Source organism: Gouania willdenowi, chromosome 22 (assembly GCF_900634775.1).
Source record: "Gouania willdenowi chromosome 22, fGouWil2.1, whole genome shotgun sequence".
Classification (NCBI taxonomy): Eukaryota; Metazoa; Chordata; class Actinopteri; order Blenniiformes; family Gobiesocidae; genus Gouania; species Gouania willdenowi.
The window spans coordinates 14,057,745-14,159,658 of NC_041065.1; the positions used below are offsets into that span (position 1 = coordinate 14,057,745).

At 37.4% G+C, this 101,914-nt stretch overlaps 5 protein-coding genes across 11 annotated transcripts; 4 read left to right on the forward strand and 1 right to left on the reverse strand.

The window, feature by feature from the left end:
• The first annotated feature begins 6,264 nt into the window (after positions 1-6,264).
• On the forward strand, positions 6,265-24,570 carry lclat1 (lysocardiolipin acyltransferase 1). 5 transcript variants are annotated; one of them, XM_028437745.1, is made up of 6 exons: positions 6,265-6,583; positions 14,415-14,582; positions 14,933-15,131; positions 18,533-18,679; positions 20,250-20,366; positions 22,506-24,570. In XM_028437745.1, exons 2-6 carry the CDS (start codon positions 14,415-14,417, stop codon positions 23,033-23,035), a joined length of 1,161 nt encoding a protein of 386 aa, XP_028293546.1. In that variant the 5' UTR covers positions 6,265-6,583; the 3' UTR covers positions 23,036-24,570. The 5 variants fall into 5 exon arrangements, with proteins under 5 accessions (XP_028293546.1, XP_028293547.1, XP_028293548.1 ...); XM_028437746.1 differs by lacking the exon at positions 14,415-14,582; XM_028437747.1 differs by lacking the exons at positions 14,415-14,582; positions 14,933-15,131.
• Positions 24,571-30,198: 5,628 nt separating this feature from the next.
• On the reverse strand, positions 30,199-34,565 carry LOC114456566 (protein yippee-like 5). The gene is made up of 3 exons (XM_028438423.1): positions 34,406-34,565; positions 33,246-33,411; positions 30,199-31,409 (listed from the first exon to the last, which is right to left on the reverse strand). Exons 2-3 carry the CDS (start codon positions 33,384-33,386, stop codon positions 31,185-31,187), a joined length of 366 nt encoding a protein of 121 aa, XP_028294224.1. The 5' UTR covers positions 33,387-33,411; positions 34,406-34,565; the 3' UTR covers positions 30,199-31,184.
• Positions 34,566-38,333: 3,768 nt separating this feature from the next.
• LOC114456565 (phospholipase B1, membrane-associated-like) lies at positions 38,334-60,528 on the forward strand. Of its 2 annotated transcripts, none has more exons than XM_028438421.1 (43): positions 38,334-38,433; positions 39,484-39,539; positions 39,630-39,693; positions 40,174-40,237; positions 40,378-40,412; positions 41,370-41,430; positions 41,609-41,657; positions 42,431-42,496; positions 42,587-42,652; positions 42,736-42,791; positions 42,907-42,979; positions 45,239-45,346; positions 45,444-45,497; positions 45,761-45,829; positions 45,937-46,023; positions 46,122-46,182; positions 46,269-46,327; positions 46,978-47,051; positions 47,723-47,766; positions 48,127-48,235; positions 48,324-48,375; positions 48,449-48,529; positions 49,483-49,548; positions 49,642-49,742; positions 49,849-49,930; positions 51,269-51,373; positions 52,273-52,368; positions 52,450-52,521; positions 52,593-52,670; positions 52,761-52,821; positions 52,887-52,945; positions 54,186-54,253; positions 54,354-54,397; positions 54,487-54,586; positions 54,679-54,730; positions 54,808-54,888; positions 56,547-56,612; positions 58,448-58,542; positions 58,683-58,764; positions 58,868-58,972; positions 59,072-59,167; positions 59,260-59,334; positions 59,409-60,528. In XM_028438421.1, exons 1-43 carry the CDS (start codon positions 38,373-38,375, stop codon positions 59,700-59,702), a joined length of 3,327 nt encoding a protein of 1,108 aa, XP_028294222.1. In that variant the 5' UTR covers positions 38,334-38,372; the 3' UTR covers positions 59,703-60,528. The 2 variants fall into 2 exon arrangements, with proteins under 2 accessions (XP_028294222.1, XP_028294223.1); XM_028438422.1 differs by having other exon boundaries at positions 42,910-42,979.
• Positions 60,529-62,707: 2,179 nt separating this feature from the next.
• On the forward strand, positions 62,708-91,544 carry LOC114456023 (serine/threonine-protein phosphatase PP1-beta catalytic subunit-like). 2 transcript variants are annotated; one of them, XR_003672777.1, is made up of 11 exons: positions 62,708-62,821; positions 71,295-71,426; positions 80,136-80,366; positions 80,451-80,555; positions 80,656-80,727; positions 82,213-82,364; positions 83,454-83,588; positions 85,101-85,201; positions 86,750-86,777; positions 88,262-88,353; positions 91,408-91,544. XR_003672777.1 is itself a non-coding variant. In XM_028437486.1 (10 exons), the coding sequence occupies exons 1-10, from the start codon at positions 62,770-62,772 to the stop codon at positions 91,411-91,413; spliced, it is 1,014 nt and encodes a 337-aa protein (XP_028293287.1). In that variant the 5' UTR covers positions 62,708-62,769; the 3' UTR covers positions 91,414-91,518. The 2 variants fall into 2 exon arrangements, 1 of the variants encoding a protein (XP_028293287.1); XM_028437486.1 differs by lacking the exon at positions 88,262-88,353 and having other exon boundaries at positions 91,408-91,518.
• On the forward strand, positions 91,473-99,445 carry manea (mannosidase, endo-alpha). The gene is made up of 4 exons (XM_028437485.1): positions 91,473-92,022; positions 98,076-98,185; positions 98,586-98,662; positions 98,742-99,445. Exons 1-4 carry the CDS (start codon positions 91,509-91,511, stop codon positions 99,373-99,375), a joined length of 1,335 nt encoding a protein of 444 aa, XP_028293286.1. The 5' UTR covers positions 91,473-91,508; the 3' UTR covers positions 99,376-99,445.
• Positions 99,446-101,914: the final 2,469 nt, after the last annotated feature.

Below are 101,914 nucleotides of genomic sequence, written 5' to 3' on the forward strand. Positions count from 1 at the left end.
TAACAGCTGATTTTTGTGTAATAATCTCAGTGCTGACTAACAGCACTAGAATTATTGTCTGCTGATATAAAAAATATTTCGTTGCCCAAATGCTTTAATCCTTATTGCATGAAGACCAGTTTGGTAAAAAGTAATAAAAATGGTGGGAACAGAAACAAGAATAAACAGACAGATGAGTTGTTACGGGTGACGTGTTCACGTGAAAAAAGGAGTTCAAGTGTGTGTGGGTTTGATTCTTATCACTGTTTTTTTTTTTCTTTTAAAAAAAAAAAAAAAATAATAATGTTTGTCTTTTTAGTAAACCCTTTTATTACAAGCTTTTTGTCCACTGCATTAAAAATAAGCCAAAGCCTAATTTAAAATGCCCAAAAAAGTCCCTTCATCTTTCCCACATAGACTTATGTAAGCAGAATGGCATGTCCAACATGAATTCATGCTGTTGCTACTGTCAAAAGTAATCAGCTCGATTGTTCTTACATTTAACTGGACTATCAAACGCTGTATCCCTTGAGTATTTTTTTCCCCCCTTCAAATCAGCAAGCATGTTTTTGAGTTTTTTTTTTTTTTGTTTTTTTTTTTTTTTGTGGATTAAATTATTTTTTTTTTAAATTCCTGACTGTTCTGTGTGATTAGAAACACCGGAGCTCAAAGCTTTTTGCTTGATTTTTCCCAAAAACATCTCTTCATGATGATACAAGATAAGATAATCCACCAAACACCCAACAATATTTCGACGCTAATGAGCTAATTCAGGTCGGTCCGTCTTAGCCTCGGTTTAGCACAAATATAGTCGTTGATATTGGAAGTTTTTTTACCGTCAAAATTAGTCCAAATTTAGCCCCAATTCAGTCGTTGAAATGTAGTTGTCATAGGATCATCGCACTTGGTCCAATTTTAACCCAAATTTAGTTGTTGAAATTGGGTTGTTATTAAACCGTCCAACGTAGTCAAATTTTAGCCCAAGTGTAGTCATAGAAAGTGAGTTGCTATTGGACCGTCCAACTTGGTCCAGATTTAGCACCTTTGGTCCAAGTGTGGCCCAAAAATAGTCATTGGAAATAGGACTTTTCATTTGGGGTAAGTAGCTCAACAATTTTAACCCTTTTATTTGGACTAATTTGAACCAAAATAGGAGAAAAAAAAAAAAAAAATGAGAAGTAAAGGTATTGTAACAACTTCAAACATAAAAGCCCACAAACATACACCAAAAATACAAATCTGATCCCTGTACAAGTTGAGTACAAATGTTCCCACACATAGATATTACATTTTGGCAAGATAAGATGTAAAACTTTTAATTAATTAATTAACTAAATTCATATTGAGCGCACAGTACTATGACCAGAAAAAGCCGGCTTTTCACCTTTCACTTTTTTACAAAATTTTGACGCTGTTTAGACGTGTGGCAAATACGTCTTTTCAATGTCTTTTCAACCAATTTTTCTGGTTGGGAACTACAAAAAACAAAAACAACTAAAAACAGAGGATTTGCCTCAAAGCTAAAGTTTTTTCCATTCCCAACTAAAATGATGCTTTCACTCCGAAGGAGTTTACAGAGATAAAACCATACAGTTCTCTCCGACCCTCAGATAGAGTGCATGCCACAGGGAGCCAGTCATGGAAAAGTCCTGAGTTTGACTAAGTGCACCCTTTCTTTTGGTCTTGTCTGTCAGTCTGTTACTACCTCACACACACACACACGGACAAAGTGGACGTGCACATTCTCATCTACCCATGGACACATTGACCAATTCACTCACGCACATCACTGAATGCTGAGGTAATCTATAACAGTAGAAATGTTAACTTAACTGGAGGTAAAAGAAACAAATGACATGAGTGAGCCTTTGTAGTGACTTTAAAAGGCTATGTTAGCTAACTGTCCTGAAGTACATCACCATTCTGAATAAGTCCTGACATGGTGCAAACATATGGATCACGAGTAAAAAGAAAACATCCAAGTACTGGAATAACTACTGAGCACGCACGTACTCAGTGTGCGCTCGCTATTTGTTCAGTGATCACACACATAATAGAGAAACATTACAACACCATCTCAACAAAACAAGAACGAGCTTGAGGAAACATTGCAAAATGTCAAACGTCCTCTCGGCGCACGTGTTATTATTGCTGACTTGCCTTGTTCATCTTTAACCTGCATTAATGACTCACAGTACTGTGCTGCTGCTGCTGCTGCTGCTGCTGCTGGACAGGTTTGTTGGATGATTTATATTTCCATTCTCATGTTTACACAATCATCCAAACTTTTGTTCCTCATTCTTACAGGACTAGAGTGAAGCAGGTGACTCAGGTCACACAGCATGACACACCCTGGACAAGAAGCCAAACCACTTACCTTTTGCAGTCACGTCAGGCCAATTAAAAACCAGTAGGATTTATTGAAACAGGATAATCACATCCTAAACCTACAATGTTTCCGTGATGTTAAGGGGTTGATGAGAACCAAGACCTTCATTCTATGATACAGTAGGTTACCCCCAACCAGTTGTGTTGTAATAAGTCATCTTAAAAACTATTTATTATTAGTTACTATATATTCATTAGTCAACTTTTAGTGGAATTATAGCATCAGACATCAGTAACTCTATTTAACCTCAGACTCTAATATTTATTAATCTATTTATTAGGACTGTTTGCACAAATTCTTTTGCATATTGAATACAACAAGCACTGGTTTCAAAGTCAACAAACATGTTTTAAATACTGCTGCTGCTGCTGCCGTGTTTTCCATTTATTTACATTATTATTCTCAGACTCAATTAAAAAAAAAAGAATGTGTTTATTATCGATGGAACTTTAATACTTTCTTTAAATGTTTTGATCAGCTGCAAGTTTTTTGTTCCCCAAAAAATATGTTGAAAATCAGTGTTCCTACAATACTTTTGTAGAACATTAAAGACATCGGAGTGGGGCTGATTGCTGTGGTTATTTTGGGATGTAAACACAAACTGCTTTTATTGACTTACTTTAACTGGTGGTCAAAACCAGATTCAATTCTTTGGATTAAAACCTTCAACCTTAAAACCTTTGCTGTACCCACTGAGTGCCACGAGGAATCCTCGGTTAGGATTGTACCACACCTTGGACGCTTGCTGTTCTCAAATACACCATGTGGTGCCCCTGGACACATCATCAGTGATGTAACCTGGGATCACAGGGGGTTTCGGGTCTTTCAACAATCAGACCCCCTCCTCCAGGCGACCCAACTGGGGTTGATCAAGCCCCAGCTTGTGCCCAGGTAGCGCTACCCTACGTGCCACTCCTCTCCTCTTCTGATCCACAGCCACCTTGATGCCACTTCTGCAGCATCTGTAGCCAACTTGATGGCCTTTCGCTGGCTGGCTCCAGCAATACCCAGCATCTTGTAGGCCCTGCAGAGAGACTGGCCCGCAAATCCTCTGCATCCTACTTCGATGGGTTGGCATCTTGCCCGTTGAAGTTGTTTTAGCCCAAGGAACCCAAGATACACATCAATATACCCGTCAATAAAATGGAACAGGACCTATTTTTCTTTCTGCGTCTCAGTTTCTTAATTTTTAAATGTGTGTATGACATTAAAGCTCGATATTATTGATGCATTGCTACATTATTAGGTATCAACAAATGTACAGTGCCATAATTATCTCAGTTGTAAATGTAGAACAATGTTCTTTTTGCCAAAAATCAAATTTTACAACACCTGTATTATTAGGAAAACAACATATTTCCGTTACTTATAGTAACATTTGAGCATCATGATGAGGTATATATTCAACAAACACTCAAGAAGTATTACAATAACCATTATATTGCCAGCATTAAATTTCTACTTTTGGTTAAAAGATGCATAGATGCATTTTTCTCAGGGTCACTCTCTGCCAAAGCGTTTGCCCAAACAACAACACAATTACACGGGACCCGCCTTCCTCTGATTGGCTGTTGCACTGACGAGCATGACACGTTAAAAGTACGAGGATCAACAGAAACTTTTTAGTATCAGAACTGAAACAATGAAGAACTGTAAGCTGACAGGAAGGATACAGAACATGAGGAAGTCTACATTTGTCTTTTAATGTCGTGGAGTGAAATTAGAAATATCCCCCCAAAATACTACTCAACCAAAGTACAGATACGTGGATATTGAAAATACTACTTAAGTACAATAATATACTTCATTTCTGTCCACCACTGTTCATTTTTACTGCAAAGTCTTTAAATATTGAAGTTGAACGGTTCAAAGAATCAGTATTAATTTTGTTGACTGAAAATTTTCGCGTAGTAAGTGACAGTAACGACATTATGGCTGAAAAAAATGACTGAAAAATATTGATATCTTCACCAACTAATAAAAACGCAACTATAATTTTGTCACGGGGGATAAAATCCAGTCAGAACGCATGTGATCATGTGGTCTTACGCATTTTGACCACATCAAATCTATCTGTGTGTATTTACAAACACTAATAGCATCCCCTATCAGGTTGATCAAATATATTTTTTAAATGCATAAACTATATTTTATAGATCAGCAGCAGATTTACTTGATGAAATTCTGATGTTATTTTGGTTGACTAAAACTAAACTATAACTGAAAGAGTCCTGGTGACTGTATTACTGCTAAAACTAAGTTGCATTTTAGTCAGAAGACTAGGACTATGGGATGCTGATTTTATAGCCGACATATTTTGAACGTTTGGCTCATTTTTCTCACATTTAGCTAATTTTTCTTTCATTTGAGACAAATTCATGTAAAACAGCATGTTATATTACCATAGTTATAATGTGTAAACATGAAAAATAAATCTAAATGTAAATGTTAAATCTAAATCTAAATGTTAATCGGTCGCCAAGTATAAAACTAAATGTTTGGAAATTATAGAAAGTGGGCTGGTCAGAGCCTGTCGATCACGAGGCCCGCCCACACTCCACACACCCCACCCTCCAAGGTCTTCTGCATCCTCAGTGTCTTCATCACTGACAAAAGTGAGCTGACATACAGCATGTTGAATCTACGTCTGAAGGCAGTTGTCCACACATTCCCTCGGCTGATGTCCAGCCCGTGACTCAGTCATTGTCGATCCCGCAATGTCTCGTTCTTTCCCCTCTCCTCACTCACCAAGCTGCAGTCGGTGGTGTGGGCGGAGCATTGTGATTGACAGGCGCTAACCTGCCTACTTTGCATAATATCTAAACATCTAACTTTACGCTCAGCGACGGATTTAACATTAAGATTTAGATATAAATTTACGGTTTTGATTTACATTTAACATTTAGATTTACATTTCACATTTAGATTTACATGTAACATTTAGATTTACATGTAACATTTAAATTTAAAAATTAGATTTAGATTTAACATCTACATTTAGATTTATTTTTCATGTGTACACATTTTTAACAATGATATAGAACAGTGTTTCTCAAATTGGGGAACGTGCACTTGAGATTGAGAGAGATTAAAAATTAACAAATGAAATAATTAAAAATATGGGGTCTTATAATGTTCATTTTTAGTCAGAAATGATAATCATAATAATGATGATGGGAGTTATCTTGATTAGAACATGAACTGAGATTTCGTCTTGGTCCCACACCAGGTGAGAGATTACCGGAAATGATGATAAAAAACAATTCTAAAGGCCACTAAATACTGTTTCATTCCACTTATTTACAAAATGATATTCTTTAAAATGTGTGTTATCACTCATTCATTCCATCATCAAGCGCTATAGTTGTTTTTTCACAGTAATCTAAGCAAAATGATGTAGTTGGACAAAATGAGATTCTTTAAAATGTGTGTTATCACTTGTTAATTCAATCATTATGCTATATAGTCATTTTTAAATAGTTTTCTATGAGCAAAATGATGTAGTTGGACAAAGGGGGTACGTGGATTCAGAAATAAGAGGAAGGAGGTGCTTGAGCCAAAAAGGTTTGAGAACCACTGATATAGAACATGCTGTTTTACATGAATTTTGTGTCTCAAATGAAAGAAAAAAATAGCTGAATGTGAGGAAAGTGAGTGACAGTAAATGTTCAAATAATGTCAGCTATGAAAAGTGACTGAGTTTTTACATTGGCACCTCATGTAAAACTAAATAAATAGTTACTAACAAAAATAACACTCCAATGAACACATTATTCCGATGGCATTTAAGGGTATAAATGGTAGTAAATGTGTTTAATAGACGTGAGGATTATAAGATTATAAAAGCTCCTGTGTGTAGTCAATGAATTACAGAAACACCGCCCCCCTCAGTTCACTGTGTGTAAGTGCAGGTGAGAGGTGACAGGTTGAGAGGACGGATCCGCTGCTGAAAGCTGTCAAAGCAAAGCCTCGGGACTCCAACAAATGCTCTCAGCCGCCCGTTTGCATCGTGTGGAGTGGAACACAGTGTACTGGTTGTGAAAGGGTCCCAGACTGAGCCTCATGGCGGAAACCCTGCTGTTGGTTAGCTCCTGTTAGCCAGCTGCTAGCTGGCTTGCTAAGTCACTATGTCGCAACCAAGTGTTTGGACACACTGAAGCTGTCTTTACTAGCACAACTGGAACAAAGTTTGACTCCAGAAGGAAAAGACACAAGGTAAATATGTGTAAAAGTGAACTCGGTGTGGGGAAAAGAAGGGAACAACAGTGTCGGCCAACTTATTGTTGACTGTGATTTGTTTGGAGCTAACAGTTAGCATTACAGTGGTAAACGGAGCCTAGCAGCATCACACCCATTAGTTCAAGTTGAACATAAATCCTTTTCACACTCTGGAACTGCGCATGCGCGACCTGGGAGGTCATAGGTCAGGGATATAAACGTAAACAAGCTCATTCACTCTATGGGAGCATGAGCTCAGCAGCAGTATGGAAGCAAGGCAGTCCCATCGCTTCCACACAGATTACAGGACAAAAACACCGACTACCTGAGGGCGGAATTCGGACTCTAGCCGGGAATGATGTGCACATATTCGAGCACTTTTATAAAACCGATGAGAGAAGCGGTATCAAACCTCAGACCTCTTCTGTTTCCACATTCCTCCGAAGCTTTTTACTTGTGATTATGTTTTTTTTTTTTTTTTTCTGTGTTTACCTTTACTATAGAGGGTTTTCACGGCGTGTCATCAACCCGGAAGTCGCCATTTTGGAGATAAAGTATCACATCTACAAACAGCACTCAGACAAGAAAATCCCAAATTTCGAGACGAAATGGTGAAGTATTGCCGTGTTTTTTACTTTGCCGATCGGTCAATGAGTGAGACACATTTGGAGTTTTATATTTATAATATATATATTATTATCAAAAATCATAACAAATCAGGGAGAACAATCTCACAGGTTATCAGAAGAAAGGAGGCTAGCAAAGTTAAACTAGGATCTACGAGGTGAAAATCTGGACAACATCCGAATATTGAAACAACACATCATCAGTAGGGTAAAAACTAACCTGCAGTGGTGAGAAGTGCAAAAGGATGATGAAGTAAACATGTGATTATCTTTTCCAGTATTTACATTGAGTGTGCGTAGATGTACATTTAAATTAAATAATATACATGTATGTACATTCACAGTTACAATTTAGTTCCAGGGTTATTTCACAGCAACAGGTCTGACACTCTTTGACTGTTTAGCGTTCATTAGAGTGACAGCCTGGGGGGAGAAACTGTTCTTCTGACGGGTTGTTTTGGCGTTGATATGAGTTATATTATTATCATCACACAAGAAAATTAATTAAGAGCTGCTGCAAGCAACAATTTACTTACCTGACAGGAAATGGGCCGAACAAATTTGAATGTTGTTGAGATTTTGGCCTCGTAGATCCTGGTTTAGCTTTGCTAGCCACAAGCGCCTCCTTTCCTCTGATAACTTGTGAGATTGTTCTCCCTGATTTGTTATGATTTTTGGCAATCTATAAAACTCCAGATGTGTCTCACTGTTTGACCAACTGGCACAGCCAAATACACGGCAATAGTTCACCATTTCATCTCGAAATTTGAGATTTTCTTGTCTGAGTGCTGTTTGTAGACCTGCTGCTTTATCTCCAAAATGGCGACTTTCGGGTTGACGCAATAGGTGACTTTTTGTAATTTTTTTAACAACTGTAATGTGTCTTTGAGTTTTTGAAAAGCGTTTATAAATAAAATATTATTATTATTGATGGGACAAACGAGATTTTCGAGTGTGAAAAGGACAGTATGAGTTCTCACTTTGAAAAGGTACATTTACGAGGTACACCATTCACTAACCAGGTCCATGATTATTTTTATTAAGCTATTATTTTAATTCAATTTACAAATTTGAAGGAAGTGCACAGAATGGACACTAAACATGCCAATAAGTGAAACAGCACTGTTTAGCTGATTGATCACTGTTTAAAAAGCAGGAAAAATCTGAATTTTCAGCTCGTGTGTAGCATTAGCAGCTAACTCAGTATTTCTGCCTTGGAGACTGATACCATGTTTCTGCAAAAAATCTGTCAAGGAATCAATGGTCTAACAATAAAAATGATCTAAATCTCTGTCAGACTCATCAGCCAATGCGAGTTTATCCCTGTTCACCATTGAACTCTCGCACGAGAACTGAACGAGTGTGTGAAAAGGCTTATTCAGTCTCCTGGCGCTTCCTGGCATGGTTGGGCTCAATTACATTTACGTTTTCAATCATCTATGTTCAATTATAATTCAAGTATGATTACAGTGACGAGCATTTTATTCGATTACAATTATTTTTTATCCTGAGAAAGTCAATTACATTTGCGCTCTCAATTACTAAAGCTCAATTAGAATTAATTACTGAGCCTGAAATGAATACCCAAATAATAAAAGTTAGCCTTCCTCCTGTGTTAGCTTTCTGTTAGCATCTCATATGATAATGGGTCCTAAATCAGCTGTAAAATACACTAAAAACAATATTTATCATCTAATATCCTATCTATTGGTTACCTTATTAGGCTTCCTAATCAATGAAAATATAGGTTTTAATATTTTTGGCATCTGGGCCCTTTTTTTCTGTCAGTATACACCTCGATTTAAAAAAAATAAATAAATAAATAAATTAATGGTAAATTGTGGGAAAGTTGATATGAAGCATATTTTAATAATTAACTACTTGTGTGTAGAACTGTACATGGAACTGTAACATGGTTCCCCAGTTTAAATTATAGTTAACAATTTTTGTAGAATTTCTGTGGCAATTACAATTACAAAGTCTATTATCTAAACTCAATTACAATTTAATTACGATTACAACAGCAACAGATTTTGTTTAAATTACAATAATAATGATGTCATAATTGTAAATAATTGTCAATTACACTATTACAATTGCGCTCAACCCTGCTTCCTGGTTTTCATTAGTTGGCACAGACAGCTTTAATACCACAGTCTCACACTGGTTTACATTCCCCAGTAAGTCATTACTGTGGTATGTGAACCAGCTGCAAACCAAAAATCAGGTGATGTGGAAACTTAAAACAAACTTTGTTCTCTCTACGTTGGCTACACCCATGCATGGTGGTAACTCATGATCAGTAGGTCATTCCATTGGTTTTATTGCATCACTTATGGTAAGTTTAGTTTGTGGCGTTTGCAAGAAGTCACTATTATGTTCTATTATGTTTTTGAAGCCATTTCTGGGCCAGATACCCAATATTTAACTTTTCTTTGTTTATTTAATGGCTGATTTTGTCAGATTCATTAAGGAAGTTGATGAACAAGAACAACAGAAAAACAATCTTAAATTGAGGAAAGAACTCCAGAATTTTTCAGAATCTTGCATTTTTTTTTTCAAATTATTCCACAGAATGTACCCAGATAAAATTTTTAAAATTGGCACCAAATCAAGGAAATGTAAAGAAAAATCTGTAACTTATTGCTTGAATATTGTAGGTTCCTGACATACTTTATAGATACATTTTATGCAGAAGCGCAAACTAAGGTACATTTATGTTGATATTGCTGGTTTTCCCGCGTGAAATCTGTGGCCCACTTGAGATTAAACTGGTCCGTTTTTGGCCCTTGAACTAAAATTAGTTTGACACCCCTGAATTAGACATATGGCCCATCCCACACTGACTACTGGGAACGTACCACTACACCTGCAGTGTTGGGGTTCTTCTCACTTAGGCATTTAGTGTCGTAAAATCTTTACAGTTTGAGTATTTTTTCTGATTTATTTCTTGTTCTTAATCTTGTGCATTTTAAACCTTAAACTAGAGTTGTGCATCTTCACTGGTCTCATGATTAGATTACAGTGCAGAATAATTTGTATCTTCCTCTATTTCCTACATTATTGCCCATGGTTACTTTTTCAACTTTGAATAGAAGCACTCAGATAAGTATGTCCATTCTTTATTATTTGGAAAATGCTTTAAAAATAATTTACATAAATGCATTTATGTTATATTTTAATTAGAAATAAATAGACTTTGTAGGGCTAGCCTTCATGTTGCTGTGAGAAATAATTCTATTCTCTAATCAAACTAAAGGTGCGTTTACACCGAATGCGACTGAAGTGACTAGATTACATTCAAAATCAATATAAATGATGCGACTTCAAGCGAACTCCCTTCAAGTGACCCGACTTGCATGATTCCGGCGACTACGTCCAAAATAGCATAAAAATAGCAATAAGAAAATAGCACCCCAGACGTTACGCTGTTGTATAATGAATAATAGTATAAAAAATAAATAAAGACAAAAGTGAATACTAACATTACATCAAACCTCTTAGTGGATTACTCATTGTTGTTCTGTTTAATAAAAGGAGATAAATAAATGTTATGAAACATTTAATGCCAAAACAAGGAATTAAATGAACACAAAATAAACAGTAAAGGCCTCGCCTTGTTACTGCACATATTATAAGCGTGAAAGTGTTCATCCTCATGAAAAAAATCATCAATCTTTCAACATAGCAGTGTATTACAGCTCTGCTGAAACATGTAATTTACTAAATTGAACGCTCGGTTTTGTATTGTCCCTGTGCAAGGTGAAAAGTTTTTATAAGTTGTTGAACGAGCTTCTAAGTTAGTTTTCTAATAAACTACCACATAATACCGAAGGCTCTGCAGAGCGATGAGCGTCTTTATAAACATTGTGCCTCCTGAAATACATTGATTAATTTCTACTCACTATTATTTTTGTCTACCACTCGCTGGTACTGTTTACCACTGGTTTTTATATATTTATTTTAATGTGTGAAGTTGGTACATTTTCAGGTAAAACTCATCGTTGGTCACAAGTAGGTCGAGTGAAAAATTAAAAGAGAAGTTTTCCATAATGTCTAACTAAATTAAAACTCTTCTTTGAATTCCTTTCAGTTTTTTCATAGAAGTTAAATCCCTAATCCTATGAATTGACAGTGTGTGGAGTGGACTTGTACATCTCCAGGGCTTATTTTTAGAACGTTCCTTATTCAGGTTTCTTTCCCTTCTGGACTCTCATAAAAATACACACAAGCCACTTAAGATTATTGTTTAGCCTGGACATGCTTGACCTCCTCACTCTGCTCTGCAGCGATGTCTGCTCTCAGCCTAAAGTTAGGAATTTGAAACGAGTGCCAGAGAATTTAGACTTGGATCATGAGGAGTATGCTTCTCTCACGGAAGTGCTTTGATGGTCATTACCATGGTGATTGAATAAATGTTGAACCAAGCAAGTAATCAGTCTATGTCAAACTTGCAGACCGGAAAGTAGCCATGGAGTTAAAAACAAGTTTCTGTGGAAGGCGTCTGTAAATAGTGTCATGTCCCTTGTGTGCATGCCAAGCGGAAAAAACATGTTTATTTAACATGATGACTTTCATATTTCCATTAACGTCTCACATTCAGGACTCCAAGTGTGCGTGTGTAGATTCACCCCTCTAGTTCTTCCAGCACTCACCCAAGGGTGTGTTTTTTTTTGCGTGTGTGGGGACTCAACCTAGTTGTTGCGATCATGCTGAGCAAGCTCATTTCCTCACTTCTCCCATGCCTCACATTTTCCGTCATCAAAAGCAGCAACCCTTAAACCCTTATTGGCAGCAGTCATCCACACAAACACACAACGCCTGCTTTAAATGCACCTTCAACCACCGCGACATGCTGCGTCATGCTGCCGCATTGGGCGTCAACAAGGGCCAGATGATAAGTGGTTTGGGGGGAAGGTAGTCTGAACCAGCATACCTGTGCAGCCATAACAGTAATTGAGACAGAAGGGTGTGAACTGGAGTTCAAATGAAAGAATGTTCCCACTTCACAGGTTCTAATGTTTGTTCTTTTTATTTTTAGATTTGATTGGCTTTGGCTTTTGTTCATATATCTGCCCTAGGGTAAAAAAGACAAACACATACCCAAGGCCAAACGTAACTGGTTTAATTTTTTCATTACAGGATATTGGCTCCCCAGTAGTGATAGAACGGTAATTTTTTTTTACGTGTATCGGCATTGACCGATGCGGGCTGCTGCGTTCGCCGATCCGCATTATTTACAGAGAATAGAAATATTTAGTACTTGTTCTTGTTCTACGTCACCTGTTTTGAGTATTTGTTAAATAGTTTTTACTCATTGTCATTCTACCTCACCTTTGTTAATTTCAGTAAATGTTCCTTTTTAAAAAAAAACTGAGAATCATTCCATTTGTTAGCGTCATTGAAAAATCCATATCCATCTATCCCTAGTCCCCAGACCACCCAAACAAAGACTTCACCATCTTATTCACTTTACGTGCTGGTACCTTTCCTGTTCAAGAATAAATGTCCTGTTAAAAGCCCATCATAAGGTTTTTTCCTTAAATAAAACAAAAGTTTGACATTGAACAATTAATTCATTGTGTTTTGTTTGTATTTTGTAATAGAAAACTATTTAAAATTCAACAAACTTCAAAATGTCTGCTCTGCTCAGTTTTAAACCATTCATGTCTGTTGGACCCTGTATTTTCTCTCTAATCAAGTTCATCTTCATCTTGGAAAGTTGCCTGTTTCATCTTAGTATAGAAAGTCCAAACTAAGAATAACCATTAATTTCTCTCATGGATATACTAGTAGCGTCGTCAGTGCTCTCTTCCATAACAAATTTAACTCAAATTTTAAACTTCAGCACATTAATTTTGTCATATTTCTTTTTATCCTTTACCACTGCTTTGTTTTAAACAAAGAGCCATTTCATGCTTATACCCATGGGAAAGTGTTTGGTGAAAACAAGATATGGAAACGGAAACAACATATTTTTCAAAAACTGCTACTATGCTTTCAGACAAGATGGGAGGTTTGTGGGATGGAGCACATTTAGGCTGATGCTCCTCTAGGTTTCCTACTCGGGTTTTCCTCAGATCTTCTTGTTTGCGTGCTTGATCATGAACTGCTGACCTTTTCAGACTGTACCTCACTTTGCTCAGATGGGCACAGCTTCTGCAGAATCTCATCACAATTACACGATTAGTGAGTATAGATACATAAGACGAAACATGGAATTCGGCCACATCCTGTAGTTATGTTTTTGGGATCTATTTAAGTACTAGCCCAGCTTCCTTTTTAGCTTAAAGAGTAACTAAACCTGAGGTTTAGGCTGACGTGTGTCAAGGCTGGAAATTAAAAAAAATTGCTTGGTTATGGGCGTGGCTTCTGGAGCAGTTATGATACGCCCAGTCTATCTATCTATCTATCTAACTATCTATGAAGCAAGGAATCTGTCTGTGTGTGTGTCTGTTCCTCAAATATCTCTGCAAATCAGGCTTAGATTGACCTGAGACTTTCAACATGGCTGCTGCTTGGCTCAAGAGTGTGCAGCGTCGGATTTGGTTGGACTGCAATGATACTGTTCATAAATTGTGTCTTAAATGACAGCTCAATGTTGACAGGTAGTCATGGTACAAAGAGCTTTTAAAAATGAGTAAGTGGGTCTAATATCCTTAAAATGTGACGTTAGAAGTCTTTTTATTGGTCAATTTCGAATGAACCAAAACTTCAGGAAATGCAAACAAAAATTCAGAAAACACAACCAAAACTTCAGGAAATGTAAACAAAATGTTAAGTTTCATGAGAACAAATTTTTGATTTGTCAATAAAACCAGAATTAAAAAAATATATAATGATAGCTTTGATTGAAAATTTTTTTTTTTTGAATCCATTTTTCGTTTGATTGCATAAGAAAAAGACACAAATTTCTCTCCATAGACGAGGAGCAATCAACAACACTACCTCATCATGCCCAAATACATTTGTTTTCAGCAGAAGAAAATACTTTTGGGTTTAGTTGGAACTTGGGACAAAGCAATTGTGAGCCAAATGTTATCTTTTTCTACACACTGGGAGTGATGTTGAAGCCACTTCTTCACCTGATTTGGTAAACGTCATCATACGGCCACATTTTTCAGTCACAGTTGGGAAGTTCCCGTACTTACATTCCACATGAGGATTGTCTGCAATGCTAATCAGAGCCTGTTTTCTCACAGATGGCTGTGTCGGTGCGAGGCCTTTACTTTGTGATGACCTTGTTTCTGGGCAGCTTCTTTGGAAGCGTCTTCATGTTGGGCCCAGTTTTGCCGCTCATGCTGCTGTCACCTGCGTGGTATCGCTGGATCACCGATCGAATCGTAGCTACCTGGCTCACCCTCCCTGTGGTGCGTACATCCGCTTAGCTTTTAATTAGCCTACTTCTTTGTGTCGCAGGTGGACTCAAGTTACTTACGTTGGAGATGAGGATTAGTCCCTGTTTAATCAGATTTTGATTAATCAGTAGTACACATCTCGTGTTTGGTGACCACTTGAACTAATTCTCTTGTTGGTTTTCCACGGCATCTTCTCAGTCCCACTGCTCCCTCTCTGATTTGTTTTTAAATCCATCTTTTTCTTTCTGCTTTCCATACACTTTCCCACCCCCCTTCAATTCACTCCTACCTTTTTTTCTTCTTCCAATTCAAACTTATTCTTCTTCTTCGCCCGTCCTTCATCACCTCCTTCTCTTCTGTAGTCCTTGCTGGAGTTGGTGTTTGGGGTCAAAGTGGTGATAACGGGTGATGGATTTGTTCCTGGGGAGCGAAGTGTGATCATCATGAACCACCGTACCCGCCTGGACTGGATGTTCCTTTGGTGTTGTCTGCTCAGGTACAGCTACCTGCGTCTGGAAAAGATCTGCCTCAAGGCCGGACTCAAAGCTGTGCCCGGCTTTGGTGGGTATGCAGCGAGGGAGCTGTGTGACGCGCAATGTTACAGCCAGTGCAATTATTGCTACCCCTCGCTCAAAGTACATAACCACATAGAATTGCACACACATTTATGTATGTGTATACATATGAATATACTGTATATATATAATATTAAAGCAAAACTAAGTTTCTTGCGCTTAGTGCTCCCCCTAAAGGTTTCTTTTGGTTATGTCACTGTCGTAAAAACTCTGCACCCCCCAAGGCAGCAGCTCCTTCCTTCCACTACAGTGAGTGAGACGGGCAGTGGGAGGCTTCCTAAACATACTGGGGGAACATTAAAGCTGTTACCTTCTTGAATAAGCATATACATTTTAAGTGAACTCATCCTTTAGTAACTCTGTAAGTTGACCATTTATACCGTAAAAGCGGGGCTGTTAATAAGTGAAGTGATCAGCCAGTGGTCTCCCCTGTCACCCTGCTGTGCAGACACACACACACAATTTCCTGGTAATGATGTCACTGGAGCGATGAAGTGATGGAGTGACCAAAAAGCACCACTGTGTTCAAGCAACTCATCATGGGCTATTGAAATGACTGCAGTCGCTACAGTTGCGTTATACATGTATCGCGATGTGTTACAGCGCAATTGTCATATTGATCCAAAAAATGTCAAAAATCAATGTAATTGAGCTAACATATGCATAGCTCATAAACGGCCGGTCACTAGGTCACACCTTAATGCATGTTGGCTTGGAAGATGGTTGTTCATTATTTTCATAAAACATACTGGGCACTTTCATAGATGAAGGTGATGACTTTTTTTTTTTTTTTTTTAAGGATTTAAGAACTTAATAGAATCAGAATCTATTGTAGAAGCAAAAGTTAAACTTTTTTGAAAAATTAAATTTGACAGTTTTGATAAACATACCACTTGTTTTTGATGTTGGTATCTGAATTACAGTTAGTTACCATTTACTGGTTTTTGCAAGTTTAAAAATGTGTAATTATTGATATCCCAATATATATTAAATTGTTTGGTATCGCGATTTATCGTGACAGACAAATCGTGAATTATATCGTCAGATTCATGGAAATGCACTCCTATTATACATATGTAAATGGTATTTTCATCAAAGAAAAATCTTATATTGAGGAGATGTGTGTGTGTATTTATATATATATATATATATATATATATATATAGAGGAAACATGAAAACGGGATCCTCAATAAAATGTTTTTCTTTCACAAAATACCTTAAAAGGACAGAAAGGCCAAATAATTTAGCAGCAACATAGCATTTTAGCGAAGCAATTAGCAGCTCCCTGGACTAGAGTTTGACACCTTTTGTCAATGGTGAAGGTAAGATAAACCCTTTACTCAGATACACTCAAACCAACAGCTAATTAGAAGTAAAGACAGGTTTCACCTTTTCTAATTAACTTTTCCACATGATAAGCTAGATCCTGCAGAGGCTGCATAGAAAGGTCGACACAAAGCAACAATCACAGACCGGTTCACTTTAGCATCAATTTAGCGACTCCAATTAACCCGTCAGACTGTCAGAGGAAATCACACATGCTCGTAGAGGAACGGGGCCAGCAAAGCTTCAACTGACTTCTGTGCTGTGAGGCAGCAAAGTTACATTTTAATACCCAACAACTTTGTCTGGCATGTTTTTAGTTTATGGCAGTGAAGCAAGGGAAGTATAAACAGATATCGGATAAACAGGAAATTGCAAATAAAGTTTGATCCAATACTAAACACGTTTATAGGACAAGATTCTACTTAAATGGATTAGATTATGTGTCAAAGGCCAATCTGGCCCTTTAGAGCAGTGGTTCTCAAACTTTCTTGGCTCAAGTACCCCCTTTTTCTTATTTCTGAATCCAAGAACTGCCTTTGTCCGACTCCAACATTTTGCTTATAGAAAACTATTTAAAAATGACTATAGATCATAATGATGGAATTAACAAGTGATAGCACACATTTTAAAGAATCTGGTTTTGTAAATAAGTGGAAAGAAACAGTGTTTAGTGCAGTGGTTCCCAACCATTTTTGGATCGTGACCCCATTTTGATATCAAGAATTTCTGTTGACCCCAAAAGGCTTTTTTTTATTGAATTAGTTTTTGCTCAGAAATGTTTTTTAACTGCATTTTAATTTAACTAGATTTCTATTTCACAAAGTAAAAGTATATATATAAAAAAACAGTTTAAGATTGTGTGTTGTTTTCATTTAAAAAAAGAAATCTAATTTCAAAAATCTATTTTATTTTTTCAGAAATTTCAGGCAACTCCATTTAAACTCCAGGCGACCCCACATGGGGTCCTGATCCCAAGGTTGAAAAACGCTGATTTAGTGGCTCCCTAATAGATTGATCTCTATAGTTTTTTTCATTTAGACTGTTATTTTCCACTCTCTCTCTCTCTCAAGCTTCCCCTGTAGTGCCGTTGCGTACCCCCATTTGAGAAACACTGCTTTAGATCATCTAATCCAGCCCCTGCAAATACACAAATTCAATAAAACTCCACAATCACTCACATTTTTCCATGCTTTTATCACACAATGCCAGTTCATTTTATTCGCAAATTGTTAAAAGAACTGTCAAAATTTCAAAAATCCTGCATTCATCCTTAAAATATTTCACACAATTTTCCCAAATTAAATAATAATTAGCCACAAAATGAAGGAAGATTATTTATTGCTTAGATAATGTCAGTGCCTTAATACTTTACTTATCATTCATAGGTGGAAATGCTAACTAAGGCACATTAATGTTAGAATTGCTTGGTTTTCCTGCCTTTAATCAGTGGCCCGTGTCAGATCAAACTCCTTCTGAACTAAAACAAGTCTAATATAGTCTGAATTAAATATACAGCAGCATGGCCAACCAGCAGTCTGGGGACCACATATGGCCCTCGGTCTAATTTTGTGCGGCCCCCCCAAAACAAATCCCCAAAAATACACAACACGACAGCAAAGACAGACACAACAACCCCCCCACACAACACAAAAAACACCACCACCACATTATAGAATATCTCCAAAGACAAACTGTGAACATAATTACACAACAAAATGACAGGAAAATACAGAAAACAACCACAAAAAAAACTACAGAAAGTTACCCCAAAAACACACACATTGACAACATAAATGCAGAAAAACACACAATGATTCCAAAAACATACAAAATGAGTACAAACTGACAACAAAACCACAGACAAAGACCCCTTCCCTTTAGATGAATAATTATTCTAAATGTTAATGATGTGGCCCTAGGATCAGATACAATCACACTTTTGTCAACTCCACTGTGAGAGTTGTCCATCCCTGTCGTACAGTCTCTAAATAGGGAGCTGTTTTTCCATGTACCGCTAACGGTGTATATTGTTTATGTTTAACTTTATCTCCTGCTCTAGGATGGGCCATGCAGGTGGCTTGCTTTGTCTTCATTCAGCGTCGGTGGGAAGAGGACAAGAAGCACTTGGAGAACATGCTGGACTACTTCTGTGACATCAGAGAGCCTCTGCAGCTGCTCCTGTTCCCAGAGGGCACGGATCTGACTGGTGAGAAGAACAACAACACTGGGCTCTGTCCATTTTTTCACATGAGTTGCACCCACAACTTCTACTCAGAGTTCAATGTTGTCCTGCACCTGTTCACACCTTTGGACGAACACTGTTATGCAAACACAATGTCAGAGTGTTAAGACCCAACCAAAGCCCTCAAACACACACACATACAGTGCTGAGTCTTTTCTGTCAGAATGCTATGATCTTCCTGTACTAGCTGCAGTGACACACAGGCCTAAAGCCTGTTCAGATCACAATAAAGCCAGTCTAAGTCCTGAGTATCTTTGCTAACGTCACTGCTGGGTTTGTAATATGATGTAATGAGCGATCCACTGTGGGTACACCACAATGACTCCACAGGCTTAAATATGTCTTTACATTAGTGTTTAGGATTGTATTTCCATGTGTCATTTGTTTAACTTTTTAAACGGCAGAGGAGTAACTCGATGCTTGAAACATGCATTCCACTGTGTCTCATTGAAGTGGCAAGTACGCAGAATTCTCTGTAAAGGATCAAGCTCAGGATGCACATAAGCTCGAGCTATTTCCACGCACACTTTTGAAGCTTATGGAACGTGTTTCAATTAAATTCAAATTGAAAAGACTAACAAGTATAGTCCAGCAGCAGTGTGTCTGAATTAGCTGCTTGTTACATAATATGACCAATGAGCTGCGACATAGTTTAGATGTTCCTGTCACTAGTTTCTGGGGAATGTTTGGTTAATAATCAGTCATATTTCCTGTGTTTATATTTCCCTAAAAAAAAAAGTTTTAATCTTTGCGTAGGTTCGCCCACATCTACTGTTATTCATTATGTGATAACTTTTTAAACTGTGTGGAGGTTTGTGAGGTATTCTCCACTGTGCGGATTCCTTGGCTTTACAATGTTATATGTAGAAAAAGGCATGTAGGGCAGGAAAACACTGTTAATGTAAATGAAGCTGGATTTTAAAGGCAGTCTGTAAAGAGGTTTATTAACTGTGATATCTAATTTATACACATACATGAACATATCCTGACATGTTTGCTTTGATGTTTCCTCTGAAGTTTCCTTTGAAGTTGACAGTCGAAACATGTTGGGAGATTAAGGTGGATTTCCTAAGAAACAGTTTTCTGAATAAATGAAACCTTAATATATTATTCAAAAATAATCTTGCTGGAATTATTAAGCAGAGGTCAAGGAAACGTCAAAGGAAACATCAAAGCAATCAGCAGACGCCCCTGACGAAGACTGGCAGTTGACAGTTGAAAAAAATGTCAGGAGATCAAGGTGGATTTCCTGAGGAACAGTTTTCTGAATAAAGGAAACCATTATATATTATTCAAAAATAATCTTATTGGAATTATTAAGTAGAAGTCAAGGAAACTTCAAAGGAAACATCAAAAGCAATCAGCTTTGATGCTTCGTCCCTGACTAAGACTGGCAGTTGACAGTCGAAAAAGATGTTTGGAGATCAAGGTGGATTTCCTTAGGAACAATTGTTTGAATAAATCAAACTTTAACATATTAAGGAATGTATTGTTATTGTTGTTGTTGTTGTGTGCGTGTGTGTGTGTCATGCAGAAAATACCAGAACACGTAGTGATGCGTTCGCTGCACAGAACAGCCTACCCAAGCTAGAATACGTGCTCCACCCCCGCACCACCGGCTTCACCTTCATTGTGGACAAACTGCGAAAAGGTCAGGTTTGAACCCCAGCCACAGCTTCTTAAATATTTCATGATCTGCTTACAAAGACATCAGTAACAGTAACACAATCTGACGATACACTATGATTCACGATTTGCATGCCACGATACGATATATCCCGATTCTAAACAATACAATGTACTGTGCATCGCGATGTATCACAATATCAGTAATAACAAATGTCACCTTTACGAGTACAAAATGGTATGAAATACAATGTATGATTTATAAAGTGTTTTTTTTTTAACTTAGTAAATAGTAAAAAAAACTAGTAAATAGTAATTTACTGTAATTCAAGTACTAATATCAAAAACAAAGTGCTATGTTCACGAAACTGTCAAATTACATTTTTCAAAAAACTTTTGCTTCTACAACAGATTCTGATTCTGTTAAAGTTCATACATTCTTCATAAAAAGTAACCACATACATCTATAAAAGTGCCTAATGTGTTTTATTAAAATCAAATGAAGCTAAATAAAGCTAAAATGCATTAAAAAGAGAGGGAGTTTAACGAGATCTGATGTTGTTCCCTGACTCCTAGTGACCGGGCGTTTACGTGCTATGCATATGTTAGCGCAATTAAATGAGTTTTCATTAAAAAGCATGATTAAAAAATGTATTTGAATTGATATGATAATCGCTCGTTGAAATATCACGATATATTGCCAAATGTATACACCCTTAGCAACTGTATGTTCAGTCATAGCTGATGGGGAGGCACTAACTGAAATTAAAAGCATGGCTAGAAGCCGACCATCACAGTTGATGCGGTTCCCCAGGAAACCAAATCCCGCTGCCATGCCTCCACTTATTCCACTGACGCTGTTGGTCGAACAGGGATCATTTGTGTAATTCCTCAAAGTCTCGGGCCAGCGCTTCATCCGACGGCTCCTCCCCTGATGTTCTCATGTTCCTGTATGAGCTAATTCTGGCGGTCCTCCAAACGTTTTGAATGGCACCTCTGGCCCTGGACTCTCACCCTCTCCTCCCCCGGATGCTGAGCTTGGCACTAACTCTCCCAGCAGGTGTTTTAATCAGTGTGGTATCATCGCACGGAGCTTATTCTGTGCACGTTGCCTCACAGACGACATGTGGACATTTTACAAGAGTTGTGGTCAATTACATTTTTTAATTACAATTACGTCTTCAATTTGTCACGTTAAATTACAATTCAATTACGATGACTGGTATTTTTTTCCAATTAAAATTACTATAATTTTTTTCCTGAAAGTCAATTACAATTACCTCCTCAATTACTAAAGTTCAATTACAACTAATCACAATTAGTGAGACTTCAATAAATAGGCCCATAGAGTGTAACCTTCCTCTTGTGTTAGCTTTCTGTTAGCATCTCTTATGTTAACGGGTCAGTTTCACCCCTGTCTTAAATCAGCTGTAAAATACACTGAAAAATTATCTACCATCTAATTACTTTTTTTAATTTTTTGAATGCCTTGTTAGGCTTCCTAATCAATGAAAATATTGGTATTAATATTTTTGGTGTGGGCTTCTGAGCCAGTAGATTTAAATTCAAGTGACAGATAAACTTGATATGAAACAAATTTTAATAATTGTTAACCACGTACAGTATGTGTAAGCCATAGAACTGTGACATTGTTCCCCAGGTTTGTGATTAATTAGTATGTAATTGACAGTTTTTATAGAATTTCCATTCAAATTACTAAGTAATTTATCTGAACTCGATTGCAATATCAACATTTTTTTCAATCATATTTATGTCATAGTTGTTATCATGGTCGGGGTCAATTACAATTGTAATTGTGCAATTGATAATTTATTAGTTTTTTATTAATTTCTCAAATCTGTTGCTGTCGTAATCATAATTAAATTGCAATTTAGTTTTAATTGTGATTAATTGTAATTGAAGTTTAGTAATTGATAATGCCATTGTAATTAACTTTCTGATGATTAAAAAAAATGCTGGTGACTGTAATCATAATCGAAAACAAAATTGTAACTGAAAATTTTGATTGACCCCAACCCTGATTGTAATTGATTATCAAATAAGTAATTGCAATTGCCATTTTCTTTCCGTCTTGTGTTTTGTTTTCTTGTTTCACTTCTTTTAACGGAACTTGATTTTTTCTTTATTTATATCATTTTTTCAGGCGATAACTTGGATGCCGTCCATGACATTACAGTGGCGTACCCTAAGAACATCCCTCAGACAGAACGCCACCTGATCCTGGGCCTTTTCCCACGCGAGATCCACTTCCACGTCCGCCGCTACCCTGTGTCTGCGCTCCCCGTCCCCTCCTCAGAGCTAGAACCCTGGTGCCGACAGCGCTGGGCCGAGAAGGAGGTCCGTCTGCGGGACTTTTACTCCAGCCAGCCGCGCGGCTTCGAGAGGGAGGGCGTCGCCAGAGTGCCGCCGTGTAAGTCCGAGCTACGGGTGGCGCTGATCAAAGCCGCCTCACTTATTTACTGGACCAGCTTCATCTCCCTGTGCTTCACCGGCCTGTGGCTCTGGGCCCCGTTCAGGCTGTACTTCCTGGTGGTGGTGGGCGTGTTTGTAGTCCAACAGAAGCTGGTCGGAGGGCTGGAGCTGGCGGAGTTGGCCTGCCATCGATACTGGAAGTCCATGACTTCTGATATGAGTGAGAAGAAGAACAAGATGCTCGATGGGAAGATACAATGAAGAATGGAGCAACAAATGGCACTAAGGTTTACTTTAGGACTCCCTGCCTGAGACACAGTAACGTGTGCATCTCTGATGGTATGCATGTTTTACATTAGTATGTTAAGTTTGTTCAGACAAGGTTTTTCAGAACTTAACATACTGTTCAAAAAAAGACCACAGAATGAATCTTTCTGGAACTAGAAAGAAAAGCTGAATGTATCAGTACATTGATCTGCTTTAGGTTAGAAAAAAAACCTCATCACCCGTGAGGATTCTCCTGCCATTGGTTTATCTCCCTTCTTTTATCCCGTTGATCCAGCTGCTGTTTTGCAAATGGACGTTCCAAAGCCAAGAATTATTTTTTTAGGCGTTGTTGTTGTTGTTATCCTTTTTGATCTGTGCTTGACCCAGTTTTCATGCAATGTTGCGTCGTACTTCTTTGTGTCACACATGGAGCTGAGCCATAGACAGAATGTCAACAGGAAGGACTCATTTGGAAACTTTTAATCACTGTGTCCATCAAGGGAGGAATGCACATGTATTTGTGTACACTTATTTTTTTTATATATATATACAAAATAGGGAATTTGTTTTTCCCAGTTAGTCTTTAAACATAGATATGTGTTTATTACTATTGTTTATTAATCTTGTTTGTTTTAGTTGACTTTTGCACAAAAAGGCCAAAGGTTAAAAAAAAGTTGAATTGTTGTAAAGACGTAAATAAGCATACAGTTTACTGTGTTGTTAGGAAAAAGAAAGAAAGAAAAGCTTGGATTATTTAGAGGAAAAAATGTTATTGCTAAAAAAGAAGTGGTTATGTCAGATTGTTGGTGGGTTGAGCAGATTAGCTTTGTGCCCTTTCAGGGAGTGAAGGGCAGGATGTGGCTGGTGCTGGTGCTGTGGTGGTGCTGGGGGTGGAAGAATGTCCTGTTGGGACAACATTACCCCTCCATGTGCACTGGGTGGCACAGACAACCAGACTTGGAGTGGAAAACTGGCCCTGAATTCAAGCTAATCCAAAAAAAATCCTGGTAATGCCCGCCTCTAAAGGCCTGGCATTGATGTTACTGCTGAACCTAATTAGCAGGTGACAGCTGAAAAAGCTTCTCCAATTGTGCCAAAAAAGGTCCGAAATTAACAAGAGGCTGAAGCCGAGCTTCAACTTCTCTCATGATGCGTTTAAATCAAATTATAACTTGGATACGAGGAGCTGAAGCAGGTTTTTGTTTGTAACACTGTGCAGTGTTTTATTCTGTGACCATTAGCCACACATCAGAGTCCAACTCCTTTTCAGCTTGATGTGTATTCTAATGTATGTGGTCGTTTAGCCATCGCTCTACATTGTGTCTGCAATCAAAGTCAAAGCACCTGAAACACACAAACCTCTGAAACATTTGCCTGTAAGGTGTTGTTTTGTGTTGCTGCTTTGACCACTACTCGCCAATGCTGGATCCCTTTAAGTCCTCAGGAAAAAAACAAAAAAAAAACAAGTGCAACCTGTTGCCAATCATTATCCTAAACAAAGGTAAAGTAAATAAATATACTATACCAATGTTCTGCTGTCTCTCTTTTTTTTGTTTTGCTTTCCTGCTGAAGGTAGTGGCTCATGTCCTTTGGTTTAGAGCAGGGTTGGGCTTAATTACATTGATTATTCATGTTCAATTACAAGTCAATTACAATTACTTTGCCCTGATTACTTTACTTTTCAAATCACAAATAAGATTGCTATTATTTTTTTCCCCCTGGAAGTCAATTACAATGACATTCTCAATTACTAAAGTTCAGTTACAATTAATCACAATTACTGAGCATTTAATAATAATAATAAAAAGGCTATAAAATGTAATCTTCCTCTTGTGTTAGCTTTCTGTTTGCGTCTCTTATAATAATGTACAGTGTCAAACTCGAGGCTCAGGGGCAAAATCCGGCCCTTCAGAGCATTTGATTTGGCCCACAGGAGAAAGTGAAAACAAAATAATTCATTTGTAAATTGTTGTTGAAAGAACTTTACATTTTTCCAAAATCCTGTATTTTCTCCACAAAATCTCCCTAAATAAAAAAATTGGTCAAAAAAACAACTTATTGAAATATTTCCAAAAAAAGTAGGTATAGAGTTTGTCTCTGTATTATGAAATGAGTGCATACAAATCCCACTGTTTTGGAACCACTGGCTTATAGATATTGATGATGTCGTCCATAATTACTCATTACTAAACTAATGTTGAAGTTGTTCGATTTCTCACCTAAAACCCTGGAACACATGTGGGCCACCATGTCTTAAATCAACTGTAAAATAAACTAAAAATATAATATTTGTTTCTTATCTCTTGGTTACCTTATTAGGCTTCTTTATCCATTAAAATATTGGTGTTAATATTTTTGGTGTGATTGAGTCTTTTTTCTGTTCCTTTTTTTTAATGGTAAAATGATCAAGAGAACTATTGTTGTAATTAATCGTATATAATTATCAATTATGCGATTATAATTATAATTGACCCCAACCCTAGTTAAGAGCCATTTTTACATCACACAACCATAGCTAACCTCATGACGCCATACATCATTTTTTATAAGTATATTTCTCTCTATATGGGACATTTATTTACACTGTTACTTTAATCACTGCTTTTATTTCCCTGCAGTGTAAAAATCAACAAGATCACAGTGAATGAATCAACAAGACCTTGACTGCTCTAATTATACGACACACACACACCTTCAACACATTCTAGTCTACCACAGACAACCAAAAAGGTCATGAGCTGTGAAGGTGAAGTGCTGTCATAGTAACTAATGTTGACTCCCCTTTGTCTCCTAGCAACGGGATGTGGAGTGATGTCAATGGAAAGCTTGCTATTTTCTCCTGGTGACAGTGATGTCATGCCTCTGTGTGCATATGATTTCTATATTTTACATCTTTGAGAGGGTGGTTCAATGCTGACATTTGCATTTTAGAAAAGAGAAAATGTGAGAATGAACTAAAATAACAGTTTCTGTTGCTTTTTTTTTTTTTTTTTTAGACACCTGAAGATGCAGGTAAACCAACCCTTCGTACGCACACATGCTGATTGATGTCTGTCTAATTCCTTATGGGCTAACGGGATCACTAAGGATTAGCAATTACCCTTACCTTCCTCACTGTTGGAAGCAAGTTACTGAATGATAAAATAGCACAAAGTGTTCTCTGGAGAGGTGCTTTCTCGCCTGTGGTCCCGTCAGCCATTTAAATGGCACCACAGACTTGATGTTTCCCCTCAGACCACAGATGTCTGTCTACACATCACCCAAAAGAGCAGAAGTAGCAGCAGCGTGTGTGTGATCATAGCATTAAATGAGGTGTAGTGAGCAGATCTCAGTCAGAGAGGCTGTATTTGCTGCTATGTGGTGGTGGTGACACACACTGACACACTAACAAAGACCCTCCAACAGGATCAGAGCTATAAATAACCACAGCAGCAGTGGAATTATTAGTGGCAGGATTAGGATTGAGCTTCACTTCCTATTTTTAAAGCTAAATACAGTTAAACTTCTTCTACGTGGGATGATCCACTGATTGTCTTTAGTAAAACAAAAATATATATTTTACGCAGTGTATTTTTTTACCAATATGCATGTAATGGTATAAAATATATTACTTAATAAACATAATGAAATGTGTATATATGTGATGGAGAATAATATTAATTTGAATATTGCCACACTATATTTTATATTTAATTGATTTCGTTTGTGTAGTAAATATTAAATAGTGTATTATGTACATGCGTGTGTACGTATGTGTAGATAAATAGATACTGTATATAGATATATACTTTATTCATCCCCAGAAGGAGAAACTCAAGTACCCAGTGGCATACAGTGTGTGCCATACATTCCACACACATACGCATATACATAAATAAATAAAAGGGAGAAAAAAGAATGTATGTATATGTATATACACATATGTGTATATATGTATGTATGTATGTGTGTAAATGTGTGTATGTATATATGTTTGATGTGCCTATGTATAAACTGTATATACATTATATTTGTATATAAAACTTTGTGTAGAATGTATATTGAATGGGTATTGTAAAACTACGATAGTAACATTAGTTTCCTAATTATTTATATATATAACATTATTTTTATATTATCTAGAGAGCCTTGTTTTATGATGCCTGATTTTATTTTTTATTTTTTTTAAGACTGCCAAAATAAAATTCTAATTCAATTCTCTCTTTTTTTTCTTTCTCTCTTTTTTTTTTTTTTTTTTTTTTGCAAGAAAGAAAGAAAAAAAAAATTTCTAATTCAATTCAATTTCAAATCAAAAATTGAATTCAATGCGTAAAGAGATGAGTGTTTTAACGATGATGTTAGTCATTTTTTTCCCATCAGTGTGAAACATTTTATTTGAAAGATGAACATCTCTGCATTAACCCACTGCAGTGATAATGAAGCCCAGCATGCTGACGTCAGAGGTGCGTCAGGGGATCAGCATCACTGCTCCAAGAGGAAAAGCCTCAGAACTTCAGTGTTTTACTGCCATCTAGAGCAACAACTTCCTCTTATTTATGAATAAACACATTTTAAACAGCAACTCCTGGTGGGGATGAAAATAAAGGCTTTATATTTCAGAACACTAATACGTACTTATATATATGTTAAACTAAAGCTAAAGAATACACAAACCTCTACACAAATGCAAATAAATATGCCACAAACCTTAGGAAATATACAAAACTGTAGTAAATAGCATGAATGTGTAACTCCACACTATATATGAACTACATATCCAGGATAAACGCATCAGAAACTGTTGATTTTAAGGGTTTAATATTTCAGTTGCTAAAATTGTCAATGGGTTTTTAAGCAGCGTAACTTGTATTTTAAAGTTTAAAAAAAGAAAAGTTAGTGTACTTTTCACTTTTTAAAATTTGTGTTTACAATGTAATTTTTTGGAGGACAACTTCATTGAAGGGGGGACATGTCAATGTTAAATCTAAATGTTAAATATGAAATCTAAATGTTACATAAATTTAAATGTTAAATATTAAATGTAAATGTGAATTTTAAATGTTAAATCTAAATTTAAATGTCAAATATTTAGCAAATATGCAAATTCACCGGAAGTACCAAAATAAAAGCTCACATTTACAGTAGATTTAGCATTTAGATACAGATTTAAGATTTAGATTCAATATTTAACATTTAGATTCAATATTTAACATGTAGATTCAATATTTAACATTTAGATTTTTTGTTTTATTTTTTTTCCCCACCCACATGTGCACAAAGGTTGGCAGGAAACCACCCAGGGACCATGAGGGTTCAGGTTAGATTTAAATTTAACATTGGTTAGTATCACAAATGTCTTAAATATTGCTGTAAATCTGGTCAAAAGTAACAAAAAATAAAATAAAATAAATTTAAATGTGTTTTTTTGCTAATTGTTGCTGTTTATTTTTGCATGTGCAACTTTAGGGCACCCAATAAAAAACAACTATAGAACATAATGAGAGAATGAAATGAAACCAAGACTGACAGTTATATTTTCAGTTCATGCTCTAATCACAAATATTTTCATCATCATTATTATGATTAACTAAAAATAAATAAACACCCATATTCTAAATGCTTTAATTTGTTAATTTTCCACTTTCTCTCTGGAGTACCTCCTGTACTGAAGTGCCACCGCGTACCCCCATTTGGGAACCACTGACCTAGAGGACAAAACATCCTAAACTACATCTGTCATTGTGTCTAAATATTATTTGATGTTTTATCACAGTTAATGATCCAGTAATCAATCCAGCAACGCTACACCTTTATTGAGAAAGCAGAGAAACAAATGTACAATCCTGCAGTTCATAGAAAATTAAAATATACACATCAATAATAATAAGAACAAACTATGTAAAGCAAATGGAATACCAACTAAAAGCTCAAAGTGAACAATACAACAGTAGTCTACTAATGGCTGGTGTCTGTGTAGTCCTTTATGTGGCTATTGAACATTTCTTAAAAAAGAATAAAATGTCAGCTTGATCTGTGTTATTGACCGTGTAAAACCAGGCCAGACATTCATGGTTCCCACTCACAGCGTTTGTGTTGTCGTATAAAACTCTCTTACAATCCAACAATAGAAAATGAGTGCATGGATTTTATTCTTGGATAAAAGCTTGATTTTAAATATAGATTCTCTGCTGTGATCACATGATGAGCTCATACCACTTTAGGTTTAGGATTATAAAAGAGAATGAGTGACGAGCCTCCGTCACTGATGATGACGCGCGTCTGTGACGACATGTTGGGTCTGTGGAAACGCACTGGTAGAGCTGAATAACAATCACACTATGATGAATCTACCATACGTTACAAACGGTTCAATGACACACTTTTATGTTGGGTTTTTTTTTCTCCAATAAATGTCACGTCAATCAAAATGAGATACACACCATCATCATCATCATCATCATCATCCATTTTCAAAAACAATTCTCTATATTCAACTACTACGTCACTAGTGATGCACGATATTGGCTTTAAAATTACCGTAAGTATCGTCATCGGTCATTCCACTCAACAACCTGAAATTACAATCATTCACTCAATTCACCAAATTATTAAATCTTTTCCCTCATATATACAGTAGCTGTTTAACACAGACTGCTTGGATCTTGTAAAAATGACATTTTCACCACTCAAATGCAATGTGTTAGCATGTAAATAGGTTGTAAATGTTTTAAATAGGATAGGCTGCAGGGTTGGGGTCAAATATAACTGATAATTCATTACAATTGTGGCGTAATTACAATTGTAAATGTAATTTTAAAAATCTGTCGCTGTCGTACTCGTAATTTAGTTTGGATAATTAACTTTGTAATTGCAATTGTCATGAAAATTCTATATAAATTGTCAATTATAATTTCACGCAAAACTGGGGAACCATGTTACAGATCTATGTACAGTTCTACACAATATGTAGTTAATCATTATTAATATATGTTTCATATCAAGCTTTCTTACCTTTTACCATTTTTTTTTAATTAGATGATAGATATTTGTTTTTAGTGTATTTTACAGCTGATTTAGGACCCGCTATGATAAGAGATGCTAACAGAAAGCTAACACAAGATGAAGGTTATGTTTTATGGGCTTATTTATTTCAGACTCCGTAATTGTGATTTATTGTAATTGAACTTTAGTAATGGAGAATGTAATTGTAATTGACTTTCTGTGGATAAAAAATAATTGTAATTTTGAATAACTGTAATCGTAATTGAATTGTAATTAACCATGGGTAATTGAAAACGTAACCAACCCTGGCTGCAACTATGTTCATTGTTATGTTTAAAATTGTCATGAATAAATAAGACATGTTTAACATCACGTAAGTGGAATAATTTTGGAATTATTACTGATGTTCCATCATTTTCAGCTTTGTTCTAATTCTACTACAGAAACTAGATTATCTTTGCAAATAGGTGTGGGTTATCGTCGTAAGATGTCGCATATCCGATATTGGCTAAAAATGAAATATCGTGCATCCCTCGACGTCACTGTGGAGGTCTGATTATAAAACTAAGTGTGAGTGGATTGTTTCAACATGATTTCCTCACCACGACTGCAGAAGAAGCTAACTGACACAGACTGACCACGACAACAGCTGACCAGTGGTAAACACACCGATACAAGCTTCAACAACACACAATCACAAACAGCACTAAAGCAGTGTGTAGAGGGACAGCTCTACTGGCTTATCTAACACAGCCATGCAGAGTGGAGTGCTGCTTTGGCCCATTGATAACAACAGACGACAATGCATCAAAACAACCAGCTGCTCGTCATGTCCGTAGGTGATCGTTGGGATTTGTGATGCATTGATGAATTCGGCTCAAATGTGTTTGAACACTCAAAGGAAGCAGCATTGTCCCAGCAGGGATTCCAGCTGTTTGAGGCGTGTAGGAGGGGAGTGTTTGAGGGGAGTAAAGCCGATTCAGCAGAAACACAGCCAGCAGCACACCAGTCTTCTGATCAGCACAGGTGTAAAGTCATAGGCCAGAGAAGAGGGACGGTGAAGTCAAAAGCTTCCCTGACCACAAAGATGTGGTGATGTGCAGCAGCAGCAGCAACGTGGTGGAGGTGAGGGCAGGCAGAGCGATGTGTTCCAGCCATTGGATCAGGAGTTATCAGAGGGAATGTGTTCTTCAAAGCCCTCGCTCTCCCTGACCAACGCCCTCTCCAGGATGACACGCCCCTCCTTGTAGCGCTGACTGTCCTCCACAGCGAACTCATAGATCCAGCCCAGCTTGCTGTTACAGTTCTTGCAGCTGATGTCTCTCACCATGTGTGTGCCGGTGAGCATCGTTCTCTCCTGTACCTCGCTGTACTGAAGGTTCACCACCTGACGGGTTAGAAAAAGAAACATGACGCCATATTACAACACTACAAAAACAATAGGGGGCGCAAACCTACGCCAAGCGTCACACCTCTTCTTTGCCAGATATTATCAGTGGTCCTGATCATTCACACTTTAAAGCAGAGCTCTAGTGGGGAATGGAGGTATGACAGGTGGGGCGCGACAAACAGGAGGACATTTTCAGTTTCATACCAATCTTCCTAAAATGCCGCTCTTCATTGACGATAAAGACCATTAACACTAAGACTCAAAGAAAGGAATAACGAATAGCCTAAAATTGTAGCAGAGATTAAGAGAGAATCCGTGTACCGTTCGTTCTTTGGTTATTACATTTTAAAACCAAATCAAAATAACAAATAAACAGTTATTTTTGTTTCACTGATTTAAACCCAAAACAGAAATACAGAAAAACCAAAAATCAGATAAGCAGCATTTTTTTTTTAATTATTCTGTTTGTGTGATGGGGAAATTAGAGTGAGAACTGAAGTCCACAGCTGCACCTGGTTTCCCTCCCCAGGTCCTGGACAAGGTCTCCTCACACACACGAGGACTGTTTAGGATTTATTTCAGCAGTTTTCTGGTCCTGCTCCTGTTTTCATTCAGTCTGTGGATATTTTAGCTCGTAGAAAGCTGATCACTTTATGTTGCGTTTTGTGGTGTTACGGTCCACATAGTGTCCAAATAAACTGGTGACTGACTATTAACTGTGAGGAACAATAGATGTTGGAACTTCTACCATTTGACACTTATGCAAAAACAATTACAGCTTTTTTGAGGGCAGTAAAAATGTTTATTTTGCACATGATACTGTAAATATCGCTGACAGCAGCCGTCAACACACACGGAAGTTGATCACAAGAAACGAGGAGCACCAGTAGACTCATTACACCACCTCTGGTTCCACAAATCATGTGCATGTTTTACATAACATCCATTTATTGGTTTTGATTTATTTATGTATTAATAACGTTTCAATTAACCAGTAATGTGACTTACGCGTCGCTTCTTTTTATGTCGGGACCATTCACCAGTTTATCTGGCTACTATTTGGACCGTAACACTGTTCGGTAAAGTTGGCAGATATTCACAAATTCGGACTTCCAGCATCAATAACTCTTTAACAAAACATTTAATTTTAAAACAGAAACACGCTGCTTGTTTGGTTTTTGGTTTTTTTGTTTTCCTGTTTCTGGTTTTAAAATAATAAAACAAAAATCCAATCCGTTTTTTTTCTATTTTTTAATTTGGTTTTGAAACAAAATAACCAAAGAACAAAGGGTACACAGATTAAAGAGCATTAAATGACTAGACTGCATTGGATACGCACCAGGAACTAAATATACTTCACATTGAGGGAAACAATACGTTAAAAAAATAATTTCTAAACCTTTTTGCTTTTCTGAAGCTTTTTTTGTAAACGATGTTTGGTTATTTCCTGTATTTCTGACTGCTGAACTTTAACATTTGTTTTTTATGCAGGAAAATAAGTTAAATAACTTTTTGAGTTTTGATTTATTCATGAAAAATTTTAATTGCATTATGAAACATGGTGTTACTTTTTGTCAGATTGCAAAAAATATTTTATTTCCTGTATTTTTAAACTAGTTAATAATTTTTTGATTTACTATATAAAATGATGTTACTTGTCAATAAATTCGAAAATGTGTTATAGGTCAGGAATATTTAAGTACTTTTAATGTAATCCTGCTAACAGACAAACAAACAAATAAAGGCTGGTGAAAATATGAGTTCCCTGGTCGAGGTAATTACAATCCACCATTATTACACCAGTCACTGCTCTCTCTCACTCCGTCACTGTACCTTATTGAAGAGAAATGCTCGGCCCGTGGCTCCTGTAAATCTAGTGGAGATGAGCTCAGAGCGATTAGTCAGGAAAGTGTCACAGTTGGCACAGGAGAAGAGGCGTGTCCCACCAATGTGGTCCAAGAAGATACGCCCCATCGTCTGATGTCAGCAAGTCACTGGGCTGGAAAAACAACAAATACACTACAATTACAATTTAGAAATAGATTAAATAAGTAATATTCTGTTGATCGGTATTACATAATACAAAATTTATAAAATACTGAATATGACTGAAACCAGCTGCGATCAAACCAACTGATTGGACAATATTTGTATTGTAACTTACCTTACTGTATTAAACAATCAAAAGGAATTTAATAAATTGTGGCATTTCTACTTATCACCGATTAATAATAATAAAAGATTTTGCTTCTTTGCTCTAAATCATGTTTTCAGGTATAATAAGAGTTTATGTTCATGTATACAGTATATCCTGTGTATATCAATGTTTTTATTTTATATATCAGCTAATGACTGATGTGTTGGTTACTGGCAGATACATCGAATATCAACATTAAATAAATTATATTCTTCTGGCTTGTTAAAGGTTAATCTGTGTTATTATAATATTCGTACAGAATGGCTAAATGGTGGAGATACTATTAAAATCCACATCATACAAATACTAATTTACTGTTATTACAATAACATTACAGAACATCACTGTCAGTCATCCTTTCTGTCTACAAGCCTGACACTCGGTTTCTACTCTAGTGTGTGAGATATATATTAATTTATTTCATTAAATCTAGCTTTGCTCTTCTATATCTCCTTAAAAAAAACAATAAATATATAAACCAAACATGTCAGTGAGGTCGTGAGAGAACTTGACAGTGAGGATAAAATAGAATCTCATTGATCACTTCAAATGAACGTTCAATAAAGTTTGTAATAATACGCTTTCATTAATAGTACATCTATGGTCGCCTTCTGTTTAAAAAGCCTCCGTCAGATTTCCATTGGAACTTTCTGTTCCCAAATCCGCAGGTCGCGCAGAATTTACGTCAGTCAAAAGAAGCTAACACAAAACTAGCCGTTTGGCTAACAGCGTCAACAAGCAAGGAACGAGAAAAGAAACACAATGTATTTCTACATTTATCCCAATAACTCGTTACCTTTTCACACTGGTGTGTCTTAAAGAAACGCCTCAGTCCGAGATACAGACGGAGGTTTTTAGCTGTACATGGGCTGTTTGCGGTCGTCTTTGTGTCTATGTTATTCTCTCTCAGCTGTTCCTGTCTGAGCTGCACGCACCACAGTGTCAACATCCGGTCTGACGTCACCGCGTCTACGCAGGTAGGTCCCCTGTAGGCCACGAGGGGGCAGCACAGGTGCGTTGATTAGTGCTGAATGATGGGAAAACAGTTTTATCACGTTTTATCAGTTCACATGTGAAATGACATTTAATTAATGTTGATATGTGATATATTTAAAACAGTTTTGACATGTTAAATATATATATTTTCATGCATGTTATATGTATATTTTACCTAGAGTCAAAACTGATTTAGAAATATCTAAATTTAGTTATAGATCATACCAGAAATTATTTTTTCACTTGTAAGAATAACAATTATACATTTCTGCAATTTAAAATCAACATATTATTTAAAAGAATAAACTAGTGGAAATGTATTTCCCCTTTTCAGACATGTCCTCCATATCAGATTAATGTTCAAATAGCTTTCCAGCAAACCCTTAATTTATTTCAGATTAGTTATAAAATAAATTGTAAATATCGCAAAATATAATTTTCACTAGTTACAAATGTGTTTAAGATATCTGAAATGCAATTCTAGACATATTTTACATTACTAGTTATCAATTACATTCTTATTGGTTACAATCCCAAGATGATATTTCAGTCATTTCTTTTGACTAGTGAGATTTTAATTTTAGATATCTCCAATTCCACATATACAGGCCCCTCCAAAAGTATTGGAACGGCAAGGTCAATTCCTTTGTTTATGTTGTATACTGAAGACATTTGGGTTTCAGATCAAAACATGAATATGAGACAAAAGTTCAAAATTCCAGCTTTTATTTCATGGTATTTACATCTAGATGTGTTAAACAACTCAAGACAGAGCGCCTGTTGTTTGAACCCACCCACTTTTCAAGGTAGCAAAAGTATTGGAACATGTGACTGATGGGTGTTTCTAGTTGCTCATGTGTTGCCTTTTAAATTGATTTCTTAAACATGAAATAGTTATTGTTTTTGGCTTTGGATTTCACCTGCGAAAACTGCATTTGCTGTTAAGCAAACATAAAGACCAGAGAGCTGTCTATGGGAGAAAAGCAAACCATTTTGAAGCTAAGAGAAGAGGAGAAATCGAGCAGAGCTATTTCACAAACATTGGACATAGTCAATGCAACAATTTGGAATGTCCTGAAAAAGAAAGAAACTACTGGTGTACTGAGCAACGGACATGGAACAGGTCGGCCAAGGGGATCAACAGCAGCTGATGACAGAAACATTGTGAGAGCTGTGAAGAAACACCCAAAGACAACAGTCTGTGACATCACCACCAACCTCCACAGGGCAGGGGTGAAGGTATCACAATCCACTGTTCGAAGAAGACTTTGAGAGAAGAAATATGGAGGCCATACCACAAGATGTAAACCGCTCATCAGCAAAAAGAATCAGAAGGCCAGATTGGATTTTGCAAAAAAGAACTGTTACGGTGAAATTTACGGTTACCTCGTCTTTGACTTGAAAACACACTCTGTGGTGATAAATGATGAAGACCAGACAGGAGAGATGATGAAGTAATAAAAAATGATTTAATCTAAACTAAATAAAAAGGTACAAAGCGGGATAGACAAAGCAGTGGTCTCCTCTGGCCAGAGGAGAGGGCGCGAAGAAGAAGGGACCAAAAGTTTCTTTCACACACATTTATACCCCACTGTCCCACCTCCCCTCTTCCACAGACAACAAAGAAGGGACCAGGGGGGGGAAGGTCAGTCTGCCGGAGGTGACACCTCCGATGTCGAGGTGAAAGTTAGATGTGTGTGGGTGTGTGAGTGAGTGTGTGTGTATGTGTATATGATGTGTGTGTGTGTGTATGTGATGTCTGGGGTGGGTTTGGACGTGCTCTGGCCTTCGAGATTAAACTGAGGCCAACTGACATTCCTTTAGAGAAGCTGTATCATGGGAGTATGGGTCCACTGACTTTGCAGGAGGAGGAAAAGACATCAGACAGGCATGGAAAGTTACAAATTGGGGTATTAAGTTGAATGAGATCAAAAAGCAAATATATGAGTATACATAATTAATCAATTTTGCCACCACAGAACAGAGATAAGCCACAAATGTTTTAGAACAAACTTTTATGAACTGATGAGACCAAGATGAACCTCTACCAAAGTGATCGAAAGGCCAAAGTATGGAGAAAGAGAGGATCTGCTTATGATCCAAAACACACAAGCTCAATATGTGAAGCATGGCGGAGGTAATGTCATGGCTTGGGCTCACTAGTCTTTATTGATGATGTAACTCATAATGGTAGCAGCAGAATTCATTCTGAGAAATGCATCCAAACTAATCGGGAGAAGCTTCATCATGCAACAAGACAATGACCCTAAACACACTGCCAACTCAACAAAGGACTTCATCAGGGAGAACAAGTGGAGGGTCTTAAACTGACCAAGTCAATCACCTGACCTTAACCCAAGAGAGCATTTTACCTCCTGAAGAGGAGACTGAAGGGAGAAACCCCCAGAAACAAAGAAGTGGTGAAACAGGCTGCAGTAAAGACCTGGAAAAGCGTTTCAAATGAAGAACGCAACAGTCCGATGAAGTCCTTGGGTCACAGGCTTGTAACAGTTATTGCAAGTAAGAGTTATGCCACCAAATATTTAATGTTATTCACTTTAAGTTAATTTAATAATGTCTGTTCCAATACTTTTGCTCACTTGAAAAGTGGGTGGGTTCAAACAAAAGGTGCTACACATCTCAATGTAAATACCATGAAATAAAATCTGGAATTCTGAACTTTTGTTCATGTTTTGATCTGAAACCCAGATGTCTTCAGTATACAACATAAACAAAGGAATTGATCTTGCTGTTCCAATACTTTTGGATGGGACTATTAATATTTCCACTATTAGAACTGACTTTATTACATGCACAATGACAATTTCTACTTGTGAGAATTGAATTGTAGAGATCATTGATTAGTATTGAAACTAGTCAAAACTACATTGTGGATATGTCAACTTAGAACTAGATTTTTTGCATTTCAAGAAAATGCAAGTAAGAATGTAGGGTGGAGGAGACCTGGTTGATGTGACATCGACGCAAACACCGATTGGCTGAAATCTCCAAAATGGTGATGTCCTAAAAATATTAAAAGATATTACATGTATTTCAAGGTTAAAAGCTGGTATAAATACTTCATAGACATTTATGACACACATCTTATAATTTACCTTTGAACGATCGTCTACAGGACATTCATGTGATAGGTTGCATTATCGTTTATAGGGAAAATGTATTAATATCACAAACATTTGATATTTCTATTCCCAAACTGTTTGCTCACAGTGGCATGTTCACGGTTTATTCCTCTTATCATTTTGTTCCTGTACGATACGTTTTGTGATAACAAATGCCAGAGATGAGCAGATGCAGCCTGCGATTGATCACTATCAAGATGAAGTGATAAAGGGAGACATAAAAGCAGCGTTCCTGTTAAAGGATGATATAAGAGGTCAAAGGTGTGTAGCATGATACATATATAAATATTTTGGATAGATTGTGAGTTATTTTGTAAAAAAAAAAAAAAAGAAAATAAAAACAGAACAATAACAAAACAAAAACAAAAAAGCATCATTGGGTTTCTATAAATTATTCACTCGAACTAATAGAAACAGAGAAACATTGTTTCTGGTATTTCCTTGTAAAACTTTGCCCTTCAGGCCTTATGTGTGTTTGTGTCGTTAAATGTTCACTGTCAATCTTTACCAGAGGGGGTGGCAGGTAAGGGGGTGGGGGTGGTGGTGGTGGTGGTGGGGGGGGTGATGTTATGTGTTAGAAGAACACATTGCAGAGACACCTCAGTGTCACTCTCTCACCACATCATGACTCAGCACGCTCTCCTGTTCATGGCAGCCCTGCTGGGATCCTTTCCCCTGCCCACAGGTAAATGCGCACCCATTTGTTGCACTTTGAGTTTGGCCTTAAATGTGAAGTGCGTTATAATAAATAAAATGTATTATTGTTATTAAGGGTGTGTATTGCCTGGCATCTGGCGATACGATTCGTATCCCGATACATAGCTCACGATACGATACGATATGAAAGTATAAGGCGATTATTGCGATTTTTTTAACAAATATATGACTTAAGAAACAACTAATCTGTAAATGTGTAAACCTTCATGAGAACATTCTGTATGAAATATCATTTATTGGCATATTTTACACTCAAAACGTTGGCTTTAACATGCCATGTGCCAACAACTTAAAATAAAAATAACATACAATCTGCCCTGGGCTTTTAAACCAACTTTGACTTTAGTACAACTTAACTGAGGTATGTGTCTAGAACAACAAATAAATAATAATAAATAATAAACACAAGCTGGTCAATATGCCCAGGTTTCAGCACTTCTTTGTGCAGTTATAATGTCTCCTGCAGTGGAAAAGACTTCCCTGGTTAAATAAAGGTAAAAACAAATAAATAATCAATATGGATGCATTTTGAATCGATCCGAGAACTGCGCGGCATAATATCGCGATATATTGCCAAATCGATTTTTTTTCCAACACACCTAATTGTTATTATAAATATAATGAAGAGAGTTATTGACCACATTCATGTACTGTAGTCTATGTCAGACATTTCTTTTGGTTTGTGTTCATGTTGATGTTGTCGTCCACTAAACAATATGCCATATGTAATTTATAATGTCTGATTTGACCAGCATGTGTTTTCTTTTGTTTTGTTTTGTTTTTTTCCGGCAAGTAAGGCAAATGTAAACATGTCATTAAACCAATAACCAGAGGTATCAATAAAATTGTGATTTTAAAAGTGTACTATTAAAACGAAACTGTGGCTATATCTCTACCAATTGTTTGGGATTGTGAGAAAATGTTTATTTTTGTACTTTTAAGTGATTTTTTTTTTTTTTTTATTTCTAAAACTAATATATTGATAGACTTTATTTATCTTCCTTTATGTAACTTGCAGACACTGTTGTAGCTCATCTACAAACACACGAAGCTTCGTCAGGAGCAACAGAGCAGGTACGGTGTGGCCTGCTCAGGTAAAATGTATTTTACGTGATTGGTCATGTATTCATCACATGTTCACATCTGTCTCTTATTGTTCTACAGAGTAACGTTTACATGCCACTACTCTGCTCACCCCCCCCTGTATCCATATCTCCATCCTCCTCAGGTAAACTACTTTGCAATTATACGATAACTGTAATAATAAATGCATTGTTTTGCCATTTGGAGTTTTTAAAAAAAAAAAAGTATGACATGCATTTTGTGATTGTCCCATTGTTGGTGGCATGTTTGCTGCATGGCCACATATTAAAATACAATATTAAAATACGTACAAATAATAATAATAATATCTCAAAACCTTTAATAAAAGTAACTTTTTAGGTTTTAAATGTAATATAAATGGTTGTTGGGCTTATTGTAGAGCCTGATCAGATTCCCTCATTGGAGCAATCCTATGGAAAAGGAAATAAAAGGAGAATATTTCATCTATCATCAACGTAGCATTTAAAGTAACACATTTGATCACTTGTTATTTTGACTGACAGGTTTGTTGTTGTATTTCTTTCCCGTATAGCACAGTACCATATGCATTGGTAATGTTTCACAGGATGGATGACACTGTTTTCCTTGTTTGTCTCACCATCAGTTCACACTCTCAAACCTGCTGATATCGCTGCTGTTTACACACTGGGAATGCCACCTTCACAGAGGTAGGAACAGGTTAATGATAAACCACTGGGTGCAGAACACTGGATTTGGCTATTTTTCAGATTGCGAACTAAATGGATATTCACAATGATACACAGGACGCACAGTATCTGACCATGTTTTGTTTGTTTTTTATCATCAGAGATGAAGCATCTAGAGTTGTCAGCAGACTTACTGGTCTGTATTTGATTTTTATTATTATTATTTTTTTAATATATATTTATCTCAAACATAAAGCAATATAAAGCAATCATTGCTCACCTAAAACAGCCCCAGCAGTGTTTGAGATGGGGCAGAAGAAGCTAAACGCGTATCTAGTCCTGCCCCTACTTCCAAGCTATTTCACAAAGAACAAAAATAACTGATATTTGAGCAAATGAATGCATATATACACACATACTGTATATATAAACGCACAACAAAATACACACAAATTTAAACAAAAACAAGCATTCATAGGCCTACCTAGACTTACATAACATCAACACCCACATGTCCACCTACCCATCAGATTCTAGTCCTTGTACTGACCTAATAAGTTATATACAATATATTCTATACAGTTTATACATTCACATCAAACAAATATACATACAAGTACATGAATGTATACGACATGTACATGATATTAATAATAAACTATTTCATATTTACGACACAAATGTCATCGATTACATTTAGAGCGGCAATATATGAATTAACAAAAACCTTTTATTATGTTTGAGTATTAATATATTTATACCATTATATACATATTATATGTTATTGCTGTCCTAGGTAAAATTGTTGCTCTTCTTTCTTATACTTACTAACAACATGTGAGTTAAAAAAGTACTAACTTTTTACAATGTATTCATTTATTTTTTATTATTATTATGGATTCAATTAACTGTGAATGGATTTGACCTTCTGTAACCTTGATCTGAATAGCTCTGCATAAAAATGTTTCACCAAAAAAAAAAAAAGTATGAAGGAAAGAAATACTAAACTTTATCTCCTAGATGATCATAATCATAAACAAGTTGCATTTGTGTGTGTGTTTTTTTTTTCTTTTTTAAATCATATAACTTTTCTTAGATGATAAAATCAATTGTCCCTCGATCAAAAGTTCAGCTTCTCTAAATGTTTGAATAGAACTGCTGTCCATGTTTAATCCTGAGGTGATCGTTCATCGTCAGACATCATCACAGCCCAGGTAACACACACATTACTGTACACACACCAACACACCAACACATCACCTAAACATAGTGTGTGTGTGTGTGTGTGTGTGTGTGTGTGTGTGTGTGTGTGTGTGTGTGTGTGTGTGTGTGTGTGTGTGTGTGTGTGTGTGTGCGTGTGTGTGTGTGTGTGTGTGTGTGTGTGTGTGTTAGGAGCCTGGTTGAGGAAGCTGAGGATCTGTCTCTGTTCCTTTCAAATCAGGTACCACTAAAATAATTATTTATTAGGAGTTTAAGGAGTTTTGACAATTTTAAATTGAATCAATATTACAAAAGACGTCACTATTAGACGTCCTTACTATACGTTAACGTGTGCTCTGGTATTTGGTCTTTATTTGGTTAACGGTTACTTAACCATGTATGTTTCCTTTCTTCTTCTCTGGTGTTTGTTCTTTTAGTTATTTGAAGTATTTCCTGAGCGGCTGTAACACGTGTAGCAATTTCTCGCTGGGATAAATCAAGTATTTCTGATTCTGATTCTAATAAACAGAGATTTTGAATTAGATAGATATTTTATGCTCCTCACAGCCTCGCATTTATTCATTTATTTTACAGTTTTGTTTTTAACAATTAGTGAAATTTACAACATTAAATGAAACAAAAATAGATCATTTTATATTGCAAGTGTATATTGTATTTACTGTATATATGATGTCAAGTAAATAAGGACATTTTCAAATGAAAGGATTGAGCACTTTTTATCAGAGGAATGATATGAAGGTATACCATTGATGGATAGATTCTGATGAGTAATATTAGAAAATTGAAAAGTTTTCTCAAATTTCCATCTCAAGCACATTATACGTATGTTTTTATTGTTTTATGGTAACTGATTTGTGTGTGTTGACAACAAACCTGCTGTATAAGGAAACTCCTGCCTAAAGTCTAAACCTTTAGTGCACTTACTGGACATAGATCTATTGTATATGTTCTATATGTTCCTCAGTGTGACAGTTTATGTTCCTTTCTCTGCAGGAATCACACTGGAAGTTTGTGCTGCTGTTTGTCCCCACAGGTTCCATGTGTGCCTGTGTACCACATGTAAGAAGCACATTTTAAAGAACAATGAAGCCACATTAGCTTTTAGTGACCCGACATGTAATATTTGACCGTTACAACTTCGGTTTTCAGGTTTCTGCTGATGTTGATGCTGCCGTTCAGGAAGTGGAGGCTGCTCTACAGAAAGTTAAAGAGGAGGTGCTCCTGATTATTAGCAACTCGTTTGTTTCTGTTTGTGAACATGGAAGTAAATGATACTTCAAATATTGTGTGTTTTACAGCTGCACCACACTTTACTCCATGTGGTGATCTGGAGTGGAAATCATCAAAAAGACATGTGTGTTTTATTTTTGAAGAATATCTATTATAAAAATCCTTTGACGCACTCACATTTGTAAAGGAAGGCTTTTTTAAATTTTTTAATTTAATTTTTGTCGTTCTCATTTTGTCAGTAGGTGTGAGTGTATGGAAGATGAAAATGTAAACCAAGGATTACTGAAAGCTGCTTTGCTGAAAGCGCTGCAGGTAAAGTCTCTACGTCTGTGGTTCCCAATGTTTTAGTTCCATGAACCCCCTTTGCATTTAGTCAAATCACGAGTACCCTCTCCATAAATTCATACATTCTTTTTTATTTTATTTGTGGAACAGCGGGCTCTTCTAAAGCCCTGTGTCAAAACAATGAGTGAAATGTAAAGTGGAATTTATTTATTTTTAAAAATGCTATTGAACTTTTATCCGATTACTTCAATAGTAAGTTAATACGGTCTCCTTTGTAAAATGTAGCCAATTATTGTCTCCTATTGTCAGAACTCAGAAGCATTAAAAATTTCAATAAATTTTATTTTTTTATTTTATTTTATTTATTCAGTTTATTTCCGACATGGTTACATTCACTTTTTTTTTTTTTTTTTCTTTTTTTTACATGCCGAAAAAGGAGACGAGAGAAGCAGTTTGCTTATCCGGGTCCCGTCCCCTGTTTTACCATCGCAAATTTACATGGGTTTACATGTCTCTCTGGTCAAACATTCTTGATTTCTTCTGAACGTCCATCTGTAGTCAGTGTTGTCCTCTCTATCTTTGTTTGTGTTGGCCTTGTTCCCTGCCAGACGTTGTTAGCATTCCTCCAGTTCAAGAATAGTTCCTCTTTCGAAGGTGTTTGGAAGGTTTTTTCCCTTTTCATCCACAATGTCACCTTGTTTTGTCTCTACATCAAGGGTAATCCAGCTGTTGTTAGTTCCATTGGCAGTGTTGTATCCTCCACTGTCTGATGATGGGATCAGATCCAACTTGTATAAACACATCACTACATCCCAGTTCACAAGCAAGGCAGTATTTTAATGTAATATATCTTAGTTCATAAGCGTGTTTCTAACTGCTGTTGTTAGTTTTATTGGCAGTGTTGTATTTTCCACTGTTAGATTTAACTTGTATAAACACATTATTATATCCCAGCTCATAAGCAAGGCAGTAATTTCATTGTATAAAAAAAAAAAACGTGTTTCTAACTGCACATATGACAATAAACACTTTGAATTTAAATTTAATGTAATCCTTACTCACCCCACCACCTAGCAATTGAAATGAATAAATGACAGACCTTTTTTACTCTTGGTTTCACATTTAAATCGGTCTCCGTAAAATAATCACAGTCTGAGTTTTATTTCCAGTGTTTATATAGATCTGGGTCCATATCCATGATTACCATCAGTAGTGTTGTTGTTTAGGTGGATCCTTCGTATTTTCCCAAGTTGTCATCGTTTTGACGAGAACTGGTTTTCCGTCCTCTTCTTCCAGGATGTAAATCCTGCAGTTTTTTGACCAAGTCTTCATAATCTTTCCTTCTTTTTTTATTTGGCGTGCTTTCCATGCAATGCTTGCATTTTGTTTCGTCAGGTTTTCATTGATGTACACCTTCGTTCCCTTGAGTTTATTTCTTTGCTTGAGTATTTCTCCTTTGAATTTTATATTCGTGAAGGTTATTTTTACAGCTCTGGTATCATTTCTCTTTGGCAGGAGATGGCAGGAGTTGATGTTGTCAGGGTTCAGGACAATGTCCTTCGACTTCAGGAAGTCAATGACCTGTTGTTCAATCGATTTTGTTTCTTCGTCACTCCTGGGTTTTATCTTTAGGCCTGTGATGATGACATCTTTCTCTCTTTCCTTTTGTTCCAGCTGTTCAACCCTCGCGTTCAACAATTTTATCTCTTCAGCATTTCTTTCATTCTTTTCTTTCAGTACCTTTGTTTCGCTTTGTAGTCTTTCCAGTGAGTTTTCCAGCGTCTTTTCCAACGACTTTATCCCGGCAGATAGGTTTTGTAGACCCTCGCGTATCATCTCCTTGACCTCTTCCAAACCCGAATTGGGTTCTGAAGGGCCTCCCTGCGGTTTTTTCACCATTTTCCTTCAGTCTTGGGCCCAGTTTTTCAGGCTGTTCAGGCTGTTCAGCTGTAGCCAGCTGTAGCCAAGGTCGTGTTATCGGAGCAAACGAAAACACGTCTGCTGTCTCCAAAGACCAGAGACAGAAAAAAATAATAATACAGTATTTTATTGAGCAATAGTACTGTTAGTTTGTGGTGAAATTGTCCAAAATAATTGCGCAAAAATGAAAATTTCCCAATGATTTTTACATAATTGTTGTTTCAGAGTATTCCCTGCAATGGGTACACGTACCCCTGTTTGGGAACCACTGCTCAAAGTTACACACTGTTTGTGTATTCAGTCTTACACATCATGGTCAGACTTCCACTTCCACTCTCATACAACTCCTTTGGATCTTTTTCCCAGGACTCTATAGATCAGCTGCTGAAAAATCCAAAGTGGCAAAGCACAGCTGAAGACTTCACTGCTGTGCTCCAGTCTACTCCCCTTATTTACCTCCCAAACTCAGATCCTGTAAGTTTATTAAAAGCTTTAAATCAGCACTCATATTCAATCCAACACATATTTTAGAATATTTCCTAAAGTCTGACTTCTTTTTTTTTTTTTTAAGGAAAACCAATTCTCTGCCCTCAACCAGTTAGCGCTTCAGCTTTGGACCAACTTGGTAATCTTTCACTCATCTAAACCATTTAATGACACCATTTGGTTTTTTTATAGAACAAACGCTATGAGAGAAAAGAGTCAAGCTGTATCAACCGAAGCATAAAACATCGATTGCAGACGGTGTTTGACACCTGACGGGAGATTAGATAAGATATGTAAAGATTAACCTCAGATTATCACTGTGCAGTTTTGTGTGTAACACTGTCAGAGACACTGTGGCCATTACGCACACGTTTTTAAAAGACAACCACCTGTTTTCATCAGCTTCAGCCATCAACTGGTCAGAAGGATCTGTTGGACGACAGTGTCATCACTATTCCTTGCCCCACCCAGGTAAAATTGACAAACACAATGTAATGCAGGGTTTTGAGCTGAGAGGAAGACCCACTGTGTTTTATAATCAATCATAAATCAAAACTATCATTGGTTTTTGATCCCAGGAGAGACCGTTCCTACGGACTGAGAAGAACTCCCCCTCAGAAAGAGAAAAGGACCTTTATAGTAGAAGCTCAAACCTCACAGACCCTGTAAGAGACGACAGCAGAAATATTTTATTTACAGTATTTACTTTAGATTAACTGACTGTGCAGTTTAGTTTCGATAAAGTGTCCCTTTGTGTTCTGAGGTGATGGGTACTGAGATTCCTTGTACGGACCGCCACCCATCTCCTGACATACCCACATCAGGTAAAAATTAGGACTTAACCTACTCATCGAAGTGAATATATTCTGTGTCATTTTGAATAATCAAAGATGTTCACACCTGTTCACAGTTCATGAGCTCAGACCAGGAGACATCAAGGTGGTGGCAGCCGTCGGAGACTCTCTGACTGTCAGTATTTCTCTTTTTATGCTGATGATATAAATATATCATTAAAATACTAAAATAAAATACTTTATTGCAATGATTAACAAAAAAAAAAATCAATTTCACAGACAACTGTCATCAAACTTACATTGCATTTGAAAATAAAAACTATATACAGTATATATATATATATATATATATATATATATATATATATATATATATATATATATATATATATATATATATATATATTAGATAAGTCAAGAAACAACAAACAAAACAAAACAAAACAAAGAAAAAGTTTAAAAGACATTGGATAGATAAAAATGTAAGTGCCTATTTGTTACATATCATTTGATGAAATTATGTAATTGTGTAGTCTATTTTCAGAGTAACTTTAATTCATTTTTTGCAAGTTGTCTCTAATTTTTAACATTATTTTTCCATCATCTAAAGTTTGCTCTACCGTTCTCAACCAAAATGCTGATGTTATTTCTCATGAAGCTGGAACTGCTAATAAAACAACACAAATAATCTAATCCTAGACATATATGATGATGTATCACAGTCAAAGTTAAAGTGTTTTGACCATAATGTGTGACACGGTGAAGCACCCTGTCGTGTTCTAACAGTGTTCCCAGTGATTTTCCTCTTGATTAAACGCTCAACAGGCAGGGAACGGTGTGGGCGCCAAAGCCAACAATCTTTTGCAAGTGATTACTGAGTACAGAGGACTGTCATGGAGGTGAGAATGACCATAATCATCTGCACACTGGTACACAATGAGACAGGATGGCTGTGTTTGAAATGTAGCCTATACTACTAATACTAAGTCTGAAGTCAAAATGAGCATGTAATGTGTTTACATTAGAAAGTATGAAAAGATTGAGTATGCAAAAAATACCCAGATGTAGACTATATCGGGACATTTTTCAGGTATGCACGATGGGCACACTAGTCACACTCAACATGCCCCAAGATGCATTGCAAGCGGAATGTAAAATCGTCCTAAAGCTAAAAATCAAATGTAACCTTTTCAAAACAAAAGCATCTCTCTTGTCTTCCTTTTTTTTTTTTCTTTTTTTTTTTTTTCTTTTCTTTTTTTAACACTTTTGTAAATATATTGGACTCTTGTTTTGAAGTTAACCGAAAGTTTCTCCGAAAATCTCTGAAATGTCGGCGTGAAATGTTTTTCCGCAAGTTTTATGGATCAAATGAACACGTTGATATTCTACTTGGACACTTTCTCACTTAAAATGTTTGCAGAACTCTCAAAGGTGGCGAATGAACACAGATATTGAGCCTCAGCGTGCTTCAGGTTTTGTAGTACTTTAGTATGCGATTTTGAGCACAGCCTATGTTTCAGTTTTCTGAGCTTTATTTACTGTACAACTAAATCACTAAACTGAATTGCAGCATCGGCGGTGATGGAAACATATCCAATGTGACCACGCTGCCAAGTAAGCTTGAAACTGTGGTTTTTGTTTGTTTGTTTGTTTGTTTTTTATACTATGGAATAGTGTATAATAAAACTCGGTCTTCAACATGCTACTATTCTGACATGTGAAAAGTGCTGATACTGTGAACAGATTTGAATAGTGTCCCACTTTGGGTTAAGCCAGTCTGTGGCACCATCTATTTTCAATTTAATGCCACTAGTTGGCAACGGCTAAGTTTCACTGATTACAAAATACACTTAGGTCATGAATTAATGTTAATTATTTCATGTAATAAGATTGGCAGGTTGGGAAATAATTTAGGGAACACAAATATCTCAGTCTCGACTTCAGATTTGTAACATCCCTATACATTACCTGCAGACATTCTGAGGGAATTTAACCCCTCCCTGACTGGGTTCTCAGAGGGTACAGGTAAGGAGGACAGTCCTGGAGCCTTTCTCAACCAGGCTGTGGCAGGAGCAAAAGCTGGGTCAGTCTTCAATGTAGCCTCTTTGAATTCCTTTCAAAACCCAATAATGGCGTCCCATAATCAAAAAGTTATTTCTGTTACTTTTCAGTGATATGGTGCGACAGGTGCGTGTCCTGGTGGATAAAATGAAAAATGACTCGGTGAGGCAACTGCAGGTAATGTGAGATTATCCCTCATGTACCTTTGTATTAACCTTAATCTTCTCTCCAATAGCGCATTGATTTCCACAACGACTGGAAAGTGGTCACCATGTTTATTGGGGGGAATGACATTTGTGACTTCTGCACGGACACTGTAAGCATGACCTCATTTGCATGGTTTTATACTGTCACATATTCAGATGAAAGATACTGCTGCTAGGGATGTAACGATTCACTCAACTCCCGATACGATTTGATTCACGATACTGGGTTCACGATACGATTCTCTCACGATTTTTTCATTTACAAAATGGGAAGACAATGGGTAGACAAATTTTTTTTTGGGAAAAAAACTAGAAAATACTGTATTATTTTCCTTTTATTTTTCATTGTCAAAAGAATTCCTTGATAAACTATTCAAAACAATGCAATTTAACTAAAAATAAATCTTGAATTAAAAAAAAAAAAGGAATAAAACAAATGAAAATGAAGCCTATTAATTTAAATTAACAATTGGACTTTAAAAAAAAAAAAAAAAACCGTCATTGCACTGATTTACGTCATATTTGTTTGGACCAGCAGAGGGCGCTGGTAACAGTGGTCGGTTGGCATGCAGATATCTTGCAGTGAAGAAGAGAAGCTATGCTAGCAGACAGAGCTAATAGAAAAACGTGACTTTTACAGATATTCAAGTAATATTACAGATATTCTTTCGGTGCTAAAGGGGTAATGAATCATTTATTAACATATTTAAGAGTAGAAGGCAGCCAGAAAGAAAGTATTAGCAGACTCCGCCCACCGCCTACACTTCCGGATAGCGCCCTCTGCTGGTTAAAAAAAGTACTGCGATTCAATTGTCAGAAAATCGATATCAACCGTGATACCTATGAATCGATTTTTAACTGCCTTACGATTAATCGTTACATCCCTAACTGCTGCTATATCATTCAAGGCAGGAATCGTCTTACATTTTAAGGGGTTTTTCATCTTTATCATATTGTTGCATTATCAGAGAAAATATGTTGATTTTAAACATTCATTTTCCAACATTTGAGTTTTAGTTTTGGTGTTTGGTGATGCCGATTTTTACCATTTATTTCCTCACAGATCATATTTTCCCCCAGAAATGTAGTCAACCGTATCCGCCAGGCTCTCGACATACTTCACAGTGAAGTAAATTTCATCTTATTGAACTATTCCTTTAAAAAATCTATTAGTTATGTCAAAGCTTGTATCTAAATCAAAAAGCCTATTTACCCTCTGCAGGTTCCTCGCACTGTTGTTAACCTGGTTGAGCTGTTAAACATTGTATCGCTCCGTGATCTGCATAAAGATAGCAGTCTGGGCTGTCCCACCTGGCTTGTGAGGTGAGTGACCTTTGATGATGAAAGCAAACACAAACAGACCCAAGAAAAACAAGAAGAAAGACAAAATTTCAAACAAGAACACTTACATTGTTCATGACTGTTTCAGGTTAGTTTGCCCCTGCATTCTGAAGGCCAGAGAAGGATCACTGGAACTCCAGAAGGTCAATGACTTCAACAGGGCGTATCAGGTGCAAACCAAATAAATTGAGTATACTGTACATTTCTCTGTTGGATTTTGGCAGAATTTTACATCCATAATCACTAGAAACACTGAAAAAATACTCTCTCAACCCTGGGTCAATATTTCACAAACGGCCCACGAGGATACATTTGTGGTTATTTACGAGTCACACTGTAAATGTTTAGTTTTATCGGATGAATGCTTTTTGAGATATGGCCAAATTAAGTGAGGCGTGTGTCGAATTTCGCTCGTCCTTATTTTTCTTCCATGTCAGCTTCCAATATCTCAAGAACTACGTCACATATGAAACTGAACATTGCTATAGTAATACAGCTCAACTATACGCTCTCAGAGTATACACAGATATCTGTTATACATCCTATCTGGTGGACATGCCAGACCCTCAAAATTGGAAGAAAGTTTGTTGGGGTTTGGGGCTGGAACATGTTTCTTCAATAAACTATACTTTGCATATGCCTCAGCTCCCTGTAATTTTGTATCAGTTTTGAGCTATGTACATATAGACTGTAATCACTAGTGATTAGTCACATACAGTATATCCATTGGTTCTTGGGTGACAGTCTCTTGAAATTCAAAAATGTGTTTTTTTTTGTTGTTTTTTTTGCTGTTTTTATTGGCCCATAACTGCATGTGAGAATGTGAGAAAAAAAATCTTCTTTCTGTTTTAATTTATAGTATTAAAACAATTTTTCTTGATGCGACTTATTCTTTTTTATTTTAGACTTAGGGCAGGGCCAAAAAATCGATTTCATCAGTTTATCGAGTTTGTAGATAAAAACGATTTTTATTTTGCAAATTCGAATTTTTTTTTTTGTTTTTTTTTTTTAAATGTTTTTTTTTAAATTTTTCTAAATGATTATTATTATTTTTTTATTTATTTTTTTCTTTGGATTTTTTTGCATTCCGTCCTTGTGGGTTACCGTAGCGTGATGTGAGCCAATCCCCTCTTTGTTTACATTTGTTGACCTTTTGGCTCCGACCCCAACTGTGGCGCTATTTCACCACTTGCCGATATTGAAAATCCATTACATGAGGAGGTCATTGTAGCTTTCCTCTGTCTTATAATTATTTGTTTTACAGTGCTAAAAATCCACAGTATGTCAATTTAATTGTTAAAGAGCAATTGGTAAAAAAAATTATGAATTTTTGAGACCATGGTGTGTGGGATGTCCTGAAAATTTGTTGAAATGACATTGAATGACGCCTCCCCCTCTGAATTTTTGCATCATGTCAAAAAATAGTTCATGCTCACTTGAAATGTGAGCATTTCTGTGATGCAGAGGAATCATTTTGGACTTAATGCTACAGCTATGTTTCCTTTCAGCACAAAATGAGAGAGCTGATTGATTCTGGGAGATATGACACACATCCCAACTTCACCGTGGTGCTGCAGCCCTTCTTTAGAGAGGTTTTCCTTCCTGTGCTAGAGGTTAGAGCTAAAACTATCGTCTAAATCAGTGGTTCCCAAACAGGGGTATTTTAAAACAATCAGGAAATGTTGCTAGTTTCTTTTTAGGCTTTTTTTTTTGGACAAATTCACCACAAACTAACACTACTTTTGCTCAATAAATTACAAGCCAGGTCACACTTGTAAAATAAATTATTAATCTCACTGTGGTTCTCCTGACTAAATAAAGGTTAATGAACTATATTATGTTGCAATTTAGTGAAACAGGATTATTTTATGCTGTAGAGGACATTTTATCACACTTCTGACGATAGGAGACAATAAATAGCTACATTTTACAAAGGAGACTGTATTTAGTAGAACATAACACAACTGAATATTCAACACATGTCATTTTATTTCATCTTCTTAAATTGAACAATTAATATTCAGGCATTATATTCATATGTAACTCAAATTAAACATAAAATAATGTTGCCTTCAAGGCAATTAAAATGATAAATATAAGAAATAATATTATAGTAAATGTTTGTATTATTAATTCCTTTATTATTAATACTAATATATTATGATTATATTGTTATTAAAGAAAATAATAGTTTAAATTAGAAAAAAATAAGAATAAATAAAAATAATAATTTATATAAATAAATAAATAAATATAAAACAAATAATTAACCTGCCTGCGATATATATAAGTTTTATAACATTTACCACAAAAGGAAGTTGTGCACACTTGTGAAATTAATAGAATATTTTTTATTATCTTGGAAATAAATTCCTTTTTTTTCCCATGTACCCCCTTGTAATGTTCTCACGTACCCCGAGCGGTACACGTACCCCTGGTTGGGAAACACTGGTCTAAATCCTCGAACGCTTTATGGAGACTCTAATAGACTTCTTTCCTTCTCTCTCACAAGGATGGACGACCTGATCGCTCTTACTTCTCACCAGACTGTTTTCATCTCAGTCAGAAAGCTCACACCCAGATGGCTCGTGCTCTCTGGAACAACATGGTCAGGATACTGTTATTGTTGAAATTCATTCCATTCTGTGTATTTATATGAAATAAATCAATGCCTTTAACCATCTGTTAGCTAGAGCCAGTGGGCAATAAAACCTTCAGACAGGACTTCACCACTGACATTAAACCGAAATGTCCCTCAATGGTAAAAAAATAAACACACACATTCACATTCTGTTTGTTGTATTTGTTTGACCTTGTCTTTTGCTTTATTAGGCAGAGCCATTCATTAAAACTGCTGTGAACAGTAACTATAGTTTCCCAGGTCCTCCACCCACTCCCACCCCAGTTACAGTAAGTTAGATTCTAAGTTCACTTCTGATTTCTAATTTTCAGTGTGTTTCATGCATTGCAGAGATTAACCTTAATGTATTATGTATGCAGAACTGGGGCAGTGACTTCTACTGTGTTAACGTGGCTCCATCAGACACTGTCCCCACTTCAGGTAAACATCTGTTAATGAAATAAGTCCAAAGCAAGTCCTCCACGCTCATGCTCACCTTTCACCAGCTCACAGAGTCAGGCCTGCAGACATCAAGGTAGTGGCAGCTCTAGGAGATTCTATAACGGTGAGTTGTTGTTTACACCAAAATGTGATTAATGAGTGGATTCATGGCAAAAATCTCTTAACAACATTTTTTAATGGTATCGTCAGCACTGCTTAATTAGTGTTGCCTCAAGATTTATTAAAAGCTCTCCTGATGTCAATAATATTATTATTGAAATTTGGAAAGATTTCCCAGATGATTTCTTAATATTTGGGGGTTTTATAAAATTGGTCGCTTTTTATTTAAAACAATGTAAGATTATAGGAAAATAAAAAATAAAGATCTGTAAATATGATAGATTTACCATATTGTGATTGAATATATTCAAATAATCACAAATGCAGTTATCGCATGGAATTTTACAGATTTAAAATCCCAGTATAGTATATAAAATCTACATTAGCAAGCAAGTACAACATTAGGAAAACATTTATTTATTTATTTATTTATCTGTCTATTTATTTATTTATTTAGTTCGTTTTTTAATCAATCAATCAATCAATCAATCTTTATTTGTATAGCGCCAAATCATAACCAATGGTATCTCAAGGCACTTTACAGTAGAGCAGTCTTAGGGACGGACTCTTCATTTTGTGGATACACACATATGCATATATACGTATATACACATACATATGTATCCCACACCCAACATGAATTCATCATGGCGGCAAGGAAAACCTTCTGTTAAGCAGCAGGAACCTTGTGTGGATCCCATTCCTATGATGAACAGCCATCCACGTTATGCTGTGTTGGGTGTGTGTTTAAAAGGGATAGTGTACAATATTATCGATACTGAAAACATACCAGAATTGGCAAATTGGCTATTTCTCATCTGCAGTCTCTAAAAAGAATGTTGAATACCAATTAATTATTACTTTACTTATTATTATCAATTAGAACCGCTAGTAATTTTTGTAGCAACTTTTTTAATCTACAGAATCTTTTTAATGAGTTACTATGACAACAGCACAGAATTACAAAAAGAAAAATAAAATTAAAAAAAAAAATATATATATATATATATATATATATATATATGATTTTTAAAATGCACAGATTAGTTTTTCAACATTGCTCTGAGCTAAAGTGAGCATAATAGAGGAAAAACCATCAAAACAAACTATGTGATTAGTGCAAAAAAGAGTTGTGCAATTCCAGCCCTGGAGGGCCGCTGTACTGCATGTTTTCTTTTGTTTTGTTTTTTTTTGGTTTTTTTTAACTGCTGTGTCATAATTCTATATATGCTTCCTGTTTGTAGGCTGGAATGGGTGCAAAGGCGAATGACCTGCTGCAGCTGCAAACGGAGTACAGAGGGGTTTCATGGAGGTGAGATAGTGAACAAAGAGATGAATAAATCAACAATTCCCCATCAATCATTCATGACTTGTTGCTCTTTTTTTTACATATACATATATATATATTCAAGCATTGGAGGAGATAAAATTCTGGAGACTGTCACAACATTACCCAGTAAGTCATTGGCCCCTTTTCTGAAGTGTAATAGACATGTGCACAACTAGACATCAGACTTTTGTTAAAACAAGGTTTTTTAACAACAGACATTCTTAAGAAGTTCAACCCTGGGATCAAAGGAGCATCAAAAGGACAAGGGAAATGGAGAACGGGTTTAAACATGGCTGTGTCCGGGGCCAAAATATTGTATGTGGTTTTTTTTTAATTTTACACTGTTTTTTGACATCTGTTTAATGTGTATAAGTTGTACACTCATGAAGACCTTTCTTTTCACACAGTGAAATCCCAGCACAGGTTCAACGCCTAATTGATACCATGAAGAAGGACTCTGTAAGTTAAACATGCTGAACAAGAACTATTGATCATCATCTGATGCTGGATCAGCCTCTCACTGTTTCTGTCTATAGACGCTGGATTTTCAGAATGACTGGAAGCTTGTGACTCTGTTCATTGGAGGCAATGACCTATGTCAGTACTGCAACGACCGGGTGAGTGCCTCCAGGAAGTTGTCACGGAACGCACATGATCATTCACTGGATGAGAACAAATTTCAAAGCAGCAGAAGAAATAAGCTCCTCCCACTGCAGCGCCTCATTAATCAATCCTCGAATGGAGCCAAATGTAAATCCTCAAAGTTTGCAACACATTAATTTCACTCACTGTAGATTCAAAGAGATTTAAAACACTCTTAACCTTCCTATTTTCCTCAAATATAAGACATTTTACTCTTGGGGCCAATCTTTTGTTGAAAACATAAATAACCCCTTGATAATGAAACGTTTACCTGTTCTCTAGCACCACCATCAGGCCAAACCTTTAAACTAGAAGACATTTATCTTAAAAGGTTTTCAACCAAATTTGACCACAAGAGTATGAACCCTATTGGTTGTGGTGATGAAATGACCTTTCCTGTAGCGCCACCATCAGGTCAAACTTCCAGTTAGTGTATCTCGAAAATTTTCATCCAAATCTTTTCTGATTTAGGGTGCACATTGCATATTGATTGAGTGTTAGTGACCCCCCCCTTTCCTCTCATAAACATATATTTATTTATTTTTTATATCATTTTTTTGGAACATATTTGGGGTTATTCACTATAACGTCATCTGTCTTAGACACATTCTCCTTTACATCACTTTAGCTGTGAAAGAGCTGTTCCAAAACCTAATTGACAGTAAACCTTTTCCTAAGGGACATTTTCAAAAGAGAGAGAAAGAGAGAGAGATTGTGCAGATTGAAATACACACAGGGCACAATTCAATTCAAAAGTCATCTCAATGCAATGAGGAATGATTTGGACAAAGGGCTGCTTGGGGTCAAATTGACCCCAGAGGAGAACCTTCAGCACATTGAAAAAAATATCATCATGATAATTTTATGCTTAATTAATTGTACCCATCAAATTAGGAAATGTGATGAAATATGAAGCAAAAAAAAAAAAAAACTCAAGTATTATTTTTGGAATGATAAACATTGAATGGGGTCAAATTGACCCCAAGGATAATAGGAAGGTTAAGTGATCAGATCAACAAACTACATTCAAATGTAAAATCTATTATTTTTGCAAGAGGCAGCTGAACAGCTGTCATATTTGATCAGAGTCGGTGTTTGCAAAGCTCACAAATCCAGCTTTGTGCGCTTTGTAAACACCAACAAACACCATCACAAAAGCCATTGTTTGATTGTGTCAGAGTGAGATGAGAGCAGGCCTGCTTTCTTTTCAATGAGCACATTCAACACATATCACCCCCCCACCCCACGCCACCTCCCTCCCCCCGTGTGCATTCAACAAGCATGCTGGACACAGCGACAGGCCTTGTTCTCTCTGTGGCATAAACAAAACAGAAGTCCACCCAGACTTTCATCATCCTGTTTCTCCTTCACTCACTGCATGTTCTCCATTTTCACATTCTCTCACTTTCCTGTTTTCCTCTGATGAGGTAAAGCCTCTTAATGTTGCTCAATACCAAAGTGCACCATCGATTCCAGATGACGTCAGTGACATGAAAGGATTAGTTGTTAAATGGTGCATTTCTTTGATGTTGTTTTCATGTAAAAACCTTAAAAAGAGCAGCTCTGTATATGTTCTCACACCAAACATGAACTTAATAACAACCTTTTTTCACGGTCTGTCTGAAAACTACAGGCTTCCCTGTCGGTTCAGAACTACACCCATCATATGAAGACAAGTTTGGATATGTTATATAAGGAGGTAAGTTGATTTGAATCCTGAATAAACAGCCATGCACCCTTCTCCTGTTCCAACTTGTCATGTGATGTTGGTGAAGCCAATTCCAGTAAGACAGGGCTTGAACACATGACCTCCTGGATCTGTTTCAATGTGGCTAATCACCGGCTGCTGCGCTGAGTGAAATATTTGACCTGTAATTTTTAGGACATTTCACGCACTTTGATCTCAAATAATTATGAAATTTCCTTAAACTAATAAATAACAAACGATTATAAGACACAGAGGAAAGTGTAATGACCTCATGTAAAGGATTTTCAAAACTGGTGAGTGGTGAAATAGCACCAAAGTTGGGGTCCAAAATAAAAATGAAAAATTTGCATTAAGAAAAAATGTTTTACATCCCAAGAAAGAGTAATCTTTCTACTATAAACTCAAACAGAAATCAGATTTGTTTCTTACATTCCCACATGCAGTTATGGGCCAATGAAAATAGCATATGCATTAATTCTTGGGTGACAGTCTCTTTGGATTCCAAGATACTGTCACTCAAGAACTAATGCATATATCTGACTAATCATTAGTGATTTGAACAGTCTATAGCTCAAAGCTGATTAAATTAATCAAACCCCTCCAAACTTTTTTCCAATTTTGAGTGGCTGGCATGTCCACCAGATAGGATGTATAGCAGATATTTTTATATATTCTGAGAGACTAGTTGGAGCTGTATTACTATACCAAATTTCAGTTTCCTATGTGATGTAGTTCCTGAGATATTGGAAGCTGAAAATGGAAAAAAAAATAATAAGGACGAGTGAAAATCAACACATACACACCTCAGTGAATTAGCCATATCTCTAAAAGTATTCATCTGATTAAACAAAAAAATAATAATACAGTTTTCCTACTGAATAATCACAGAACAATTGGAAAAAATGTCAGCATTTTCTGAGACCGAAGTGCATGAGCCATTTGTGAAATGACATGGAATTACCCTGTGGTCAAGCCCTGTACACTGCATGATTTACTACATACCGGTTTTCACTTGTTTTAATAAGTCGACCCTAAACAGACTCCAGATCGTACAGAACGCTGCTGCCAGACTTTTAACCGATGCTCCCAGAACATCCCACATTACATCCACTCTTTCTACTCTGCACTGGCTTCCAGTTAAATTATGAATAGAATACAAAATCTTACTTCTTACTTTCCGAATGTTACATGGACAGGCCCCTCAATATATCTCGGACTTGTTGTGCCCCTACACTGCAGGGCGAAGCCTTTGGTCTTCAGGTCAGGGTTTCCTAAAGATCCCAAAAACTAAATTTAAAACCCGAGGAGACCTGGCGTTCCAGGCTGTGGCCCCCAGATTCTGGAATAACCAAAACCAGTCTCTCAGGGAGCTCAACTGTGTGGACTGTGTGAAGACTTCGCTTTTCAGAAAAGCTTTTAATTAACTGGATTTAAAAATTTTCATCCTTTTATGAAGCTGCTCTTATGATGTATATGCACCCATGTTTTATTATTCTATTATGATGTTGCACTTGTATTTTCACCACTGCTCTGTACAGCAATTTGTGATTTTATCTGCAAAAAAGCCTTATAAATAAATTACTTGTACTTATACTTGTCCACTAACACTATAAGGTATTAAATAGGCTTCATATTAGAGGTTTAAAAACACACTTTTATGTAAAGTTGTGAAACTTTGAGCTTCTCTGTAAGATCCCCTACTTTACTGCTACATCTACTTTACCCACCAACCTGTTGAGATTTAAATGTACATGTGATATTTTCCTCTAATCCAATTGTTATTGTTACTAACTTTGATACTAAAGAGGCTTTTTGTCTGGCTGTAGGTCCCAAGGACTATTGTCAATGTGTTGGAGATCCTGGAAATCGAAGGCCTTCGCAGGATCCAGAGGGACAGCCTCGGGTGCAGCGTGCTACAAAAGTGCGCTCACTTATTCCTCCCTATCAAATCCAAAGAAATCCACGTTTGAGCTCAGACATTGATCAATTGTTGTGTTAAAAAGGAATAATAGAAAATAAATGAATTTGTGCAATTATTGGTGATTTATCCTTTACCCACAGGTATGTCTGCCCATGCTTCCTATTAGGAGGAGAGGACTCACCTGAGCTGGCTGAAGTAAAAAGAATCAATCGGGAGTATCAGGTTAGTGAACAGGAACTGTGAGTTCACATGATTGACTGATAAAGGATGGAGTTATTGAAATGATACAATCCTCTACTGAAGCATCTCTGTTTTCTCCTGCCAGGTTGAGACTGAAAAACTTGTGTACGGAGGCCGATATGACCACAAAGAGGACTTTGCTGTGGTCGTTCAACCTTTTTTAAAGAACACTGTGGTTCCTTTGAACGCCGTAAGCCTCGCGTGTACACCAGCTGTGCAGCTTCACAAATCACAGCCTTGAAAGTGCGTTACTCCCACAAATAGCAGTGTGGTACTTGTTTTTCTCCAGGACGGCAGACCCGACACCACCTACTTCTCTGAGGACTGTTTCCACTTCAGTGAGCGAGGACACGCTGACATGGCTGCTGCTCTGTGGAATAACATGGTGAGTGTGAGTCTAGGTTAACAGGGGGGGGTGATGTCTCATCGAGTTATTATCAGCACTATGAGAGATGTATGTTTCTGTTTTGTGTGTAGTTGGAGGCCGTGGGTAATAAACAAACGTACAACAATTTCACAAACACGAGAAATAACATCAAGTGTCCCACTGAGGTAAGAAAGCAGCCACTAGAGCTACTTTTGTATACACTCCATGGTGCTGCATGTGACTGAGTCTCTGTTTCCAGGAGCATCCCTACATTTTCACAAAGATGAACAGTCTACCCGTCACTACGACAACCACTGCACCAAGTGACAGCACACCCCTGCCTCTTACCTCCACCTCCACCTCCACCACACCCATCCCCACGCTGCAGACCACAGCACAGTCGTTAACCCCAGACTGTTTGGGAAAATTACCTGTGTGGTTCACTGTGGTGCTCGCCGTTTTTGGCCTTCTGATTGGCTGTGCTGTCACCTCTATTATTTTCTTATACAAAGCCAAAAAAACCAAGACTTCATTGGTAACAACTGTGTTTTAAAATGTTCATTTTTCTATATAATCTTACCAATGTTAAGATAAAACAACAACAAAGCATCTTGTACAACATTTATTTGAACCAGGGTTGGGGTCAATTACATTTTTCAGTTACACTTATGTTTTTTCACCAAACTATACACTCCTGCCAAATTTAATGAAATTGCACCCCTCATAAGGGCCTCAAAAATCCAATTAAAATGGCAATAAAATAATAATAATTTGGTACAGAAACAATGCGGATTTGCAGCGCCTTCGTCGGGCCCTAATAATGACTCTTTATCATGTTGTTCTACTGGAACACATAGAAGTAGAACAAAGCTGAAAATGATGGAACATTAGTAATCATTCCAAAATTATTCAACTTACGTGATGTTAAACATGTCTTATTTATTCATGACCATTTTAAACATAACAATGAAGATCATTGCAGCTAGGTGTGGGGGCAATTTTATTTTTCAATCACCCATGTTCAATTACAATTCAGTTACGATAGCAGTGACCAGCATTTTTTTTTTTCCAAATACAATTAAATTACAATTATTTTTATTCTCAGAAAGTCAATTACATTTGCATTCTCACTGACTAAAGTTCAATTACAATAAATCAAAATTACAGAGTTTGAAATAAACACCCTAATAAAACGTAACTTTCCTTTTGTGTTAGCTTTCTGTTAGCATCTCGTATGAAAACGGGTCCAAAATCAGCGGTAAAATACACTAAAAACAAATATCTATAATATAATTTATTTCCTATCTATTGGTTACCTTGTTGGGCTTCCTAATCAATGAAAATATAGGTTTTAATATTTTTGGTGTGGGCTTCTGAGCCTTTTTTTTGTCAATATACCACTAGATTTCAATTTTTTTTTAAATGGTAAAATGTGGGAAAGCTTGACATGAAGCGTATTTTAATAATTATTAACTATGTATGTGCAGAGCTTTACATAGAACTGTAACATGGTTCCCAAGTTTTGCATTAAATTACAATTGACAATTTGTACCGTAATTGCCATGAAAATTCTATACAAATTGTCAATTATCTAAACTTATTTACGATTACGACAGCATCACATTTTTAAAATTACAATTATAATAATACCATAATTGTAATTAATTATCAATTGCGCAATTACAATTATAACTGACCCCAACCTAGATCTGGATCCTATAAATGGAAAAGCAAAAAAAAAAGAAAGTTAGGTGAGAGACTGTATTTGTAAGGATGTTTACACTTTTATTTTGAAAGGTGTGTCAAAGCCTTGTATTGATGCTGGATGAACTGTATAGGTTTTCACAAATGTTGTGGCTGGTCTAACAACTTCTTGATAACTTTAAAAAAAATCTGAAAAATTAAAAGTGATGGGGATGAGTCACAAAAAAAAAAAAAAAACCACTAGAGTTGATAAAGAAATTAGCTGTAATAATAAACAGCTGAGGTTTTCCTTCACGTCCCAACATGATGCCCTTTTCATTTGCCTGTTTGAAATTAGATTCAAGCATTTGTTCAATCTTACATTAATGCTGAATCAGATGATAATGGACCTCCATCTTCACAAATATGCATTGTTAATCGTATGGCTTTGTCAGCAAATATATTTATTAATTTCAGAGGTACAGGACATGCTACATCTGAAACACTATGTTGTTTGCCTCTTACTAATGAAAGATAATGATAATAAAAAAAAAAAATATTCAATTGTTTTCACATTTATTTGACTTTTTTAAATCTATTACAAAAACAGCCTTCTACCACCTAAAGAACATCTCCAGAGTCAAAGGTTTAATGGCTCAGAAAGATCAGGAGATACTGGTCCATGCTTTTATATCCAGCAGACTGGACTATTGTAATGGTCTTCTGACAGGAATCCCACCTAAAGAGCATCAAACAGCTACAGCTGGTTCAGAACGCTGCAGCTCAGGTCTTAACCAGAACAAAGAGGTCAGAACACATGACTCCAGTTTTATAGTCTTTACACTGGCTCCCAGTCAGCCTCAGAATAGACTTTAAAGTTCTGCTGCTGGTGTATAAATCTGTGAATGGGTTTGGTCCAGAATACATCAGTGACATGTTAGTCAGGTATGAACCCAGCAGGTCTCTCAGATCTATGGACACAGGTCAGATAGTGGAGCCCAGAGCTCACAGTAAACATGGTGATGCTGCTTTTAGTTGTTATGCTGCAAAGAAGTGAAGCAAAGCTGAAGTCAGAATCCATTTTTAAATCTGAGTTAAAGGCTCTGTTTTTCTCTACTGCGTATGATTGAGAGGGAGATTTTTAAACATATTAATGTTGATTTCATGTTTTTACTGCTGATTTTAAAGATTTTATTATTTATCTTTATTCATAAAATGTGCTTTACATACAAAAAATGCAGCTCAAAGTGCTTTTACAAAGTTAAAAAAACACCCCGTAAATGTTTTCTGTTGCATTATTTACTCATGTAAAGCACAATGAATTGCCTTGAGTATGAAATGCACTATACAAATAAATTTGTCTTGCCTATAGTTGTTGAGAAATATTACACTTGAGTGAGAAAGAGAGCAAATCAGCAGTATTTTGAATTTGAAGTCATGTACAGTATGTATTCTTGTGTTAATATAATCGTCTTGGTCTCTATGTTTACTTTTACTTCATGCATGTATATAATGTATATATCTTTTGTTAGTGTTGATTGTAACAACACATTTCCTTCTGGGATAATTAAAGTATTTCTGACTGTCATAATATAATGTTGAAGTAAAAAAAAATAAAAAAATAGTCAAAAACTTTAAAGCTCCAACTATTCTTGAGTATATCTTTTCCAGGCCTTAGTACGGAAGCGTAGAGCTGCCAAAGGGTAAAATATATTTTTGATCACTTAATTGTATGAAAAATATAATATCACGTTTGTACAATATGCTATATTGTGTGTACAATACACTATATTGTTAGTAAGTTTGTAAATATATTTATATTTATTTGTATTTATACTCGTGACGTGGACATCGGAGTGGCCTGTTTTTCTCGGGCGCCCCCTGCTGTCCACAGGTATAACTCCACCTGGTGCTGCTGCTGCTCCATCAGCGTGAAGATGGCGGAGGGTGAACTGAACGTGGACAGCCTAATTTCTCGGCTCTTGGAGGGTAAGACCTCTCATCACTTTTTTATTAAACGGAGCTCTTGTGTCCTGTAGCGAACTTTTATTTCTATTCTAGCGGCAAAGCAGTGGCTTTACATAGTTATCTCGCGGGGCTAATGTCAACCAATCGTAACGGTCAATCCCCGGCTAGCAGTGGCTAGCGCTACCGTTAGCCGTCCATGTTTATCAACAGTGAGTGAACGCCTACGCGCAGTAAAGCATTTCTTATGTTTATGCATGAAGCGTTCGCTGTTGGTTCAGGGTAGAGTGAAAGTTCAGCTGTTTACTGGTGTTTTCATCATTCAGACTCTTTATACGTGACATTGTTCAAGGCTTGGTTCCGAGCAGGAGGGGCAGATGCTATGGATCTGCTGGTTTCAGTGTCACCTGGTGACCAGGCTTTTACTGCGTCAGTAGTTTCCAAAGAACGTGTGCTTATGTCTTGTGTTTTGTAGATCCAAGGTAGCACTCATTATCAGCTGGTGTATGTGGCAATGCAATCATTGTTGGGTTTCTTTGAGTTTCTAGTTTAAATACTTCATGAACTATTAAACAAACTGATCTGTGGTTTTATTGATTTGATGTTGCGCTCAAGCTATTATAAAATAAAAAAATAAAAATCTGTCATCATCAAAGCTATTTTATATTGCGACAAGAAACGACGCAATCTAAATTAGGTCATCAGTTTACAGGGATACCAGTAGATCCTAAATCCAGCTTAGTTTTAGTTCAACCAGAAATATGAATGTGAGATCATTACTTTTTTAAGTGTGCAAAACATGGACTTTAATCAAAAGTTTTGCTAATACATGTAAATAACATAGTTTTCTGTTCTCAACCTGTTTATTGATTACATCAATAAGCATAAAGACCAGAGGTGTAAAGAGAGTACTGATGTATCCTACTCAAGTAGAAGTATTGTTACTTGATTGAAATTGTAGTCAACTACAAGTACAAGTAAGTAATACTTAAAATACAAGTACAAGTAAAAAGTAGCTTAATTAAATAGTAGTCAAAGTAGGAGTGTGACGATATCGCGATACGATATATCGCAATATTTTTTTTCGCACGATCGATTATCGATATGCTCGCGCTATCTATTTTTTTTTTTTTTTTTTTCCCCCCAAAAACCTTTTCTGCTTTTTCACTAAAATGTGCAGGTACGTCTTCACATAAATGTTGTCACTGTTTGTTGAAGGAACCAATATTTTGTTTACTGGAATATTGCACTATAATGGTGTCACTGGTAAGAAAGACGCTATTTTTTTGTTTGCAGAAAGCACTATTGGAGATACTTATTCGTATACATTGGCATCTTTACACTTATTTACAGAAATGTTGCTCTAAAATAGTGTCGCTGTTCATAGGACACTTTTTCAATTTATTGTCTTTCAAAGATATAAAATGAAAATTGTATTTTTTCACTTTTTTTTCTTGTTATGTCATAGATTATTGTAGATTGGTTTCTGACCAATATATCGATAATCGCAGTATCGTCATATCATGAGATCATCGTTATCGTGAGCTTTGTAACGCGTATCATGAGGTACTCAGAGGTTCCCACCCCTAACTCAAATTAAAAGTTACTAGTTACTTTTACCCCATCCCAACGTTAATTTTTGGTAATAAATCTTGCCACGGTGTCCTTGCATACAGTAAACATCTCATGTATAAACTTTTACATTTAGAGACCAAATCTTGCACGTTTTTTTGAACTTAATATATTTTCCACAAAGGCATCTGTATAAAATTACTGGGATTTTTTTTGTCTTTAAATAAAAAGGTACCAATAAATTCAATTGAAAATAAAGAAATTCTCAGGCTCTAAGAATAGTGTAGCTACATTTATGAACTCTAAAAACTGAGAAAATAACCGGCATTCAATGCTGTTTTGGCACTGTGCATTACGTTTATTAATCTTGTTGGTTGGCTATGATGTGATGCATTCATTTGCTGTCTGGTCATTTTATTATTTTCATGTTTCACAATGTCTGTTGATTATTTTAAAGCAAAAAAATAATCATTTACTCGGTAACGGTTGGGTGAAGAAATATAAATGAATCACTTTACTTATTTAAAAATGTACTTAAGTACAAGTACAATGACTGATTTAGAAATATACTTAAAAAAAAGTGCAAGTACCCATTAAAGCAACTCAATTACAGTAACGTGAGTACTTGTGATCTGTTACTTTCACCTCTGATAAAAACACAAGTGTTTTCATCCCAACAATAGCTGCTATTGTTGTCACAATTACCCAAGCAGCTGTGTGTTACCGCTAATGATGTCACCATGGGGGGGGTTTCTTCATGTTTTTATTTATGTTGAGCATTTTGCAGGTTGCTGTCATGTAGATCACTCCTGCTCTCACATTCCTTACACATGTCTACTGCATGTGTCAAAAACGTTCTGAGAAAGAACAACACAACTGACAACTACAGTCTCACAGAGAGCTCCACGAGTTTGACTTGTTGGTGAATTTAATGGAGAATGTAAGTGAACGCAAAAGAGGAGACACGAGCAACTGGTGGCACGAGGGCCACATGCGGCCCTCGTGCTATATTTGTGTGGCCTCCGTTAAATGACGCAAAATGATAGGTAATACACAAAACAATAGCAAAGATAAACAAAAGGACATCAAAAACACACAAAGTTCACTCTGAAAACACACAAAAAAAACAACCACAAAACGACTACAAAAGTATGCAAAAGTGATTAGTACACAAAGTGATAACAAAAATTGACAAAAGGACATTAAAAATATACACATAATTACTCCAAAAACACATAAGACAACTACAAAATGCACAATTTAACAGAAAAAAAAATATTAAACATTATCAAAAATTCACGTCTGACAAAGTCTGAGAATAGAATTATCCAAAATGACACAAAAAAATAGAAAATGACAACAAAAATCAGGGATGCACCCAAATGAAAGGTCTGGGCCGAAACCGAAAATGAATGAAACTACTAAGTAGTCACTCAAGGTTTCAGCACCAAGTTACTTAAGGAAAAAACTGTTACTTTTTGCTGACTCTGTGGAAAAGTGAAGTGTCAGTGAGTTTTTTCATCATTAGTAATGATTACCATGCGTTTGAAAATAAAGCTTTAAACTCACACCCAAAGAGCGCGCTGGTTTCTGAAGCTAGTTGCAAACCCAAATCATTGCTTCATTTAGCCTTTGCTCTGCCACTGTTCTTAAGAACATAATCTCTTTTAAAAGTGCCAGCTTGCAGAGTTTAAGTGTGAACAGTGAAAGGTTGAGCGTTTAAATCTGAGCGGGTTAAACACCCGGGCTTAACTCGCTGCAAAGCGATGAATCCTGGCTGTCAAAGAAATATCCTGGTTTCATGCTGAGCTCTGCACTTTGTACATTATGAATCCAATGGAGGATTAAGGGAAAGTTATTGTGCAGTGTGGAGGCATGGGTCTTGGTTACTGCCCAGTGCCCAGCACGCTTTACATGACTCATCATATCTGATCTTGGCTCTCACTCAGGCTCTTTTTATTAGAATTGTGTTGAAAGAACTAAAAAGATGACGGCATTCACCTTCATCTGGTGTTTTTCTTCAGTCTTTACCCTTGATTTGCCGCTTTGGTGTCCTTATTGGGCAGGTTATTAGCTCTAATAAATAAAACTTTCAGTTCCATTACATAGAGAGCGCCTTGATTGCTTTAACTCAAAAATATAAAAGCAAGTTTACTGTTTCTAGAGGAATGAAAGATGCAAAGAAAGTACAGTTTAATCGATTCTGTGTCCTTTGAATGCTTGTGCTCTTCACATCCATCATGTTTCTGTTGGAAATCATGCTGATACTTTATATTTGCAGTGTCTCTCTGCTCACGGTTTTTTTTTTTTTAGCAGTTTTATTAACAGGTGGTTGCATGGTGTTTTATTTATTTATTTTGCTGCAAAAGGCAAAACTACCTGCTGCACAGCATTGAATTTGAACTCTTTCCCAGAGAGCTGTTATTTTTCTTTTTAAGATTTAAGATTAGTTTTGTGGTAGAGGTGGGAGAAAAAATTGATTCTTAGATGCATCGAGATTTGGAGGTGGATGATTCTGAATCGATTCTTCAATTTCCAGTAATCGAAAATCTAAATTTTAGAGGCCGTTTAAAGGTCTGAACAAAAAGGCGGAACAAAAAGGCCGTGGAACTGTGGCGTGCTCGCGTTTCCAGAGGGACACTTTAAAGAGAGCACCACAACAATGAAGCATGGATGTGCGGGAGTTAAGACCAGCTCCGTGCAGCTTAAAATCTTCTTTAATGTCCACGGTGGAAGTGAACTGGACTAGATCCACGCTGTATGTAAGCTCTGTTACACTAAAATTAAGTACTTTGGGAACACAACGAACATGAGAAGCCATATAGCACGCTTTCACCCAGAGGAGGAGGCAAAGTCGGCTGCTGCTGTGGCTAAAAGTACCTCTGCTAACCAGAGAACAATCGAACAAGTCACAACAAAGCTTCCACCCTCTTCCGAAAAGGTAAAGTGGATTAACAAGTCGATTGCAACATTTATTGCTGAGGATCTACGTCCTTACTCGGTCGTGGAAAACCAGGGCTTTCGTGCGCTGCTGCATACTTTGGAGCCTAGCTATACCATCCCTGTACATTATTGATATGGCCATCCCGAAGCTTTACAACCAACCAAAACAGAAGTCATAGCATCGCTGCAGAAAGCGGGTAGGATAGCAGTGACATGTGTGGACATCTTATAACCGCATACTTTATCTCTAATGACTAGAAGCTGATGTCATACGTCATTTTTTTTTTTTTTTTCAATTGAAGTTATGTTACAAGAAAGGCTACTACTCCCTTTGTTTCAAAAACTTGTACATTTTCAGTTCACATACTTTTTTCATTAGTGTAATAAAGGCTAATGAATGGTAATGTATCTATTTTTTTCTAACGACATACAATATGTATTTTTACACAGTGCGTGGACACAGTGAATACAACAGATATTTTGTGAATAAAACATGCATCAAAATACATTAATGATCGATTTAGAATCGAATCAAAGCCGCTTGAATCGTAATCGAATCAAATCGTGAGGTGCCGAAAGAGTCCCACCCCTATTTTGTAGTAAAGCTAACTTAATGTGCTTAAGTGTTGAGTATAGGGCTGGGATAAATTATTATTTTTGAAATGATTAATCTTGCAATTATTTTTTCGATGCATCGAATAATCTAACAATTCCTTTTTCCACTTTGATTCGACTCGATTATCAATTATCTCCCCATTAATTGACTAAAAGTAATTTATACATATCTAAAATAAAAAATAAAAAAAAACATGAATTCCTTAACATTGCAATACATATGTTTATTGTTATTCAACTCAAAATTCCAAAATAAAGTTCAAGTAAGAATATAAAAGTACAAAATAATGCATTCAGAATCAGAGGTAATATTCACTAAAAAAATCAAAAGGCAGTGGGAGCCAGCAGCCTGTCATGGTGTCCTTCCTGAACCAACAGAATTTAATATTTATGTTTAACACACAGGCCTAACTTACTGAAATGAAGTGCATCTTTTAATTCTTCATTCACATGAAAACAACAACTTAAAGTAATGCACTCTGCCACTCACACTTTCCTTAAACTCAAAATTCCAAATGCTAATACAGAGAGTTATTTTCCAACAAAAAATAAGAGAGAGAGAAATTGGAAAATGTACAAATTAATATGGGGTTTTATAATGTTCATTTTTAGTTAAAAATTATAATTTTAATAATGATGATGTAAATGATCTTGATTAGGACATGAACTGAAAATACAAGGGTCAGTCTTGGTCCCACACTAGGGGGGAGATGACACGAAATGATAAAAACTATAGAAATAAATCTATTCAAGAGTCACTAAATACTGTTTTATTCTACTTATTTACAAAATCTGATTCTTTAAAATGTGTGTTATCACTATTTAATTCCATCATTATGATCTATAATAAAGTTTGGGAACTACTGGTGTAGAGCTACTTCTCACCCTGACTCAGGAAAAGAGCAAAGCTTTCTTTGTTCTTATTTTAATGGTGTGTATGTTTGTGCTGCTGTTGCTACTGCTTATGTCACGGCGGGTGTTTCCTCCTTGTTCCGTCTACGCGTTACCGTCTGGTCACACCCGGGATAAAGGACGAGGGTTACGGGGAACAGCTACCTTCGACAAACGAGTGCGTGCCTTCACTGCCTTGCACTTTTAAAACTCAGAGGAGCCATTTGCATTAGTTATTCTCTGGCGCCGCCACGTTGGTTTTGGTCAGACGACGCATCGGTGCACATATTTTGCATTGACATATTTTTGTGTCGCCGATGTTGACGCATTGTCCCGGCCCTAATTGTGTATAAAATATTCAAAGCAATGTTATTAAACCTTCAAGATGGTGTGTATGTTGCTATTTGAAGGCACTGCACCTCCTAATCACATGATAGGGCAACACTTCACGCACGATGCAACATAACAACTGAGGGCTGTTTTGAGTAGATTGGTGGTTTATCCATGTTTATAAACTGCAAGTCATTGGTAGGGTTCTCACCACTTATTATGTTTCTGGGTTGCTTATGCTTTATTTTGAAATAAACATTAAAGCACACAGACAGGGTTCGGATTAAGCAGTAAATGATTCTACTCTTTGATGAGTTTCTACTTTCTAACTCCGATAAAGCCATTATGATCTGCTATTATATAACTATTCTGTAGATCGATTTAACCTTTTTGTTGTCATTTTGAATGCTTTCTTTCCATACATTTAGTTTTTCTTTCTCAGATTTTAATTGTTGCGTAAACCCTTTGCACTTGATTTTTATCATCTGGACATAAATGTGTCATCAATGCACAGCTGATCATTGTATATCACTGGTCATAATGCACGTAATATCAGACCAGTCTGGCTCTACTTGAGTCAACACTAGAGTTTTCCTCCATTTCTATCACCGCCTATAAGTTTCCTCTGGAACACATGTTGTCATACTGCAAATCTGTGCAATACAGCCTCATAACAATTTCATCCCTTATTTCCATGTTTGGGCTGCGTTTACAGGACTTTACTGCACTACTGTCCCAAGCACAGTCTTAGAAAGTCTCCAGGGCTGTCATTTTGTTGAAAACTTCTCCAAAATTGGTAACCCGTAAAGCTGAGCTGATGCCACGTAGTTTAGAAAAAAGGAATTCTTGCAAACTGGAGATTTTGCAGACATAGCATTTTATGTATAATCACAGTTTTCAATATTACTGGCAGTTTCAGATGCTGACTGAGTTCATCATTTGCAAAGCTCACTCTTTTCTTTTTTTTTTCATTATTAGATGAATTGATACTCAGAGCCATGCTACTAGGCAACTTCAGCGCCAATAAACCCACACCAGGCTCTGCTGAATTGGCAAGCTGCTTCTGTTGTCTGAGCACTTTCTAAACTTTGGCTCAGACTAAGCTACAGAATCATTGTACCCCTACCCACCATTCCTCAGCTTATAACAGCGCTTTGTGGCTCTGCTGTAGTGGATTTCTCCCAAATGTTAGAAAGTTTCCCACGCCAGCTCTTTTCTGTGGGGACATGTGTTGTTACTGTGACAGTTTAGGTGTCCAAGGTTTATTACAAAAATTGTAACTATTGTAAGTAGTTCAGAATAGGACTGGGCAATACATCGAAAATCACGATATATTGAGTTTTTTATGTTGACCTTATAGAAAATTACAGTATCGACTATATCAATATATTTTTATTTTGTATTGAAATACTCATTTTAGGAGGCGCTTCTATCACTACTTCTCAGAACAGCATGAAAAACACAGTTAGATGGATTCCAGACCTTCCCCAAAATAAGCCACATGCATTTTTGTTGTTCTTTTGTGTATTTTTGGTAATTTTTGATGTCTTTCTGAAGCATTTTGTGATTTTTTTGGTTTGTATATTGTTCTTTTGTTGTCCCATTGTGTATTTTTTCTCCTTTTATGTATTTTTGTTGTCCTTTTGTTTTATTTCTGTTCTTTTATGTAATTTTGTTGTTTTTTGTGTGTTTATCTGTTTCTTTGTACGTTTTTGTAGGGTTTTTTTGTGTATTTATTTTTCCATTGTGCATTTTTTTCTCTTTTTGTGTATTTTGTTGTCCTATTAGTTGTTTTTTGTGCATTTCTCTATTAATTTGTGTTTTTGTAGTAATTCTGTGTATTTTTTTGCTGTCATTTTGCGCATTTACTTTTGGGTTCCACTAGTTGCCCATGTTTGTGATGCGTGCAGAATTTCTTACATTTTTTTTTACCAATCTTAATGTCTTGTGTTGTTATTTTAGCCGGTGTGGCATTTGCATCAGCAATTTAACCCTGAATTGTCTTTCTGATAGGGCTTTATTTGAATTAAAATGATCTACATTTGTATTGTATATCGTCATTTTGAGAAAAATATCTCAAAATATTTTGGTCCATATCGCCCAGCCCTAGTTCAGACAATGACAATATCCTTCCTTTCTTCCCCAGTGCGAGGATGTCGTCCGGGGAAAATAGTCCAGATGACGGAGGCTGAAGTGCGAGGCCTCTGTATCAAGTCCAGAGAGATCTTCCTGAGCCAGCCCATCCTGCTGGAGTTGGAGGCACCGCTTAAAATCTGTGGTCAGTTTTTGAGTGTATTATTTATTTGCTAATCTATACTGTCCCTGCAATATTTTGTGTGTAAATGTTTCTCTGAGTCTAGTTCAAGTGAAAAACTATCATCTATTTGCTCTTCTGTAACTTTGTGCTTTCTCCAGGATTGTGCACACACAAATATTTTAAACCATCCATAAATGTAGTCGCAACAATGTTTTTTTTTTCTTCTCCAAAGTACAGCTCATGTGGAAAGCCACACTATAACAGAGCAGGAGCAAACCACAATGCCTGTTTCTATCTCTTTTTTAGATCTCAGAGGTTACTTATGTAACCAACCAGGCAATATAAAGCACTGCCTCAGCCTTGGTCATAAGTTACTGTTACTGTTTGGACATGGCTGTACTGAGAATGGGCAAGGATACAATACTTGCCGAATGTTTATTACATGCTATGCATCAAAACGGCCAGTGATGCACAAATAAATACACTTGTAAAGTGGGCTCTCTCTATCTCCTGCAGACTGCTGCATATCTCAACACACTCCCACATACTTTATCCTCTTCCTTCAGTTTAGCTGTGCAAACGAAACAAGCCAAAGCTACAGTATCTATTGTATGAGTGCCATGTACTAATCCATGAAAATGCTGTGTAAACTCATCTACTGTTTACCAGGTAGATCAGATGAAGTAGTTCAGTTTGAGGAGATAAATGGAGTGATGACGGCATCAGTCATTGTCTATAAGTCTTTGGTTGGAGCAACTCATAAGGCCTTTCTTTATAAACTCAACACTGCATTATAGTGCATCATGTTAAACTTGTAACCCAATACATTCATGCACAGTTGCCAGACAGATTTCTGTTGCATCACCATAAACTAAAAAGGTTAAACAGCTTCTATTAAATACTCTGTGTTACATGTTAACCTTGTTGTAAATGCAGTGTTAGCCGAACCAGGTGCTTTGTTGGTCTTTACTTTCAATAATTAATTATTCAAGTTGTGTCAATATTTTTTGACAAAAGTTTGCAGATTGTTTTTTTGTCATCTTCCAATTTATTCACACTTTACCAAAGATAATTCATCATCCCAATTTAATGTTTACCCACTATCAACCTGAGGTGTAAAGAGTACTGATTTATTCTACTCATGAAGAAGTTCTGTTACTTGATTGAAATTCTACTCAAGTACAAGTAAGTCATGCATAAAATACTCAATAACAAGTAAAACATAGCTCAATTTAATAGTCCATAAATTAGAAATTACTAGTTATTGTAACCCCCCATGTTTATTTTTGCACATATAAATCTTGCCACGGTTCTCTTGCATACAATAAACATCATGTATAAACTTAAAAAGGAGACCAAATCTTGCACAATTGGAACTTAATTTATTTTCCACAAAAGCATCTGTATAATATAAAAAGTTTGTTAAAGTGAACAATTCTTTTAAAAATAAAATAACACCAATAAATTCAAAATACCCTCAGGCTCTAAGTATAGCTACATTTATCAACTCAAAACACAAAACAGTTCCATGCCAAATGTGCCATGTGGGTAACAACATAATAGGTAGAAATTTTAACCTCAACGAATGAAAATGGCTGGATGTTGATCAGAAGTAGCACAACTAAGAACATATGGATTATGTTCTATGTACCCAAATAAACTGCTGACCTCAGGTAATAATAATCACCAAAAAAAACAATAATTTACTCAATAGCGGTTGGGTGTAGAAATGTAATGAATTACTTTACTTATTTTAAAACATACTTCAGTACAAGTAAAATAACTGATTGATAAATATATAGTCAAAAAAGTACTCATAAAAGCAACTCAATTACAGTAATGTAATTACTTATACATTACTTTCACCTCTGTTATCAACTTTGTTTTGTTACAAATGTTTGCTCAGTTTTTGTTGGGTTTCATTGATTAACAAATCGTCATTGTTAATAGGGACACATAGGGTATTTATACACAATACTATTCTGCTAAGGAAAACCTATATAAAAAGACCAAAAGTCTGGATAGAAGAACTGATTACAGTATTAAACTGGTAATCATGTGATTTCCAAACTGTTGTTCAAAACTTCTTTAATCAGGAAGTTGGTTAATTCCTTAATTAAAGAGGCAGAAAGAAGCTGATTTTGGTTTGTTTTCCAGATTTACTATGGTGTTGTGGAGACAAGAGTATTATTCCAGACAACTTAATTGCACAATAATGTTCACCTTTTAAGACTATTTAGACACACTAAACAACACTGTTCATTAAACATTCTTGGGTAATATCCTGCTGCATTTATTTTGTTTATAAAGAGGGTGTAGCTTGAAGCAACTCACTTTGCTAATTAAAGAAAACTTGCACCACGTAGACTGGAATTTCTACTAAAAAATTACTATTATCAGATACAAGTTGTTGTTGTTTTTAATGTAATCGTGTTTTCTTTCCCTACACTTTAGTCCTTTTTTGTGTTGTTTTTTCCCTCAAATCTGCTGCTACTGTTGGATTCTTTAAACCTGAAAGTCAGTTAAGTAAATATTAAGTAAACTGTGACTATGTCCAGTTAAAAAACAGTAGGGGACTATAAAATCCACGTTAATGAAATTGCAGACGGAATCACGGAATTGAGCAATGGAAACGGTTAAACGCGGAAATAGACAAAATCGACATGAAACGCCGTCACCGTGGGGCAAAGAATGTTTTTTTTTTTTTTTTAATGGGGAAATGTTTCCTTGGACGGCTTATTAGGTGCACCGCCGTCCCTCCTCCTGTCTTGGTTGCATTAAACTCATCTTAAACCACCACAAACTCTAAAACAACGCAAATAATCACTGACTCCTAAATACAGAGCCTCCAGTGCCCATTTAACTTGCTGTGCCTGTAAAGCGCCAACCGTTTTTAATGTAGGGCACCGACGCTCCTTGAAAACGTGATCAGCTTTAATCATCTTCACCTGCTCAGTATTCGAACTGTTGTGCCCGGCTAACTAAGAATAACTCAGTCCGTGTTGTCCTTTAGTTCTTTTTATTCCGGCCTTTTGTCCGTACCTCGTAGGTACACATTCACAGTCAGCAAGCTACCTCAAGTACAACCGTTTCAGTGGGAACTTCCAGTTTACAAAATAAGTTGGAGCAATGTTATTAGAATGTTACATTCTAACAACATCTCATCAGAGCTACAGAAGTTGGGATAATTTAAACTAAGTTGATCAAAACTTAATCAATAAACCTGTTCAGATTCAGTAAACCATTGATCCCTGAGATGAAATTGGGTGACATCAATGCATCTTTATGACTTTATATGAGCAATTAGAATAATCCATGTCACTACAACATATACTTTAATTGTATCTTACTTTATGTTCGCCATACATTTTTGTTTAATTATGAGGATTTTTTTTTTTAATTAGTATTTTGTTTCCTCACAGGAGTTAAAAACTAACATTTTCTTTATTTTATTTATGTCTGATGGACTGATCTATAGTCAGCTGATGAAGCCTGTCTTCGTATGCTCGGACAAGTGAAGTAATTAATTTATTTATTTATACGCTAGTTAGGCTGACCGCATCAGCAGGAACATACTACAGATCGTTAAACAATGTGCTCTCATCCCAGTGTGTGTGATAAATAGGTTTATTTGAATAGAAAAATGTGTGTGAAACTTTAGGTTTAATAGGTTAGGTATGTAACCCCGTTCTATGAGTAGTATGAGTGAGATGTCTCACTATGGGATGCAACCTCTGTCTGCATTCTTCAGAAGCATTTATTTCAATCTGCCAATCCTGATTGGTCGGTGAAGCGCTTCCGTCCCTTAGGAGGTCACCCACCTCCTATAAAAGAAAGACGCGGACAGATGTGCTCCATTCAAAATAAGCACATCTTCTCCTCGTCCGAGCACGAAGGGTAGTCTGGTGAGACATCTCACTCATATTACTCACAGAGCCATGGTTATATACATAACCTAAAGTTCTATTTCATAATATTTTGTGAGATGTTTCACTATGGGATATGGAAACTCCTGTAGTGCAGACATGCTTATCGAGCAATACCAGCCTCCAGGGCAGAAGTCTGATCACATCAGGACAGTAAAACTGCCCATGCCATGCAGACCTATAGGCAGCTGCTGACCCTGACACGAGTAAGCCAAAACACTCGCCTCCACCACCCAATATGACGGGCGTTCCTTAGTAACAGGCTTCCCCTCGGGGATTGGCCCAGGAGATGAACCGCTGATTGCTCCTCCTGAGGCTCCTCGTCATATCCATATAAGTGCGAATCACACAAACTGGACATAACACATTTGGCCGCTGCTCACCCTGTGAGGCAGAAAATACCAAAAGGTCAATGGGAGAACGCAAGCCCACAACCTTTGGCACAAAGGCCGGGTTGGGTCTCAGGATGATCCTCGCATCACCTGGGAAAGTCAGCGGGTGCTGACTGGCCGACTTATCTCCAAAGCCAATGTGACAGGCGGCGATCGCTGCCAAATAGACTTTCACAGTGAAAAAGGCTTTGCTTTTGTCAATCAAGTCCTGCAGAAATGACAAAATCACTACTACCACAAATCCCAGATTTGACAGGTGATTCAGCAGAATGCGCGTGTGCGCCCTGGCCTCCGCCTCTGATTGTGCCAGGTGAATGCCCCTCTTCCTCAGTGGAGCGATCGCAGCATCCGTGCAGTGCACAAATACCCACAGGCTCAAAGAGTGGCCGAACAGGCGAATGCGGTACTCGTAACACACACCCCAGGGAGCAAACCGTAGGTACTTTCTGTGAGAAGGATATATTGGAACATGGAAATACTGGTCTTTTGAGGTCGACAGACGTGAACCAATCACCCTGTCGCACCAGATGCAGTTGGGAGGAATGCGTGAGCCTCCTGAAGGTGTATTTCACGAGGTACTTGTTGAGCTCGTAGATTTAGGATGGGACGGATCCTTTGGGGACCAGACATTACCTGGAGTAGAACCCCTCTCGAGACCGAGTGGGCGGGACCACTGAGGTCGCTCCTCTGCGCAGCAGGGACGTGATCTCCTCCTGTAACACGTGGGTCCAAGCGAGCAGTCTCCATCCCTCCATCATCAGGGAGAGAGAGGTCAAGCACTCTGGTGTACCCACTGAGAGAGGAGCCATACACGGAGCAATGGCGCCCTCTCCCGTGGGCAAACTGTAAGCAACCGGAGAGCCCAAATGTGGCGTGACGGCGCCCCCCTTTGGAGGCCGCTCGTGTAGCCTGAGGCGGCCCAATCGTACAAACGGAGCCCCCATGTGGCAGCGAGCCGTACGTCACAAGAGGGGCCGTTTGCAGCGCGGTGGAGCCTTTTGCTGGTGGCCACCCGGCCAACAACAGAGGGATCTCCTACACAGCGGAGGAGCCCCCTGCCGGTGGAACAGGGCAAGACCCCTAGAGGCAAGCACACACTGCTCGCTCCAAGGGACAGGGTGATGACAGGGAAACCGCTATTCCTGACCAGGAGGGGGCCGGAGACTCCCCGCGAGTGGGAATAACAGGACCCGTCACCACTCTGCCTATAGTGGCAGACATTGCTTGTGGAACAAGTCTTTCTCTCCCGAACAGCACACGGCCGAGCCTTGGCAGAGGGGAGGACGGGGTGTGAACAGCCCAAGAATGCACAGGTGAAAGCAAAGGGGATGAAGCTGGAAAACGAGAGAACATCAGTATCGTCATCAGAGGAGAAGAAAGCTGTCAGTCTTTTTCTTCCTCCTTGTCTGTGTGTGCTCAGCAGGCTGTGCTGGAGCAACAGCAGCCGCCAGAGCTGCAGGGATACCGGGCTAGGTTGGTGGGCCTTGTCGAGACAATGAGACGGAGAGCCTCATTCCAAGCTACTTCCAAGAGTAGCTCTGGAAAGACGGGAAGGATTTGTTTTGCAGCGCCCTTCGAAAAGGGGAGCTTCTTCCATTCGTAGCGGGGCCTGGTGGTTTCAGTCACCATGGTGAGCCACGGAATGGCCAGCCGAGCCGCAGCGCGTTTACACATTTCCACCGTGTCCAGGCTGGGAGGATAAGAGACGGGCACGGAGCTCTCCAATTTCTCCTGGGAGGCTACAGAGGCGGCATGAAGCCTGCCCCGAGCCAAGGTGATGAAAGGTCTCTCCACACGGGGAGGGAGATGCCAGGTTGAGCTGGGAACCCCAGCTGGATCCCTGAGCAGCCGCAGTTTCCTAGAGCCGAGTTTCTACTTCATCCGCCTCCATGGGGACACCGTGATGGGGGAAGGGGTCCTGCTCAGACATGCATGCCTGTCTCCTGTGGAGGCCCTAAACAAGGCGCAGTGCTTGCACGATCCCAGAGTTTTGACCATCATGCAGGCATGTTCCAGACCCAGGCAGTTGCGGCGGACTTTGTGCCTGTCCTTAGTGGCGATTTTATCCCCACATGGACAGAGGCGAGCCCCAGAGCAACCCCCTCCCTCTGTGAGAGAGGCCTTTTCTTCCATCACCGCGTGATACAGGTGGCTAGCTTACGCTACCACAAGGCATCTAGCACAGGTGCTAGCAGGGATGCAGGCCAACGTGTGTTGGACCATCTGAGACATCAAGGACAGAGTTGGTTTTCGAGACGGCAGCTTTCACTTTCGTCTGAAGCTCGGATACCATAGTATCTGGAGCTGGAGCCAGGCTACACATATTCGTGAGAGCCCAGAGGGAGGACCAACGTGCGCACGGGCCCTTAGGCACCGAGGGCAGTGGGACCGAGACGACAGCAAGGTGTGCAGTGGTCAACGCACCGGCCTTGCGGCAAGGAGCGTGCAGCAGGGCTAACATCGGAGCTGAGGCTCGGAGGTTCACAGCCTTTTGGCAGCGTACGTCGACTGGAATAAAGAGAATCCATCTGTGGACAGTTAAGCTGGCAAAAAAAAAAAATCGTGAGATAGCTGAAAGGAGAAGAGGTGTTTGAATGGTGCACGTCTGTCCTTGTCCTCTTTTTATAGGAGGCGGGTGACCCCCGAGCGGACAAACGCGCTTCACCGGCCAATCAGGATTGGCAGATTGAAATAAATGCAGACAGAGGTTGCATCTAATAGTGAGACAGTTCACAAAATATTATGAAATAGAACTGAGTACTGTCCGTTTATCATCCAATGGATTAATATAATCTCACGCTTTTACGCATTAGCAGTGTCAGCAGCTTTTAATTATTCATAATTTTTAACTTAAACACCTAACTTGGTCGGGGCCAAGTTATAAAGTGGATCAGATCTGAGCAAGTATAAAAGCTCTGCCTCGTGGTGCGCTGCACTAACACTGTTGCTCTTTGCTGTCATCATGGATTTAAATTCATCATATTTATTTAAGATCATAAGCTTAAATAAAATTATAAAAACAAACAAAAAAAATCTCGCTCTGCCAGGTTCTCCATTGATTGGTCAGACGCTGCAATCTCCACCCCTTTTATGTAAACGTGCACGTCCCAAGGCTGAAAACACTTGGCTTAAATTAGCGTGTTGTGATTGACTGCCGTAAGACAGTTCCTCTCTGATGGGGAATGTTTAGTTAATTGAAGCCTGCTAACAAAGATTATTCGAGGATATAATTATATAGATCTGTAGCATAGGCCCAAAAACATTAAGAGTGGCAGGGAAATCTTCCTGGCTTTTGTAGTGCCATTTGTGTTTTTTAATTGACCCAGCTGTAGGACTCATACACTAGTTATGTCCCCATAATCGTATCCTTAAATAATAAAGTCCATCAGACTGTTCATCCTCAGCTGTGTCCTTTCTTTCTTTGAGCACTCACAGTGTGCTCATACAAAGCACAAGAATATGATTGAAAATGACTCTTGTGATCTCTTCGCTTTTTAAATAATTTAGCAGCTTTTTCGGTCAAAATGCCAATTTTTTTGGTTGCACTAAATAATCAGGAAAAGTTAAAGACACTAATAACCTCTTTTGTTTACCGAAAGAAAATGAAAAACAATTGTACACCCAAAAAATAATCTATGACCGCAGTCATAGGTAATTTTTCGGGTCACAGCTGTTTTTATTTTTTCTGATTATTTAGAGCAACCAAAAACAGCACAATTTGGCATTTTGACCGAAAAAGCTGCTAAATGATCTAAAAAGCAGAAAACACTGGGACATTAACAGGCAAATGGGGCTGTGTGACGGCATCAATCACGTGGCGGAATACAATCTTTAAAACATAAAAGTGCCATTTTTAAGAGTTGATAAAAGGAATATGGTGCAAAATAAAGGTGTTAGGCCACATTTGTAAAAACAGTGGACGATCCCTTTAATTTGTGTTTGATTCTCTCTTCTGATTAAACATTGCATTTACTGTATAAAGAGTGTGGCATTTATTGTGTTAAGACATAAGATGTGTGTTATTATGGTGCCTGCCTGTCCATCTGTGTTAAGTGCAGTGATGAGTGTGGAGTGTCAGCCTGAATTGGAGCATGTCCGGAGTTGGTTTGGAGGATATAAAAGAAAGCAGGTCTCGTTGAGGTGATGAAGCAGCTCCAGCTCATCACTGTTAGACTGAATGCAGAGAATTAGGCTCTGACCTTTTATTCCTGTGAGAATCGTTCAAATTAATCTTATCCAGTATGTGTGGAACAGGAACTGTGTGGATCCTATTATTTTGTCTTTGACCTAGATTGTGTGTGCTGCGTGTGTGCATGTCAGTTTCACATTGAGCCGTCTACATTTTGTTGCTTTTTTCTTTTTTACTTTCTTTTATTAAAGTCTTTTTTTTCTTCATTTCCTTTGCATTTCAGGTGATATCCATGGGCAGTACACAGATCTCCTTAGGCTTTTTGAATACGGTGGCTTTCCTCCTGAAGCCAATTACCTTTTCCTGGGCGACTATGTGGACAGAGGCAAACAGTCCCTGGAAACCATCTGTCTACTGCTGGCTTACAAGATCAAATACCCAGAGAACTTTTTCCTGCTCAGAGGTAACCACGAGTGTGCGTCTATCAACCGCATCTATGGTTTCTACGACGAGTGTAAGTGCAGAAAAAACACACACAAGCCTTCATAAGGCCTGACCACCGTCTGTGCTTAAAATGTAGATTTCTGTTTTCCACCAGGCAAGCGCAGATTCAACATAAAGTTATGGAAGACTTTCACCGACTGCTTCAACTGTCTCCCCATTGCTGCTATTATTGATGAGAAAATATTCTGCTGCCATGGAGGTGACTGTCCTACACCTAAACTTTTCCAATGCTGTATTTATGAATATTCCTTCTTAAAGTGTTTCTGATTGGGAATAACTGAGCTGTTCTTCCATTTCAGGCCTATCACCTGATTTGCAGTCAATGGAGCAGATTCGCAGAATCATGAGGCCTACTGATGTGCCTGATACAGGTTTTGTTTCATGCCATTCTCAGTCTCACCTACACATGTATCTATCCTCATATGAAAAAAAAATCTGTTGATTTGTTTATATATTTCAAACAAATTTTAAAAAAATGGATGAAAATAAATCTCAACAGGAATCTTTGAAATTAAAAAAAGTACATTTAAGTATAATACATTTAATTAGGTTTCAGAAGGGATAGGAAGACGCCTACGCTTGTCAAGTCCTACCCCTGTTTTTCACCACTAACAACTGTAAAATCCAATGAAATAAACTAAATTGACAATCCAAAAAATACTCCAATCGAGCTATTAAGAATAACGGAACAAAAACAAACAAAATGCACAGGCACCAGAGATTTACATTCTTCATTTCTGTACTTTTCAAAGATATATCTTGTGTAGATTTTTTTTAACTGCATTATATTCATACTTTAATTGTTTGATCAAGATAATTCCACAAAACAATCCCACAAATTGAAATACACCTACCTTTTAAATTAGTCTGAGAATATTGTTGTTTCAAGTTTAGTTCCCCTCTAAAAGTTATAACCCCCACATACAGCCCAGTTAGAGCTCAAGTTTTCCTGGCAAATCCTTTAAGGAAAATTGCTATTTCAACAAAGTTGTGCCCTAACTTTTACACGTCGTCCATCTGTAAACAACTGTATATATTATAGGTGTAAATCAGGAATATATCGAGATTTCTATTTTTGCAATAATGAAAATTACAATATCTCCTATAACAGTATATTTTTATTTCATATCCACACTACAATACTCACTCACACATGCTGTCCCTTATTGGAGAAAAAGCCAAAAGTGGCACATATTGTGCAGCTGTTTGTTAATAAATGTGTCTGTGTGGCATTTTTCATCAGCAATTTCAACCCTGAATTTAGACTTTATTGAGTTAAAAATTAATTAATTAATTAATATTGTATGTTGCCATTTTCAGAACAAATATAGAAATAAGAGTTTTTGTTCATATCGCCCAGCTCTACTTGTTACCCCTGAAATTGTTACTTAAAAAAGTTAAAACAATGGATCTGGAGAGTAAGAGTTTAAAACACTTGTTTTAAGGTCTTTTAATTTGTCCTCTAAACAGTTTCCATGAAATAATCATAAAAGGTGTTTGTATGCAAAGACACAACTCACTGCAGATTAACCAAAAATCCCAAAGTGATTATGTCGATAGCTTTGTGAGAGTTATTTTTTGCATCTTAATGTGGACTTAGAAGTATTCAGAAATATCTAAATTTTCTTCTTATGCACCATTAAATGATATTTTTGTATTGTATTTACTAAAATGCTACAATTAAGAGCAGCTATGTTGTCCTACGGGTGCAGTTACAGGAATGGCATTTCTTTTAATGCCATGATAATATTTTGTGAAATCACATTCTTAAAATGAGTAACTCCAGTGTTATTGGATGCTTTGTTTCCATCAGAAAGTTGAGCTGATTCAGCATTTGTCTAATGCTTCTTTCTCAGGTCTGTTGTGTGACCTGCTGTGGTCGGATCCAGATAAAGACGTTCAGGGCTGGGGAGAAAATGACCGCGGAGTGTCCTTCACTTTCGGGGCCGACGTGGTCAGCAAGTTCCTCAACCGCCACGACCTGGACCTCATCTGCAGAGCTCACCAGGTGCACAAAAAGGGCTTTTAGGTGAAATGTTTCAAACCTATCATCTGACGCCACTTAACAGATTAAGAAAGATTAGAGCTGTCTTGTCAGAAGTGACAAGTAACAAAGTACAAATACTTCGTTATTTTACTCAAGTAGTTTTTTCTGGTATTTTAGTTTAGTTTTTGGCAACTTTTTACTTTTACTTCTTTCTTTTGTAAACAAATATCTGTACTTTCTACTCCTTACATTTTAAAAATTAGCTCGTTACTTTGAAGGCCTTCAAAGACATGACAATGTAAAAAGACGCAAATATTTTCAAGTTTTTAAAAATGTTGAAGTAGCAGAAATAAATTTGTGTAATGAGTTTGTCACACCACAGAAATGTGGTGTTTCTGTGGTGTGAAGTCATTGACCAGAGCCAAATTTGAAAGATGAAAAAAATCACTAAGTATATGAAATTAGGTCTCAAAATCATGGAAAAACAAGCACTTCTCTCTGCTCTGAAATGCAGGGGGCGTGTCAGTTAAAGGCGCTGGAAGCACGCCGCCTCTTTGTACTGTGTCTATGGGAGACAGCAGTGTGGAAGCGGCTCCACCATTGGTTTTCCAAAAGTGCTCGGATCGAGCCAAACGGGGTGTCAGCAGAAAGGTCTGCTCTGCTTGAGTCCAAATATGTACATCTCTCCCAAGTAGAGTCACAACTGCACCCACTAGAGGCGAAACACACAATCGTGGTGCAAAAACAGTGCTCATTTCATGGAAAATGTGGCACCAGCCGACGCATTTTATTCCATTTTGTACAATAAAGAGACTTTAATAGTTGAGTAGTTTGCTTCTGGAGCAAACATCAAACACTAGTTGACAAATGCAAACACATTGTCAAAGATTGAATTATTGTGTTCGAAGCAACAAGTACTTCCAGTAGGTTGTTAGAGTGAAATGAGCTGCAGTTATTTCTGCTCCATCCTGGATGGTGCATATTGATTCACGTGTAGGCGGTGGGTGCTCTCAGCCCTGATTGCAATGTTGGACTGTGAAAGAGCTGAAGATCTGTCTCCTGGTATTGATCGCTGTGGGCGAGTTCGAATAATGTGGTGTCCACCAACAGGTTGTGGAGGATGGATACGAGTTCTTTGCCAAACGCCAACTGGTCACACTTTTCTCTGCTCCAAACTACTGCGGCGAGTTCGATAACGCAGGCGGCATGATGAGCGTGGATGAGTCTCTCATGTGTTCCTTCCAGGTACTGAACAAACAGGAAAACACATGGATGTTCAATCTGTTTACCGTTTGTTCTTTGGTTATTCTGTTTTAAAACCAAATCAAAATAACAAATAAACTTTGTGGTTATTTTCTTTTACTGACTTAAAAACAAAACCAGATAAGCAGTGTTTTTCTGATTTAAAATTCAATTTTGTTCTGTTTGTGAGATATTTTGATTGGGCGGGGGGGCTTTTACTCGCTGACAAAAAAGGAGCGACGCATAAGTCACATAACTGATGACCTGGTGAATTGAAACGTTATTACATATTTTAAAATGAATGTTACAAAAAGCATGCAAACGAATGAGTAATGAGTCTACTGGTGCTCCTCGTTTCTAGTGATCCGTGTCTGTGTGTGTTGACTGCTGCTGTTAGTGGCTATTATAACGCATAAAATAAGTATTTTTACTGCCCTTAAAAAAAACGTGTAATTGTTTTTGCAATAGTGTCAAATCGTAGAATTTTCAATGTTCTTAACTTCAGCCTCACAGTCGATAGTCAGTCACCTGGTTATTTGGATACTATTTGGATTGTAAAACACCATAAAACAAAACTTAAACAAGAGCAGCTTTTTACGAGCTGAAACATCCACAGACCGCATGAAAACATGAGCAGGACCAGAAAACTGCTGAAATAAATCCTAAACAGTCCTATTGTGTTCAGAGACCCGGGTTCAGGACCCGTGGAGGGGAAACCAGGTGCAGTGGACTTCAGTTGTGGTTCTGTTCACTTTGACAGAATGTGACGTGCTTAAAGCTGATATCAAGAGTTTCTGAGAAATCTGTTTATGTATGATTCTTTTGAAATGTGTAAAAATACCAAACTAGGCTTTTACTATGGTCTACTGCCAGTGGTCATTCATAAATATTAATGTATATAAGTCCCTCCTTCATCCTATAGACCCCTATAGAAATGGAAGCGATCACTGACTGCGCCCAGCCAATAGGCTTCGACTTCCTGTTTTTGAGACTGTCAATCAAAGTGAATGCGGAACTGTGCACGGAAACAAGGCAGCGCGTCACAACAGCAAACAGGTAAATATGATTTTGGCTCTTACCTGACCCATAGACATTTATCAATGCGACCTCGTTATGTACCGTGATGCGTGCGCTGAAAAGTAGAGGCGTGGCTTCTGGTAGATTGCAGAGGCAGGGGGAGAAACTGGATCTGTTGACGTCCTCATGGAAACCTCAGATATCAGCTTTAAGGTCTCGCTTTAATTTCCTCATAAATATCCAAATATTTATAAATATAACGGAACAAGATTTTTTTTTAAACAGAAAAACACTGCTTATCTGGTTTTTAATATTTCTGTTTTGGTTTTAAGTAGGTAAAACAAAAATAACCACACTGTTTATTTGTTATTTTGATTTGGTTTTAAAACGGAATAACTAAAAACAAACGGTACACGCCTACACAGATTATGTTCTCATTTTTTATTTTAATTGTCGGATTGATCTGTAATGAATTGTACGTTTAATCTGTTTTTGAAGATCCTGAAGCCGTCGGAGAAAAAGGCGAAGTACCAGTACGGTGGTGTGAACTCCGGCCGGCCTGTCACCCCACCACGCACCACCCAAGCTCCAAAGAAGAGGTGAATGTGCAGCCGGGGCTCCTTCCTCTTCCTCCCTCTCCTATCATCTCTGTCTGCCATCAGGGCGACCCCTGTAACCAGGACACAGGGCTTATCTGAAACCCCCTGCCTGCCACTCCTCAGCTCCACTGACAACTCTTTTCTTATTGTCTTTGTGTAAATACATTTGCTGTGACCAATCTCTTGTTTTGCCTGTTTGTTGGTATTTTTGATATTATTAACAAATAATCTTCTTCTTCTTGGTGGTTTTACTTCCAATGTTACTCGAGTTTTTTTTAGGTTCTTTGTTGTGTAAAGAAATGCCTGCTCAGAATTAAGGAGTGATGTGACCAAGTTTGTTAGAAACCCCTCAGATTGAATGTTTATTTTTTGCCTTGACCTCTTTTTCTGAGAGTTTCACGATGTCCTCGACACAAATAGCCCCTCTTATAACACAGTTTTGTTTCAATCCCTTCACTAGTTGTTGTGCACAAGCTGAATTTATATAATTAACTGTTGGAGAAAGCGCACGTCTGCAAGTTTAGCAAAGAATGTGAAGAAACCGGCTTGAATGAAGCATTGAGGCTAAAATCAGGAGCTGCTGGCTGTGGACAGGCTCGAAATAAACCAAACGTTCTCTGACATGTCGTTTTTCCTCCCTTTGGCCTCAAATCCACGGAAGAAAAAAAAAAAAACATGTTGTGCTGAGCTGGTCTCAACATTTTCCACTAATCCCTTGTGTGTTTTTGAAAATGGGAACATCAAAGTAAAGGCGAGTGTAGTAAAAATGCCTCTAAAACAAAGTAAGCATCTTTAATATTTAAAAGACCTGTCAAGCCATTGGCTTCAGCAGTATAACAACTCACATGTTTATGATCTCAATGGTATAAAAACACAGTTATAGGCAGTTACAGGTACAACCTTCACAAGTGCTTCACAGTGTTTGAATCAGTTTGTACTTAAACAGCATGAATAAAGGTCGCTGTTGTTGCTAAATGCCAGCCCTCCCTCTTTGGTATCACCCAATCTGTTAAACTAGACAGAGAAACCTGGGGGAGTTCAGGCACTGTTGGTGAATGTTTTGCCACCTGGTGTTTAATGATAGTATTACAGCACATAGTAGTTCACGTGTGTCAAAGCAAACTGGCCAGAGTAGGTTTCCCAGTACCAGTTTGGTTTACAGGGTGTTCAGTCACGTGGTTGACCTGGTTGGTGGTTTGGCCTCAATACACAGTGGGTATCGTATAACTAAGTTGATTTCTTGTGGAAAACAAAGCAGTTGCCTCTTTATTTGTTTCATGTTTTTGCTCTTTGTTGTATCGTCTTGTTTTTCAGTCACAATGTTTTCTTTAAATTTACATAATTTATTTTCTAATTATTGCTCTAAGTTGACAAAGGGGTGTTACCTAAAGCTGTTTTTGCAATTTGTACGAGTTTGTTTGAAAGTCTATAAATTCAATAAAATGAATGGAACCCAAAACGATATTGTCCTGATTGATTGTGTCTGACTTCATGCCCACAGCATATTTATATTGTTTTGTTTTTTTTTTCCAATCTAATTCTGAACAGGTCAACACACAGAGAGAGGAAATCAGAGGTAGGTTTTTCCTTTTTATTATTTATTTATTATTTGATTGGTGATGTGTAGCAGGAGCAAACACAGCAGACCTGAGTGAAGGTATAAACTGTCCCAATCCACAGTGAACTTTGAGAAGTGAAGTATAGCAGATCAATGCTGACGTTCTCTGGGAAGCAGGTTCATTAGAATTGTCTACCTTTTACATCAAAGGGAAGTCATTAGATTGATTTCAGGTTTTTTTTTTTTATTATTATTTACAAAAGCCTTGATTTCCAGCCAATGTCTGCACAATCTAGTATTTTTGGGTTTGTCATTTTGTCTCGCAATGTTCCTAATTGTGTATTTAGCTAAAAAAAGACACGGTGGAGGAAAAAATATGTCACATTAACAAATCACACAACACCAGATGTAATTGTGAAGCTTTGTTGCGTATCTTCTGTAAAGTCTTCACTCATCAGAGGAGTACTCGTCTTCCTAAAGTTAGAGTGAGTTTTGCTGATGCTCGTGAACATGTACAGGGCCTCCATTGTAAACGTCCACCCAAAATACATGACAATATCGATGTGTTCTTGATGATGAAAATAAACTAACAAATTGCACATTATATCCATCAAGAGGTTTTAATTATTGCTGGGTTTAGTGTTATTAAAAGGTGTTGGGGTCTTTTTTTGTGTTTTTTTGTGATTGTATTGTTTCGGCAGTGCACCAAAACCCAATTTATTGACTAGCTTAACAAAAACTGTCACAATCATAAAATAACACAATAAAAGGATGCAAAAATAAAGTTAGCAAATTATTACCAGCGGTGTGAGTAAACGAATCTGCACAGATAAATCAAGACCCCTTCATGTTTTGTTTTGTTTTGTTTTTTTGCAGTGTAATCAAATGCAAACAAGAGCACACTTTTGGGTCCTAACCCACTAGTTGAGAACCTCTGACAGAAATCATACATTACACATAATTGACGTAGAAAAGTATATGTATGATAACTTAAAGCATGATGTTCGTCACTAAATGTGTATACATTGTAATTATGACTTAACGTCTATAAGTTGGTAAATTTTGGATATATATATAAAAAACACAGGCTAAGTTAACACTAACAAACAAGTGGAAACAAGTGTGTTTGGGTTTTTAATAACAGTACAGATTTAATTATATTGAGTCAGTGTAAAAAAAATAAAACCATAATAAACCTATCAGCAGTCTGCTGCGTTTGTTGTCGTTATGTTTGTGCACTCAAACAGAACATGTAAAATGTTTAATTTTGTCAAATTCACTTGGTTATTTTAGTAGTTTTAGCTGCAGTACCGCCTCCGAACGAAAGAGGGCGACGTCTTTCACTGACGTTGGATTTACGCTTCATTTAAACGCCGTCGCTGAGTAACGATGACACCGCCTAAAAATCAGATTTACTAACAATATGGATAATCTGCACTCAGTGTAAACGAGGTTAGATTTCACAAACAGAGCTTCTATAGATCAGTGACTTTCTCCAACAGAGCTGCTGCTGAACCAGAAGTGCAGGTTGGTCTCCTTCATGCTCTGAAACGAATAAAACGCCGGAAACACCCGAAACAAACCACCATACGAGGTTGGTTTTGTTAATTCTAACGTGACTTTGTCATACTTTGCAAACAGAAAGTAGATGGTGTTTGTCAGCAGCCTGAGAGTTAAACTATTGCACTGTCATGTTGTGTTTAGCTGCTGTTTTCTAGTCTATCACAGATAAAAGAAGGTAGCAGATGCTCTTAAATTATGCATTTGGTTGCGTCACGTTGTGAATAAATATAAAGCATGAGTTACACTGTGTTTAATTAATATACAGAGAATGCCCTTTTGTCACCATCTGCCTTCTCAGCCTGTCTAACCTCAACCTTTTACAAGCTGGACAATCGATTCTTAGGTATTCGATTGTTTAGAATGCATGCCTAACATTAGACTATTGCCTTTTAAAAGTTTGGCATCGTTAGTAATTGTATTTTTTCTTATTTACACATGATACATTTAGCTGTTCACGAGCTTCTAAAGAAAAAGCTACTTCAAGTTTTTCTTTAAAATATTTTTTAAAATTACATATGGCATCCATGAATGATAAACAGTCCGTTTTGTACTAACATACATTAATAAAAGATTGGACATCCTCTGATAAAGTATAACGTGAAAGACTGGGGATGAACCTGTCTGTGTTGTAGGTCGATGACCTCACTGGTGTTTGTTTCATGGCCGTGGCTGTTCATACGGAAACGTATACGCACCGCCCCTCATTGGCCAGTTCAGGTGACGTGTTAGGTGCACCACGTGACTTAAAGTTCCGTCACTTTTATTTTAGCTCATATTTATTTTTTAGCTACCCTGCTAACCCTTTTATTTTAGCTCTAACCCAGAAATACTCTAAATGGTTATTTTTTTGTATATGTATTGTTAACTCATTAAGTGCCAGCCATTCTGAGATTTTCTACCCCCCTCAGTGCCAGCCATTTTTGAGCATTTTGACTGATTTTTAAAGACCCAGAGAATATTATATGACTATCTGAAATCTGACACCAGATTCTAGAAGATTGAAGCCTCTACTTTCATCAACAACAAAAAAAATTGTTTCTGGCTTGTTTCGTTCTTTTGTAATCAGCCGTTTTATTTATTATTTATTATTATTTATCTATCTGGGTCAGAGTTGAATGGATTTCTTACTGTATTTTGGTGTTCCTACAACTTTCTCTCCCTTCAGTCTGTACACACGCAACTTCCTCCTCCTCCCAGAAATGCAGAGGGTCACTGCTTACCCCTTTTTTCTGGTTTTATCTCACAATCGCCACATTATATATGAATTCCACACTTGCTCTGGTCGGAGTGTGCACTACTGGGCACGTCAGCTCTGCGCGTAGCGCCATTTTCTGTCTGTGTTTTCTTTCTCCCTCTGAGCTCCGATGAGCATGGATGATCTCACATCCAAAGGTGCGCTGCTACTTCCTACATGTCACCTATCATTTTTCTATCTGGCTCACGGGCTGGGGGTATTTTGTACCCACCTCCACACCCCCCCTCCCCCCGACACGCAGGGATGACCTGTTTGGCCCGGTTAGTTGATGGTTTTATCTCACGATCACAACATTATCAATAATCCACTCAGGTCCACACATGTTCTGTGTTAGTGTGTGGAGCTGTGAGCTGCTGGATTCACACACATCACTTCATAGAGCCATAATCTCACTTCTTTTCCTGCTTCTTCCTCCTTTGCTGGGTAGCATCAGTGGCTAATCTCTCATCTAAAGGTGCACTTCTGCCATCTTCAGGACACAGTTGGTCACTACAACACCCCACAGCTTAGATATTGACGAGAGACCTCCGCCAGGGTGTTTTCTAGTAATCCCTGTGAAAAAATGCAAATGACGAGATATCAATGGCACTGAGCGTTTGGATTTGAAATGACGAGATATCTCGTCAATGGCACTGAGTGAGTTAAAGGTGGAATTTGCCGTGTTAAATATGTTAAAATGAAAAGAAAGAAAAAAAGACAAAAGTGGGATTCGAACCCACGTTAGTGGAAGGAAGGATCCTTGACAACTCGGCCGTTTCCGTGTCAATAGTCTTGGGGGTTATTGATACATTTCCATATCAATAAACACTTTATTTCATTGCTCACCGCACAGCTAGTCCAGTGTGGCATTTTTCCTATTTGACAATTATTTATACAATAATTATTGATGTGCAGTGGCAATCAAGACTATTTTGTCTACAACTCAGAATGGACGTCACATCACATTTTTATCTATGGTATTGATGTCAAGGTTACTACGCCACATCAGTTTTTAGCTAATAACAGACATGAGTATTTAACTCCCTGTTCCTTACTTTTAAAGGTTTAGCAACATATCTTGGAGCTTAGTAGCCGTAGCTTGAGAGCTCTTTGTTTGATTTTATTTTTTAAATGTGTATAACTACATATGGGGATCAATGCGTATACATATATCACTGCTGTATCACTGTAAAGTGCAATGTCTGTCCCAATGGCTAAAAAGTACTTCAAATATGTTTTGTTTTTTTTTTTTTTAAATATAAAAGTGAGCATATTTTGTTTATTTGTCATACATTAAACACATTTTATGTTCTATAAGAGACTCTTAAAGTTCCTTTCTGCTATGAAGATCTGATCTATTTTAATTGAAAGGTTAAAAGTACTAATAGATAATTCCTGTGGGATTTAGAGCTATGGATGGCAGTAAATAGTGATTCATTATTTAGTCTCTGGGTTCAAAATGCTTAACTAATAGCTTTAGTATACTTAGCTTTTTGTCATTAAAGTTTGAATTAGACTATTTTTCAATATTAAAAAGCATTAGAAAATAGATTTTTTAAAAATTGGTTAATCTTTGACGATTTTTTTTTGCACCAACTTATGTTTTTATTATGATTGTCTGTTTGGCTTGAATCTTTGAAGTGTACTTGAATGTTGTTGGGAGGGGCATGTGCAATTTTGTTGTACTTCTGCAATGACGATAAAAGGATTCTATTCTATTTTATTCTATTCAGGGATTTAAACCCTGCCATTTATTGAGAGAGATATCATTAGCTAAATAACATGTATGAAACTGTCTTAGTTCTGCTTTGTGTCACTTATTCACATTTTTTTCTTCCTTCACATTTTCAGGTTTAACAGAACTACGCTAACACGCGGCTTCATTGGCAACAATGATCCCTCACTGCTGTGTCATCAGTGAGATATGGAAAAGCACGAGTTCTGACTGAAGAATGGCAAGGTTTCGGCGTAAATCTTGCGTTACACTTATTGCCTTAGTGCTTCTTGTTCTCATCGTGACGGTAATCTTAAAATCTCTCACACCTGAGGACTCTCCGTTCAGCGGGCCAGGAGGAGCAGAGCTGTTCCTAGAAAGACAAAATGAGCCAGAGATGCAAAGAGGCGACAGCAGCAAATCTGATATAGCCAAGATGAATGACGCTGTTCAGTCTGATAAGGACGCAGAGCTCAAAGCCGTACTGAGAAAGTTCCCTCCACCTAACTACTATCTACATGCCTTCTACTACACGTGGTATGGAAACCCCAGGTTTAATGGCAAATATATCCACTGGGACCATCCGCAGATGCCACACTGGGACTCTAAGGTCGCTCAGGGATATCCACAAGGACGACACAGCCCACCTGATGACATTGGGGCCAACTTTTATCCTTCTTTAGGGGCTTACAGCTCCAGGGATCCCTCGGTCATAGAGGCTCATATGCAGCAGTTGCGCACAGCTGCCATTGGTAAGAGAAACATCACTTTTGGTATTCCTTATATTTTTGTGTTGACACGTTGAATCAGTGTTGCTTTGATTGAATTAGAAATAAAATTTTAAAGTTATTTCGTCAGTCTACAGAAAAAAAAGAACAAACAAGACTCAATTGTTTAACTAATCAGCTGAAAGGATGTAGGTTTAAGGAAAAGCTTATCCACGCACGTACCCCATCACAAAAAACAGATAATATCACAAAAAACTAGAATATTTGCATTTCTTGAAGAAAATGCAAGTGAGGATACAGTTGCTGGTCTGTCATTGAGCACTGCATTAGCCTAGCTTTAACATTAGCATTGTCAGTGCCCAATACTTTCATGGACCGCATGCGCGTAAACTACTTTTTTCACTTGCAATCCTTACGACAGGGCTAATGTAAACCGACCATACGACGTTTATTAAATATTTCAATAGTACACATTTAAATATGTGACTGTTTTGTGGTGTTTTTGTTTATTTAAAAAAAAAAAGAAGAAGAAAACAGATAAAAATACAATACACATCATTGAAAATCAAAGACCAAACAGAACAATAAAATAAAACCCCAAAAAAATTGGAATTCACTCAAAACATCAATTTCTAATTCCTTTTAAATTGCAGGGTTTCAGCTTTTTAAATAGTACACGAAGTGCCATAAAATAGGTCGACCGGATGTAGACGCATTGCTCTCATGCGTTGAAAAGATCCGGTCCGTGAAAGGATTGGGCATTGACAAGCCTTAAAGGGGACATATCATGCTAAATCCACTTTTTTAGCCCTTAAATGCATTTTGTTGTATATTTAGAGTGCTTAGAAGTACAGAAAAAATCAAATTAGTCTCTTCAGGTGCTCCGTAGATATCTTTATATTCTGCTTTGCTCATATTTTTCTATTCTCTATTACGTTTTTTGAACTATTACATCACAGTATTTGCAGCGGAACTGCCAAATTAGTACATCAACTCCAGGTCCAACACTTCGAGCAATCCGCCATTTTTATTTCTCGCTTTTATTTTGTAGTCCAAGCTCCAGGATGCCGAAGTTACGAGAGGATAAGTCAAAATGATCGGTTGTTGGATGTAGTAACCCACACGCTTCATTACACCGTCTCCCAGCATCAGAACCTTTTCAAAGTGCCTGGTTGAGTTTTATTTTTTATGGAAATGTACCCACATCTGTGGGTAAGGTCATTTTTGTGTGCGCGAAGCACTTCAAGGATGACTGCTTCTGCAACCTCCACCAGTATAAAGAAGGATTTGCCGAAAGACTTTGTCTGATTGAGGGTTCAATTCCTTCTATCTTTGGAGACGACGAACAGAGCACTTCGGCAAGCTGTAAATAACGCTAAAAAGTGTGATGATAAGACGTCCCTGTCATTGTTTTGTTAGCATTAGCAGTTGCACCATCTTCAGACTTCATATGTTAGCGCTGTGTGCTCGTTTTAGATCCTTGATGATATGGCCTACGTGATTTAATTTAAGTCTAAAGTTTTCATTAGTCATTTCATTTTGCCGTTTTTGTCTTTGAAAAGACTGTATTAAAATGCATTTCGTGACGTTAGCTTGGCGCTAGCGTTAGCTCGGTGCTTGTGTTAGATCACTTGTTAGGGTTCTGCAGGTTCATCATCTTCATTTTCATCTCGCTCCGCCGGGTCAGACTCTGGCTCGAACATGTAAGGCTGGATGGACAAGTCTTCCTTTGTTGACATTTTGTAAATAACCTCTGAATAAAAAGTTTATGCGCCGCTACATAGCCGTATCGCTTCTATCAAACTACAAAAATGGCCGAGCAGGGTGGAGTTGAACCGAGTGTCACCTGAAGAGGGGGCGGGGTATGGAGTGTCTCATTTGCATTTAAAGAGACCGCACCAAAACGAGTTGCTCTCAGAAGCACATCAGAAAAGGGGTAGAAAAGGGGCCTGTGGAGCTATAATAATGAGGAATTCAGACCCAAGCATTGCAGTTCCGCCTTATATAGACCACAACTGTATGATTTATATGTAAAAAGGATGGATTTAAAACCATGATATGTCCCCTTTAACCTTGCTTTAACTTTAGCATGAACTAGCATTAGCCGAACATTAATTAGCATTAGCTAACAATAGCATTAGCCAAGTATTAACCTAGCATTAGCTAGCATTAGCCATCAGACAGTTGAAAATGTTGAAGAATGGCTGAACAGCTGAAGTACAAAGTTGTTAAATCTTAAAATACTGAAATTCCCCTTCGAAATGAATGGGAACATTTTTTTAACAAAACAATGTATTTTACAGAAATTATACAAGTTAGAAATCACAAAAGTACAAGCACCCCTGTGCTTAATTTTTGACACGTTTTGATATCTTAATTGTCCAAATCGGTCAAACGCTAAAGGAGTTGAAACGTTTTCACTTCATAAGATGTTCCACAAGCCTCACACCAATTAAGAAATTCCATGAAACTGCCCCATCAAGTTTCACGAGAGATAACAACCAAACCCCTCCTTACCTTTTGAAATCTGTTCTGTACTCTAAAGCCCTGCCTTCACTCTTTGAAACTGTCTCTTTAAAAACTGATGCCCCCTCTTTGCGGGGACAGCATAACTTGCATGTGCTCTAAATGACCTGTGTCTTTGCCCCCCCCCCCCAAATAAATACAGTTGTGTGCGAAAGTCAGGGCACCCCTTTAAAAACAGCATATTTTATATATTTAAAAAGTTATATTCATATTTACTGTCTCTCTGGTATATGTGAAAAAAAAGACAATATTGTCAGGAAACATTAATGCATAGTTACATTTTATTTTATAAATTGAACAAAATTACAAAAATGAAAAACATAATTTTGGCATGTGCAAAAGTCGGGGCACCCTGAGAGTTTCAAAGTGTCAGATTCTTTTTACAAGCTCAGACCTCTACCAGCTCATTGGTCCTGAAGCATGTCAACAATTGTCATTAGGGAGTGCCAGCTGGTGCCAATTTGAGGGTTTCTTAAATACGGCGACTCCACAAACCTTGTACAAACACTCAGCAACCATGGGTTCCTCTAAGAAGCTGTGTAAGACAGAAAAAATGAAAGTAATTGATGCCCACAATGCCGGGGAGGGCTACAAGAAGATAGCAAAGCGTTTTCAGCTTGCAGTTTCCACAGTGCGAGGCATAATTAAGAGATGGCAGGTGAGGAGAACTGTGGAGGTCAAGAAGAGATCTGGAAGACCAAGGAAACTCTCGGAGAGAACAGCTCGTAGTCTGGTCAGAAAGGTAAACCAAAACCCACATTTGACTTCAAAAGACCTCCAGGAAGATTTAGCAGACTCAGGAGTGGTGGTGCACCCTTCCACTGTGCGCCGATACTTGCACAAACAAGACCTTCATGGAAGAGTCTGTAGAAAAAAACCTTATCTACGACCTCATCATAAAATACGTCAAAAATATGCAACAGAACATCTACAGAAGCCTGATGACTTTTGGAAACAAGTGCTGTGGACTGATGAAGTTAAAATAGAACTCTTTGGCCACAATAAGCAAAGGTATGTTTGGAGAAAAAAAGGAGCAGCATTTCATGAAAAGAACACCTTGCCAACTGTTAAATATGGGGGTGGATCCATCATGCTTTGGGGTTGTGTTGCAGCCAGTGGGACAGGAGACATTGCTCGGGTGGAGGGAAGAATGGATTCAATTAAATACCAGCAAATTCTGGAGGCAAATATCACAGCATCTGTAAAAAAGCTAAAGCTGAAAAGAGGATGGCTTCTACAACAGGATAATGATCCTAAACATACCTCCAAATCCACCATGGACTACTTCAAGAAACGCAAGCTGAAGGTTTTGGAATGGCCTTCACAGTCTCCCGACTTAAACATTATCGAAAATCTGTGGGTAGATCTTAAAAGAGCTGTGCATGCAAGACGTCCTAGGAATATTGCAGAACTGGAAGCCTTTTGCAAGGAAGAATGGGGAAAAATCCCAAATAATAGAATCCAGAGACTTGTTGTTGGCTATAAGAAGCGTTTACAAGCTGTGATATCTGCCAGAGGGGGTGTTACTAAGTACTGAAGGTACTGATGCTGTAGGGTCCCCCGACTTTTGCACATGCCAAAATTATGTTTTTCATTTTTGTAATTTTGTTCAATTTATAAAATAAAATGTAACTATGCATTAATGTTTCCTGACAATATTGTCTTTTTTTCCCATATACCAGAGAGACAGTAAATATGAATATAACTTTTTAAATATATAAAATATGCTGTTTTTAAAGGGGTGCCCTGACTTTCGCACACAACTGTATATTATTGCTGTCCGAGGTAAATTTATTGCTGTTTTTTCTTATAATTACTAACGATATATGATTTAAAAAGCTTTTTAAACTGGTTTATGTTGCTGCTTTGTTTTATTTCATCCTTTAGGCAGTTCCTTAATTTAACCCCTGATATTATTATACGTATCCTTCAGTGTTCTGGCATATTGCATCTTGAAATGTAGTTTTCCTCTTAAATTATATTTCCCTTTGGGCTCTAAAAAGAATTTCTGCAACCATTTTTGAAGTGTCCCTGTGCTTGCTTTATACATCATTTGGACAGTTTTGAGGCGGATGAAGTCTGGGAGTTTTAAATCTGGTGTTTTTAAGAATAATCCATTTGTGTGTTCTCTGTATCCTCCTATGTATCAGTCTGATGGCTTTTTTTTTCTTCTTGCATTATGAATAACGGTTGGATGTGGTGTAACTCACTGCATTTCATATATAATACATTTCTGAAATATTTGCCACATGTTTAAAGCATTTTGCTGTAGTTTTCCAGATACACAGTGAAACCAGTTGTTACTTTATATAAAAACCACTTCACAACTTCAGGAAAAAGACATATTTTTGTTCTAAAAAAACGTTGCGGTGTTTAGAGAATAATAAACACCGCAACTAATGATTTCTTGTTGTATAGCTGCAGAAGAGCTGTATCTTTGTATGCCAGTGAGTCCAAAGCTCAGTTCTTTTCCCCGCTGACTGAGCAGCAGTGTGGGTATTAGTTTACTAATATCCTGTTCAATAGAGCCTGAGAACTGCCAGGGATCCTGGTGCTCTCCAACAATATTGACTAATCCCCTCATACAAAGAGAGCCACTTCCTCCACTTTCTCTGTTTTTAGCATCTGTGATAATGTACTTTCAGAGTGACACAGCATTTACTGCAGCTTTGCTAAGTCGGTACCATAGCCTATTGGAAAAGAACAGATTTACAACTGAGTAGAAATGTGCTGTAGTAGACACTTTGACACATCAAAATGTATGTATTGGTACTTACGCAGTAGAATTTATCAGATATAGTCAAATGTCAGCCCTGTTGCCAAAAAATGTGTCACAGTTCTGAACTTCATTTGTGGTTTTAAAAAATCTCTGATGTATGATAGCGGCCTTAAATAATTAGAGGAGTTTTTTGGGAGTAGATTCTTGAGTAATTTTTTGGGTTCTAGAGAATTTTAATATGAATTAAATTATATACTTTATTATTATAATATACACAAGGAACATCAGCTGTGTAAGGGAAGACTGAGGCTGTGTTTGAACTATACACTACACTAGCTCAATGAGTATATATTCTCTAGAGGTCGACCCATATAAAAATCACAATTAGATTATTTTCCAAAATTGTTCAGCCCTAATGTGAATGCACTACATACTAATGTTGCTGTCAGACTTAGTATGAGTAGTAGTACGTTTTGAACACAGCGTGGGCCTCAGCCAGTCAAATTTAATGTAATTTGTGAAAGTCATCAAATATTAAACTGGTAAGTAATTCTAACTGGAGGCATTTATGTCAGTAATATTATCCACAACACAATACATTTACTCTTCATCTGCCTCACAACACTTTTCTCTGCACTGAGCTGTGTTTACTGTGCAGGACTGTCACTGAGTGGAAATGTGCTCCAATAAAAACAGCTGGGAAAACATCAGGAACAATCGTTGCAGATCAATGGTGTTGACCTGGTTTGAGTGCTAGTCTAGTTTGTGTTGTGATGTTTTATTACCACATCTGTGTGTATATTTGATTGTGTATTTGCTTGTTTGTTCCCAGGTGTTCTTGCTGTGTCTTGGTATCCTCCAAATACGCAAGATGAAAACGGAGAGCCAACAGATGGTATTGTGCCTTTACTTCTGAACGTGGCACAAAAATACCAAATCAAGGTCTGTATGACTTACAGTAGAGCAGAATTTTTTTTTTTTTTTTTTTAGTTAATTAATTTATTTATTTTTATGGAAAATTTAACTGTTTACCTCTATTGTTTATTTACTTATTTTATTTTAATTTATTTTCTTTGTACCTTACAATTAATAAATGAAATTGTTTCATTGCATAACCTTTTTCTTAACCTTCCTCACTAAGGAAGGTTAAGAAAAACTTTATTAAAGGAGAATATAAAATGAGAAGCCAGTGTTATACCTACAGTAGGTGAGGGGGAAGGGAACAGGGAAGAGAGAGTCAGGGTAGGAAAATGGAAGGGGTGGGGAAGAGTCAATCGTTTATTTAAAAAAACTACATTCAGTTGTTTTTTTGTTTTTTTTTTTACCGCCGTTGTCTTCACAGGTAGCTTTCCACATAGAGCCGTACAAAGAACGAAATGATGTCAACATGTTTTCTAATGTGAAATACATCGTTGATAAGTAAGTACGCAATCATCGTGCTGAAACCTGTCCGCCTTTCACAAATTTCTTATATTTGTTTCCAAACCTCCGTTTTCAGATATGGAGATCACCCCTCGTTTTTCAAGTACAGGACCAATAACGGTAAACTGCTGCCTCTATTTTATGTGTATGACTCTTACCTGACAAACTCTGAGCAGTGGGCCAAACTGCTGAAACACACAGAGAGCAGCAGCATCCGGGACACTCCGTACGACGCCATCTTCATCGCTCTGCTGGTTGAAGAAAAACACAAGCGAGACATCCTCACAGCTGGCTTTGACGGTATCTACACTTACTTTGCCACCAACGGGTTTTCCTACGGCTCCACGCAGCGAAACTGGGCCTCTATCAAAGCTTTCTGTGAGGATAACGACCTACTGTTCATACCCAGCGTTGGCCCAGGATACATCGATACGAGCGTCCGTCCCTGGAACTTCCAAAACACCCGAAACCGTATTAATGGAAAGTACTATGAAACCTCACTGAGCGCTGCGTTAGAAGCCAGGCCAGATTTTATATCTATTACATCTTTTAATGAGTGGCACGAGGGCACTCAAATTGAAATGGCAGTTCCTAAAATGAGCCAGACGGTGTATCAGGACTATCTGCCCAATAAACCCACAATCTACCTGGAGATCACACGCAAATGGGCCGCCATCTTTGGAGGCGAGCGGCGACGGTGGCTGGAATAAGAAAATAGCTGTTGATAGACTGCGTGTGAACTAATTTACACGTTGATTAAACTACTGTAATGAATTCAAAGTTTTGCACTTTCGTAACATTTAATTGAACTATTTTATTGCATACACAGTCAACTCCCAAGGGGCGAATCCTAACACTTTCAGCATGCTTTGTTACAGTCAACATCATACCCAATTGTTTTTTATGTGTGAGAGTTGTGACTATATTAAGCCTAAACCAAAGCGACACACCCTGAGTAAGAGAGAAAATTGTAATTTATTAAGTAGTCTGCTTCAATCAAAATTAAGTCTGTTAGTAAGAAGCTGATGTCTCATTTTTTACACAGAGGGAACATGGCACATTGTTTTCAACTGTTCTGGGTGTGTGAGGTGTGTCAGGGACATTTAAGCATCCGTTCAAGAAAACATTTACCTGGCATGCATTCTCAAAATAAACATCTTTGATTATGTCAACTGTCTTTCTGCATCTATCATGTGACGTGAATACAGTTAGCTTGTTGCAGCTAATAAAGGAAAAGTTCCATACATTCACACTTTGGTCAGTTTAATTCAATTCAACTTTATTTAAATAGCGCTAATCACAATAGATAAAATTGTTAAGAAAAAAAAACAATTCCAAATGAACAATACCATCCAGACGAGTAGACTAGACCAGAGGGGTATTCCATAAAGCAGGTTATGTTCAAACTCTGAGTATGTTCGGGCTCAAATGAGGGACACTCTTGAGTATCCCATTCCTGAATGCGAGGTATGTTCTTCTCTAAGTCTGTTACCATGGTAACATTGTCCGTGAACTGAACCTGCTATCTGACGGGTTTTATCAAAGAAACCCTGGGTTTCTACCTGGCTCCGCCCACCTGAACACTTTAATGTACCTTGACACTCTTCTCTGAAACACATTAGTAACAACACACCACAGACGTACTCACATCATTACTAATGTTATGCCACTTTTTTTTTCTTTTTTTTTTTTGCAAACGATAATTTTCTTTATAACATTGCGGTTGCAGATCCTCTAGGTAAAGACGCTGAGGTTGATCTGCATTAAAACGCCTACTGACGTCTGTAGTAAAGTTCCCTGGATACAAACCTGTGGCAAATGTAAAAGGGAAAAAGTCAATTTAAAGGGTCCATATATAAAATTATTGTGAATTTTTTACTTTTAAATATGTCTGAAATACCTAAAATCAAAATTCGAGTGTTAAGAAACATGTCCTTAGCTGTGATGCCATATGTATTTTTTTTTTTTTTTTTTTTTTTTATAGATTACAGTTATATATACATTAATAAATATTGCCGGCCCGGCGAACCTGTAGTATCTTTTTTCCACCAGTTGGGTGAGTAATAGCCTATTTACAGCAGAGCCGACCCTGAACTAGGCTATCTCGGGCCTATATCGTCAACTACCTGGATTTCACCAAGCCCATACACAGCGGAAGAGCTTTAAATCATATAGAAGTTTGTAGAGTTAGGTGGTACTAACTACAAGGGGCAGCAGCACCCCATGTATCCTATAAAATCCCATTACAGGCTGTGGGTGTAGAGGCTTGCGTTAGCAATGGATATATATTGGCAGATAACTGTCAGTTCTAATAATTTCAAGGTGCGTTCATACCCAACACGACTGGAGTGACTGAAGCGACTAGATTACATTCAAATTAATGTCAATGACGCAACGTGACTTGTGTGATTTGAGCAACTAGGTCAAGAGCGACATCATCGCTCAAAGTTGAAAAATTTGAACTTTTCAAGCGACAACTCCACCGTTCTTCACTGTCTGGCAGCAGCCCCTCCCTCCCACTACAGCGTAGATGGCTGCTGCGGAGGGCTGTACTACAATTCCTCAATTTATTCTGGTTGAACTGACACCGTGTCGGGGAGAAATTTGCTTCACAAACACACACACACACACACGCAGAACTTCCTTGATTTATTAGCCGGGCAAAATAAAATATAAATAAACGTTTTGCAACACAAAATAAGTCCAAATCAACAAATGTACACACTCGGGCTATGTGGAAGCTGTTAAAAAAAGTTTCAGATCGGGGAGAAATTTGCTCCACAAACACACACACGCAGAACTTCCTTGATTTATTGGAGAGATTGGAACAGTGAACACAGATGTTAGTCACTGTGATTACAGTTTGGCAGTGGCTATCCGTACGGTTGCTGTATCAATATATCGACATTCTATTGGTACGCAGTCCCAATATTTGGCCAGTTTGGGTCACGTGATAGGTCAGTCATTGGCCAGTTAGGTAGCGTGACTAAGACTAAACCTTACTCTAACCCTAACCCTGTAAAAATTGTTGTGATATTGGGTTATAACCTAATCCTAAACCTAACCCTAAAACGCAACGTACTTGTACTTTGGTAATCGTACCAATAGCACCAGGGGTCCGTACGACAAATAGACACTTTCTTATGGTTCACTGTATAAATAACATTACTGACTCTGGTATGATGACTCTGATTATACTGACTCCGAGTGGTATGACTCTGTGATTATACTGACTCCGAGTGGTATGAC

Excerpts from the sequence above, each read along its gene's own strand:
- lclat1 (XM_028437745.1), top strand. The coding sequence starts at position 14,415 with ATGGCTGTGTCGGTGCGAGGCCTTTACTTTGTGATGACCTTGTTTCTG. Across the intron at positions 18,680-20,249 it reads AGAGGGCACGGATCTGACTG|AAAATACCAGAACACGTAGT; the intron begins GTGAGAAGAACA and ends TGTGTCATGCAG. Across the intron at positions 20,367-22,505 it reads TGTGGACAAACTGCGAAAAG|GCGATAACTTGGATGCCGTC; the intron begins GTCAGGTTTGAA and ends TCATTTTTTCAG.
- LOC114456566 (XM_028438423.1), bottom strand. The coding sequence starts at position 33,386 with ATGGGGCGTATCTTCTTGGACCACATTGGTGGGACACGCCTCTTCTCC. Across the intron at positions 31,410-33,245 it reads GAGCATTTCTCTTCAATAAG|GTGGTGAACCTTCAGTACAG; the intron begins GTACAGTGACGG and ends CTAACCCGTCAG.
- LOC114456565 (XM_028438421.1), top strand. The coding sequence starts at position 38,373 with ATGACTCAGCACGCTCTCCTGTTCATGGCAGCCCTGCTGGGATCCTTT. Across the intron at positions 52,522-52,592 it reads AACCGAAATGTCCCTCAATG|GCAGAGCCATTCATTAAAAC; the intron begins GTAAAAAAATAA and ends TTGCTTTATTAG. Across the intron at positions 54,587-54,678 it reads GTGTCCGGGGCCAAAATATT|TGAAATCCCAGCACAGGTTC; the intron begins GTATGTGGTTTT and ends CTTTTCACACAG.
- LOC114456023 (XM_028437486.1), top strand. The coding sequence starts at position 62,770 with ATGGCGGAGGGTGAACTGAACGTGGACAGCCTAATTTCTCGGCTCTTG. Across the intron at positions 80,367-80,450 it reads CTATGGTTTCTACGACGAGT|GCAAGCGCAGATTCAACATA; the intron begins GTAAGTGCAGAA and ends GTTTTCCACCAG. Across the intron at positions 80,556-80,655 it reads AATATTCTGCTGCCATGGAG|GCCTATCACCTGATTTGCAG; the intron begins GTGACTGTCCTA and ends CTTCCATTTCAG.
- manea (XM_028437485.1), top strand. The coding sequence starts at position 91,509 with ATGGCAAGGTTTCGGCGTAAATCTTGCGTTACACTTATTGCCTTAGTG. Across the intron at positions 92,023-98,075 it reads GTTGCGCACAGCTGCCATTG|GTGTTCTTGCTGTGTCTTGG; the intron begins GTAAGAGAAACA and ends GTTTGTTCCCAG. Across the intron at positions 98,186-98,585 it reads CACAAAAATACCAAATCAAG|GTAGCTTTCCACATAGAGCC; the intron begins GTCTGTATGACT and ends TTGTCTTCACAG.